Source organism: Saccopteryx leptura, chromosome 2 (genome assembly GCF_036850995.1).
Source record: "Saccopteryx leptura isolate mSacLep1 chromosome 2, mSacLep1_pri_phased_curated, whole genome shotgun sequence".
NCBI lineage: Eukaryota > Metazoa > Chordata > Mammalia > Chiroptera > Emballonuridae > Saccopteryx > Saccopteryx leptura.
In genome coordinates, this window is record NC_089504.1 from 235,948,558 (window position 1) to 236,091,383 (window position 142,826).

The 142,826-nt window shown below is 49.6% G+C and overlaps 2 protein-coding genes across 11 annotated transcripts in view; one reads left to right on the plus strand and one right to left on the minus strand.

Moving 5' to 3' along the window:
- The first annotated feature begins 1,890 nt into the window (after positions 1-1,890).
- WSCD2 (WSC domain containing 2) lies at positions 1,891-91,748 on the plus strand. Of its 2 annotated transcripts, XM_066370645.1 has the most exons (9): positions 1,894-2,691; positions 53,024-53,965; positions 63,029-63,143; positions 69,351-69,535; positions 76,992-77,113; positions 77,583-77,757; positions 79,051-79,215; positions 82,237-82,437; positions 89,697-91,748. In XM_066370645.1, the coding sequence occupies exons 2-9, from the start codon at positions 53,578-53,580 to the stop codon at positions 90,047-90,049; spliced, it is 1,704 nt and encodes a 567-aa protein (XP_066226742.1). In that variant the 5' UTR covers positions 1,894-2,691; positions 53,024-53,577; the 3' UTR covers positions 90,050-91,748. The 2 variants fall into 2 exon arrangements, with proteins under 2 accessions (XP_066226743.1, XP_066226742.1); XM_066370646.1 differs by lacking the exons at positions 63,029-63,143; positions 69,351-69,535 and having other exon boundaries at positions 1,891-2,691.
- Positions 91,749-106,557: 14,809 nt separating this feature from the next.
- CMKLR1 (chemerin chemokine-like receptor 1) overlaps positions 106,558-142,826 on the minus strand; it is a 47,261-nt gene continuing 10,992 nt past the window's right edge. For 2 of the 9 annotated variants that reach the window (XM_066370647.1, XM_066370653.1), the window contains exons 2-3: positions 113,057-113,132; positions 106,558-112,438 (exon numbers count right to left, since the gene is read on the minus strand). In XM_066370647.1, the coding sequence (XP_066226744.1) occupies positions 111,317-112,435 (1,119 nt within the window). In that variant the 5' untranslated portion in view covers positions 112,436-112,438; positions 113,057-113,132 and the 3' untranslated portion in view covers positions 106,558-111,316. Of the gene's footprint in view, positions 112,439-113,056; positions 113,133-120,902; positions 121,175-121,774; positions 121,845-130,922; positions 131,027-133,318; positions 133,392-136,718; positions 136,834-141,768; positions 141,842-142,826 lie in introns of those variants that run through there. The other 7 variants (XM_066370648.1, XM_066370652.1, XM_066370649.1 and 4 more) reach the window with 7 other exon arrangements.

Below are 142,826 nucleotides of genomic sequence, written 5' to 3' on the forward strand. Positions count from 1 at the left end.
TTAAGAAATCATTCTTTGTTTTACCCCAAGGTTATAAAGATTGTCTCATCTAGAAGCTCTGCTGTTCTGCCTTTTACATTTAGGTTTACAACCCAACCAGGATTGATTTGTGTGCTTGGCATGAGGTAGGGGTTTTGGAAAACTCAATATTAGAGAGATGGCAAATGTCCTCAAACTGACCCTACAGACTCAATGCCATCCCTATTCAAACCCAATAGGTCTTTTGTTGTTTTTGCATGAAGGACTTGATAAACGGATTCTAAAATGTATAGGCAAATGCAAAAGGCCAAGACATAATCTTGCAGGGGAGAAAAGGAAGAACGTGTTTTACTTGATATCAAGACCATTAGAAAACTGTAGTAATTGAGACCACATGATAAAGATTATAAAATATAGCACAAAGATAATCAAATGGACCAATGGAACTAAATGAAGAACCCAATCTGGCTCCTGCAAACACAGGGACATACGCTTTATGACAAAGGTGGCCTCACAGGGCAGTGGGGAGAGACAGTTCTTTCAGTCAATTGTGATGGGTCAATCGGACATCCACATGGGGAAACAAACTTGTCTCCTGAGTTCCCACTTTCAACCAATACAGGATGCCACGATGCTCGGTTCTTTTATGTTTTTATGATGGTGACAGTAACAATGGTAACATCACCATTTTATTTTTACAATTTTTGCCACTCTCGAGGTGTTTCCTAATCTATTATTTTCCCAACAACCTTGTCAAGCGTTCAGGGAAGACACTATTCATCCTTTTGTAGATGACGAAGCCTAGGCTCGAAGGCACAAGTGACCAACCCAAGGACACTTGCCCAGCACAGGAGCCTCACCTGTTTGATCCCAACCCTGGGGCTCTTTTACTTTGTAGGGAGCCTATTCCCATTCCTCGGGGAGATTAGGGAGATTCTCTTTGTGCCAACAGCACTTACATATAGTATAAAAAAAAAAGACTAGAAGGAAATACATTGAGATGTTAGCAACCATTATCTCTGGGTGGTGGAAATAAGCTTGATTAGTTTTTCTCCATACTTTTCAAGCATCTTCTGAATTATCTCCGTTAGAGAAGAATTAGTTGGAAAAGCAATGGGCTTTAATAAAATACATGCAGATACCAATTCTTGTTTGCTAGTCCCAACAAGGACTAGTCTGCTTATGGCCAGTGTAGAGCCAGCCTATCCTTGAGTCCCAACCTTGACAGATACTAGTTTGGAGTCAGGAAGTCCAGGGTTCAAACCCCAGCTCTGTTACTTTCTAGATGTACTTACCTGGTGAACCTCTTAACCTCTCTGGACCTCAGTTCTCCCACCTGAGAAATGGAGATGGAACTAGCCCCTGGGTTGTTTGGGTGATTTAATAAGGTAATGTGTTTAAAACTACATAACTAAATGGCACTCAGGAGGCTCTCAGTCAATGGGGGTGGGGGACTTCTCACATGCCGCTTTAGAAGAAGGGCTCATTTTCCAGAGATTTGCTGCAGATTTTCTGCAGGTGGGCGTATCGATCATTATTTATTGTTCCCACTTTACAGATAAAGATGCAGAGGTTGAGAGGGGTGCTGAGACATTCCCATGGTCACAGAAGGAATCTTCTGAAACCCACTCAGAGAGAGTAAGTGATCAGCCAGATACCACACCGCTTAAACCTACCGCTTGTTAAAGCAACAAAGTAAATACCAAAACCCACACTGCTCTTTATTGGGTGTTTACTGTTTGTGAGCTACCCTGTCAAGCCTCTTGAACAACAACAGCAACAGCAGCAGCAGTAAGGAATCCTCTGCCATTTATTGAGTGCTTCCGCAATGCCAGGCAGCTTGGCACTTGACAAAATCGTCTCAGTTAATTCTCCAAACAACCGTAGGACTTGGGTCTCTCCAGCCCATTTTCTAGAGATGTAAACTGAGGCTCGGAGGCAAAGGCCCTGCCGAGCTCCGCAGCAGGCCTGCTACCGGGTCTGCCTAGTTATCCGGGAGACTGCGGGAGGGCCAGGTGGCACGCAAGGAGTTAAGCGGTAGGCAGTGCTGTGGCTCCGTGTGAGGAGCGCGCCCGGCTGAGGCGCTGCTGGCGGCAGCGGCGGCGGCGGCAGCGGCTCGGGAGCTGGGGCTGGAGACGTGAAGTCCGAGCGAGCGAGGGACGAGGCAGGGACGAGGCAGCGAGCGGGAGGCGAGGCGGCAGGCGCTCGCGTCCAGCCGTAGCCTGTGCCCCGCGCGCAGCGGGCCCGGGCATCCCCGGGACGGGTGGGCGCGCGGGGCCTCGCGGTGGCGCGGGGTCCCCGCAGTGCCGCCTGCCCGAGCCCCAGGCTCGCAGGAGCCCAGCTTTCACTTCCTCTAGTCTCCGCCCGCCTCCCCAGCTCGCCGGCTGGCGTCGCCACCGCCTCCTCGTCCCCGGCCACCGCTGTCGCCGCTGCTGCAATCCAGGACGCACACTTCCACTTTCCCGCTGGAGGCGCGGAGGATGCCCCTTGCACCAGACCCGGAGGAATAGCCCCCAGGCCCGACTGGAGGAGCCTTGACAGCGAGAAAGGAAATCCAGACTCCGTTTCTCTTGGTGCCACTGCAGCAGCTGGCGGCGGGGAAGGCGCCCACAGAGCGGGCACGCCAGGCGGGACGCGGGAGTGTCAGAGAGAGACCCCGGGCGCCTGCCCGGCTCCGCTGGCAGAGTTTGAAAGTGGCTGAGACCCCCCCAGGTAAGGGCTGAGGGGGCTGAACGGGGTAAGAGGGTTCCATAGAGAGCGGGGCGCCGAGCTGCTGCGAAACGATTCCTGCTCCCCCCCCCCCCAATCTGGGCTTCCAGTTCCAACCGTTTCTCCGCAGGCTGGGGGTTCAGCGCCCAGAGCCAGGTGCGTAAGGAACCCAGAGTGGTGACAGCCCAGCTCAGGGTAAATGACAAACTTTCCTCTGGCAGAAGGTGGGACATTCTGGCGCATCCAGGCTTTCTTTCCTCTGGACATCCCGTTGGGTCCCCATGGGCAGGTACTCAAGGGCTTCTCGGGCTGAGCTGGGGTGGGGGTAGGCAGTAGGCCCTTTTAATTTGATTCATGAATCACCACCGGTTCAGAGTTCTGGGGGAGAAGGAAGGAGCTGGTCATATTTTCAAGTTGGCTTTGCAAGGTGTCTGTCGGGGATGCTACTCTGGTGGATGAGGCTCCCTGTCATCTGGAGCCAGCATCCAGGGCTGGCCAGGGGATAGGCTTTGTGTCCAGCGCTTTGTAGGCTTGCTTATGTTCATTCTGGTGTGTGTGCATCTGTGTAAGGAGAGGGAGAAAGAACCCCGGGGTGGGGGGGAGACAGGGGAACCCATTCAGCCAGATCACCTCCATCCAAGCCCTTCTAGCAGCCCCAGTGTCATCGCAGGAGAGGACTCACCTCCTTGGCAGAGATGACTCCAGGAGAGGCAGGGATAACCTTTCACATCTTTCCACTCCTTAGATGAGCAAAAAGATTTGGAGGAAGTTTTTTGGGCCGCTCAATGAGACCATTCAGATTGGAGCTTGGGGAGGTGCAAACTTTTTGCAAAAAAAGGAGGCTGGAGTGGACAGTTAATTGGACAGGGACTCCTGGCATTCTCATCCTCAGCTCGGAGGATGTGGGTGGTCCCCCCACACTCCAGGCCCCTAGAGGCTCTGCTGAGGCTAGCACATAGCTCATGAGTTTGGCCAGATTATTTTTCCTCCTAATGAAAAGCATGATTCAGAGAGGCCACCTAGTCTCCAAGGACCATTTTGAAGCTACCCCTGTGGTCGCAGCCATCTAGAAGGCATTGTGCTTCCTCACTGAGCTTCCGGCCCAGGGCTGGGGTCATCCTGATGGACTGTTGGTCAGTGAGGCAGGCAGTGGAGGTACTTCTGGCCATGACCCAAAGCTGGGATATAGTCCCCTGGCCCTGTAATCACCTGCTTGGGCTGGGCGACTGCCTCTGAGGGATAGCATTGCTGTGTGGTTCTTAAACAGAATTTGAGGCATGAGGTGGGAGTCTGAGGACCCCTTGCCCTTGCTTGGGTTTCTGACCTAGGGCCAGGCTAAGAGTTGCTTCCCTAGCTGCTGAGAACGAGGTGTTTTTCCATGGTGTCAGAGACCAGTTCTTGATATCGTGGGGGAACCCCATCTCTGGGTCAGGAGGTTCACTTTCAAGTCTGTCCTCGATTGGCTTTGTGACTTTGGGAAAATCACTAGACCTCTCTGGGCCACAGTTGCTGCTTCTGTAAAAGGAAGAGTTTTCACATATCCTCCAACATCCCAGTTCAGTACTCTAACCCTGAGCAGTTATCACAGATGAGATTTTTAAAACCCTAGGAGTTGATGTACTTTAATGTTTAAGAGGCCTGGGACTCAAGACAGTTCTGAATTTGATCAGTCACTTCACCCTCCAAACCTTGCTTCTTCCACTGTAAAATGGGGAGTTCCTGGTTCTGACTTCAGAAGGCTGTTGGGAGGACTAACGGTGATGTGCACGAAAGCACTCAGTGTATCTAGTGGAGACTGGAGTGGAGCCCGCAGACACAGAAGCAGAGCTGTCTGTTTCCAGGTCTTGTGCGTGGGCAGCTGTGCTGTCTTCCCCCGGGAGGCCGGTCCTATCCCTCGTGAGCTGGGGGCAGGGCCCTCTTTCTCTGCAATCACCTGGCACCTGCTATCCCCACCCCTTCTTTGCTGCCTCATAAAAGCACGGCTGGGCCAGCAGCTCCTAGTGGGGAGCCCAGGACCACCTGGGGAGGAATTGAGGCATCCAGCTGCTATGTCACCATGACAACAGGAGGTGGAGGTAAACTGTCTCCATGACTTCAACTTTGCAGCTGTGTAGGAACCCAAGGTAGAGTTCAGTGTGTCTGAGTGTCAGGCACTCAGTCTGCTGAGGCGGTCTGAGCCAGCGAAGCTGCTGTTCCCGGCAGGAACAGCCACGCTGGGGAAAATGCCTTCCGTGTATGGGTGTGTGTGTGTGTGTGTGTGTGTGTGTGTGTGTGTGTGTGTGTTGGGGGAGCAGGGGATGCTGAGATTGTAGGGGAAGGCAGTAGATTGATCAGTCTTATTTTTTTCTGAGTGGTTCTGAGGCTTGGGCCATCTATGTCCCTCCCCAAACTGGGGTTCCCCAGAGTCCATGCAGAGGCCATGGGGAAGGCAGGCTTTATCTCTGCCGACAGGGAGTGAGTTAACGAGCATGCAGCAGGGACTGGGGCAGGAGCAGTCCCGCCGTGTGCTAGCTCAGTTTGTGGGCTTGACTGAGAAAATGAACGATTTGCTTCCTTCATGGAGTAGGTTGTGGGTGTGGGTGTGGACACATGTGTGTATTCTCATGCAGGTTTAGGCACATGTGCTTATATGAGTATGACTGACATAAAAACCTCAAGTGTGTGTGCACACATGTGAGAACAGTGTCACTATGAGTGTGTGCTTATGAGATCACATAAACATGGATTTATGAGTATGTGTGTGTGCACATGTCCATAAGTGAATGCATGCCTGTGTGAGTCAGCGTGAATGTGGGGATGCGTATGCATTTATGAGTGTTAAACAGTTGTTTGTGAGTTGAGTGTATCTCTGAGCAGGCAGGTGCATGGCTACATAGATGCACATGTGTGCTGTGTGGGTCTGTGCACATCTGCATGGTGCCTGCTTTGCTAGCTGTCCGTGCTGTCTCACATGTCTGTGTGGGCATTTGTGAGTGCACATGTGTGTGCAGTGATGTGAGCGTGAACTTGTGCACACTTATGGGCATATCTACCCACCTGGCTTTCAGCGTACACTTTGTACGTGCCTTCATGTGCATATGTGTGTATAGCGCTGCACATTTTATTGTCTCTGTGTCTGTGTGTGTGCATATATTGGTCGTGGTGTGATCTCTCTGAGTGTCTCTGTGAATATGTGTGACTTTCTGGGTGCGTGTATCTGGGAGTGTTAGAAGGTGCATTTGCTTGTGCTTCTGTGTATACGTGTGCTTCTGTGGGTGTGCATGTATGTGTATTCAGTATAAACTAAACTTTTTGTACATCTCTGTACACGTGTGTTGCTGAGTGTGTGTGCCTGTGTGTAGCATCGCATGCTTGATTGTATCTCTGTGTGTATGTTTGTGTTTCTTAGTGCTGGTATCTGGGTGTGTTGGTTACAGTGTACATTTGCATGTGTCTCCATGTGTACGTGAGTGTCTCTAACTGTGTGTTTTGGGATGTTGCAGTGTAACTTGGGTGCACATTACCTGTCTATGAGTGACTTTCTGAGTGTGGGTGCCTGGGGTATCACACTGCACTTGCTTGTGTCTCTGGGTGTGCATTGTGTGTTTTGGAGTGTGTGTGCCTGTCTGTTGAGCCCTGTCACTTTTGTGTGTCTTATGTGCATGTATGTGTTTCCAAGAGTCACATCTCTGCAGGTCTGTCTGAGTGTCACCTGAGGTGTAAAGGTGTGTGTACGTGCACCCACTTGTGGTGTAAACACAACTGAGAGGTTCAAAACAGAAAGCATTTCTGAACCTTTGAAACTACACTGCTGCCTGCTCTTCAGGTTTGAACTGTGCTCGTGCTGTGCACCTTCTGAGTGGCAGTTGGGCGATCTGGGCCGGCTCTGAGCAGCGAGCCGCATGTTGTGTGTTTGTTTTTCTATGTGCCTTAGCGCCAAAGCCCATGTATTCCGCTGCCCCTGGCTCCCTCGACCCCCACAACAGCCCAAGTCTCTGTTGCCAGAAATCTGCGCTTTAGGACTGTTGCTGCACGAATTCACAGATGTTAAGCGCTCAGGTATAATTTTAGGCAGGAGGTCTGCAGATCGGCAGCCTAGGATGCACTGAGCATCTCATCGGCAGTGTTTCTAATTAGGAGCAACTTGTTTTCCTTAAATAAACAAATCAAGTGAGGAAAGAAATTGCCCAAGATTAATGGCTCCCTGGAGCAGGTCCAGATGTTGGGAAGATAGGGATGGGGTCGCCAAGGACTATACATGTTACCGCTAAAGGTCTCTTCCAGATTTTGACCCGGGGCTCGAGAGGAAGCTGGTGAGGCAGGCAGAGCCGGGCAGTGGAGGTTGGTGTTTGGTTATTGGGGTACATGCACCAGTGGCCCCAATTCCTCCTTCCTCCCTGTGTCCATGCCCTCAGCCTTGCAACTTCGCCATTTTTCCCACTCAAGGGACAGGCAGGGTTTATGTTCCTGGTCCTTCATTTTGTGACTAGCGTTGGCCATTAGAGTGAGGTGGAAGTGACAGTGTGTTTGTTCCAAGCCTAGGACTCAGGGAGCCTTGCATGCTTCTGCCATGGCTGGGAGAAAAGCTCCCCTAAGCTAACCACTGTCCCCTCAGCCTGGCCCCAGAGTGAACACATGTCCAGTCACCTTGGGTCCAAACCTCGGCCAAGAGCTTAGCTCAGCCACAGTCAGATTACTAAATAAATGCTCTTACTGCACGTCACTGGGGGTTGTTTGTTACCCAGCATTATTGTGGTTATAGCTAACCAATGCAGTTACAAGTAATCTGTGTTTCCTTGTCTTGTTTGACCCCAGTACTTGCTCAGAACTGCATAATGAACACCTGTACTTCTCATGACGAATACTCCATTTCTACCTAGCTTTGTTCATTCTGACATTAGCAGTAATAATAATAGCAATAATAATGATGATGATGATAGATATTTGTGCAGTGTTTACCAATAACACACTCCTCACCAGAGACTTTATATATCTCTCATTCATTACCCAGGACAACCCTATGAGGTTGTCTTGTTACAGTCTTCTGTTTTAATCTGTGAGGCTTAGAGACATGTGTTGGCTTGCATAGGTCACACAGCCCAGAAGGGTCAAACCTGGGATTTGTACTCCGATCACTTGGAGTCAGAAACCAAGTTTTTTAACCATGATGTCATATTGCTTCCCCAATGCTAGCAGGTATGTTTGACATACTGACATCCTAACATACATTGGACATTTCCCCTTAACTTACCTGGAGGTTAGATAGGCAGGAATGAATCTTTCGTAGAAGTGGGAAGTGTCTATTTTGATGGGGTGTGTTTGGGCGGTGGCATTCTCTCATTCATTCATTCTTTCATTCGTGTATTTATTCACTGAACGTCAACATTTGTTGACACTTGGTATTTGCTCAGAATCTTCTAAGTGTCAGACTCTGGGCTGGGCACTGAAGACACAGAGATGAGAGACCCCAATTCTGTCTTCAAGGAGCTTACAGTCTGGTGAGGAAGCAAAAAAACCTGGGCTCTAAAGGCAGATTAGACTGGGGTCCAGCTCAGCCCTGACACCTCCATGGGAACATCTCGAGCCATCCCTTCCCCCCAACCAGGTTGTTGTGAGGATCAAAGGTGATCATGTTGTCAGGGTTCTTCACACAGTGCCTGGCATGTCGGAAACAGGGGCTTCCTCCGGTTCTTCCTCCTATTCTTCCTCTTCCTTTTCCAAAGGAGACAGTTGAATGTCACAGCCAGAGCGACACTGAGATGGAAGAAACCAGAGGCCATGGGTCCCCGACAGCAATGCCAACCATCCTGCTTTGTCTGAAACAGAGAGGTTTTCCAGAATGCACATTTTAGTGCTAAAACCAGGAGAGCCCTGTGCAATGAAAGTTGGTTGTCCTAGTCCCCGAGGAGGTGTCAGACCCAGCTGGGAATGACTTGGGACAGGGCTTGACAAACTATGTCCCACAGGCCAAATCCGGCCCCCTGTCTATTTTTATAAATAAAGTTTTATTGGGACACAGCTATACCCATTCGTTTACAGATTATCTGCAGCTGTTTTCCAGTTGCAACTGTAGAGTTAAGTAGTTGTTACAGAGTCCATGTGGCCAGCAAAGTCTAAAATATTTGCTATCTGGCCTTTTTCAGGAAAAAAAAATTGCTAAACTCTGAGCTAAAAAGCCCAGCTGGGGTCCTGGGCCTTGATCAAGAGAGATGAGTCCAGAATTCAATGTACTTGGGTTAATCATTGTGGCTCAGGTTCCCATCTATCCACAGGTGGGGCATCCAGAGGGTCTGGAAAGGGGCAGCAACTCCAGAGACTTTGTGAGCTGGGAGAATTGTTAGATGGGGAGGTGGAGACCCAGAAAAGGGAAGAGACATCCCAAAGCCGCCTAGCCAATGGAAAGCAGGTGACTATGGTCTTAATCCCTGAGCATCTGGGAGAATAGCTGTGTGCCCTTCCCAGTCCCACCCCCAACTAATGCATCCTGCCGCAGTACACTTCTCACATCTTGATGTTCACGTTTCTAACTCAGCCTCCATATATTGTATTCACTGTTGCCTTTAAATTCTCTGTGTTGTCCTGTGAATGCAGGTTGAAGAGAAGAACCCCTGGCTGGGTAGTGAAGGGTCCTCATCCTGCTAACTATTGACTGACTTAGTGGTCCTGAGCAAATCTCTCCCCTTTGGGGGTCCTCAGTTTTCCTATCTGTAGAATGGGACAGGAATTATATATAATCACTAAGGACTTTCCCAGTTTGGCCTTGTATGGTCCCATTTCCTTTTCTGATTGAAGTAACCCCAAAGCCCCAATATATGTTGGCCTCTGCAGCAAGGTGGTCCAGCAGGACCCAATCTACTGATCCCCCCGATGACGAAAATCCCTGTCATCCTCACGGCTTCTGTTTGTAGGGTGTTTACAATGCCGGGCATTGTAATCAGAGCTCCACTTGCGTTCTCTCACCGAGTTCTTATGAGTTAAAGGACCTCTGTCTCCACTTTACAGGTCAGGACACCGAGGCTCATACAGGTTCATACACACTGAGTCACGCAGTCCATAAGAGGCCGAGTTAGGGTTTGCGCCCAGGTCTGTCTGACCCCAAAGCCTCTGTGCTCAGCCCTCCTCCCACCCACCTCCCCTCTCTGCTGTGTCACCACTGTCTTTCCCAGGTGGAGGCAATGAGCTATTTTAGGAACCCCTCTGAGGAAGGTTCCCATTCCCCTCCCTCTTCTTTATTAACACGGAAGTCACATGAGCCAAGCCCCGGTCCATCCTCGCAGGTCTGATGGTGGCAAACATGGGTCTGTCGGCGAGGCTGCAGTCTGGGTATGCGTGGGGAACTGCGGATGGCTGAAGGGTTTTCTTTAGGAACAGCAAACAGCAGATGAATCAAGAGGTTCTGGGGCACCAGGGCTGTGGGCACCAGGCTCTGGCTCTGCAGATTCACAGACTATCCCGGAACCCCCGGGAGGCTGGGACCACACGACATTTGCCATGGTGAACAGTGTGGAAGTTTCCAGAGACAGCAGATCACTTATGTTTCTCCCTCTCTTGGGTTGTCCCCAAGGTGAGCCTTGCTTTGCTGAGATGGCCTCGATTTCTCCTCTCCGTTTACAAGTCAGTGGCCTGGGCCCTTTGTGGTTTGAATGCCTACCTTGTGGGACAAGGAGCAAATTTAGAGTCTGAAACAATCAGACCTGCTTTCGTTCTCACACAGCTCTCAGGTGTATCACCCTTCCTGCAGGCTGTTTGTCCTGGAAACTCAGCCACATGCAAAGCAGGGAAAGAAAGGCATCCCACTGAAGTGCCACAGTATCCATATCAGAAACAGAGCCAACATCTCTTCACTCAGAGCCTGTTTACTCTTGCTTTGCACACCATTCTGATAAGCTCCGTGACCTGATTTCCCAGCCTTCTAGCCTGAAGAAGGAGCAAATTAGAAGCGCGTGGAACAGTAGAGAAAGCACAGTGACAGCAGCTGGAAGCAACAGTTGACAGCTTAAGAGCAAGGATACAGGTGAACAGATTATAAAAATAAGAAGTAAGAAAACGAAAGAATCACAGTGGGGAAGGAATTTAATGCAGGGGTCAGTTGACCTCATCATCATCTCAGTAGCTTACACTCAATGTTATAGGACAATGTAACCAATTAGAGAACAATGTACAGTAGTCCCCCCTTCCTTATCTGTAAGGGATGCTTCCCAAGACCCCCAGTGGATGCCTGAAACCACGGATAGTCCCGAACCCTATATATTGGTTTTTTTTTCCCTATGATACATACCTATGATAAAGTTTAACTTATAAATTTGGCAACTTCATGGATAGAAGATTCGTCCTTAACTGTAGATCTTAGCAACCTCAGCATTCGATTTTTTTTCTTACCTTATTAAGTTGAGAACTGTCACTTCTTCAACTTAAAAGAAACATTTTATGACTTCTCTTGGGCATATCTGAATTGCCAGCATCACTACTCTTGTGCTTTGGGTGCATTATTAAGTAAAATAAAAGTGACTTGAACACAATCACTGCGAAACCTCAACAGCCGATCTGACAGCTACTCAGTGACTAACGGGCAGGTAGCACACAGAGCGTGGTGCCTTGGACAAAGGGATGATTCACATCCCTGGCTGCATGGAGCAGTATGGCGCGAGATCTCATCACGCTACTTAGAATGATGTGCAATGAATTGTTTATTTCTGGAGTTTTCCATTGAATATTTTTTGGACCACGGCTGACCGCGGGTAATTGAAATCAAGGAATGTGAAACTGCGGATTAGGCAGGAATACTGTAATACAGTGTGCTGTGTTATGGAGCAGCAAAAATGTTGTAGGCTTCTGTGATAGCCCTGAGAAACAGTTGATCACCTTTCAGGAGGCAGGGGAAAGGGCAGAGAAGAATTCATTGTGTAAAGTATTCTGATCCCATGGTTAACTAAGTGTTTCTGTGCACGATGCCTCGGGTGTCTGGAAAATTCGCTTACATGGAACTCTTCGTTTTTCACAGTGTTGAGTAAGTGATATCTTTCCGCACTTAGAAGAGTATCTGGCACATGGCAGGCACTCAAGAATTAAACATTCTTTGCAATCAGAGAATGGGTTCAGAGGCTAGCCCCTTCTCAACAGCTGATGGCTCAATCTCTAGCCTCAGTGTTCTCATCTGTAAAATGAGGACAGCTGTTAAGTGAGCTAACGCTACTGCTGAAAACCAAACCTGTCTGCTTGGCCTCCAGCTTGTGACATTTGCTTCCATAATTCATGTGGAAGCCAGTCACCTGCAAAAACAAGTCTCAAGAGGACTCTGAGAAGTGTCATATAATTACAACTCGAAGTAAATGCCAGGAAGGAAAGTATCTGACACTGGGGGATGTACAAATTAGGTGATTTAAATGGAAGGCTTCCCTAAGAAAGGAAAAAAATGAGCTGGAATCCGGAGGATGTGCAAATCTGATAGCATGTGCAAAGGTCCTGAGGTGGAAAGGAGAGTGGCATGAACCAAACCAATGGATACTTGAGCTTTGGGGCAGGGGAGGGGCTGGTACACAATGAAAGTGGCCAAATCTCAGGGCCTTGTGGGGCCCTTAAGTGTTTTGCTCCTTATCCTTCCAGCAGTGGGAAGCCTTATAAAGATTTTAAGCACAGGGAGTGAAATGGTTAAACCCTGGCCAGAGCAACAAGACAAAATGTCGCCCCCATATGAGGTGGGAGCCCATTGAAATCCCAACAAAGAGGGAGCTGAGCAGGCATCAGCGATTTCAGGATTTTGGCCTTATTATGCAAAACACACAGGCTTCCAAGGGAGAGGTGAGCTTTGGAAAAAAAAATAGAGTCAACAAATTAGATTTTTTAATCTGCTTTAAGTTGCTGAAATGCCCCTGTCTTCCTTCCATTGTTACCTGATGGCCTGTGGGCTATTTTAACTTATATTAGAGAATTCTATTTTAATTAAAGGAGTTTTTTGAAAAACAAATACCAGCCGTGTTTGATAAGATAGAATTTTTAAAATGGCACTGGGGAAATGCCACAGAAAGCTTTGATTTTTCTCCTTATGGCATCTGAACTGATTTAAATAATAATTGTGTAGTTCATCTCCACACAGCCTCCCCTCCTCCCTTCCTGGCCTCCCCAACACGCCGCACCACAGTCTACCAGCAGCCCTGAAAATATGCTGTTTCTAAAACCCCCCAACTCTCAGCTTGTAGAGAAAGAGGGACAGCCCTGTAAGATACAAGGATTTCTGACCTAACAGCTTTAGGCTTCGGGCAAATCTTGCTGAAATCCAAGTGCTACTAATTCACAGCTGTGTGGCTTTGGTCATTTACTTCACTCTCCTTAACCTCCAGTTACTCATATAAAATGAAATTAATGGTAATATTTATATTCACCAGGGTCCTTTTGGTCATAAGAGACAGAAACTCCAACTTAAATATCAAAACACTCTTATTCTCAGGCATAAACAGGAATATACTGGCTCATGGAACTAGCAACCAGCTTCAGGCTTGGCTGGATCCAGGAGCTTCTCCATGTCACAGCTTTCTCTTTCTGTCTTCCTTCCTCCCTCCCTTCCTTTGCCTTCCCCTTTCCCTCCCTCCTTTTCTCCGTCTGAGTTTTTTGACTCTCCTTTTCTCTGTGGGCTTCCTTCTCACACTGGCTCTGGCTCTCTATTTCTGGGCACAAATGCCCACAGCAGTCAAATGCCTACATTATGCCAGCTGCAACAGTTCCAGCAAGTCCTGGAATTGAGACCCAGGGCCTCCTGGAAGCAATCACCATAGCCAGAAAAATGGGCTATGTTGTTTGGCCAGAGTGAGGTAATGTGATCAACCCTGGGGACTTGTGGGGGGAAGAGTCACCCTTTGCTGCTTCCTGAGTCACAGAGACCAATAGTGGGAGAGAGATGGGCTCCCAAAGGAAAATCAGGACCCAGAGAAACGAAGAAGGGGGAGTCTATGCTGGTCAGACTAAAGTGATGGAGCAGCAAGCTGGCCAGTTCTCGCCACAGAGGGTGGTTATGGGGAGGAAAGGAGCTCAGGCATGCAGGGTCCTTAGCACTGACCCCTGCAGGCACGCTACGCAGGACGTGCTCCCTGCGTTCACCACTACTGGCGATGGTTATTGGCATGCTGATAACAGGCCAGGCAGGGGCCTTGCAAGTGTTCAGGGCAATGGGAGACACTTGCAACCAGAAGACTCAGTCTGGACTTGGCCCTGTTGCCTGGGAGCCTTGGACCTGTCACTTTCTCTCCAGCATTGTTTGCTGAAAGCTACTGTCCCTTAAGAAACCCCCCATCAAGGGTCACTTCACCAGCTAACATTTGTGAGGGCTCAAAGGATGTGAGAGGGGTTGCAGACTCTTTGCTCTTGCAAACGAGTCCCCTAGGAGGGAGACAGAGCAGAAGAATAGTAGTGAACCAGAGAACAAGTGCCTTGTTTGGGGGTAGAGGGAGGCATTCTGCTCCAACCCCTAGCCCACTGTCACTCAATGAAAATGCAAGCCCTTGGCCTGACCTGTGGTGGCGCAGTGGGATAAAGCGTCGACCTGGAACACTGAGGTCGCCGGTTCGAAAACTTGGGCTTGGCTGGTCAAGGCACATATGGGAGTTGATGCTTCCTGCTCCTCCCCCTTCTCTCTCTCTCTCTCTCTCTCTCTCTCTCTTTCCCCTCTCTCTAAAAATCAATAAATAAAATATTAAAAAAAAAGAAAAAAAAAAAAAAAAAGAAAATGCAAGCCCAGGGTGACCCTCTCTCTTGATTGTTTTTTTTGCAGGAGAATTCATTTCAAGGTTTGTTTGTGTGTGTGTGTTTTGCAAAGTCCCCTTGATTGTAAATGTTGACCACCAATTCAGGCCATTGTAAAGCACAATATAGACTAAACAAGTATGTCTGTGGGCTCAGTTGGGCCAGTCTTGTTAGGCCAGGTCTTGCAAGCACGGGGGTGGGGGGTGGAGCGGGGGCACAGAGCTTGTTCTCTCTGAACCAGAGACCTCAGGTTGCTGATGATCTCAGAAGACACACCGGTCCATTGTTCTAGAAACCCATGTCTTGTGCTGTGTGCTTTCAGCATCCCCTTGGATGGCCACGGGCAGACCTTTTAACTCTGAGCTGCACCATTTTTAATAGGCTCCGAGGATGGAATTCTGCGAGAACAGTTGTTTCAAAGCAGTTCATTTTGCTGCCTGAGATTATTAATGTTCACTCTGATTTCCTGCTTCATACTATCGGTTTCCTGGGATAAAACTTCCTCTGCAAAGGCTGAGATGGTAATTCAGCCACCATCCTTCCCAGTGAGGGCGGGTGTGATTCTGGCTTTCCTACTCTCTGTTGTGTGACTGAAGGCAAGTCTCTTTGCCTCTCTGAGCCTCAGTTTTCTCATCTGCAACATGGGGTCCTCACTGCTCCTACCTCCTAAGGAGGTATTGCGCACATAGAAGGCGCTCAACAAAGCTTAGCTCCTCCTATAAAACTGCAGCCCAACAGCCTGGGGAGAGGGAGGTTGATGATCCTGTTCCTTCTCTGTACGGAGCACTCACCTCCTGCCAAAACCTTTCCAGGCACAGCCCCCTTTGCTAGTCAGGTAGGCCCTGAGGGTAGTGGCTTTGCTATCATTGTCTTCTTTTTTACAGATGGGGACACTGAGACTCTGAGCAGTGAAGGGATCTGCTGAGGCCAGACAGCTAGGATGTGACAGAGCTGAGACTGGAACTCTGGCATGCCTGAACCCACAGGTCCTGCCTCTTGTGAAGGACCCTATCTTCTAGGAATTCATTCCATTCACACAAACCAATGAGTGCCAAGGACCCCTTAGGAGCAGAGTCCTAGACCCAGCTCTGCTACTAACTTGCTGTGTCACTTCAGGAGGCTTTCTTGACCTCTCTGGCCCTTTTCTCCCCAGCTCCTTAAACTCACTCTGCTTCCTTTAACCTCAGGGCTTTTACACATGCTGTGCCAGCTTCCCAGAATTCTTTCCTCTCCATCTTCACTTGGTTAATTGTAGCTCCTTCTAGTTTTGGGCGAAGCATTACTTCTGAGAACTCCTCTGGAACTCCCCTGAACCAGGTCAGATCTCCCCTGCCATGACCTCCTCAAGCTCCATATCATTCCTTTAGGATTTGTGATTATAGTGCTGTTTCAATGATTTAACTAACCTATGTCTTTCCTACCAGTCTGTTGCTTGGAGGGTGTCAGGGAACCACTTAACGCCCTTTCTATACTCACACTCTAAGCCTGCCACATGCATGCATCACCAAGATATGGTTATTAACTGAAATTTAAGAGTACTGAGGACCCTCACACACTGCTGGCAGCAGTGTGAATTAGTACAGCTGCTTTGGACAACTACCTGGCAATATTTACTAAAGCAGCACAATATTGTTCCACTTTGCAACACAGACTCAACCTAAAGGATGCCTGAGGTTACCTCACGCCGCAGAATAGTACACAGCAGTGGAAACGAGCAAACTGCAGCTACGTGCTGCAAAAGGAGGAATCGTGCATAAGTCATGCCGAGCAAAAAAAAAAAAAGCCAGATACACCAGAGTATAGGCTATATATAAGGCTCATTACAAAAAGCTCAGAATAGAAGCTAAACTAGAGTGTTTGGGGATGTGTGCATGCTTAAGTGGAAACACTATAAAGAAAAACAAGGAGGAAATGACCGTAATTCTCAGGATGGTAGTTACCTCGAGTAGGGAAGGCGCACAGAGGGAGCTTTGGGAGCTGGCCACGTTCTGTTTCTCGTTCCTGGAAGGCAGCTACATGGGTGTGTGCATTCATTGTGCAGTAAGTCATCAGACTGTCTATTTTGTTTTGTGTTTTCTTTTGTATATGGCTCATGGGTCCCATGAAATGGTTCCCTGTATCCCCCCAGGTACTTACCTCTGGGAGGACCCCACCTGGATCAGATCACACTGAGGACATCCTGTCTTAAGCCTTGCTGTTCTCTCCTTAGAAGAGAGGGGCCATGCCACTGTCTGTTCTGTAAGCCCTCGGGGATCCCAAATCTACAGGTGCCAAAACAGCCCAAGCAGCCTTTTCTGGGCAGTGAGGCCACCTAGCCAGAGGACACAATTAGCTTCTTTTCTTTTTCTTTTTCTTTTTCTTTTTCAGAATGTGATAAAAATGGTGTGTTGATTGCCGCAGAAGAAAATAAGAAAGAAAGAGAAAAATAAAACCTGAGAAACATTTTCAAGTTTCTCATTTTGCTGGCTACCAAAAGCCAGGAGATAAGCTGTTGCGGATAGAGGGTCAGATAACAGGGCTGGGACAGGGATAAGAATGAGGACATGGAGCTCCAAAGGGGGGCCGTGGAGTGCCAGGCCCAGGGTGGGCTGGCCTCGAGGTCCAGGACAATTAGGTCATCAGACTCACTGCCACAATTGTTCTCCTGTGACCCTGTGCAGACATAAGTGTGGGCTAGGACCCTGCTCTTGAAACCAGGCCCTAACTGGAGAGCGAAAACACCGTGATTTTAATAGATCCTTGGAGCATGGGTTAGGATGGGCTGGGGTTGGGGTCTTCTAGGGGCCTCCAGAAGTGTGGTTAATGGTTCTGGATTATGAACTCCTTGATGATGAACTTTATACATCCACCTACTTAAGAACCCTTTGTAAATTTCCTACTCACCTTTTATTCAACAAATACAAGTGGAGCTTACCTTAGATTAGACTCTGCTAAGCATCAGGGATATGGTTCAAGTGACCAATTTGTTTTGGTTTTCCTGGCATTTTCCTAGTTTTAGTGCCAAAAGTCAAAGCATCCTGGGGACCTCTTGGTCCCAGGCAAACCCTAACAGCTGGCCCATGGTAAGACTCTCGTATGCCCACCCTCACAGAACTTCCAGCCCAGCGGAGGAGGTGGAAGGTTACAAACCAGCAGACCAGTGCTTTGATGGAGGAAGGCCAGGGCGCAGTGGATGCCCAGAGGAGGCCCCTCACCCGGAGGCAAGTGTCTAAGAAGGCTTCCTGGAGAAAGTGGCATCTAAAGGCACCAAGCCCTTCTAGAGGCTCAGGGTCGGGGACGAGTGCTGGGGGTGTGAGAGAGGAAGACAGGGCTCCTGACAGACGGAGCAGGGGAAGCCTGGTGTGTTGGAGGAGGTGAACCAGGGGCGCTGTGATTGGGAAGGGGGCAAGGAGACCCGAAGGAGTCTGGTCATGGTAGACCTTTTGGGTCAGGATGGGCACCCACTGGGCATCTGGAAGCCCTGGGGATTCAAGAAGGAAAATGGAAGCACCAAATTTCTATTTCAAGATTGCTCTGGCTGCTGTACAGAGAGTTGAGGGGGGATTGGCAGGGTGGGAGAGTTCAGAGGGGACATGATGGGACCATTGGGTCAGGCTGCTCGTTAATCCTTCCAGACGCTTTGGCTGAAAGCCTCAGTGTCCTCTTTGACTTTCTTCCTCTGCGACCCTGCATAAGATCTTCAGTCAACCCAACCTTTTCTCCCCACCCCCAGCCCCATTCCTGGCATTCCCCCCTACTCCGTCATCTTCTTCTCTGCTTTTGCTCCATGGTTCTCACCACCTTCTAATCTACCATGCAGCTGACCTATTTTGTTTACTTGCCGATTCTTCCTTCTTGGAACAGGGCTTCTCAGCCTTGGTGCTGTTGACGCTTTGGACTAGGCAGTTCTTTGTGGCGGGGGCTGCGCTGGGCATCGTAGCATGTTGAGGCTCATCTGACTCCAGGGACACTCTTCCTCGCAATTGTGACAATCAAAAATGTCTCCAGGCATTGCCACGTGTCTTCTGGGGTTGAGGGGTGCAAAATTGCTACCAGTTGAGGCCACTGGTTTGAACCAGTCATAACACATTCCCTGGGAATTGACAAACTGCTACTCCCTTCCAAAGATACGGGTTCTGCTGGCTAAGAGGAGGGAAAGGGATGCGTAAGGGTAGATACCAAACAATAAATGCCTTTCCTTCTTCCTTCCTTCCTTCCTTCCTTCCTTCCTTCCTTCCTTCCTTCCTTCCTTCCTTCCTTCTTCCCTTCCTCCTTCCCACCCTCCTTTACCTACAAAAAACAAAAACAAACAACTTTATTTATGTGATGTGCAAACACAGGCTGCCTGATCTGGGGTTCGGCCCTCTGGATGTAGTTTTCAGACTCTCGGAATTAAAACAGAAAACACTCTCTTCCCTGAGATGACATGCTTCCTTGAAGGCAGGAACTGGCACATCTGTCTGCTGCCTTCTTTGTATAGTGTTATATATGTAATAGACAATAAATCCATTCCTTTAAACCTTTTTATCTTGGTAAAATACACTTAATCTAACATTTGTTGTCTTAACAGTGTACCATCCAGTGGTATTAAATATACTCATCATTCTGTGGTGTTGTGACCACCAGAACTCTTTCATGAGAGCTTCCTAATCAAAGGTGGGTGAGCTAAGATCATTTGGACCCACTCTCTCGGTTTTGATCTGTGGAAATTGATGCTCAGAGGGAAAGGGCCTTGCCAAGGTACATAGCCAGTTAGAATCAAAGTCAAGATTAGAATCTTGGCCTCACTCTGCCTGGACCCCCCCAGCCAAGTGGCCCTCCCAAGCTTTTCCCAGAATGCCTTGGTACACAGAGGTACCACATAAATATATTGCTCACAAAACTTAGGGGATATTTCAAAATGAATATGAAGCTATATAATACCCCCTAATTTTTGTGAGTGGTGTATTTAGTGACCGCTGGGGACTGGGGACTCCATTGAGGTACTCCCTGAGACTAATCCAGTTCTCTCTCTAATTTCTGGGACTGCTGGAGATGAAATCCTACTCCATAGACTAATGGCTAATTAATTGCTCTCTTTGGCCAGATAACATTTCTCATCATTTTTTAGAAATTACGTTGGCCTCCCCTGAGATCCAACCAGTTCTTTCGAGTAGTCCCTTTCATTCTCTCCTTGCCCCCGCCTCCTCCCCCCGCACCCCCGCACCCCCGCCCCGCCCCCGCCCCGTCCACACTGGGGCCAGACGGGAGAGCTCCTCGGAGATAAGAGGGCCATCGATCCTCTTTCACCGACGTCACTGCCCCTCTGGACCCATCTCAAGGCATCTGAGATGCTTCAGTTACCCTCACAATGAGGGCATTTAGGCGGACTCCCCTCCCCCGGGATGCTCAGAGGCAGAAATCGGAGGAAGAGCAGAGAGGAGAGAGGGCGGAAACAAAACCCAGCAAAGCCACCCATCTCGAGGGCAACGGGCTGGGAGAATAAGGCCCAGCCAGCTCTGATTTCAGAGCTGTTTGAGAAAGTGCCTCTGCGTGGCTTGTTTTCCCCATTGGTGGGCCAAGGGCGGTGCCCAAGGAAGGACAAAGTTAGAGGCCCCGTTCAGGCAAACCAAACCGAGGCAAGGGCCCAACGTGAGCGGGACAGGGTGGGGGCCAGGAGAACAAGGGCTCTGTGTGTTCCCTCCTGACCACGGGGATGTGAGCCACAGGCTCCCACCCGGCCAGGCGTGTGATCAGAAATCCACAACACGGCTGGAGAATATGGATCAGGATGGCACCAGGGTTGTGTAACTGAGCTGCGAGCAGAACGTTTTCAGAGGGAGCCGCGTTGGGGAGGATGACGAATTCCCCTCTTGGTAGGTGAGCCAGCTCTTGGGTCAAGATGGCTCTCAGGAGTGAGCCAGGCCCATCCCAGGAGCCCCAGGGGAGGGCTCAGGGTTTCTTCCTCTGGGGACAGAGCTCAGGGAAGGGGCTGCAGACTCAAATGCCCTCGGAAACCAGGCAGGTGCCCCAAAGCAGGTTTGTCACAGACCGCAGCAAGTGGGGGGCCCGCGCCACATCTTTAGGCACCACCAGTGTCGATCGATGAGCTCGATCAGATTCACCATCAGTGCTGATCAATGAACTCGATCAGATTCCAGCCCCTCCATTTGCTCGCTGAGTAATCTCAGACACACAATTGAATCTCTGTGCCTCAGTTTTTCCATATTGAAAACTGAGTTAGTGCCAGCATTCACCATGTGGGGTTGTCGTGATGATTATGTGAATTAACACACAAAAGCACTCAGAACTGTGCTGTTTCATTTTATCTTTGAAGAGAAACAGGAAGTCTGGGTTTGTATTCAAAAGCTCCAAATCATTAACTGTCTGCAATGAATTCAAATAGAAATATAAGTGAATGCAGGCTTTCCCTTGGCTCGCTGTGGACCACAGCCCATGGGCCACGCTGCCAACCTCTGGCTGCGGGGCTGTGGACAGACACAGGCTGAACAAGTGAGTGCACCTGTCTGTGTCTTGTCTGCCTTGTGCTGCATCAGTTTGGAGCCTGGCAGGAAGCGATGACTCCCTGGAGTTGGGCAGCTGGGCAGCGGGTGAGAGTTTAATAAGAGCAGGGGCGTGATGTGAAGAAATCGCAAGGGACTGTGCAGCATCCAAGGTTAGAGAGGGGAGCTGTGACCACCCCTCATCCTGAAAAGGCAAAGGGCAGGAGCAGTGATGGGACAGGGAGAAAGGAGCTGTGTGGAGAGGGCCACCTGCAGGAGCAGTGGCCTTTAGTAAAGGGACTCTGCCAACCCTGGTGGCCCCACAGAGAGAGAGGTGCTGGGGGAACGAGTGCCCTGACAATTCACAACCCACCTTCCCACCTCCTGCTGGTGCCACCTATTGGCCAAATGCAAATGGAAGCCAGAGAACCAGAGAGCCTGTTGCTGTGGTCCATGCGGACCACCCCCCAACAGAGAGCTCGGTGCAGAAGGGGAGGAGTGGGTGTCGAGGGGCCAGTGGCAAACAGGTGATGATAGCTACCACCTGCCTCGATTCTGGAAGGCTTTCCTTCGTCTAGCAAAAGTGTGATGCTTAGCACAGAACTGTAGCAACAGGCTGAAGGCATTCTCCTTGTTACTGAAGGCCGGAAGGCAGAGGCAGTACAGGCGAGGGCCCCGCCGTGTGTCCTCAGAGCTCCGCAATGGCCCCTCAGAGGTGTTGGAGGGTATATTAGTTTCCCATGGCTGCTGTAACAGATTACCACCGACTTGGTGGCTCACAACAGCACACATTTATTCTCACACAGTCCTGAACGTCGGAAGTGCAAAATGGGTCTCACTTGGCTAAAGACGAGGCGTCTGCCGAGCTGAGTCCCTTCGGGAGGCCCTAGGGCAAAACCACCCCCTTGCCTTCTCCAGTCTCTAGAAGCAGCCCACATTCCTTGGCTCATGACCCCCCGCCCCCTTCAAAGCCAGCAGTTATATCACTCCGGCTTCTGCTTCCATTGTCAAGTCTCTTCCTTTTTGAATCCTGCTTTCTCTTAAGAAAGATGTTTGTGCTGACACTGTGCCCCCTGGATGATCGGGGACAACCTCCCCACCTTAAACCCTAAACTTAATCCATCTTCAAAGTCTCTTCTGTATGGAAGATAACAGATGCTCAGGTGCTAAGGATTTAGGACATGGACATCTTGGGGTGGGTAGGGGGGGACATTATTCTGCTTGACACAAAAGGACTCTCAGTAGGTTCTCCAAGGAAAAATATCCTCCCGTTGCCATGTCCAGGAATCCAAAGTCCCTTCCATAACATCTCTTTGTTTGAATTAACAATGTGCCCAAACTCCTGAACTTCTCCATCTTCCCTTCAAGAATTTCCCCAGAGCTGCGTGTTCATCTTTGAATGGGTCTTATACCAGCTCACAGTTTTACTCTGCTTCATTCTCAGTGATAATACATGTGCAATCAAAGTTTAATGTTCACTTAGAATCTTTCTAACTATTCTCATTCAAATTAATTCTGTAACTATTGACATTTTAAGAAAAGTTGATTACATGAACCACCTAAAAGCGCCTGGTTGGAATACTATGACTGTGTATGTACCACACTGCCGTGAACTCTGGATTGGTATGAAAAGGCAACTATGTTTCCTGGATATCAAGTATACCTTGAATCCCAGCCTGCAAAGTGGTTGCATGGGCGGTTGCTCTGCAGAGAACAGAACCAACAGGACACACACACACACACACACACACACACACACACACACAGAGAAATGGAGGTTTATAATTGGCTCACACAATTATACAGTCAGGAAGCTGGAGACCCAGGAGAGCCCATGATATAAGTCCCAGTTAGAGTTTAAGTTCAAAGGCAGGAGAAGACTGATGTCCCAGCTTGAAGACACAGGCAGAGAGCAAATTCTCCCTCAGCCCACCTTTTTGTTCTATTCAGGCCTCCAAAGGATCAGAGGAGGCCCAGCCACCCACCTCGGGGAGGGCAGTCTGCTCTCCTAGTCCACCGATTGATATGCTCATTTCATCCAGACACACCCTCCTAGAGTGATGTTTGACCAAGTGTCTGGGCACCTGTGGCCCGGTCAGGTGGATACGTAAAATGTGATGTGGAAAGAGCTCTAAGGGAGGAGAGCAGGGTCTGCGCTTGGCTCCTGGATCTGCTCGGTTCCCAGGTTCTCTGTAGTTCAGACATGCTAGGCTTCTGCCCTTAGCTCACTGGTACATCAACAATGAGAGACGAACATGGGCAAGTTTTGACAGGAATGGCTAGAGTATGAGGTGCTGTTAGAGACATCAGAGGGACCCACCCACCCCAGCACCAGGGTTACCTGTTCTTGTTGGGCCTCACTGTGTGCACACATCCATCATGGCTCCTGGTGGGAGACTGAGTTTTACTGAACCTTGTAGTCCTCACACCAGGCCTGGAATAAGGACTCAGTATATTATCAGGTTGTTGAAGGACCGACTGACTGATCAAAGAAAAGGAGGTATGAGGCACCTCAGAGTCCCAAGAGATCTTTGCCGAAAGGCCCCTCAAAAGACTGGATGCCCCAGAAAACTTAGTGGTGAGCATGTGGGACCTGTGAGTCAGACAGATAGGGGTTCAAATCCCAGAGCCATCAGTTAGGACTGACCTTAAGCAAGTTATTTCCCTGTCTGAGCCCCAGTGGTTTCGTCTGTAGAATGAAGATAATAAGAGAACCAAATTCATACGTCTGTGCTGAGATTTAAAATTTTTAAAAAATTGATTGATTTGAGAGAGAGAGAGAGAGAAACATCAATTTGTTGTTTTACATATTTATGCATTCATGGGTTGGTTCTTCTTTTGTGCCTTGAGCGGGGATGGAACTTGCAACCTTGGCATATCAGGACAATGTTCTAACCAACTGAGCTATGTGCTGAGATTTAAATGAGAGATTCTGCCCTGGCCGGTTTGCTCAGTGGTAGAGCATCGGCCTGGCGTGCAGGAGTCCCGGGTTTGATTCCCAGCCAGGGAACACAGGAGAAGTGCCCATCTGCTTCTCCACCCCCCCCCCCTCTCCTTCCTCTCTGTCTCTCTCTTCCCTTCCCACAGCCAAGGCTCCATTGGAGCAAAGTTGGCCTGGGTGCTGAGGATGGCTCTGTGGCCTCTGCCTCAGGCGCTAGAATGGCTCTGGTTGCAACAGAGCGACGCCCCAGATGGGCAGAACATCGCCCCCTGGTGGGCGTGCCAGGTGGATCCCGGTCGGGCACATGCCTCCTTGTTTCCAACTTCAGAAAAATACAAAAAAATAAAAATAAAAATGAGAGATTCTATGCAAAGTGCACAGCTCAGTAGTGCACTTACGTATGGAGTTAATGCTCCATAAATATTAACAGCTACACTGTTACTATTATCATTTTTGCCTCCCATATTGTCTGGAGACCATGGAGATGATCCAATAAGATGCCATGCCTCTCCCCGGCCATACAGAGGAGGTAGGTAACTGTTGGAGACACCCCATATCTGAGGAAGCATGTAGGGTTTTTTTAAATCTACATTGACTCCCCCAGACCAACCCTCCCCCACTGTTCTGCACCAGCAAGCCATCTGGTGCAGTTCAGATATTATTCAGATGTAGTATTTTGAAACTGTTTTTCAGATAGTTTGGAAATGTTGGCCAAAATTCTAAAAATCCCATGTGAACAAAAAAATATAATTGTTCATTGGCTTTGCATTGTGTGAATAGATTGTCAGATGGAGAGAAATGGAGGCATTAAATGAAGAGGAGAAAGAGTGTGCACAGGGAACACCCAGTTCTGCCACTTGTGACCAAGTCACCTCAGAGACAGCCATCCAGTCTCTCAGAGTTGTTTCTTCCTCTGTAAGATGAGTCACCCACAGGCTAACTAATCAGGTTAGCACAGCACCTAGTAAGCTCAACCTATAGTACCTGTTAAAACAGAAACAAAACTTGTGACGTGGCTAGCACGTAGTAGGAGCTTTGCCCAGGTTGGTTTCCCCATAACCTGTAAGCTGGAAGAGGGATCAGTGGGTTAATTTCCAATGGATTTGAGCAAAGCCTTTCTAAGAATGGGTTGAAATTCAGCTCTCTGTGTATTTTAGGCGCCGGCACATTTAAGAATCTGGTCTGACGGATGTCTGAGTTCCGCTGAGGAGGACAGGTGTGGGTGGTGGGTATCAAGGAATCTTATTTTAGCCCATAAATTCAGGTGTACCAAAAAATAGCAACCATATTAAATGTCTCTAAAGGAATTCAAATTAGACTTGGAGTCTCTACTGGGCTGCAAGGAACTTAATGGAGCTTCCTCATGCCAGGACAGATGAATATCCCCAGAAACTTACCCTGTCTACCTGGTCACCATCAAACCCCATTCACATACCCTGCGTGTTTCTTTCAAGTCTGGGAACGCTGCTACTTCTAGGCCAAGCTTGGAGCATGAAAACCTGTGCCCAGGTTGGTATTTCTGGCATCAACAGCCCAACCACATGCTTCTGGCACTGCCAGGACTTGCTTGCAACCTCTGGCCAGTTCACTGTCACAGAGAAATCACTTCCTCGCCTCCCAAGACTACTCCGTAGGCTCATCAATGACTTTTCAACAGAGTTTGTAAATGGACAGTTGTAAGATTGAATGAGGTCCCCAGATGTTTCACTTTTGCTTGCCGGGCTTCTTTATTTGTTTAACACACTTTCTGTGTGGGGGAGGAGGTCATTTTAGGCTTACAGGAAAATTGAGCACCACATACAGAGAATTCACATAAGCCCTTTCAATCTTACCTCTTGTCCCCTCTCTCGGCGTCTTCTATGATTAATGTTTTATATTAGTGTGATTCAGGGGCCGGGAACCTATGGCTCATGAGCCAGATGTGGCTCTTTTGATGGCTGCATCTGGTTCGCAGACAAATCTTTAATAAAAATAATAATAACGTTAAAAATATAAAACATTCTCATGTATTACAATCCATTCATTTCCTACCGCTCATGTTCATGGGTGCGGGTGGCTGGAGCCAATCACAGCTGTCCTCCGGGACAACACCAAATTTTTATTGTATAATGCCTAACGTACACGGGTCGTTGTATGGCTCTCATGGAATGACATTTTAAAATATGTGGCGTTCATGGCTCTCTCAGCCAAAAAGTTTCCCGACCCCTGGATTGTTTGTTACAACTCATGAGCCAGTATTGATCATTATAATTACCTAAAGGCCATAGTTTACATTAGAGTTCACTCTGTGTTGTACATTCTGTGGGTTTTGACAAATGTATAATGGCACAGACCCCCCATTACCATACTCTACAGAAATAGCTGGGTTTCTTTTGGGGGGATATAGTTTTGATGCCTACAAATCCCCTGTGCTCCTCCCTGCCTCCCTTCCAACATCTAGCAACTACTAATCTTTATAGTGACTCTATACTTTTGTCTCTCCCATGTTTTTAAAATCAGTTAATTTATCTGCCCAGCCTCTCTGGAAGAATTAGCATATCCTAGGTAACAGGGGGCTGGAGCCAAAGAGTACCCTTCCAGAGGGGGTGGCCTCTCTAGTCTGTCTTCCAGGTCATATGACCCCCTCTCCCTTCCTTGGCCCCTGTAGGCTCTTGAGTTTTCGACCCACCCAAACACCCAGCTGCAGGCATGTCTGAGGCTAAAACAAGGTCAGCCAACATCCTACGGTCACCAAATTTCTTCTGCATTTTCTGTACAACTTGAACCAAGCAGTTGTCTGAGGGGGGCCGTGGGCCCCTGCAGGGGCTATATGTCAAGTCCCGCCCTGGCTGCCACAGCTCTGGGTCAATAATTGATGTTAATGCTGCAATTCACCCTACTGACCTCCTTCCTGGAATGTGTCAGGAAACGGGACACCCAGAGATTAAATTGCCCCTGGAGTGGCAGGTGCTGGGGTGGGTGGTGGCAGGTGTACAGGGACATTCTGGGAGGTTCAAGGCCAGAGCACTGCCCGTCAAGACACAGCTGGAAATGAAGACAGCACTTATGTGATGCCCTGTTCTTCCTAACAGGTCCCTGGGTGGTCTTTATGCTCTGGGACAGGCTGAGGAGTGGTCAGAAGAGCACCAGGTGTCAGTCTAATATCTTCCCCTTCTGCGCTGTGTGACCTTGGCAAGTTGCTTTGTGGTGTCTCTGAGTCTCCTTTTCTATCTCTGGAATGGAGACTCAGAGAGACAAAGAGAGAGAGAGAGAGAGAGAGAGAGAGAGAGAGAGAGAGAGAAAGAAGGTAACAATCATGTTTTCTTTTTAAAATTTTAACAAATTTTTAAAAGATTTTATTTATATATTTTAGAGATGGGTTGGGGGGAGGAGGAGCAGGAAGCATCAACTCCCATATGTGTTTTGACCAGGCAAGTCCAGGGTTTTGAACTGGCGACCTCAGCATTCCAGGTTAACGCTTTATCCACTGTGCCACCACAGGTAAATAAATGGGGTTGTCATATCCCAGGGCATTCCTCTGTACCTCCTCTCCCAGTCTGGTGTCCCTCCCCACAGTGCCAACATCCTGCCGACTGCCTGTCATCTTACTTACTCAAGTCTCCCCTCTTTCTTGCCATATTTATTCCATCCACAAATATTTACGGAGCACCTGCTATGCTCCAGCCACTGTTCTAGGCACTGAGGACACAGCAGCAAACAAGACAGATCCCATCTCTGCTCTTGTCAAATCTCCATCCCATCCATTACCTTCTTTGTGTCTTTCGTGCCTGCACCCTCATCGCCAGCTGTCCTGAACCAGCCCACCTCTGCCTGTTGCCTAGGTTCCCGGAACACCCTCCACACCGCAGCCAGAGTGCTTCCTGAAACACAAGTCTGATCATTAGAGACCATCTGTGGCTTCCCGTTGGCCCTAGAATAAAATTGAAACTCAGCATGAACCAGCCTCATTTCTGCCCTTCCTGAAACTGATGGAGCCCTTTCCTGTCTCTGAATGTTTCCCCTGACTAGTCCCTCGGTCAGGTTTTCTTTTCTTAATGCAATATCATCTTCTCAGGCATCACTCTTGATACCTCATTCTCCCACCAGCCCTCCTTAGCCTTCTTTGTTTCCCCATGATAATAGCCAACACACCATATGATGCTTTCTGTGTATTTGACTCTGTCCTAAGCTCCTTGCTAGTCCTCACGACAACTCTGTATGGTAGGAACTACTTCTGTACCTATTTTACAGATGAGAGAACCAAGGCACAAAGAAGAAAGTGACTATGCTGGGACTCCTCAATACTACAGTTGCCTCTGGCTATTCCATCTTGAGTCCCATGGGGCAGGAACTCTGTCTTACTTATCTCTGCTTCTGTACCACATAGGCCCTGGCAGGTAGTAGGTGCTCAACAGACTCACTAAGTGATCAATAACTGTCTTGCTGAAAAAGGCTAATGATGGCGAAAGCCTACTTACATTGCCTGGGACCACCTGATTGTAAGGGGTTCTTATTATTCCTCTTGGGCTGTATGTTTGTCCAGCCGAGGGAGGAATCCATCTCCCGGCTCCAGAGAGCCCCTGGCGGCCACTGAAGCATCTCTTGCCAGGGAACGTGGCGTGGGAGGAAGGTCCTTGCCATCATTTGTTTTTCTCAGTGTTGACTTCCTTCCAATACCAACCGCCTGGTAGGCAGTGGAATCCGAGGAGTCAATGTTAGGGGGGGATTTCTGGCTGCAGAGACTCCTGAGGTTTCCCCCCTGCACCGAGACACAGGGAATTTGCTTGGCTGGAGCTCTGCGGGGGGGGGGGGGGGGGGGGGGGGGGGAGACTCAATGGAGACACTAGACAGGGGCATGGCAACGTGAGAGCTAAGGCTTGTTACAGCCTCATAGTTAATTTAGGGGCTTGACTGGACAGGGGGCGGGGTGAGTGGCGCTGGACACTTGGAGGCCGCTGAGTGTTAGCTTCCTTCAAGACTCAGAGCGAAGGTGAATCACTCTGGTTCGGAAGCAGGATTACCAGGGGGTTGGGGGGTGGGGGACTGTTCCAAAGGCTCACTTTAGAGCCTGAGGTCTGGGTGGACAGAGCTTGTTTAAATCCTTCCCTGGTGACTCTGTAGCGAGATAGGATGATATGATATGATATGATATGATATGATATGATATGATATGATATGATATGATATGATATGATATGATATGATGATATGATATGATATGATATGATGATATGATATGATTGATATGATATATGAGATGAGATGATATATAATATCATATATAACAGAGTTTAATCACTCTAAACTATACTAGGCTATGTAATAAACAGAAGCAGAGTGGTGAAATGATCAAGGGCACCCACTTAAGAGGAGGACAGATGCCTAGGTTCCAGTCAGTCCCAGCTCTGCCACTGATGAGCTGTGCAACCCTTGGCTTTGTTGCATTATCCCTGTGAGCCTCAGTTTCCCCGTCTTAAAGTGGTAATAACAACCGAACCCACCTCACGGGGCTGTTGTCAGGGGGCCTGAACGAGGCACAAGGCAGCAGGCAGGTGTGCCATGGAGAGAACAGAGTTTGGAATTGTGCGGTCTGGTCTTCAAATCTCGGCACCCCCTGCACCCACACACACACACATGGGCTGTGTGCAACTTTGGGGGGGGGGTTTCACCTCTGTGACCCTTGGTTTCTTTACCTATAAGTTGAAATATTGATTCTAATCTACCTTGCAGAGTTGTTATAAGGAAATATGCATAATGCACTTAGGAACTGTTATGGGTTGAATTGTGTCCCCCTTGAAATTCATATGTTGGAGTTCTAACCTCCCGGTACCTCAGAATGTGTCTTTATTTGGAAATAGAACAATTGCAGATGGGAGTTCATGAAGTAGGGGTCATGCCAGAGCAGTGTGGGCCTTTCCACCTTCGTCTCCCCTCGCTCTGGGGTTCCTGGACCTGCGGGAGCATCACCCCGATCTCTGCCTTCACCTCCACATGGCATTCTTTCTGTGTCTGTGTTCAAATTTCCCCTTTTTATAAGGACACCAGTTGTAGGCGGTCCCTCACCTTCTGGCCCAGGAGAGCATCATCTGACGTGGTGCCTTGGGGTGTGGGACAAGAGAAAGGATGGAGAGGAAAGGGGGTCCACTCTTCTTTTCACTAGGGCCCCCTTCTTTTATATTGAACTCATCCATTTGCTGAGTTGATGAGACAGAAATTTGGGGTTCAGTCGAGAGCATGGTGGGGACGTCTTCCAAACTTAATTCCTTGGCTCACCACCTGACTGAGTTTTGTCACTTGCTGATTTGTCTCTGAATTGACTTATTTCTTACCGAAAACTGTTTATGGAAGAAGCTAATTTACCTGCAAATATGAAATCAATATGACTTTTCCTAAATAGAGTTTAATCACTCTAAACAGTACAAAAATAGAGCAAGGTTGATCAATGCTAGCCAGTCACTGCTGTGGCCTGGGGCTATGCGCCTGAACCCTCTCCCTGATAGGCAGGTGGATTGGCAAGGAAGTGGTAAAGATCTGTTAGCACCAGAGTGAGACTTTTTTATTGATGTAATCAGAGGATTGAAAGAAAAATTATAAAGAAATAACTTTCTCACTGTGTATTTGAATGTTATTTAATGCTGGAATCCTCCCTCACACCAAGGCTGGTCTTGTACTCTGGGAAATACTGGCGTATTGAAAAGACTTCGGGTCTGGGAGTCAAGTCAAACCTTTGAATCCTGGATTAGCTCAGTAATATTGGGTCAGTGAATTCACCTCTCTGAGCCTCAACTTCCTCGCTTGTACAATGGGATCATCACAGTGCATGCCTTGAAGGCCCATGAGGCACCTGTTACTAGAATCTGGTCTGGGAATTACCACGATGGGAGGGAACACCCAGGACATTTCTGCATTGCAATTCTGCGAGGGCTCCTGCTCCTAAGCACAGTCATCTGTTAGCTTCAGCAAAGTTCTCTGCCATGCTGGGGCGGGAGGGGGGATTTTTACTGCCTTTGGTATCCTGCCAAGGTTAAGTGGAGAAAATAGTCCTTGTGAAACTCACCTACTTTGTCATTTGCTTGAAGGCACAGATGTTAAATCCCAACCACTGGAAGGTGGGTAAAACAGGATCTCCCAATGCACCTGCTATCACAGAAGTGGTGATGTGCTTGGGGTGGGGGTTTACCAGTCAGACACAGACCCACGTGGGTTCCAAGCTCAGTTCCGCTGTATCCCTTCGATATGCCACTCCTCTCTGCATCTGTTCACTCATCTGTAAATGGGATTTATCCTTTCCTCACTGGTTGGTAAGATGGGAAGGATGAGATAAGGCACAAAACACTAGCCAGATGTTTAATAGACAAGAACCATTATTATAGTCATTCCTTCTTGAGGAAGCCACGGGCTGCATTTCAATTCTCTGCAGAGTGTTTCTGCCTCTTGAACCCGTGATCATCCCAGATTTTTGTCTCAGAAAGCCCCTCACACCCAAATTCCGTTCCACTCCAGATCTCTGCTTTCCCATGGCCCCAGACCATGCTGACAAGCCTGCGTGAGAATCCTGCAACAGCTCTGATGCCTGTAAAACTTTTTTTTTTATGTTGAAAGTTGCAAAAATCACAAGTCGAATGGACTTTCTAAAAAAGAGAATAACTTATTTTGGCTCAGAAGCAATCAAAACTCACAAGTCTCTGACTTCAGGTATGGCTTGATCCAGGTTCAGACAAAGACAATCAGACCTTACTTTCTCTGCATCTGTGCCTTTCCCTAGTCTTTGGCTGTCCTGATGGCAGCAGGATGTCCCCAAGAACCCAAGCTCACTTCTCCTTAGATTCCCTAATTTATAGGAAACCAGAACTTGTCACTCTTAGCCAGTCTGTTGGTTCTGGTAAGATTATCAGCCTGTTCCTGGACGAATCACCTGTGGGAGAGGGAGACAGATTGTGTTAATTGGCTTAGGCCAGTCAGGACCCATTTTTGGAGCTCAGTGTGGTGTCCTCCCTACTCAAACACACCGGCTGGAAGGGGAAGAGGCTTCTGCAGGTTTCCGATGCTGAAGACGGGTATGAGGGTCAAAGGGTGCTTCACTGCAATCAACCAGTGTGACAACTTTCTTGAAAAATGATAGATTTTCCATTAGAAACCCAGTGATGCTGCAGGATTGAAGGAGCACCCCTCTCTCTCTCTCTCTCAACTTGTTCTCAGGGTCCTGTTGCCTGAAAATAACAAAGTTGGAGTCACAGTGATGAACGGGGCAAGATGGATGCGGCACTAATTTTGCCTGGAAGCCATAGCTATTCTGGGCCCCTGCTGAGCCCTGGTTTAGCTTAGCTAGTTAGAGAGCGGGACGCATAGGTCAAGGATATTTTTTAAAAAAGGGAGCAGAGACATGGGCTTGGAGGCAGGAGTCCTCGGTCCTGGTCATGCTCTGCCACGTTAGACCTAGGCCCTCAAGTAAGTCACTTACTTCCCCCAAATGTCCTTTCTTTCTGCCTTACCTCCTCCACTGGGCACCCCACCCCTTAAACATCTCTCCGGTCACAGCCTGACTTCTCACCCCAGGACTGGGTTGGATGCCTTTCATGTTCTTCTATAGTTTTAATTTCCCAGCAACCTCACTGTGCCTCAGTTTTCTCATCTGTCAAATGGGGATAATATAAGTAGTACCTGTCTCAAGGAGTAGTTGCATTGGATAATTTATCCAATTACACTGGATAATTTTTAAAGCATTTAACACAGGGCTGGGTTCAGTACACGCTAGCTTAAAAGAATGATGATTTTAAAATCCAGGTGGAATATCAAGCTAGTAAGGTCAGGCTTCTGCTTCATTATTGTGTAAAACACATGGGATTCCCTGTCATTCTCTTTTCCACCTTATTTAGAACTGTGCCTGGCATATAGCAGATGCTCAGTAAAATATGTTGACTAACTGTCTGAGTCCTGCATGTTCTAGGCTAGGGGATTCCTCTAGCTCTGCTGAGAGCCCAGAATTGCCAATTACTTTGTCCACTGGTCTCACCAGAAAAGTCAAGATTGCAAGGCCAATGTGAACTGGACATGGTGCTCAAATTGCTTCCCTTCTTTGAAATTCAACTCTTCACCCTCTCCAATCTCCACTCGCCACCCCACCCAGAGCTTTGAAGTTCAGGATGACTCCGCTAATGTGCAAATATCTGCATCTAAGTCCATTAGCACCATCATGTCACTGGCTTTGAAGAGTTAATTAGAAGGCATGGAGGGGAGCAGGACTGTGGGCTGGTAAGCTGTGCAGGGTCAGGGATGGAGGAATGAAGTCATAGAAAGGGCACCTCCCTGGGTGAGAGGAAAGGTAGCCAGAGCATGTCTTTGGTTCTGCCCAGAGCTTGACCTGCAGTGACTCTGTATAAACTTGGTTGGCAGTAGTGTTAACAATAAACAAATAAAATGCCCCAAACAAGGCCCTCTCTGTTTGAACAGCCCATTAAGATCTGAGGGAGGTTATTTCACTTGGCAGCTTACCCCACGGGTCGCCAAAAGTCAAAGATGGACACAGTGCTCCCTGAGCCTTCTTGAGTTGGGAAGGAGAAAATAAACTTCACAGGACCTGTGGCTGGTGACTTATTTTCCTCTCCCCAAAGGCATTCTCAAAGCTGTGTGCGGGCAGTGTTCTTGGGCCAAAGAAAATGTTCTGGGTGTGTGTGTGTGTGTGTGTGTGTGTGTGTGTTCCAAACAAGAGTCATCTTTCAGCCTTACTTTTATTTTTGCGTGTTATTGGTTGGATTTAACACAATTTATTCATTAGACTGGGTAAGAAACTTGCTCAGGGTGAGCTCGGCAGTTCTGTGCCCAGCACTGTGCTTTGTGTTTGCAAGACACACAGGGAGTCAGAGGAAGATGGCGATGATGATGATAACGATGACGTCAAGGGTGATGATGACCATGAGGATGATGGCGATGAGGACAGGAGCAAAAATCTGCTGAGCACACACTATGCACCCAGCACTAGTTTATCTAATGCTCACAACCACCCCATGTGAAAGGGTCCATCATAGTCGAATCCATCATTTGCTAGTTGTGTGATACTAGGCTAGTTATTTAATCTCTCAGCACCTCAGTTTACCTATCCATAAAATAGGGATAAAAACAGCACTCCTCTGTAACATAGTCAATGGTTGGATATGTGTTGAAGAGATAAAAGTAATTAAAAAAATTTTTTTTCCCATTGATTTGAGAGAGAGAGAGAGAAACAGGGGGAGGGAAAGAAATATCAACTCATTGTTCCACTTAGTTGTTCATTTAGTCGTGCACTCATTGATTGTTTCTCCTATGTGCCTTGACCAGGGCTCAAGCCCGGAATCTTGGTGCACCAGGATGGTGCTTTATCCACTGAGCCACCCAGCCAGGGCTTAAAAGTGATTCTTATAGTTCCTCATTTTATCCTCCAGTCAACCCTGTGAAGAAGGAGGTGTTTATGACAACCCTGACTTTACAGAACAGTGAGCAGGTTCTCTCAACTAGGCTGAACTAGCGTTCAAAGCTGGGCATGGACGTTCAGCTCCATTGACTTGCTGAAGCTGTTTTAGTTATTTCTGCAGGGCTATTTCCAATCCACAGTGTCCCTGGGCTAAGGCAGGGCTCAGAGAAGTCCTGATAGGCTCCAGAGTAGGCTGGGCTCAGTCACCCCCAGCAGGACCCTTGACCTTGTGACCTGGGGCTGCCCACAGAGTTGGGGATGAGCTAAGGCTGGGACAGGCTGGAGTTCTTGGGCACAAGGAATAGACCAGTCTTGATGCCAAAGACATAAGCTGTTCAGTTCCTTCACCTACCACGTAAGGAGGCCATTGAGCAGCAGTAACGACGCTTCTTGATTTAGAGTCAGAAGAATCTGGATATTTTTTCCAGCTCTGCAGATTCACAAACAGCTCTCCAGATCTCCTGAACTTTACCATCCACTCTAGTGGCCACTGGCCACATGTGGCTATTGAGCACCTAAAGTGTAGCTAATCCAAATTGAGGCATACTGTAGGTTTAAAATACATGCCGGATTTAAGTCTTGGTATTAACACAAAATATTTCATTAATAACAATGTTTTATACTCATTTCATGTCAAAACAATATTTTAGGTATATTGGGTCAAATTAGATATATTACTAACACCAATTTCATCCGTTTTTACTTTTTTTAATGTGGCTACTAGTAGGACATTTTAAGTGATGCATATGGCTCACGTTGTATTTCTCTGCTCTAGAACTTACAGTAAACTGAGGCCATTTAACAGGTTGCTTAATATGACTTTCAGCTCTAGATTTAAATAGACTGAATTCCAGTCCCCACTCAGGTGCTACCCAGCTGTGTGACCTTGGGCAAGTCACTTCCCCTCTTTGGGCCTCAGTTTCCTCACCTGTAAAATAAAGGCAGTAAGAGTCTCTGCAGTGTTGTTTTGTGGGTAAATGGAAGATGTGCAGACAGTGGAGGGAACAACGCTGGGCATGAGGCTGGCATTCCGTAACTGTTATTTCTGGTTGGCTGGTATCAGCTCACCTCAGGGCTCCAAGCTGCTCCAGCCCAGGAACTGTTTTATTATTCGTCCCTTTTGTGTTCAGAAAGACTTTGTCTCTCATGCTATCTGCATGAATTTAAATAATAATTCCCCCCCCCCCATTAAATAAAAAAACTATCAGAGACAATGGAAATTATTAATGAGGAATTCAGCTTGTGTTGAGAAAGGATAAGCTCTAGTACTGAGTTAATACAATTCCAACCAAAAAGCACAGACTTGCACTATTGTTAAGAATTTAGTACAATTTCTAGGGTTTTGGAAATCCTAAGAGGTCCCATGGACCCCAATGGTGACTTCAGAGACCTTACAGAACCTAGAACTATGGGAAGGGGAGAAGGATGAACCCTTTCAACCTCCTCATCTTAGGGACGGGGGTACAGACGACCAGAGAAGCGAGGCAATCTGATCGAAGTCACAAAGCAAGGAGTTGGCACGTCATTGCTCTACTGTATTATCACACCAACCATCACAACAGTCCTATAATTACCCTTATTTCAAAGTAAGGCAACAGGGTCAGAATGGCTAAGTCACTTGTACCATCTTCCAGCTGCAAGTAACAGAAGTCGGATTGAATACCAGGTATACTGGACTGAGGAGTGACCCCCCCCAAATTCATGTCCATCTGGAACCTCAGAATTGAATCTTACTTGAAAATAAATGTAATTAGTTAAGATGAGGTCATACTGGAATTAAGTAGGTCCTATAAGAAGAGAAAACGAATTCACAGGGACAAAGAGAGAACACCATGTGAAGACAGAGGCAGAGGTTGGAGAGACGCATTTACAAGCCAATGCATTTGGTACAACCAGTTGCTGCAACCACCAGGAGCTAGGAGTGAGGTGTTGGGCAGGTTGTCCCTCAGATCCTCCAGAAAGAACCAACCCTGCTGACACCTAGAGTTTGGACTGTTGGCCTCTAGAACCGTGAAAGGATACATTTCTGTTGTTTTAAACCGCCCAGTTTTGGCAATTTGGCAGCTCTAGAAAACAAATACACTGGGCATGGCATGCTTGCTGCCCTTGCACTATAAAAGCCCAGCTTGTCTCAGGGAGCTGTGGCGATGTGCCCTCCTCCTGTCCCCACTCCCTCCTAGGAGCCCGTAGCAGCTGCTGAGCCTCAAAATGACCCCAGGGGCTCTGGGCTGTGAGAAAGGCCGGCTGTGGTGTAACTGTGCCATTCTGTCTGTTCCTTGCATTGTGAGTTCTTGCAAATTACTGTTTTCAGTTGAAAAGAGGCTCCAGAGGGCTCTTCAGCTGCTCAGCAGGAGACATGGATGCTCTTGAATTAACACAGAGAAGTGGAACCTTCTATGGCTGATGGCCCGAGGCCCCCTTTGTCCTGTCCCTCAATCAGGCCTGGGAGGGACAGTGATGCCTCTCGGGGGTTCTCCAAAGGCAGTCTCAGCTGAGGCCAGGTCAACAGGAACACGTCGCCTGTGTTCCGCGTGTCTGTTGAGAAGGCGTCCAGGGATGCTCAGTTAGGCTTGGCAGTTTCTAAGGAGACAGCAGCTTTCTGACATCTACAGCAGAGGGGCCTCAGCAGGTCTCTTACCTAACACGATGGCCTGTCATTGGTCAGCGTGAATAGTGGGCCTTTCTTTGGTCTAATCAGAGAGCAGAGGCCACTGAGGAAGAGGCAGCTCCTCAATGTGTGTGTGTGTGTGTGTGTGTGTGTGTGTGTGTGTGTGTGTGTGTGTGTGTGTGTGTGTAGTGAGGACCCTCTGGGATTCCAACACCCTTGCCTTGCCAGGTAATTTCATGTAAACTCACCTCTACCTCTTGTTCCCATCCCTACCATGGGGGTAATCATGGACCTTGATCTGGCCACTGGGTGAGGTGATATGGGAACAGTCCGACATCCCTACAGGGACCATTCTTCCCAGAGCCCGCTGTGTGCATCCATCTAATCAGTGTTTGTTGAGCACGGGCTATTTCCCAGGCTCCAGGAATATCTCATTTAATTTTTACAAAAATCCCATGCTATATTATTGCCTTTGTCCTCACTTTACAGACAACAAAATCAAGGCCAGCACCTGCCCATGTTCACAGAGCTTGTAAATAGCCAAGTGGGATTTAGATGCTGGCCTGACTTGCACCAAAGTCCATACTCCTTGCTGTATTGATCTTGACAGGTTTTCTGGTTTGAGACCTCATTTTACCCACATATGTAAATAAATGTGTCTGGATCTGTTGTTAAAATATTAGAGCTAGACAGTGAAGTGACCAAAACAGATTTTATTCAGGACTGTTGCAATAGGGGAAAAGAGACCTCAGGATAGGACCAGCTCAACTCTGAATCCAGCAGGGGTGTATAGACGTCCACAGCCATGGAGCAGGGTGGGGGCCAGTGATTAGAGAATTACTAAGAGGAAGCATCAAGGATAGAAGAGGATTCTGAAAAAACTGACCTGACAGGGTTCTCACTAAACTCAGGCCGGGTGATCAGACGTCACCTGGAAGATGGTGGAGGAAGAGAAACCCAATTAGATATCAAGAATGATCAGATATGGAGGATGGGGACTCTGGCCAATCCAACTTAGCAGGATTCTTTGTAAAACTGGGCAATGTGGAGACACCTACGTGAAAGAGTTCTGGGGAGCCCGAACAGAGTTCGGTTAGGGAGAGAAACTTTGTGGCTATCCATTCCTCATCTTGTCCTTTAAAAAGGCATCTGTCTTCGGTGGAGTCTGATCATTAAGAAACTGGGCTGTGGTGTCAGACGTGTGGACTCAAAGCTCAGTTCCCCCACCTGTAACGTGGGGGTAATCATGGACCTTGATCTGGCCGCTGGGTGAGGTGATATGGGAACAGTCCGACACCCAATACAAACCCATGCCCAGAGTCCAGTTACTACACAATGTCCCTCAAACCAAGGTACCTATTGGCCATCGGCATCATCCTGCTTCTGCGGTTTGCTCATCACACAAAATGTCTGTGACTTCTACTGTGTGAATGTGCCGGGAATACAGAGGTGACGGAGGTAGAGTCAGCTGTCTCCTTAGGTGGGTGTTGGAAGCAGAGGGGCTCTGAGCTGAGCTCCCATGTATGCATTTCCAAATGTGCACCAATGGTTCTGACCGGTGGCCATCTTGCCCCCGGAGATATTTGGCAATGTCTAGAGACAGGGATGCTTCTAAACAATCTGCAGTGCTCTGGACAGCGCCCCCTCAACAACAAATCATCCAGCCTAAAACATCAGTAGTGCTGAGGTTGAGAAAGGACCAGAGCTCCAAAAAACTGGAGGAGCCATATGCCTGCACCACCCTCCTTAGCTGGCCCTCTCCCATCAGCTGCTTCCAGCCAGATAATCAGACCTCCCAGGTTCAAGAGAATCTGGGCAGCTGAGGCAAATGTAGAAACAAAACCTAGTGCAAATGTGTTTTTATGTAAACACCGCAGGGGGCAGCGGCTGCCTGTGGAGAAAGTACCCCTTGACGGGTACTTCTCAGAGCAAAAATAACCCCAATGTTCCTGCTCCTGGAACAGAGCAGGCAATGAGAGGAGGGTCATGTGGGAACCCAGGTGCTCACATGGGAGCTGTCCCTGCACAGAATGAGCCACCCCTTTCCGCCAGGTGAGCATCCCAGGGGCCCAGGATGAGAAGGAAGCAGGTGTTGATTCTCCTGGAAGCATCCCTTCCTTCAGGGCTCAGCCAGAATAGCAAGAAAAAACACAGGGTTCTTTAAAAAGAGATTTTTTACTGTAATTTATAGTAAAATTCACCCATTGTAGTTTATACTTTTACTGATCTTAATGGATGTATTCAGCCATGTAACCAAAACCAGAATCAAGATATACAGCAGTTCCATCAGCCTCAGAAAACCCTCTCTACCCCTTTGTAGTGAACCACTCCCCCCAACCTAGCCCCTGGCAACCACTAATCTGTTTGCTTTTGATTTGTCTAGAATGTCCTATCAATGGAATGATAGAGCCTTCTGAGTCTGGCTTCTTTTGCTCAGCCTAATGACTTTAAGATTCATCACTGCAGTTTATGTATCAGCAATTTATTCCTTTTTATGGTTGCATAGTACTCCACCGTGTAGATGCAACACAATTGGTCCATTCACCCTTGAAGGATATTTGGGTGATTTCCTTTGGGTCAATTACAAAAAAAAAAAAAAAGGAAAAAGAAAGAAAAAAAAAAGCAGCTGCTATAAATGTGTGTATGAGTATTTGTGGGAGCATGAGTTCTCATTTCTCTTGCTTAAATACCTAGGGGAGGTACTGCTGGGCTATATGGGAAGTAAATGTTTCACCTTATAATGGTCACACAACTTTCCAAAGTGGCTGTATACCCTGTGGCTCAGTGTGATGTCTGAGAGTTGCGGTCTCTGCCTCCTCTGGCAGTTGGTATTACTGAGTTATGTATTTGAGCCATTCTAGCAATGGTATCTCTTTCCATGTCAACTTTTTATGTGCTGTGGTATCTCAGTGTGGTTTTAAAGAAAGTACAGGCTGTTGAGTTCTGCGGTCCTGGGGCTGCTGCTCAGCAGGAGCTGGTGGGAGGCAGGTGAAGTCCACGGCCAAGAGCACGAGCTCTGCAAGCAGCCACAGTTCATCCCAGTCCTGCACTTGCTAGTCTGTGACCTTGGACATGCGTCTTAACTGCTTTGAGCCTCTGTTTTCTTCTCCGTAAAATGGGGATGGTGTTAGTATTTACTGCTGGTAATATGATATAGTGAACAAATAATATAGATTACTCGGTCCCAAGTTTCAGCTTATTTCTTGATAGAAGTCACTGTGATTATATGTAGTGGGCACTACTGTTTCTTATCAAAGCATAAGTACAGTGAGTGGAGTCAGACTACCAGAGTTCATATCCTGGCTCTGCTACCGACGTCCTCACTGTGTGACCTTGAGCAAATTACTGAACCTCTATGTGCCTGACTGTTCATCTGTCCAATGGAGATAATCGTAGTACCTTTTTCAGGTTCTTCATTTTTTCAATGAGAATCAAGTGAGTTTAAATGTAAAAGGCTGGCTTCCCCTGTTCCTTATTGTCAGTCATTTATGAGGCTTAAGAATGTGCGGAACTCATCTACGAAAATAGAAGTTAGATTGTCACTGGAGGGGCAGGATTAGCTGGCATAAGCACAAGGGAGACTCTGTGGGTGAAGGAATGTTCTTTCTTGACCTGGGTGGGGGTCACATGGGTGTGTAGACATGTAAGAGTCTGTTAAGATGTGCACTTAAGATGCATACATGTTAACCAGACCATATGTAAAGTCTTTCATTAAAAAACACATACACACACACAAGAAAAAAAACCCTGAGGTGTGTTCCATAGAGCACCTGTATTAGTGTCCGAAGGCTGCTGTAATAAAGTACCATGGACGGGGTGGCTTAAACAACAGAAAGCTATTGTCTCACAGCTCTGGAAGCTGGCAATCCAAAGTTACGGTGTTGGGAGGGTGGGTTGCTTCTGAGGGCTGGGAGGGAAGGATCTGTTCCTGGCCTCTCTCCTTGGCTTGAGGACGGCCATCTTCTCCTTGTGTCTTTACATCGGCTTCCCTCTGTTCCTATCCGTATACAAATTTCCCCACCCCATAAGGACACCGGTCATATAGAATTAGGGCCTGCCCTCATAACCTCATTTTAACTCGATTACCTTTGTATAAAAATCTCCAAATAAGGATACATTCTGAGGTCTTAGGGACTAGGACTTCAACCTATACATTTTGGGGAAACACAATTCAACTCATAACAGCAGAGAGAAGTACTCTGAGTATGAGTTCACTATTAGTTTTTATAAGTTATCACTCATGTAATCCTTACCACGACCTCTGAGGGAGTTGCTGTCCATTTAACATGTAGAAACTGAGGCTCAGAAAGGCTTCTGGACGCACGCAGTGTCTCAAGGGTTCTGTCGGTGGGGTTGAGATTTATACAAGGGCTGCTGTGCCCCAGGGGCCAAGCTCCTGTCCAGAGGATGCATCCTGATCTCCCCAGCCTCCTGTAGTCATTGCCATGTGGGCTGCTCTGATTACCTCCACACGGAGTTTTGAAAGTCCATGGGGCCAGCAGCAGCAGCTCACCCGGGACCCTATTAGGAATGTGCATTGTCAGGCCCCACCCTAGTCCTGCTGGCTCAGGAACTCTGGGGGCAGGGCCCCGCCACTCCCAGAGGAGCCCACGCAGGCCCCGGTCTGGGAACTCCAGCTGTGCACCCTCCCGAGGATCACAGGGAAGCATTCAGCTGCCTGACTGAATCCAGATCAAAAGGCCGCCTCAGATCCCAGCTGGGACCTGAAGCTTCAATGTCAAGTGGCTCATGGCCAACGGCTTCCTCTGGCCTTGAATGTTTGCCTCTCTCTGAATCTAGAGAGACTTCAGGGCCCATCTTGCTGTACGAGGAGCAGAGGAAGGCCCCTACCTGTGCCTGGGTGGGGATGGGCTGGCATTCGCCCTCAGGACTCCTTCAGGAATGGTGTGCTCCAGACACTGAAACAGGCTTGCTAGAAGATGCTGTGTCCAAGCTTTGAGGGAGCTATGGAGATGAGGCAAAAACTCCAAGTCAAGCCCCAACCGCTAGGAGCACATGTTCCCTTCGGGGAGATAAAGTTTTATACTGAGAGGTAGTGGTGTCTCCAAAAAGCCCGCTGGAGCCACACAGTCCTGGGTTGAAATCTTAGCTCTGCCACTTGTGAGCTGTGTGACCTTGAGTGAGTCATTGACCTATCTGAGTCTCAGTTTCTCATATGTGCAGTAGGTAGAATAGTACCCACCTTATGAAGTCATTGTGAACATGAGAAATTATGCATTTCTAGGTCTGAAAGCTCAACAAGTGAAACTCTCATTGTCAGTGCTGAGAACCAACGCAGACCCCAACCTCTTAAAAGTTACAGAATAAGGTTGTCATTTTCCTGATGCCAGAGGCTACATCTACCTCAGAGGTGTATCCGAAGCACTTAGCATAAAATAGGTACTGAATAAATGTTTGTTGAACGAAGAGATAAAAGCAAACTCTCCCCTAAGACTGGGGTTGAGGGCAGAATATTGGGCTTCTGTGGATGGAGCAGAGGCCTTTTGAGGTGAGGAAAGAGAACTTTTGTCCAGAGGTGATGCATTTGTGAAGTTTGTGCAGGATAAGCTCTCTCCACAAATAGATCCCCTGGTTCAGGCCAGGTTTGGCAGGTGGTTGGTCCTCAACGAATGTTTGTTGAATGAATGAATGAACTGTAGTTTGAATGGGGGTTAAGGGTAAGTAGGAACCAGAAGAAATATTGAAGTAGTTTTTTGTGTTTTATAAAAGAGAAACTAGAGACACAGAGAGGGTAATCCACTTGCCCGGGGCCACACAGCCCTAGAATGAACTTGAAAAGTGGGACAGGACGAGGAAGAGAAGCAAGAGACCAGGCTAGAATCTCCACAGGGGGCTGGGGCTTTTACAGCCAGGAATCCCCTTCAACCCTCAGACCACCCAGGACTCGCTACATCATTTGCAGGGCCCAATGCAAAACAAAAATGCCCCTTGTGTAACAATTATTAAGAATGTCAAGATAGGGTCAGCAGAGCATTAAATCAAATACAGGGCTCTGTGGGGCCATGGAAAGGGTCCTGCAGCCATTTCATCTACAGATAAGGACACCCCAGTTCAGAGAGGCTGCACATTTTACCCAGATTGCACCCGTCCTGTGTTTGGGGGCATCCAGATTCAAACCCATGAACCCTAGAGGTCATTTAGGCCACTCCTTTTTTGTATTCACCTTGCCAGTGAGGCCACTCCCATGTCCACTGAAGTGCTGCACTCCCCATCCAGTGCCCTGGGCGGGGAGGGCCCCTGCAGACAGAGAGGAGCTTTTCTGCCCCCAGGCACCTGACTGCAGCAGCCTCCCCCACAGCCAGCTCCCATCTCCCTCTCCCTCCTGGGATATGGAAGACAGAACTTCCTCCCTCCCACCCTGGGGATTTAATCCTGAGGATGTGTGGGTGGATGTGTGTGTGTGTGTGTGTGTGTGTGTGTGTGTGTGTGTGTGCGCGCGCGCGCGCGCGCGCACGTGTGGAGGGTGTTCATCTGAATTTAAAGACACCATGACAGCAACGACCTATTAATGTTGAGGCTGGTGAGGCCTCCCTTTAGAAGAATCACAAATAAATTGAGAGAGAAGGTGTCGACTCCAGTTCCAACTTCTGCCCAGTTGCCCCTATACCATATCTGGTTCTGTGCCTGCCAGCCCTCCTACTGGTGCCAGATGCGCGTGGGGGACCTTGAGGAAGTGGCAGTTTTGTGCCCATTTTACAGGTCAGGAAAATAGAGGCTCAGAAGGAACGTGCCCTCCCAAGGTCTGAAGTTATGAAGTGACAGAGCTAAACTAGGACTTGGATAATCCCCACACCTTCCAGAACCTGTGTGCCTTTGGCCAGGCCATGGCTGCTTGCGTTGACTCAGACGTGAAGTCAATTTGCAATGTGATTGTGTTGAGGCACGGAAGTGTGCCTCGGCCAGTGCTAAGCATGTTACATACATGACTCGAGCGCATCCCCTCAATGCCCTGTGCAGTGGGTGACGCCATCCTCGTCCCGTCTTCTGAGTGAGAAAGCTGTGGCTTGGAGAGGGTCAGGGGCTTCCTCTCTTCATTAGTAAGTAGAGAAGCCAAGATTCCAACTCAAGTCTCTTTGATATCACAACTCATGCTCTCCACGTCCCTCTTTAAACCACAGAAACTGTGAAAAAAGAAAACACAGATAAGCAAAATGAGGGGGAAAAAAATCACTTCTAAACCTGTCCTGCAAGAGGTAACGTCTAGTGACGTTGGTGTGCTTCTGCCCTGCTGTTTTTCTCTGCTGAAGGGAGGCTCTCACTCCCGGCCACTGATCCTTGGTGTTCTGTAATTGCCGAGCGATTTAGGGATGACTTGAAATATATAATTCATGGGCACATCTTCTAGAAGGCAGCGAGGCATGGCCGTATCCCAGGGAGACTTTCAACCTTGACACACGGGAGGAGATGGCATCTCAGGAGCTTGGAAGAGGATTTCAGAATCAGACAACTTGCCAACAATGAAACTGACCCTGGTGTCCCAGCATAGGAGGCTAGAGGTTGGAGACCCTAGCGTGGGACCTCACAGTAGAATCTTATGATGGAGCACCAGGGTTGGAATTATCCAGTCCTGTAGGCTTTCCAGATGGGCTTCTCTCACTTAGTAATACGCTAAGGTTCTTCTGTGCCTTTCCATAGCTTGATAGCTCATACCTTTTTAATGATGAATAACATTTCATTGTCTGGCCATCCCACAGTTTATTTATCCGCTCACCTACTGAAGGACATCTTGTTGCTTCCGAGTTTTGCCAATTATGAGTAAGGCTACTCTAAACATCCGTGTACAGGTTTTTTGTGTGGACATAAATGTTCAACTGTTTTTGGTAAATAGCAAGGGGAGGGACTGCTGAATCATACAGGAAGACTGTGTTTAGTTTGGTATGGTTGCCCTTTTAAGATTAACCGTAGCTAACTCTTACTGAATCCCTGCTGTATACACCCAGCACCGTGGTAAGAAAAGTACCCACATGTTCTCATTCGATGCTGCTTGGAACCCCGGAAGACTGGTACCCGGCTCTCCCTGGGTCAGGAACCCAGGACTTTCTCAGAGTTTCCGCCTCAGTCTCCCCGCTGCTCATTAGCTTTCTTTTACTTCTCTTTGCAGACTGACTTTTGCTCTTTCTTTGGGCTTGTGATGATAGCTCGTAAGGCTGTGTATGTCCCTAGTCCAAATGACCAGCAGAGACGGGAATATCTCAAATCCCAATCCCATATTCTGGAAGGCAAGAATTCACTGACTGCTTTTATATCGGAGTCCACCTATGGTCCAATAGCATTGCCAATGGGCAGGGTGATGTGGTACAAATATGGCCACTGAGACCTACCCCTGTGTACAGAGGGTAGGGGTCACTCACTACACAGACCCCCCCAATGCCCCAGTGTATCTTCCATACATACCTTGGGTGGTCTCTAATCATCACAACTCATCGAATCTTTATCTTTTTTTGAGATGAAGCCTGGGCAAGTGGTATTGTGCTAAAAGGGAAGGAGATGGTTTGTTTAGTTGGCCACAGTTGGGGCAGAGAATGGCCATCTGTTGAGAAACTGTTATGTCAGGCTTAGCAGAGTGAAGGCTCCGGAGCCAGACTACCTGGGTTCAAACCCTGTTCTGCCACTCCTCACTGTGTGACCTTGCACAGGTGACCTAACCTCTCTGAACCTGTTTTCTCATCTGTAAAGTGGGACTAACAAATGAGACATTTCAACAAATGAGGATTGTTGTAAGGATCAAATAAGTTACTATCTAGAACAGTGCCTGACACATAGAAGGTGCTCAATAAATACTAGCACATAGAGTATTATGGTGTTATGTATTTTGAACACCTTAGCTCATTTAACCTTTATACCTTCTTAATGAGGCAGGTGGATTGGACCCATTTTGCAAGTGAGAAAACTGAGACCTCTTGCTGAAGATCACACAGCCACATGTGGCCACATGAGGCATGTTCGAATCAGGAATGTTTAACACTTAATCTGACCACTTGGCATGTTTCTTTCTGGTGGTCATTTCCACTCACTGTGGCCCAGCCTGACTCCGTGCAATAAGTGACAATGACCATAAAGTTTGAGCAAGAGGCACTGGAGTCATTACCAAGGGAAACAAAATTTTAATATTTATTTATAATGGGCACCATATGTTGCCTCTGATTTTTTTATTTAATTACATCATGGCAGATGGCTGGGTGTTAAAGGCCATTTAGCTAATGGCACTTTGCCTTCTCGTTGATTTTCCTGAGTTCTGGAAGGATGAACAGAAATGCATATGGATGGTGAGCTATGAGTACTGGGTGGTGGTGGGTAAGTCCCCGAATGTCCTAGGGACAGGAGAAGGAAGTGTGGGGGTCCTGCATGAGGGTTCAGCAGGGTGCTTGAGGGTGCATATCCTGTGATTAGGAGCCTGGCACAAGGTTTCCCCTGTGTGCACACACAAATATGCAGAGTCTTGGACACAGTAATCCTGCATTTTTGAGCCAGGATGTAAGTCTGTAAATACAGAAGTGATCATTGCAGCTTTGCAAAGACGGCCAAAAACTGGAAAAAATAGCACCATAGAGAGTTCACACACCATGTAGGGGTGCAGAATTCTTCCCCAAGGTTAGTTGGGTTAATACAATTCTGGATTTCCAAAGACTGTGAATGAAAACTACAAGATAGACATTTACAACGGTATTTCTCAGACTATTTTATCACTTGTTTTACTTGCCAAGTGGCTGGTCTAGGAGAAAGAAAGATGAGAAGGGGTTTTTATTGAAGGACTTGGGGTGTCCATTCACCAGGAGAAGTTTCTGAGGGATGACATTCCATGTCTACAAGCTTAGGAAGGATCCTTCCATTGAGACTGGGATTCAACTGAGCGATGTAGTGGGGAAGAGAGGGGGCTAGTTGTCCTGGTGGTCCATCATGACACTGAGGCTTAGACAGTCCGGCTTGTGAATTCATGCTCCACTTCTTGCTAGCTCTGTGCTTGAGCAAGTTATATAAACTCTATGAGCTTTGGATGTCTCATCTGTAAAATGGGTATAAATGTGCCCACACCTCATCATTGTTGAGAGGTCCTGTGTTGCCTCCCAGGAATCTACATACAGAAGGTTAATCATAGCATTACTTGTTTATAAAGGAGGAAAACTGGAAAATTTTACACATCTAATGATAAGAAAAAGGTTAAACAAATCCTGGTATTTCCAAGTAATCAATATCACTGATAAGTCGTTTATTTAGGAGGCAAAGAGCACACTGGCTCCTCTCCTTCCCTGAGTGGGGAAGGGAGACAAGGAAGGGAAGAAACCAACAATGCATGTGCTGTCAAATCTGCTACCACTGAGAGTGCTTGAGGCTGAATCCCTCTGGGGACGCTCAGGGAGCTTCAGAATATGCATAGCCTCAGAGTAAGCACATTGAGGGGTGGGGTAGGGGGGTGAGAGACTTGGGGAACTTAGACACCAACCTCCATCGGTCATTGATTGAGGCTACCTGCCGTTTGTCATACAGCATTTGGAAGTCAACTCTATGGCTGGAGCACATACAGCATTCCTTAGGGATCTACCGGGCTGGCAAAGGTGAAAACGACCGACAACATTAAATGTTGATGTGGATTTGGAGCAACGGGAATGCTCATAGACTACGAAGGCAGTTGTCACTACAGCCACTTTGGAAGACACCAGTATTTCTTAGGATAGTCACAAGATGCTCACAGAGTAGGACACAGCAATTCTGCTCCTTGGTATATACACGCCCTACATTCATTCTTGTGCACGTGCATCAGGAGACAGGTTTGCAGCCACTCATGAGGGGATTCCATTTTGCTTAAGCCATGTGAGCTGAGAATTGATGACGGAGAACCTTCATGAAGGAAAATGGAGTCTTTATACCAGAGAAAGGTGGTACTGGGCTGGCAAAACCACATATAGTCTTTACAAATTATTATAATAAAAGGTAATGTTTCCGTGACACTTGCATATATTAACTCATTTAGTCCTCACGCCAACCCTATGAGATAAGTACTATGATTTCACTATTCTAAGGGTGGGGAAACTGAGGCACAGAGAGATTCATAGCTACCTCAAAGGGGGTCTAGTGAGGAGTAAATGGCTCACAGAAAGAAAGTACTCAGCACAGTGCCTGGCACATGATGTGATAAATGCTCAACAAACAGCAGTGACTTCTGATATTTTTATCCTTAGACCAAGACTAACATTTCACCTCCGGCCCAGGACCCCAGTGTCTTGGAGGTCCCCAGCTGGCTCTCCTACCTGGAACTGTGAAGTAATTAAACCTTCACAAACCCACTTTCTCAGTAGCTATTTGTTGGCCCGGCTTTGTTGGTCCAGGGGTTGGGGGTCAGCTGGTCCTGGAGCCTGTGCCCTTAAGTAAAGATGGGGGGAGGGGCTGAGGAGGGACAGCTGGACTCCTGCCCGGCTTCATGGGCTGCCAGCCAGATCTGCCTGGCCCGGGAATCTGAAGGAGGAGCACTGTGGCTCCTTTTGGGGGAGGGAGAGCGGGCCGCACCTTCTGCTTTCCCTCCCCGCAGGGCGGCTCTGTCCGCCAGTCATTTTCTTGGCAGCTCAAGCCCAGAGGTTCATTGCCGCGCTAAAAATAGGCTGTGTTTAGACACTCTGAGGCTCCGCCTGGAGACACAGACTGCAGTAATCAAATGCCACCAGCCCTGCAAACGGGGCCCCTGGGCTTCATCCTTGGAGAAACTCCCGCTAGCCCTGGGAGGGAAGGAGGGCGAGGATCACCTGCCACATTCAACAGATGGGAAAACTGAGGCTCAGAGGGGTCCCGTGTAAGATGAATAGAGATGAAGAAGCTTTGAAAGCCAGCTCTCAGCAAGCAGCAGCTCCACCCAGCCTTGCGGATCGTCTCAGTGAATCCGCCCCAAAACCCTAGGAGGGAGATGCTATGGTCAACCCCCGCTTTATGGAGAAAACTCAGCTCATCGAGGTGCTGGCAGCTGTCCAGGCCTCATAGCTGCAAGTGACAAGAGAGGATACTTACGCCATCACGGTTTCCCACGTATAGAGCAAGCGGAGACTGAAAGGCAAAGGGTCCTGCTGAAGACTAACCCGAGGCCCCACCCATGGTTGTGGATCACAACCTAGGGATTGGAGAGAACCCTCACACCTGCCTCACAGCTTGCCAGGAGGGTGGAGTTTGTAAGAATGTGTTTGTAAAACCTTTCAACAGTGTCCGGCATATAATAGGTGTTCAACAAGTGACAGTTTCATTTCCCCATTTTCTTGGGGGTAGAATATCTGTCTGGAGAGAGAGAGATGTGTGAGGAGAGAATAATGGATGGACATGAGAGGCAGAGAAGTCTTTGGGGTTCCCTTGGGGAGGTGAGACTGTGGCTAAACAGGGATCCTGAACCCCTGGACCACCCCGAGCTGAGTAACGCAAGATGTCACCTCTGCAGAGTCCTGAATGTACAGTTCTCCGAGGCTGTCACTGGTGCTCTGGCCCTTGCCATGGAGCCATGGTTATAGGTTCCAGCCCTGGTGGGAAGGCCGGTCCCCTGATTCTTTGTATTTCATCGCCCCCACCGGTGTTTCTTGGGGACCTACAGTACACCGCGTGCTTGGCCTAACACAGTGAGAGGGAAGACACGGTCCCACCCTCGTGGGGCTCAAATTCCAGGATGCTGTCCCTCCAGATGTGCCCTCCACCTCCCAGCACCAGCAGGATGGTGTGGGAGGCTCAGTAAGCACCCCCTTCCCAAGGGGAGTCCCCCCACAGTCCCTTCCTGGGAGGCCCCCTTCACTCCCCATGCCACCAAAGCCTCCGTCTCTTTCCGTTCCCTGCCAGTTCCTAATGAGCTCATTATCCTCTTCAAACCCAGTTGGCACCCACTTAGAGAAAAGATGTGTTGAAATAGAAAAGAATGAAAAGGGAACAACAAAAAAGGACTAGACCCAGAAATACCCTCAGAGAGACAAAAAGCCACGGAGACGAGATCTTTGCTGTCTCCCCCGCAGCAATGTGTTGCTGTGGCAAACGGCTTTAAAGGCTGCTCACTGTGCCCATGAGGGGAGGGCGGGGAGGGGGGACGCTTTTCTTGAGCACCTACTATGTGTCAAACATCCTTCCTGCATTTTTTATTGATTGATTTTAGAGAAAGGAGTGGGGAGAGAAACGTCAATTTGTTGTTCTTATTTACGCACTCACTGGTTGATTCTCGTATGTGCTGTGACTGGGGATCGAACCCACAACCTTGGTGTATCAGGAAGATGCTTCTTCCTGCAATTTTTAATTCAGTCCTCCCAGCAATGTATTTTTGGAGTGTCCAGATTCTTATGTTTACTTTATAGATGAGGCACCTCCATCGGTGAAAAGAGGTATCTTGCCGCAGTCACACGGCTGGGTGGGTGGGAGAGGCAGGATCTGAACCCAGGTTGGCCTGCCTCTGGAGTCCATGCTCTTGCCTGAATGTCTCCGGAGGGTTGGTGACCCCTGCCCATCTCCATGAGGGCTGCTGGGCTTTTCCCATCCTGGCTCAGCTGCAGAAACATCTGGCATGTTTTTGCAAATGGAATATCAAGGAGCACCACCCACTGCCAGGAGGCTTTCAAGCTTAGAGACTGGTGTTTCCAAAATGATGGCATCACCATGCATGCAACTTCCATGGTTCCCCACGCATGTAGTTAGAGCACAGTCCAGACTCCTGAGCTTGGCGTTCAAGGCTCCCCATGGTCTGGCCCCTGCCCATAGCTGAACTGTGTCCCTATCATTCCCTAAGCTCCTGTGTTCCTCCACCCCAATGACCTATCCTCATGTGTGCTGTTCCTCCTCCCTGGGGTATCCTTCTGCTGTTTCTTTACCCAAAAGAACTTTGACTCCTCTTGAGAGACCTGCCAGCTCACAGACCCTTACTTTTCTGGGTTCCCATATTCCAGGACTTCTCACCCCTGGGTCCATAAACCCCCTGACATTGTGATCCCAAATCTGGGAGCTTATGTACAAGGGCTCTTTTCTGTGCATATGTCTACAATTTTCATTAGATTTCCAAAGGGATACAAGACCAGACTAGATGCAAGTTTAGGAATATAATCCATAAAATCCAATGATCCTAGGTTCACACCCTAGCTGCCTGCTACCAGCTGTGTGGCCCTGGACAAGTTACTTAACCCCTCTGAGCTTCATTCCTCTCCTCTGTAAAATCAATACAGATCTCCCTCATAGAATTGTTATGAAGATTAAATCAGAGCATTATGTGTTTAAAGCAATATCTGGCACATAATAAGTGCTCAATAAACATGAGTTATTAATATTAATTGCTCCTCTATATCGTATACATACACCCACTACAGGATTTATCACTGTCTTTCTAATACAGTGATTTAGTATAATACTTGTTTAAATTGCTGTCTCCCAGGGTAGGCTCTGAATTCTCCAAAAGCAGAGACTCTGAAATATTTATTTCTGTATCCCAAGCACACATACAGTAGGTAAGGAACACATGTTTTTAAATGAATGGAAGAATGGGTAGGTGAATAGATAGTGGAGAGTTAGATGAATGGATGGGCTGTTACAGCTCAGATGGATGGATGGATGGCTGGATTAGTGGTGGATGGATGGAGGGAGGAGGAGGTAGATTGATGGATGGATTAAGGAATGGATGATGGATAGGTGGATAGGTTGTGACTTAATAGGTAGATGGGTAGGTGGACTGATGAATGGATTAAAGGATGACGGATAGATGGATGGATCAATGGATGAACAGACTTGACCCTGAAAGAACATGGATTTGGGGATTTATTCACTGGTCTATTCTAAGTGCCTAGAACAATAACTGGTGCATAGTAGGTGTTCAGTACTTAGTTCCTGAATTAATGGAAAGGTATATGAAGGGCTGGCTGACTCTACCTTGAACTATAGTTAAACTCCCATGCAGCTGTCGGGATTAGGAGGGGCTGTTACCATTCAGAACGCTCATCGGCTGACTGTTGAATTCATACATTGACGGAGATTGTTATGAGGCCCCTGCTGGTGGTAATGTGAAACAACATCAGGCAAACAGTTTTCTTCCTATTTTCTAATTTATACCCAATTTTTCTCCTGGTGATGATCGTGAATGTTTACTCTTAAAGCAGTGGTTCTCAAACCCTCGTGTTCTTTACCATCACTTGAGGGCACCTTACGACACCTGTACGTTTTCCCTCAACCAGAGATTCTGGTTGCAGAAGTCAGGAATCTTGAACCAGGCTTCCAGGTGATTCTGAATCTGATGTTTCACAGCTCCACTCTGAGGGACCGTTTCAAAGGGTGAGCTACTGCTGGTCACTGGGAGGCAGTGGAGAGGGGCTGCTGCATCAGGGACCGTCTCTGAATTCCCAAGTGATACCCAGACCATGTGGGGAAAGGACAGAGTTGAAAAGGCATTGGTTAAGAACCAGGGTTTTGCATTTAGACCATCCTGCCTTCAAAGCCCGATGCCACCACTCACCATCTGTGTGACCTAAGTTTCCTCATATGTAAAATGGGGAAATAGTCACCTCCCACAAGAACATGGGGAAGAATAGATGAGAGAGCACACGCAGAGGACTTGGCACAATGCAGGGCACACTGTAGTGAATGATTATGTTGTGCAATAATCCTGGTTTCTTTTCTTCCTCGGGGAAAGGAGAGGGACCGTGGATGTAATCCCTCCTAGCAGCGTGTGAGCCCTGGGAGGGAAGGCACATTGTCACTCTTATTCACAGTTTGACTTCCAGCACCTAGGATAGCGCCTGCTGCATATAGTAGCTGCTCACTAAATTTTTGATTATAAAGAATGAATTTGATCTGGTCCGGTATCAACCAGGTCTAGCAGACAGTTCAGCAAGGACCTAGGAGTGCTTTTGGGACTTCGGGTAACCCACAAACCAGAGGGTAATTGACAAATATGTAGAAAGTATAGGGCCTAGGAATGTGTGGCTGTCCAAGCTAAAGCGTGTCCCTGGACCAGGACTGTGTAGGATTCAAACCCACAAAATCTCCCTGTGGTTTAAAGGAAAAGGCGAGTGTTCTGCAAGGCTCAGGATTGAGCTTCTGTCCAGCACCACTGGGCGCTTCGGGCCATTGGTTTACTCCCTTCTCTGGACTCTGTATCGCCCCTTGAAAATGTTTAAGATCCTTTGAGCCCTGGCCTCTATGAGGGGGTTTCTTATGGCCGTGTCTGTGCTGTTTTGCAGGTGGCTGCCCTGAGCCCTGAGGCTCGGCCTGATGGAAGCCCGCCAGCTTCTGTTTCCCCGAGGTGGATGCGCGGAGCCTGGTCCCCAGCTGGCAGAGAAGCCAGGAATGGCCTCAGTGGAATAATCCGGCCCCGACAGGCCTGAGGAGTCGAGAAGGGCCGAGAAGTGCACAGCAGCTGCTGGTGACCCAAAGCGTCCTCCTCCTGCCGCTACTTCCAAAGTCCTTTGGGAGCTGTCTGAGGCGAAGAACAAGATGTAGGAAAATGGGACCAACTCCTGGGTGTCCCGAGCCTCGAGACTCCCTTTCTGGCCCAAAGAAGCTCACCTTGACCTCAGGAGGGCTGGTGAGCTCTGTCTTCCAATTTGCTTGGCCTCAGCCAAGTGCTAGATTTGCCCTGCAGCTCTGGTCTTGGCAATCAACTGCACAGAGGGAATAAGACTGCAGACCCCAGGACTTCCATCCCTAGGGGAGCTGGGGAAAGGAGGCCTCCTCCACCCCCTCCCTGAGCCCCCTCCAGCCAAGCCCTGGAAAGCCAATCCGGAATGATCCTGCTATGGCCAAGCTCTGGTTCAAGTTCCAGCGGTACTTCCGCAGGAAACCTGTGCGTTTCTTTACCTTCCTGGTGCTCTACCTGACTGCCGGCAGCCTCGTCTTCCTGCACTCTGGCTTCGGGGGCCAGCCCTCTGTCTCCCCAAACCAGGCCAACCTCCCGGCCGCCGCCGGAGCCCCGGCTGAGGGCGCTGAGCTGCCCTTCCTGAGTGACTTGCATCTGGGCAGAGGCTTCCGAGACGCGGGCGAAGCCTCCAGCATCGCCCGCAGGTATGGACCCTGGTTCAAGGGCAAAGATGGGAACGAGAGAGGCAAGCTGGGCGACTACGGAGGAGGAGCCTGGAGCCGAGCCCTCAAGGGGCGGGTCGTCCGGGAGAAGGAGGAGGAGAGAGGTGAGAGGGCGGAGCGTCTGGGCGTGAGGGTGGCTGAGAAGGGGTGGGGAGGATGATGATAATATGATAACAGCCGTTGGTTTTCAGTGCTTAATAGGAACCAGCCGTCAACAGGTTAACAGCTATAGAAACACAGTAGGTTTCATTGTCACCTCTACTTCAGAGGAGAAAACTAGAACTCGGATTTGAGTAGCTTGCCCAAGGTCACACAGCTTGTACACAGGCAAGCGTGGGTTTGAACCTCGCATCTCTGAGTTCAAAGTCTGACCCTCCCCGGCAGCTTTTTCCAACCCTTGTTAAATACACATGAAAATAAAAACAGCTAGCGTCTACTGAGCGCTTACTAGGCACCAGGTGCTGTACCAAGCACTTGGCGTGTTTTGAATTATTACCACAACTCTCTGGAAGGTGCTGTTATTCCCATTTTAAAGACGAGAAACCTGAGGCACCAAGAGCCCAAGGTTACATAGCTGGTGACTTACATAGCTTCTGCTTCACCTCATTGGCTCTGACTCCTCCCTGTTGGGTCCCTTGGTGATGGCACTTGGGGGATAGCATTGCCCTGGATACATTTCCTTGCATTTTCTCAGCCTTTCACAGTAAAAAGGGCTTTCCTTTGTGAGTTACCTTATTTGATTTTCACTACACCTCATGGACTTGAGCAAGGACTGTGATCTGAGGCTCAGTTAACAGATGTGGAAACTGAGGCCTGAGAAAGTGAGGACCCTGCCCGAGGTCACACAGGTGGTAAGTGGCAGTGCCGGAGTTCAGATCAGATCGGTCTGGCCCGAAGGCTTGGCTCTAGAACTGTCTCCCAGTGTCTGTGGACATCAGCCTGTGTAACCAGCCCTCTGGGAGGACCCCACCCAACCCTGCAGTTCATGAGATTAACATGAATGGACATTTCAAGAGTCTGGGCCAGATGGTTTGGGAGGACCCATCGCCAATCTAGCCGGAAGGAGAATCTCCCGAGCCCTGGTGTTCCCTGCCACATGTCACACTTCTGCTGTGATTCAATTTATAGCAAATCCCTTCTCCCTCTGTGGAGAGAAGCAGGATTGATGGAGGGGACTCATCCTGGGGAGCATGTTCACCTGCTTCAGTCCCATCCTGCACCTGGTTCAGGAGCCATGCACAAGCTCCTACTTCCCACCTACAGGAAATTCCTAGAATTCGGCCCCTTCAAGAACCCAGTGTTCATTGGGAGATGGTGGAGAGGTAGGAAGTGGCAGAATGGATTGGGGGACTTAGATTCATATTCCAGCTCCCCTGCAGCCAGCCGTGTGGCCCAGGCAAGTGTTTTACCTCATTGTGCCTCAGTTTTGTCATCTGTAAAATGGAAGTAATGACTCCTCCCTTCCAAGAGTCTCCTAAAAGTTCAATAAGACAATGGTTATGAAAGCACCTAACATGATGCCTGGTACATAGTACGTTCTTAGAGATGATTGGGAAATTCTCATGGGTCCATCCTGGGAAGGGTCCCACCATGCAGACACAGGTGAGGTGTGAGGAGCTACGTTGCTGGCAGAAATGTGATGTGGCTTCTGTCTCTCTCACCGAGCTCCACCACCCCCCGGCCACTCCAAACTTCATTTGATACACTGCAAGCCCCAGAATTTGTCACAAGCCTGCCCCTTAGCATATGCTCTCATCATGCTTAGGCTAAAGTCCAGAGCCCCTATCTTGGCCCATCTCTTTAATCTCATAACACTCCCTACCCCCTCACCACACCCTGCCCCAACTGTTCTTGCCATTCACTGACCACACCAAGCCCGTCTCTACCTCAGGATCTTTCATCTGGGATGCTTTTCCTCTAGGTCTTGGCATGCCTCCCTTCCTCCCTTCCTTCAGGTCCCCAGTCACACCTCGCCTTCCTAGAGGGGTGTCCTGACTAAAGTCTCCCCACCTCAAACCTGGGTCATGAACACATTCCTGTTTTATTTTTGTCACAGCACTTGTCCGCATCTGAAAGCATCCTGTTTATGTGTTTGTTTATAATCTGCCTCCCATGCTAGACTGTCAGCTCCATGGAGGCAGGGATGTTGCCTGTCCTGGCTGCTTCTGCTCAGTCACCTGTCAAGGAAACCTGTCTCAAAGATGGTGCTCAGTACCTACTTGTTGAATGAATGAATGAATGAATGAGTGAGTGAGTGAATGAATGAATGAGTGAATGACAATGCACAAATGAATGGATGACTGACCATTTCTCTGCCTGGAGCACCTCCAAGGCTTAGCTCTACCCTTCCTGCAGGTCTCATTTAGCTCACCTGCAGGAAATTGTCCCCAACCCCCCTCTTCCCCCACAACTTGATGAAATGTCCCTCCTCTGTGCTCCCTGTTATGTCCTTTATACGAATGGTAATTGCCTGTGCTTGTCAAGGTCCCCTGATAGAATACGAATTCCTTCTGGCACATTTGATACATATAACAATAATAACAATCCCCCACTTGTTATGAGAATGAAAAGCCACTGCCACTATAGTCATTGTTACCATTCCTTGAGCCCTTACTTCACGCCAGCCACTGTCCTGTTTGCTTTTCATGTGTTATTTGAGTGTGATGATATATGTATCAAATGCTTATCACATCTTCTGGCTCATAACAGTAGGTCAATTAATAGTTGTAGTAATAATAGCTATGGTCTATTGACTGACTGTATTTCATTGCCTTATTTAATGATCAGAACAACTCAAAAATGAGAGACTTATTGTTATCCTATTTCCCAGGTGAAAAAAGAATTAAAACGCAGAGAGAAGTCATTTACCCCAGGTCTTTGTAACAAGGTTCGTTGAACTCCAGAGCTTGTGAGCTTCTTCTATACGATGCCCAACACCCTGTCCCTGGAACTCTTATATATTTTATAAACTGTAAGGAAAGAGAAGGAAGGGAAAATAAGAAAGAAGCCCAGAGCCCAGAGCTCTCAGCAGGCAGTCTCTGGAATCAGGCGGCGTTACCAGGAGAACACAAATCCTGCCTGTCCTTGATTAACTTATTCAGAGTTCAGCGAGAAAAGACAACATATTAGATTAACGCTAATAGAAACGAGACGCCCCTCCAACCTTCCGCTAAACACATTCGGTTTCCCTCTGAAGCCGGCTGGGGCTCTGCTTGATGCGGTGTGGCTGACACAGGTCTTAAACTGAGAAGGATTCAGAGCCCATCATGGGGCAGGAGAGGGAAGGTGGAGCTGCTCCGAGGCTGGGCTGGGGCTGGGCAGGAAGTCTGACTTGGGGGGGGGTGGCCTTTGGGGGGTGGGAGGGATGGAAGTGGCACCTACAACATGTCAGTCACCTCTGCTAGGTCCTTCACCTTGCCCAACCTTGAAGGAGACCTGTGCTTTGAGCAGTCAAATCAGGATTCAACTCCCAGTTCTGCAACTTGCTGACTGTGCAACCTTGGGCAGGTCACCTCACCTCTCTGAGCCTCAGTTTCATTTTGGGGGGAAAAGTACTTAACATTAGACTCCAGGCTGGGTGCCAGGCTGGGTGCTAAGCTCAATACGTAGATTAATCTTACATAGCATCAGTCTCAGCAATATACCTTGTATTAGTGTCCTTGGGCTGCCATAACAAAACACAATGGACTAGGTGGCTTCAAAGAACAGAAATTTATCATCTCTCAGTTCTGGAGGCCAACAGTCCAAAATCCAGATGTTGGCAGGGAGGTGTACCCTCAACGTCCCCAAGGGAGAGTCTGGTCTGCGCCTTCCCCCAGATCCCGGTGTCACCAGCCACCCTGGACATGCCTTGGCTTGCAGCTCATCACTTCTTCAGTCTCTGCCTCTGTCTTCATGTGGCTTTGTCCTTGTGTCCCTGTGTCTTCAGATACGCACATTCTTACAGGTAGGACACCAGTCCTATTGGATTGGGGCCCATCCTACTCCAGCATGACCTCCTAACTTGACAAATTATATCTGTAACAACCCTGTTTCCAGATATGGTCACATTCTGAGTCCTGGACTTAGGACTTCAACATATCTTTTCTTTTTTGGGGGGAGGGGGCACAATTCAACCCATAACACCTCTATTTTATATTGAGAGTATGTTTATTAAAGCTGGGGACAGTGAAACAAGGAAGGGCTTAGGACAGAAGAAGCAACAAGGGAGATACTAGGTGGGGTTGCTTTGGCTCACTGAGAAATAGGTCACAGTGACAAGATGAGCCAAGATGGGGCTGCTGTCAGCTCACTGGGAAGTGGGAGAAAAGGGGGCCTCGAAGATAGCTTTAAGGGGTTAACCGGCTGCCCACTGCTTCCCTGGTTGCGAGTCTCATGGGGAAGCTTAGCGTTTAGGAGATGCACGCCTGTGGGGAAAGTGGAGGAGAAGAGAAAGGCACAGGTGTGCTCCCGGAAGGGGGAGTGTGCCAGCACCTGTATTTTCAGTCCCACTTTTCAGGCAGGAGAACAGTATCTCACAGAACATGAGTAAATAGCACAAGGCTGCTGCTATGTCAGGATTTGAACCCAGGTCTTATCAACTCCACCATTCTTCAAGAATACTCTACTGCCTCCTGTTTGTGCATCGACTCACAAACAGTAAGTGAGAGGAATACAAATGAGTTGTGTTTAGCTACCCTTTTAACAAATTACCTTTATTGAAGAGAGCAGAAATTCTTGAAAGGGAAGATTAATTGAAGCAAAAGAAACAAGGAAAAGAAAGGAAAGAACGCCGCCAGAAGGGCATTTTCCCAGATGCACATGCTCACCCAAGCTCACCCCTCACCGGTTTCTGTGCCTGAGATAAATGGCCTGGCCTGGCGACTTTGCGGTGTCAGCAGTATTTGGAAAGCTATGGAGATGAGCTGATAGATGGTGTGGACACGGCCATTAATCCACCCTCAAGTGGCCCATGACTCTGTCTGTTTTACATACCTGGACTCCTCCTTTCTTCTCTGAAGGAGTCTGCCACCTGCCACTGTGGCAGGATTTGAAGGTGGGGCTCTGGGAAAATGGCCCAAGGGGGTTGGAGGTAGCCACACTGATGAGCTCAGTGGGAGGTAGAACTCCAGGGACAGGGATGAAGGTTGTGTTGGTCAGAGCCTGCACTGTGGGAAAGGAGTCACCAGCCCTTGCCCAGAACAGGGAGGAAACCGCCTGCAGACTCATACCCTAACCAGGAGAGCTCGGCCCATTCCTCGAGTCATGGTATGTAATAGGCCCACGTTTCTCCAGAACATTAATGAAGGACCAACCATGTATCCTGTTATCCCTCCTGTTGGCAGATGAGGACACAGAGAGTCATCTCTCTGTGCAGCAAGTCTTTGAGCACCTGTTGCGGGGGATAGCTCATCCTGATGCCTGGCCTGGTGGGAGGGTTAGGGAGGGGGTAGAACAGCATTGAAAACCCCAGGCTTTGGGGCACAGGGACCTACAGTTGAATCTCATCCCTTCTCCCAAGGGACTGTCTCTTCCCCTTTCTCCATCCCCTGCTCTTTCTGGTGAGGACGAAGTGCCCTCCCACCAAGCTGGCACTCAGTGTGGTGCATAAAAATGAGGAGTAGACAGGTTGGACATGGGTTTGGTCTAGACCCTCACAGCTGGATAGACCCAAGCAACTTAGCTTGAGAATCAGCATATCAATCAAGGGACAAAAATGCATCTTGAACCAGCCTAAGCTAAAGAAGAAAATATATTGGGACTCGCCATATATGTGGAAGATGCTAGATTTTTGAATGGACAATTTCTAATTCTCTTCTCTGCTTGTGTCTGCCTTCGCTTGGCTCTTCTCCTACACAGAATGGCTTCAGTGCCAGGGCTTGCAGCTGTTTGTAGCTCTGGGCTTACAGAATGCCAGTGCCATATTCCAAGGGAAACATATTCCCCTCCACCCTAGCTTTAATTCATAAGAATCCAAAGAAAGGCCATGTGCCCTTCCCCAGAGCAATCGATCCCTGGCTGGTGGGAAGGACAATGATGACTGGCCCTGCCAAGGTCAGTGTCTTCCCATGGTCAGGTGGGTAAGGTCTGTTAATAGAAAAATAGGAAGAGGGGTGCTTTGAAGGCACAAATGGTACATTACAGTCCACCCCTTCTCCACAGTGAACATGCCTGTGACATACACTCTCACTCCTGTTAATTTGATTATTAAAAAAAAAAACAACTCTCCTAATGCAATCCACTTTCCCACTTAGAGCCAAACACAGCTACCCTCACTGTAAGGCAAGACCACCCCAAATCATAGTACATCCAGCTCCATGCCCAGTGTGTCTGGGGCACAAGCAACCCTCCCTATCAGGCATTAATGCAGCTGTTTAAGGTCCTGAAGCCTGTGGGCCCAAAGGAAGTAAAATCCTGCCCAAATGTAAAATGGTTGGAAGGTAGACCTGAGCTTACCTTTCAAGTAAAACATAGAAGATTACATAGCTTCTAATTCTGCTTGGAAAAGAGTAACACAAAACAACCTAGTGGTTACCCATCAGAACATTATACCATATGCCCAAACTAAGATCACTTAATTTTTTAAAGATTTTATTGGTTTTACAGAAAGGGGGGGGGGGGGAAGCAAGAAGTATCAACTCATAGTTGCTTCACTGTAGTTGTTCATTGCTTGCTTGTTGCTTGTCATATGTGCCTTGACTAGGCAAGTCCAAGGATTTCAAACCAGTGACCTCAACGTTCCAAGTTGACCCTCTCTCCATGGCACCATCACAGGTCAGGCAAGATCAGGTCTCAGGGAGACAGATGTTAATAGTCACTAGGATCAGTTTCCTCATCTGTAAAATGGATTAATGAGGGTTTTGGTATTGAATTTTTTAAAATTAGGCATGGCCTATATAGTTAAGTCGATGTGAGAATTCTCTCTCTCTCTCTCTCTCTCTCTCTCTCTCTCTCTCTCTCTCACACACACACACACACACACACACACACAGACATAACTGTTGGTCTACGACAAAGACTTCATGCTGCCAAAGTAGTCTTTCCCCCTTCCTCGCTCTCTCTCCCCACCTTCTCACTCCTATCCCTTCCTCCCAACCTCCTTCCCATCATTCTCCTTTGTCTCCCTTCCTCCTGCTCTCTCTCTTTTTTCTCCTCCTGCCATCCTACAACACATCCGTGGACACTCTGTCCTCTAGTGCAGAGTTTTTCAACTGCTGGTTTGCAAACCAGTACACCAGAAATTCTGTGCTGGTCCGCAAAAGAGTAACCACCCTGATGTTGTATGAAGATTACAGACCCTGTGACCTTAGTTGAATTCACTTTTGCTCAGAGTGATTTCTGCCTTAGTGGTCCCTGAAATAATTCTCCTATTCTCACCGCTCCCATATGTGAGAAGGTTGAAAACCACTGCCCTAGTGGATTGTTGATCCGAGGTTGTGAGAACTCACCAACACATCCCACAGACATCCTCCCAGGTCAGGTATGAACACTAACCATGCCCCAGGTCACAGGGCAGGATTCCAATCTGTGACAGGAGGGACTTACATTGTTGAACAAGCACAATGACAAGATGTGGGCTTCTCTAGAGCTGTCACTGTCTGAGATGCTCCAGGAAGGACAATGTTTCTTTTTGAAGATGAACTGTTCTTAGTCGACCAGATCACCTCTGTCTTTCACAAGAAATTCAAGTTGATGGAGGTCAAGGTGTGTCTCCAGTGGGGCTGACAAATCCCACACTTAGTAGGGCGGCATCGAGGAGAATGATATCACGAGCCTGCCCCTTCTGCTAGACCCTGCTCTGCACCATGAGTAAAGGGGGACAAGACACCTGCGGTTTAAACAGACAGCAGCCTAGCCAGGAAAAGCAACCACGCTGCACGTGGTATTGGCCTCGATCATTTCCTGCGAGGACCGTGCAATTCCAAGGGCTGACTGGATCCTTGGTCCAACCTCCAGTTACTTCCAAGTGGAAGAGAGGGAAGAGCATGGTTTGGGGTCCCATGGACCTGGATTTAAGCTTTTTTTTCTGCCACCAAATAGCTGCAGGTTTCAGGCAGAGCCTCTGTTCAATTGTTTAAGGGAAGTGTGAGTAAGCCAGCGCTCCCGCCTTCACATGGGTCATTGCAAAGAACTCCAGAGTCAAGAGGAAACAAGCAGTAGTTCAGGACATAGGCCAGGACCCTGGCCAGGTGGCTCAGTTGGTTAGAGCATCATCCCAATATACCAAGGTTGCAGGTTCGGTTCCCAGTCGGGCACATACAAGAATGAACCAATGAATGCATAAACAAGTGGGACAACAAATCCATGTTTCTATTTCTCTTTCTTTCTTTCTCTCTCTAAAGTCAATTTTAAAAAAACAAAAAGAAGAACATAGGCCAGTGTGTGGGCTCAATCCTGACTCCACACGTGCAAGCTGTGTTTCCTTGGGCAACATATAAAATTTAAAATTTTCCTTCGGATGGAAGCATTCACCTTGGCCCACAATCAGGGCAAACAGCAAAGTAGGCATCCAGCATGGTGAATGGCCAGCTCCTCGTTCCGCTCACCTGGCCTCTGTGCCTGTGTTCTGCATGACACTATGGTAGAAACAGTTACACAAGCCATCCCATTCTGACCCCACTGGGTTGGTAGTGGCATCCCCACTGTGAAGAAAATTAGGCCTCGGACAGGTTAACTGTCCTAAACTCCCAGGGCCAGTGCTAGGATGGAACAGAATGCAGAGGAAGGCCCGACCTTGAGCCAGCGCTCCTTCTAAGGACGAATGTCTTAAGGCATCTTGTAGAAATGACAGCATGCTGTCAAAAGTCAGAGTCTTCAGAGCTGTCCTAATGTGGGTCTCATCTGCTCGGGGCTTCCGGAATGACCTTGGCTTGAATTCCTGCGTGCCCACTTGTCACCAGTAGAGCCTATGGGTTTGACCTTAACCCTGGCCATGGAAGGGTCCCCTCCTCTGCTCTGTGGGCCTCCAGGGCCCACAGCCTTATCCACTGGACTCCACAACCCTGCGGGACCAGGTCCTACCAAACAGTGCACATGGCTTTCAGTGTCTCTTGTCTGCTTTTCCTCTCAGAGGAAGGAATTGGTACCCAAGAGGCAACAAGGCCACATGGCCAGAGGCACGCTGGTTACTCCTGTAACCTTTTCGGCTTTGTCCCTAGCCCAATCTGACTTTTCTCCTCTCCCCAAAGCCAAGTACATCGGCTGCTACCTGGATGACACCCAGAGTCGGGCCCTGCGAGGCGTGTCCTTTTTCGACTACAAAAAGATGACTGTCTTCCGTTGCCAGGACAACTGTGCAGAACGGTAGGGCCCCGATGCCCCAGGCTCCATTCGTTTCAGACCCCTTCTTTCTCAGGTTCCTGCCCATGGTGTTCTTTCCTTTTCCATGGGAGGGTGTGATGGAGGAGGGTGAGCACGCGGCCACAAGGAAAGTGTGATGCAAGGGTGTGTATGAATAAGTGTGCGTGCGTGCGTGCGTGCGTGCACGTACACAGGCATGCAAATGAGCAGGATCATTCAGGAGTTGATACGTGAGGGTTCTGATCGTGCAGTTGTGTGAGACTGTGCCTAGGAGTGAATCTGCAGTATGCAGGGTCAGCTGGCTATGCTTGTGAGCTTAATGCCAACACACAGTTCTCTTCAAATCACAGTGGCTGTGTGCGGGAGTCTTTGTGAATATGTGGGCAAGGGTCCAGAATTGTGCTTGTGTGTAGGAAAAGCACGAGTGGGTGTTCCTGTGCACACAGGTGTGAATCTGAGTGGGAAGCTTACGAGACGTCCTGGGAAATGTGAGATGGGCGCCTGGGTATTGGGGAGACTTAACGGCTTCCCAGCAGAGAAGGCCCGTCTCCTCCCGGGGAGAGACACTTGCCTGTCCAGACCGTGTTTTTTAATCCAAGAACAAAATGATGTTTTGGATTAGAACCTATACTGGGGAAGGCAGCTGACTCCCTAGAGAGGATGGGGCCCCAAAGGGCTGGTGAGCAGGGATGGACCCTCGGTCCAGGCCTGGGCACTAGCATTGCTGCCCTAGGGGCACTGTGGGGCTAAGCTGCCCTTCTCCTCCACTTGTGTCCCGGGCCCCCTGGCCCGTGGTGGCTTGTGAAGAGGACTCTAACATGTTCACCTTCAGACGTCATCTGGCTGGCTCTGGGCGTCACAAGCTCTGAAGGACTTCAGCTGCATGCCCGGAGTGGAAATGGGCAAGCAGGTGATCAAGGGACTCCTCCCTCTGTCCCTGATTAGGAAACACTGTCCCTTCTATAATCAGCTTCCCGGTACCACCATTGAAGTCCTGCGCCCAGGACCCCCTCCAGCTCTGGGAAGACTCTGAGCCTTGGCGGTACCAATTCATTCATTTATGTATCGAACTGTGGGGAGACCGAGGTGAATGGCCCCGAGTCCGTGCCCTCGCGGAGCTCACAGCCTAGACCAGTGATCGGCAAACCGTGGCTCGCGAGCCACATTTGGCTCTTTGGCACCTTGAGTGTGGCTCTTCCACAAAATACCATGTGTGGGCACAAAGGCCAGCTTAGGAGTACCCTAATTAAGTTAATAACACTGTACCTACCTATATAGTTTAAGTTTAAAAAATTTGGCTCTCAAAAGAAATTTCAATCGTTGTACTATTGATATTTGGCTCTGTTGACTAATGAGTTTGCCGACCACTGGCCTAGACAAAGGGACAGGCCTGTACGCAGAAGAGGACAGTGTCGTGAGATGAGGGTGGCAGTGGAATAAATCACAGACTGGAACACCGGAGAGACCTCGCAGAGCAGGTGACAGCCAGGGTGAGCTTCAGAAAACAAGTCAGATCAGCTCACGTAATGAGGTTCAGTTCAGCAAATGTCTTCTGGCTGCCCCCCTGTGCGCTCAGGTGCTGGAGACACAGAGATGAGTCTACCCAGCCCTGCCCTCAGGGGCTCCCTGGCTAGTAGGGGAAACGCAGGCGTGAACAGCCTTGGGCTGGGGAATAGCAACAGGTTATACCTAGTGGGTGCCTGCTCTGTGCTAGGCACTGTCCTCAGTCCTTTGAAAACGTTCACTCTTTAACCCCCACAAGACCTTCTATGAGGTAGGAACAATCCGTATTCCACATAAGAGAAGACCGGGGTGTGGAGATAATAAAGAGTGACGGGTGCTGGGCTGGAGGTGCTCTGTGAGGTTCAGGGGATCATAAAGGTCAAAGGAAGGGGGCTCAACTGCTCTGATCCTCATACCCAGCTGCACCTTAGAATCACCTGGGGAACTTTATATTTTTATTATTAGTATTTTTAGATCTTTTTTTATTTTTCAATTACAGTCGACAAAGAATAATTATTATCAGTTTCAGGTGTACACCCCAGTGGTTAGACATTATACAACTTACTAAGTGATCATTCTGATAAATCTTGTACCCATCTGACACCATATGTGGTTATTACAATATTATTGACTATATCCCCCATGCCGTGTTTTACATTCTCATGACTATTCTGTTACTACCCATCTGTACTTCTTAATCCCTTCATCTTTTTCACCCATTCCCCTGAGGCCCCTCCCATCTGGCAGTCATCAAAATGTTCTCTGTATCTATGAGTCTGTTTCTGTTCTGCTTGTTTATTTTTTAGTTTCAATTGTTGACAGATATGTATTTATTGCCATTTTATTATTCATATATTTGATCTTTTTTCTTTCCTACTTCTTCTTCTTAAAGAAGACCCTTTAATATTTCATATAATCGTCCTGGTGTGGTGGTGATGAACTCGTTTAGCTTTTTCTTGTCTGGGAAGCTCTTTTATGTGTCCTTCAATTCCAAATGATAGCTTTGCTGGGTAGAGTAGTCTTGGTGGTAGGTCCTTGCTTTTCATCACTTTGAATATTTTGTGCTAATCCCTTCTGGCCTGCAAAGTTTCTGTTGAGAAATCAGGTGACAGTCTTATGGGAGCTCTCCTGTAGGTAACTAACTGCTTTTCTCTTGCTGCTTTTAAGATTCTCTCTTTGTCTTTAACCTTTTACATTTTGATTATGATGTGTCTTGGTGTCAGACTCTTTGGGTTCATCCTGTTTGGGACTCTCTTTGCTTCCTGGACTATGTCTATTTCCTTTACCAGATTAGGGAAGTTTCCACCATTATTTTTTAAATAGGTTTTCAATTTCTTGCTCTCTCTCTTCTTCTTCTGGCGCCCCCATGATACAAATAAATGTTGGTATGCTTGATTTGTCCCAGAGGCTCCTTACACTGTCTGCATTTTTATTAATTCTTTTTTCTTTTTGCTGTTCTGATTGGGTGTTTTTTGCATCCTCTTATTCCAAATTGCTGTTTTGATTCTCTACTGTTGATTTCTTGTAAATTATTTTTCATTTTAGTTAGTGTATCCTTCGTTTCTGACTATTTTTTTATATAGTTTCTGTGTCTTTTTTATGCTGTTGAAGTCCTAAGTTCATCCACTCTTCCCCTAAGTTCATTGAGCGTCTTTATAAGCAGTGTTTTGACCTCTGCATCTAGTGGATGGCTTCTCTCCTTTTTGCTTAGTCCTTTTCTTGGAGTTTTGTTCTGTTCTTTCATTTGGGATCTGTTTCTTTGTCTCCTCATTTTCGCTGCCTCCCTGTATTTGTTTCTGTGTATTAGATGGAGCTATTATGTCTCCTGGGTTTGGTAGAGTGGCCTAATATAGTTGGTGTCCTGTAAGGTCTAGTGGCACAATGTCCCTATTCACCTAAGCTGTACCCTCTAGGTATACCCCACCCCCAGGCTCACGTGGGCCGTGTGCACATCCTGAATTAGTTGAGCCTTGATTGCTGTTGACAGGGCAATGGGAGGGACTTACCCCCCAGGGCGGTCACCTGCAAGGACTGGCTGTGACCACCATGGAGGATCAGCTGTGCCGAGGCCTATCTCACAGAGCAGGACTTAACCTCAGTGGGGCTCTGGTGCCTCCACAGACCATCCCTTGAGTGTATTGCTTTTAGAGGTTGTGGAGGTGATTGGGTAGTGCTTCAACATGGTCTGAAGCTGTCCACCAGGTACGCCAGCTCTAAGGCCTCCCGGGAGGTGCAGGCCCAGGTCAGTTACCGCCTGTGTTCTACTGGGGCCACCCAGCATGAGCTAAAAAGAGATCTGCAGGTGGCTGCTGCTTGGACTGGGCTTAGAGGTGCTCAAGAAAGGCCAAGTGCCAACCAAGGCCAGTTGCCACTAGTGTCAGGCCTGGAGCCACTTAGCAAGAGGCACAGGGCACGCTGAGGCTAGATGCTGCTTGTTTAAGAGATTTCAGGAAAGTATGAAGTGTGAGCCAAGACAGGCCATTTGTATGGAAAAGATACTGGAAACAGCATGAGTGGGCCCAAAATTGGGTGGGGCTGGGTCTCAGGGAATCACCTGGGTAGGGCAAACAGTGTGAGCCAGGTTGGTGGAGTCTCAGATATGGTGCCCGCCTGCTGGCTCTGTGGGGGAGGGCTCATTTAAGGAACATCGGCCTCTGCCAACACTTCTGTCTGGGAGAAAGTGGTTCCTCCAGCTCTGGCTCTGATGCCAAACACTTCAGTTTCTTTCTGTCTATCCCTAGTGCCTTTTGAGCCGCTGCCCCAGCACTGGAGCTCAGAGCAAATGAGTCCCAGTTAAATCTGTGTGGGCTTGCGACTCCGGCAGCCTTCCTTCTCACTCAGCCGCAATCCACACTGGTTTTTACAGCCAGGAGTTATGGGGACTTCTCTTCCCAGCATGGAATCCTGAGCTGGGGGGCCTGGTATGGGGCCCTCACTCCTCAGTGAGGACCACCAGAGCTGAAATATCCTTCCCGATTTTTATCCACCACATGTGGGTGTGGGGCCAGCCTGTTCTGCATCTCTGCCCCTCCTATCAGTCTCTCTGTGGCTTCTTCTTTATATCCTTAGTTGTAGGACTTCCATTCATTTCAGGTGGTTCTGAATAATGACTGTTCTGTAGTTTAGTTGTATTTTTTTATTTTTTTTGTATTTTTCTGCAGCTAGAAACGGGGAGAGACAGTCAGACAGACTCCCACATGCGCCCGACCGGGATCCACCCGGCACGCCCACCAGGGGCGACGCTCTGCCCACCAGGGGGCGATGCTCTGCCCCTCCGGGGCGTCGCTCCGCCACGACCAGAGCCACCCCAGCGCCTGGGGCAGAGGCCAAGGAGCCATCCCCAGCGCCCGGGCCATCTTTGCTCCAATGGAGCCTTGGCTGCGGGAGGGGAAGAGAGAGACAGAGAGGAAGGGGGGGGGGGGGTGGAGAAGCAAATGGGCGCTTCTCCTATGTGCCCTGGCCGGGAATCGAACCCGGGTCCCCCGCACGCCAGGCCGACGCTCTACCGCTGAGCCAACCGGCCAGGGCTAGTTGTATTTTTGATGTGGTTGTGGGAGGATGTGAGCTACCTCATTTACCTACGCCACCATCTTGACCGGAAGGAAGCCTCACCTGGAGAACTCTTGCTGCCCAGGTCTTACCTGGGCCAATTAAATTAGACCCTCTGGAAATGGGATCCAGGTATGGCATTTAAAAATATGTTCCCCAAGTGATTCTAGCAGGTACCCCGTTTCAAGAGCCACTGAGAGGAGGGTTTCTAGGCCAAGCTACATCATCTAGTTGTTTCTGAGTGCGGGGAAACCACTGGGGGGTTTAGGCAGTGGAAAGGTGTGATCTACTTTAATTTTTGAGAGGACCTTCTGGCAAAGGTGACAGCAGTGAGGCCAGGGTCAACAGACAAGGGGTACATGGAAGTATGAGTCTGGGTGAGCCTGTCTCTCTGGCCAGAACCCTGAAGTTCCAGGTGAAGGCGTGAGCTGGCATTTCCCCGTGGCTCCACATCACGTGACCAGTGTTCTGGAGAAAGCCTCAGAGGCCCCCGGGGGGGTGAGAGGGCTGAGCTGGGCTCCTCCTGCACCCCTCCCTCCACCCGCCCCCTGGAGCCAGAGCCAGCAACCCCCTTTTCATCTGTTTACAGAATGGGTGTCCACTAAGAGTCCTTTTTAGGAAAAGATTCCATGGCTGTGGGGGGAAAAAAAAGTTGAAAACCTTGCGGTGCCTGGAATATTTTTTTGCTTTAGGGGAAGGAATTTTTTACTTGGCTGGATAAGCTACTCTGGGTTTGCCATCTTCCAAAGGGATGCTCGAGTCCCTGCTTCCTCCCCTCCCTCCAGTGCCTCCCCAGGGACATGGGGCATCATTCCTGGGGGTGTTTCCTGGAATAAAGGGGTTGGACTCTGCAGATGTGTTTGGCTCAGAGCTCTAGACAGGAAGTAGCAAGAGAGTGGGATGGGGTGTGGGACCACAGGATGTGAGGGGTGGTTGTGTGTGCATGTCTGTGTGTGTATGAAGCATGCCTTGTGCTGAAGGAGTACACATGTGGGTGTCAAGATGGGCATGGTGTGCCTATGTGGGTAGATGTATATCACAGCAGGTGGGGATGAAGGCAGTGGTCCTGGTGCCCAGAGTTCTCCCATCCCCCAGGCTTCCACGCTGGGTGAGGCTCCCTGTCCCCGGGGTCTCCGTGGTGACGGCAGCCTCCCCCAGGGGTTACCTGTATGCTGGGCTGGAGTTCGGTGCTGAGTGCTACTGCGGCCACAAGATCCAGGCGACAAACGTGAGCGAGGCAGAGTGCGACATGGAGTGCAAGGGCGAGCGGGGCAGCCTGTGCGGCGGCGCCAACCGCCTCTCCGTCTACCGGCTGCAGCTGGCCCAGGAGTCGGCCCGCAGGTGTACGTGAGTTGGCCCCTACCCCTCTCTGTGGCTCCTTCCTTGGTCAGCCGGCCCTGGCCCTCGCCTGCCTACCTGCACACCTGCCCTGCACCTTCCATGGCTCCCCATCTCTCCCAGGCCTTTGGCTGCCCCCTGAGGCTGCCACAGTCCTGCCCCAGCCTCGCCTCGCCTCGCCTCCCACCCCTCGCTGTGCAGAGCCCTTTGCTCCAGCTACTTGAAATGTTTCCACCTGCCCTCTTCTCTCTCATCCTGAGCTGCCTCCTGGACCGCTTGCATCCCTCATTCGCACCCACCTTCCTCTTTAGCAAACCGAGCCTGAGCTCAGCCTGTCTTTTCTGATTCTCTGAAAGCAGTGTCTAACGATGACAATGACGATAACAGTGAAAACAGCAAGAAATGCATCCTTTTCTGAGCACCATATATGGAATAGTACACCTGAATCTCACACTGATGCTTGAAACAGGCACTGTTACTTGCCTACTCCCATTTTACAGATGAGAAAACTGAGGTTTAATGTCACATAAACAGCAGAGAATTTAAACCAGCTCCAGAGCTGAGGTCTTTAATACTCCCTTAGAAAGAATGTATTCCTCGCTGCCTGTGCTTCGGTCTTATAAGAAAAGTCTTCAGTTTCCAACCTGCAGGAAGATGGCGGATAAATAAGAGAGGATAGGAGGCAGCCCTCTTCTGAGGACACTGTCCCACTGTCCCCTCCCTGGATGTTTAATAGCAATTAATAGCCGATTATCAAAATCTGCTGTGTTCCAGGCACCAGGCTAAGCCCTACCTTCCCTAGAACCTTTCCAGGCAGGGTTGTTAACTGTTGTGAATTTGACAGTGAGGATACTGAGGCGTTAATGAGTTTAAGTAAACCTGCCCAAGGCTACACGTCTAAAGAAAGGTGACCTTCAGATACATAAAAAGAGCTAATGGCCTTGACCCACCTGGAGGGCTGAGGATCCACCTGGTTACCCTTAGAATGAGGTTGGGAGGGAGGTGCAGGAATCCACAGCCCCACCCCTCACCCTGGGGCCAGTGCTTCCCAAACTTGAATGTGCCAGTGAACCCTACTGGGATCTTATTAAAATGCAGATTCTGAATCAACAGGCCCAGGCGGGAGTCTGCCTTTTCAAGGTGCTCCCAGGTGATGGTTAGGCTGCTGGAACAGGGACTACACTGTAATAAGTAATAAGGCCTCAGACCCCCATGGAGCTGACAAGGCCCACCTGGAATGTAGGCTGACCAACATGGGTGCCTTTGGCAGAAATTTACGTCTGTCTGCACGCCAAGAGAGGTGGTCTCTTCCACACAAATGCCATTGTTTATAAAAATTCATCCTTGCTTTGCTCAGTAATGTGTTCTGTTTTTCAAATGCTGTATTTCTGATGCCCTGTTCGAGCTTTGCTCTGCAATATGGCTGTGCGTGCTGCCAATTTGCAAAAGGGTGGGTTTCTGCAAATGGATGCCCCATCCACCTCCTCATGGGTCTGAAGGCCCGGCTGGCAGGGGACACAGGTGGCGTTTGAAATCCAAGCTGGAGAATGTTCACACAGTGTGTTCCCAGTTTGGCCGTTCATGTAATAAGGTTTTAATTTATAGCAGATTTATCATCCTCATCACTGAACCCTTTATGCCAATATGTATGTTATTTTGATGGTGACTTTGACCATCAGAAGAGATGGTCTAGTGTCATGGGTATTTCGGGGGAGAGCTGCTGCCACTAAAACATCCTGGTGGATGAGGGTGAGCTGGATAACAGGAACTGGGCTAGAGTGTCACTAGCCAGGTATTATCCAGAATGTCCTTCTGGTTCATGTTCAGATTGGCTGGATAATGTGGAAATTCCCTCCCTCTTTCTGTTTCTCTCTCTCTCTCTCTCTCTCTCTCTCTCTCTCTCTCTCTACTGAGATCACCTGTAATAATAACATGCCCATAGATCATCACATATTTTTTAATCAGCTGAACAATATAAGTCTCAACACACAAAGACCACTAAACAAAGGTGTGTTTTTGCCCTTGTAGCAGTAGGAGGGCTGGGTTGTTGCTGGTGAGTGGCCCCTGAGTTGGCCGGTGAATAGACAAGCCCAAGACTACTAGGCTCTTTTCAAACCGGGGCATATCTACAGGGGATGGTGGGGACTCTCTCTGCAGGAGCCAAAGGAGCAACATTTGAGCTGCATCTCACTCTAAGGAGATTTCTAGGGGAAATGGAGAGAGCCCTGTATTCTAGCCAGGAACAAAAGTCCAGGGTCAGCCAAGGTCAGGTGTTGAATGCCTTGTTGGAAGTACTTTCCTTGCTGATGTCCCGTTTTATGGTTTTGGAAACTGAGGCCCAGAGGGCAGAAGTGGCTACATTGAGCCTCCTTGGAGAAGGCTTACAAAAGGGGGCTGTTTGAAAGCCACATAGGACTTGAAAGCCACATAGGATTTTGCCTGGTGGAGAAGAGGAGGCTATCCAGACTCAAAGTGAGTCACCCGAGAGGTGGGAGAGAAATCTGGGCAAAGGAGATAGACTGCAAAGCCCAGAAGTGAAGGTCAGGCAGGATTTTTCCAAGGTCACTGTGCCTCTTAGAGACTGAGCATGGGCTGGAACCCAGGTCTCTGACTTCCAGTTTGGGAGCTCACTCACAACTGTGCTGTAGCTACCTTGACGTCTTGTATTGGATTCAGGACCCCCATCTCCTCTCTGTGGGTGGAACTCCTTGGCTCCAGCTTAACTCCCTTTTCTCCTGACACCTCATTTCTCCTCTGCCTTGTTTCCTGACTCTGAACAATACGGAATCTCCAGTGTGGCACCCCTGGCTTCCCGTTCCTGCAATCTGATTTATACACAAATAAATGAGAAAGGGAGCCTTCCAAGTCACTGGCGCATGACACTAGCTTGTATTCCATCAGTCAAAGAAATGAGCAAGCCCTCCAGGAAGCAGGTAGGATGGCAATCAGATTCCATTTGTAGAGTCATTAGTTGGTATTAACACTGTGTCATAATTGTGTTTCCCTGAGCAGTGGCACAGAACCCTTAATGACTGTGAGGACTCAAAGGAGGTTTATTACCTTCCAAGCACCACTCGGACGGATGGGGGCTATCCACCTCCCACAGGGAGGTGCTGGAATGCTCCTACACTAACAAGAGAGAAGTGAAAGGTTGGCAGAGCACATGTCTGTGGGCATCCTGCTATGCTGCCTTGACACAGACTCGCAGGCACCTGGACTCTGCCCTGTTACAAGAGGACTGAGAAACGGACTTCCTTCTTGGTTGGATTACATTTTTCACAGCAGTTTGCTAAATGCATCGGCAAGTGTTGCTCTCCTCCCGGGGGCAGAGACCTGTCGGTGGATTTGAGAACATGATGGCTTTACAAGATGTTGCAAGAAATACCGTTTGCCTGAAAGATTCTTGCAAGATTTGCGTTGCGAGGTTCATTAGACCTACGCAGAACAAACATACACGTGTTGGGCCCGTGGGCGGCTGTCCATGGTGCTGACCATCCTTTAGTGCTGCCTGAAGTCCCAGTGACTGCAGACTGGCCTCTTCCAGGGCTGAGCCCTTTCTTTCTCTTATTTTTCTTTTCTCTCATGGCGGAAGTATTATGAAGCTTAAACTATCACTGAGAAAGAAATAGGTCCTTGACTTATGGTTCACAATTCACACAGTGGATTTTGTGTACCTTGTTAGTTCTGACAAATTTTTCTTTTTGTCTTCCAAAGTTAGAAGGGGGGTTTTGTTCATTGCTTGTGATTTATGCTCACTGATACTCCATTCTAACTACTTCTGCTGAGGGGAGCCTCAGATCATCATGGCAAGTCACACTGTGATGGATAGGCCAAGTCTAGCTCCTTCTTTGCCAGGCCTGGAGGCCTCTCCTTGCCCTTGATATATGTCCGGGACTCCTGAATTTTATAATTCGTACAGACCTTCATGAATTATGCTGTGTAGGACCAAGGAGATGATAACTAGGAGCTTTTTCTCCTTCTCCCTCACAATGGTGAATAATTGGTTAGATAGTCTCCCCTAAGCAAAATCCAGGAAGTCTATGGGAGGTCTGAAACCAAGAAGACAGACATTGTTTCTATGCTAGCTCTCCCACTCACTGCTGTGTTGACTTTGACCAAGCCATGTATTCTCTTTAAGCCTCCAATGCTTCATCCATAAAATGAGGACAGTATCAACCTTTAAAGATTGCCGAGACCACCCCGTGAGATAAAACCGAGCACGCATCTAGCATGGTGCCTCTTACGGAGTAGTTGTGAGCTCCCCACCCCCACTTCTTCCTAAAATGAGAACTCCTCAATTCAGTCTGAGCAGCACCCAATCCAAGCTGTCTAAATCCCCACAGACCCACAGGAGCCTTTAGTGGTGCCTAAAAATGGCTGCTTTGAGTTCTCCTCAGACTGTCAGGCCCTTTGTGTAATTCAGTCTCTCTCTGATTATAGGTGACCGGTAACAGCTCCCAGCTTACCACCCTCTTTCTCACCGGCATCTTTAATGCAGTAGAGCTTGGCCTAATCGCTGGGGGTGGGGGACCAGTGGCCTCTTTCAGACCAAGGAGGACTCTTCCACACCTGCCTTTAAGCTGATGCCTGATGACATTTACCTCACTTTCTGTGAAGGCCCCAGAACAAAGAGATGATAGGACTTCAGAGATACTTGCTGCTGGTCCCAGACTCTTCTTCACCCGCCCCCTGCAAAGGGCTGTGGGGAACAGTTGCTCTGCTCACCTCTTGCAAATAAAAAAATAACCCTAGCTGCTGAGTTCATGCCCCATCTCAGCTAGCCTGGCAATGGAGAGCTGACATTGTCAGAATGTGGGGCACTGGCTTTTGTCATCCTTGGACCCCCTACTGTGGGGCCTGAAGGGGTTTCTGGGAAATTCAGACAGCTGGCATGGGGCCTCCGGAGCTCATTCATGTTAGAATGGGGTGGACCGCCTGCAGAACAGCAGAGAGTGGAAAACCAGGGTGTGATGTCAGACAAGATTGGGGTCAAATCCCAGCTCTGTTCCTCATAGCCATGTGATCTGGAAAAGCGGTTGAGTCTTGTTACACCTCGCCGTCTCTGCCTGCAAAATAGGATAATGGTATCACCTACGTCATAGGCTGCAATGAAGATTAACCGAGATACAGTATGTGGAATATACATAGAGCTGATGATGTGCAGGAAACAGTAGTGCTCTCGTGGGTGACTTCCCTCCCTGCCCTCACTTTGTCAGGCGCCTTCTGTGAGCAACATTACGCCTTCCTCAGGGTGACTGATGAACTTGCATGGCCTCCCTCTGAGTACCCCAGGCCACGGGACAGCAGACGGTCCCATGTTCCCCCATGGGACACAAGTGGTATTCGAGTGTGACAATTGCTCATTTGGGGGAGAGTGGAAGCCTGTCCTGTACAAAAGAGAATCACTGCATGGTCTAACTCCCATGCCCTGCCATTTCTATGTGGGGAACTGAGGCCTGGAGGACCACACGGTGAGTCCGCAGCATCCTGACTACTCCAGCCCCCACCCCTGCCGCTGCCGCCTCTCGGCAGCCTGGAGCCGGACAAGGGGGGAGTAGAGGAGAGAGCGCTGCATGTGCACAAGCCCCCGGCATGTTCTGGAAATTAACCGTTTAACCAGATTCCAGATGTCTTTGCTAGACTGGCCTCCACCATGAACAACTTGAGGCTACTGGGTGCCAGGTGGTAGAAGCAATCATTAGGGTGACTTTGACAGCTGTAATATAGAATTATCACTCCTAAACTCCCTCTCCTCTTCCACCGTCTTTCAGCCCAGAAGAGTAATTCCTTATCCTTTACTCTTGTGTGTGCATATACACAAATCTGCACCTGCTAACAAAAGTGTTTTACACCATACATGCACACAGACACAGTTACAGACAGAGGTATAGGGTTTTGCTACTTGCTTCCTCTTCTCCCGGGGATTATATTTTGTTTCTGAGCTAATCCTTAGTGAGTACTGTTGCCAATGGCCGGCGCTCAGGCCTGTCCCATAGCCTCTTCTCCCTAAGCTCTACTTCCCTCGTCGGTAAAACCAGAGTTGACCACAGACCTTGCAGAGTTTTCAAGAAAGTCAAGGAGGTGATGCTTGTAAAGTTCTCAACAGAGCGAACAGTAGGTGATCAATACATACACCTATTTAGTGCTCCTGTTGTACTCACACTGTGCCAACAGCTGTGCTTCTAGAAAGGTATGTACAACTCTGATTTGAGAACAGTCAAACCCAATTTTAAGTGGGCCTCATTCACCTTTAAATAAATTTGACAAGAGCCACTTTTTATTTTTTGGTTTGTCTTTATTACATTTTTTTAAAAGTACATATTCACTGTAGAGAAAACAAACAAACAGAAAAGCTTTATAAAAAGATGGGAATAAACATTGCCTAGAATCCTACTCTGTTCAGTCAAGTGTTCTCCAGAGAAACAAAACCAGGAGATTTAATAGATAGATAGACTGACTGACCGAGGGATAGATGATATATTTATGTGTTTAAAGAATTGGCTCACACAGTGGGTGGAGGCTGGCATGTCCGAAACTGTAGGGTAGGTCATCGGGGGGACCGCAGGCAGGAGTTGATGCTGCAGTCCTGAAGCAGAAACCCTTCTCTGGGCAGCCTGTTTTACTCTCCAGGCCCTCCACTGATTAGGTGAGGCTCACCCACTTCTTTGAAGGAAGTCTTCTTAAAGTCAATTAATTGGGATATTTCCAAGTTGGGTTATTTAATATTTTTGATTGGTTTTTTAGAGGAACAGAGAGAGGAAGGGAGAAAGAGAGAGAGAGAGAGAAGCATTTGTTTGTTGTTTCACTTAGTTGTGGGTTCATTGGTCGCTTCCTATATGAGCCCTGACTGGGGGATTGAACCCAAAACCTTGGTGTTTCAGGATGAAGCTCTAACCAATTGAGCTAACCAGCCAGCACTCCAAACTGGGTTATTTTAAACATATAAGGGACTTATCAGTCCCTTGTAGCCTGCAGGTACTCAGCATTGGGTGGGCAGAGACTCCTGAGGCCCAGAGTTTTCCCCCAGAAGCCCAGGCTGGTGGAAGGAGAGGGCTGCCCTGGTGCTGTGAGGAGGGGCATGACAGGCCTGGGCCCTTTGCTTCCCTCCATCTTCAAATGCTCAGCCCTCTCCCGATGGGATTATGTAAGTCCTCCATGGCGGCGCTCATCTCCCGGAATGTGGGAAGTTACAATCATTGAGAATGAGGAACCAAGACATGGGAATGCCAGCAAAGAAAGGGGGATAATATGGCTCAGCAAGAATGTCTCAATGACCTGGATTGCTGACAGGGAGGCCAAGGTTGAGGAGGACACTGAATTGTCTAGCTCGTTAGTATCCACTTTGGTTCACTGTGTGGTCTTGGGCAAGACTCTTGCCTTTTCTGGGCTTTAAAAGGGGTTTCATCAGAAGGTGGTTCTCCCAGTCTACATCTGACGACCCCTTTCCCTCTGGCTCTCCAGACGGAAGTGCAGTCTTCCGGGGCTGCTTCCGCCGGCCTGACAACCTCTCCCTGGCCTTGCCCGTGACGGCCGCCATGCCAAACATGTCCGTGGACAAGTGCGTGGACCTCTGCACAGAGAAGGTGAGACGGGGAACTCCGGGAGGGGGCCGTGTGGGATGGCTGCAGGGACAGCGTGCTTGGCGGGAGAGAGAGGTTGTCACTCAGACCTGTGACACGGGAGAGGGGTGTGCCCGCTTCACGTAGATGCAAAGGAGAGGAGTGACACAGGGTCCATTTCTATCCCTCTGCGGAAGTGTGTTTGTTCCAATAGTGAGGAATTTTCATCCCCGTTTCACAGATGGCAACACAAATATAAGACATCAAGTTGTACACCTTAAAGAAATACAGTCTTTGTTGGTCGTAGCTCAGTAATGCTGGAGAAATACAAAAGCACTGGAGGCACATAGATGAGACAAAATTGTAAAACTTGGGTTCACTAATGAAGTTTGAGGACCCTCAAGTTGGGGAGAGTGATGAAGAAGGGACTCAGAGTCCGCCAGCCTGAGGATTCAGCGACTTTCTTCTTCTTCCTCTCCCACTCCGTTCCCAGGAGTACCCGCTGGCAGCCCTTGCGGGCACCGCCTGCCACTGTGGGTTCCCTACCACGCGATTCCCCCTCCACGAGAGGGAGGACGAGCAGCTGTGTGCCCAGAAGTGCAGCGCGGAGGAGTTTGAGAGCTGCGGGACTCCCACTTACTTCATCGTGTTCCAGACGCAGGTCCAAGGTGAGCGCAGCCCCCGCAGCAGACCCGCACATTCCCCCATGGCCTCCCTCCCAGAGGGCCTGGCCAGTCCATTCCATACAGCCCATCCCATGCCGGCCAGAGGGCAGGGCTGGTGAACTTGGCCATGGACCACAGAGGGAGAGCCCCAGGCTCAAGGATGGGTCCTAATGACCCTCGACTCTGTCCTTCATACAGAGGACCCCCTTGGTGGCTCTTTTCTTGAAATGGAGGCAGTGACATGGAGTGGGAAGAGATCCGGGCTGGGATGGGGAGACCTGGGTCTCCACTGCATGATCCTGGGCAAGTCACTTCCCTTCTCTGGGCATTAGTTTCTCCCTCTGTAAATAGTTGACCTCCCAGAATCCCATTTCTGGGATTCTGCAAGTTTATCCAGAAATTCTCTCTCTGTCTCAGTCATCCTTTCCAGTATTGGAATTTAAATCTAAGAGTTCAAAGTAGTCTCTCTCTGAAAGACTGTTGTAAGAAATCAGTGTAATCAGAGAAAGATTTCGGGGGTGACAGATAACACAGTACAGGTTACTGGGGTACAGTCTTGGAAGGAACTACAAGAAGGGCAGAGTGATGGCTGGGCAGCGTTTCTGACTAAACAAACAGTGTTTTGAAGCACAGTGGTGACGAGTGAGATGAAGTGAGGGACACAGTGCACTCATGATAGCCCGGGGAGTCGGGGGAGGGAGGAGGCGCCAATCCAGTCCAGGGCGGAAGGATAAGAGGCCCCTGCCGGGCAAAGGCAGGTGGGAGGCCGTGAAGGCCAAGGGAACAGCGTGCCTGCAGGTGCCAAGTCAGGAAGGAGCAGAGCCCAGTGAGGAAGGGACACCAGGTTGCTGGCAGGTGGGGGTGGGGGGAGCAAGTGACAGGGGGGAGCCTGGGAGGATGTAAGGGCCAGGCCACACAGGGCTTGGAGGCCAAGATCGGGACCTTGGACTGGATCTCATGTCAATGGACTCCATTTGAGGGGTTTAATGTGGAGGAGAGCGTGGGGGTGGGAGAAAGCAACTTATGGTGACGGGGAAAGAGTGTAGAGAAGACTCATTCTCCTAGCTGACTTTTATCGAATCCCTACTCTGTACTAATTCCTTTTCATACATAACCTCATTTAACCCTCACATCAACCCTGGGAGGGAGGAACCATTTCTCCCATTTTATAAATAGGGAAACTGAGCTCCAGACTAGAGGTTCCATCACATGCACAAGGTCAATGACTAGGAAGTGTCAGGGGTGGGACTCACACCCAGGTTTCGTCTGCCCCTGCCCGTGTCCTGCCCTTTGCAGATAACCGCTGCATGGACAGAAGGTTCCTCCCAGCCAAGTCCAAACAGCTCATCGCTCTGGCCAGCTTCCCAGGTGCCGGCAACACGTGGGCTCGCCACCTCATTGAGCTGGCCACCGGCTTCTACACAGGCAGCTACTACTTCGATGGCTCTCTCTACAACAAAGGTGAGGGGGCTGCCTGGGCTCGAAAGGACAAACTGGGAGGGCGTGGGAATACCCTTCCTGCACACCTGCTATGTGCTGCTCAGCTTGCCCGAGCATGCTTATTGAGACCTACTATGTGCTTGGTACCTTCCCTTCACTTATATCCCACAAATGTTTCCAGAGCATCATGTCCTGGGTACTGACTGCACCTGCATCTGTGTGCCTGGTACCTTTCCTCCATTTAGATGACTGCAAACATTTCTTGAATACTTGCTGTGTGCAGGCACCTCACCACAGGCATTTATTGATCAGTAATGCTGTGCTATACACAGAGGTCCAAGAATAATACTACTTTGGAGACATTTACTGACTACCTCCTGCTATTTGTCATGAGTTTCATCTACATTGAAGTCACTGACATTTGTTCTGTGGCTGCTGTATTTTCACTGTTCACAGGTGCTTACTGAGCGACATTGTGTTCTAATGCACTTCCTAAGCTGTGCCCCCACAGGCATTTCCGGAGCACCACCTGTGTGCCTGGCACTCTGTGTAGGTTCATGTGGCCACAGACATTCTCTTGGCCACCTACTAGGGCCCTAGAGCCATGCCAGGTGCTCCATTTTTATTTAACCCTACACATAACCCTGGGAGGGAGGATCTTGATACCATTTCCCAGATAGGAAAACTGAGGCTTATAGAGGAGAAGTTACTTGCCCAACATCTGCAGATCTCTTTCAATGGGCTGATAGGGGGTTGCACCGTAGTATTTCCTGGTTTCAAAGCCCACACTCATGACTTTACCACACAGACTAGAAATCTCTGGGGCTTCTCACTGGGGAACTAGAAATCTTGCTCATGGGGCATGAAGCCCTCTCCTAGACATGGTGAGGGATATCAGGGAAGCAGGCACCCTGTCTGGGAGGAGTTCTGAGTCTCCAAGTAGGGCAGCCCTTGGTCATGGGTCTTTGCAAACCAGATGATGACCACTTCTTGGCCTGGAATGCCCTTCTGAGAGCATACAAAGCCTCCAGGGTGTCCATGTCTATAGTCAGAGTGAGCCTTTCCTGCCCCAAGAAACCCCAGGGCATGCAAAGATATGGAGTCTCTGCCACTGCCCTTCTCTGTGCCTCAGTTTCCCTAACTTCAGAAGGCATGGGCAACTATAATATTGGGGATGGGGGAAGAGAAGGAGAAATCTGTCTTGCTCTTTCTGTAGCTTGAACCCACAGATCATTTCTCCAAATCTTAGGACAATTGTCCAGCCCCTAGAGCTTGAGTATCATGTGGGTGCCTGAGATAAACAGCCAACCATTTTTTGTGACTCTTCAAAGTAATGATTTAAATATTCCTCCTTTATGTAAAGAGGGTGCTGGGTCGTATGTCAGAAAAAGGTGGAGAAGGGAGCCCCTGGTGGTGGAGTTCAGCAATTCAGCTCTGGCCCCAAGCTTGCATTCCAGGTTCCCCAGCACTTGCGTAGAGGGGCCTCCTTAGGGGACAGCTGAACAACCATTGGTTGTTCCATAGGCAAGCTCAACCCATGTGGTTTCTCAAAGGCTCCATTCCAGACATAGAACTCTTCCCTCCCTGGGAGACATTCTGCTAAAGGAATTTTCTTTACTTCCCTATGTTTCCACCACTCCCTATGGACTAACTCACCAGATGACCAATATCTGGAATCTGGAGCAGATCTTTCCCAATGCTCATGGTTTCTTCGTTTTTCATCCTGATGAATACTGTGCTAGGTTAGCTCCATTGTGGAACAACGGGAAGTGTGGTTTAGGTCTCATGATGCATGGAGCTGATTGAAACTAATTGATCCATTCTGCCACGCATCTGTGATTTTCTTCTATGAGAGTCTGTGTGGGTACTTGTGTACCCCCTGCCTATGTTTTCCCATTGCTTTGCTCTTGGTGAAATGGACTTTGGTGGAGATAAAATGAAATAATAGAAGTCCTTTGTCCATATCTTGAAGAGCTTTACCAACAGAAGATATGACAGCATGACATGAAATTGTATCCAGTGACACCTGTGGGTAGATGGTTACATCCCAAGCTCTCTCCCAACCTCCCATACCCCATCCCTCAATGCCCTCAGGAAGCAATTTTCCCCATGACACGAGCTTCCCATGGGCCTCAACATGTCCTGCTTACAGTGATATCCTTCTCACAGTGCATGTCCTCCTCACAGTGACGGCAGAAGAACACAAGAGTGAACAGAAACATGTAATGCGCCTTGACACTTTGGCAGAGACCCACTTCTGCCCTCATTCCACTGGCCAAAGCAAGTCATACACCCATGGCCAGCATCAGTGGGGCCGCGATGTAGATTTACCCCAAGAGGGCTCCTCCAACACACCACTGTCACCTCCTTTCCTGGTGCCTAAGCACGAATATTCCTCTCCTGTAGCACTCACCATGGTCGTGACTCGACATTCATTGGTGTCACTACTTGAATAATCTGGCTCTAAAAACAGGGTTCCAAGGTGCTCCTTTATTCCACCCCAACGCCACTATCAGTCAGTTATTGCCATTAGTCAAAAGCTATCTGCTCCCCACCCATTCCTCTCCAAAAAGCTCTGTAGGGTATTCTGGATTGCTAAAGGTTAGGTTCCAAATATTTATATTTCCCTTAGAGCCCTTAAAAATTGTCATTAAATACCATCAAGAAGGGGTACTTATAATAGCTCATTATTAAAGAGTTACTAATTTTATGCCCATCAATCTCTTCACCAACCAACCTTCCTGCTGAAGATCAGGTTTGTGTGGCCCAGCTTAAGAACCAGGCAGATGGTGTGAGGGAAAAAATGCTATCTAAAGGGGGAAAACATTAAACTCATGGATCTTTTTGCACATCATTTTATCCCTCGTTCCAATCACAGCGCCTTGCACATAATAGGTGCTCAATAAATACATGAGTAAATGAAGAAGTGAACAAGTGAATGTATGAGTACTCCTGAAGCGGCCCAGCCGGGACGGGGAGAGCTTCTCACCTCCCCTGCCCCAGCTCACCTGTCCTGTTCCCCGCCCCCTGGCTGTTGCGTAGGGTTTAAAGGTGAGCGGGACCACTGGCGCAGCGGGAGGACCATCTGCATCAAGACGCACGAGAGCGGGCAGAAGGAGATCGAGGCTTTTGATGCCGCCATCCTGCTCATCCGTAACCCCTACAAGGCCCTCATGGCCGAGTTCAACCGCAAGTATGGAGGCCACATCGGTTTTGCTGCGCATGCCCACTGGAAGGGCAAAGGTACCACTGGGGCGGGGAGTGGTGTGGAGGGCTTGGGAAGGGTCAGGAGGGGAGGGGACTAAAGGGGAGGGATCCCGGGGTGCAGGCGCGGTACACTGGACCAGCGCTGTCTCCTGCAAGGTTCCAGAAGCACACCGTTGATGGCAGGTGTGTGAGACTCCAATTTCTGAGCTTAGAGCTGAGGAGGTGCTCCTCCCACATCTTGCCTCATTCACTGGATCACCCTCTGTGAATTAGGCTGATAGGATGGTACAGTGGTTAGTTAGGAAAACAGGTTGTGGAGCAAACCCCACTTAGTTCAGATCCCAGCTCCATCACTGCTGGGATAAAGCTTCCTCACCTCTCTGAACCTAGATCCACCCATCTAGGTGGCTCTAGACATTTAACCCTTTAAGCCACTTAGCCCTTTAAGCCATGGATGTGATCCATGATCCATTATGCAAATGGAGACCCTCAGTTGTTATGAATTGATTGGAGCAGGTTCAAGAGCACTTTCCTGGGGGTCAGGAGATCTGTATACAGACCAAGGTCAGCGGCTGCATGGCCCTGAGGTTACTTGTGAGGTCCTAAGAGATCACTTTAATAAGTAATCCCAACCCAACAATTCTCTGGGTTAGATGGCTCAGAGATGTTAAATGACTTGCCCCTAGGTCACACAGCTGGAAAGGGACAGCGTGGGCCCCTAACCACAGAACTTCATTATGATGATTTGGGATGGAGATCCAACTCTGACACTTATTAGTAGGTGGCCACTGTGAGCATGAATGTGCAGGGTGGGCAGCCCCCCAGGATAATGGTGAGAACTTTGAAGTGTGACCCAACTTCTGTCATCTGGAGTACCTTTAACCTTACAGGTTCTCAAAAGCCCATATCAGTCATCACCTATATCTCCATCACAGTAAAGACAGTCACATCCATGAGTATTTCAACCCTCCACAATGAATCTGTTTTCTAAGTGGGACAAGCTAAGTGGAGGGAGGTGAAAGAGCATTTTCAGGAAGTCGGGGTAGCTGAGGTTTCGATCCAAGGCAGCTCTGGAGCCCAGGCCCTTAGCCGCTGTGCTAAGCCATGGTAATATATGAGATGAAATATCCATGGACAGGAATCACCCAGTTTAGAGCCCCTTGCAAATGTGAGCTACCCCCACTTCACCCAAGAACCAGGCTGCTCCAGACTCAAATCAGGGGGCAAGGGGTGTTGCTTCCTGCTCCTCCCAACCCTCCCCCTGGCTCCCAGCTGCTCTAAAGCTCTGGTCTCTCCCCAGAGAGGACTGGAACATGGCAGGATGGTATAAACTCAGCAATCCACCAATCACACCCTCAATATTGATGTCATTGACTTAAACCCTTGGGCCTGCCTGACCAACTGTGCCTTGGATTCCTGTTTACCATCTGTCCCTCTCTCTGCCTTGCTTCCCCTCTCCATGAGGGGGTGAAAACCTGGACAGGTGGTGACATTTGTTCTCTTGTTTCCATGAGTAAAGAGGCCTTTGAATTATTTATTTGTAGAACAATTGAAAGTGTGCAATGGTGAGGGCCAGGCTGAGACGTCTGCAGATGCCAATGGCAGGAGTCTGAACCAGGACCGACACCCTACCTCTGGGCTGGGAAGGACCTGAGAGATCACTGAACCCAGTGGTCCTCAGCCCACTGCACAACAGAATCCCCAGAGGACTACGGGAAAATCCCGGTGTTCAGGCTGCACCCTGGACCATGACTGAAGTGGAGCCTGGGCATCAGCACTTTGTAAAAAAGCTCCCAGCTGCTTCTAGTGTACAGATGGGACTGAGAACCACTGACTCATCTTCTCTCAATTAATGGGGAAACTGAGGCTCAAAGAGAGGCAGGGACCTGCCAAGGTCATTTAAGCACACAGCGGCTGGACTAGACCCCAGCTCTCCACAGCCCAGGCATCCTGCTGCCCTGCGTGAAAAGGAGGGGGGGGCTTACTTGGCATGCTCATGAGGAAGCAAACATTTCACCTTCATTACCCCATTTAAACCTTCTGATTACTGAGGAGGTAAGAAAGGCGGCCATGATCATTGTAAAATTCTATTTCACAGGTAAGAACACCACCCCAGGGAGGGAGTAGTCACGTGGCCGAGGCCACAGGTATAGACTGAGCTGGGGTTCTAACCCAGGCATTAGCCACCAGGCTCTTTCTTACCTGGGGATGTACCGACCTCCTGGTGCATTCAGAGGTCCCCCTCTCCTGCCGTAGCCCCGTGTCTCGGGTTCAGACCGTTTTCATCCCCGGAGCTGCCTGGCCTCTTTTTCCTTATTCAAGACAGCTGGGGGCTTTAGAAACAGAAGGGATGGTCAGGACCGGTTGAGCCACAGGGCGTCAGGGGATGGGGGAGTGTGGGGTTCAGGCACATACATATCATGTGGGGTCTGGGGTCCCCACATTAGTCTGGAACAGGGTAAGGGGCCTTCTCCCAGTGCCGCCCCACAAGGCTGGCCCAGGTCTTCGAGAGCTCTGGCTGAGAGCCTCGCCCAGAGAGCCCAAGCCCCACAGTGCCCGCCCAGCCCTTTCCTCTGGCCTGCGTTAGCATCTGGCACTTGAGCTTGAGACCCTTACTTTAGGGCCCGGCACTGACAATGTCGTCATCACTGGGGAACTGGTTAGAAACGCCGATTCTCAAGCCCTGCCCCAAACCTGCTGAATCAGAGACTCTAGGAAACGCCTGCAATCATCTGAGGGTCAGCAACCCCTTCGGGTGTTTCTAACACACCCTCCAGTTTCCGAAACAGTGGCATCAACTTCACCTAGGAAATTTTTAGAAAAGCAAATCTCAGTACTAACCCCCCGCCCCAGACTTACTGGATCAGAACCTGCATTTTAACCGGAAGCTTCGTGTGCACTTGAATATTTGAGAATCTCTGCTTTAGGCCCTCAGCCTAGAATGTGAGGGTCACCTCCCTCAGAGCAGAGGTCACCCAGCTGTTGAGCATGTCCACCCCACCTTGCCCATGTCCCCTCCCCGTTTTAGCTGGGTTGAGGCTTCTGTAATGCCCCCTTCCTCCCGCCACCACTGGTTCTGCAACGTTAATTTTACAATGTCCCTGGAGTGGGTCCAAAGCAAAGTTTTATGTGTGATGATTACACAAGGTGAATTGTCCTGGATCTGTTTAATGGAACAGAGACTGTGTTTAATGATTCCGGGGGGAATTAAGTATAGTTAAGCTATTAATCAGGCCCCCGTTCCTCTCATTGACAAGAAGATGGAGTGAAGTGGCCAGCCCGTGCCCTGCCAGGCCCACGTGTGCGACAGTTCTGGCGGAACCGGCCCGGTTACCAGTGATCCGCGGCTCAGCGTGCCTTTAGCACCCACCTTGAAGGCAGCAATCAATTACTGGAAATCCTGAGCTAATCAAGGGCTTTTGTTTTTTAGTTTTTATTCTTCTCCTTTCCAGTGAAGTAACAAAGGATCTTCAAGTGAGGGATCCATGCCACGGGGGTGGGGTGGGGGGACGTCTGCTGCTCAAACAGTCTGGATATCAACAGTGGTGTTGGGGGAAAGCTCTGGCCAAAATGATGGGGCCCAGGAGGCCTCCTCCAGGATACTGGAGGGGGCCAATATAAGAATAATCATGCCCTGGCTGGCTAGCTCAGCCAGCAGGAGCATTGTCCAATATGTCAAGGTTGTGTGTTTGATCCCAGGTCCAGGCTGCAGGGAAATCAGCTGTGGTTAGGCTTACTCACTGGTTTCCGGGCTGCAAGCGCTTTGCACAATTAGTGCATGAGCACATGGCAGAAAGCCATGTGTGTGTCTTGATGAAAAGCTATGGGTGCTTTCCCTCTGTGGTAGTTTTCTCAGATCACTCTTATGCCACCTCAAGGGACAGTTCCCTGATTCCCTCAGCTGCCACCATGAGAGGTGGTGTTCCTTGCCCTCCACTGCAAAAAGCGGTTTTCCTTTGCTTATCCAGTCACCTGTTTCTGCAAGCCTCCAATAAACAGGAATGGCCCGACGCTTTCCAGCTCCACAGTTCCTCTACCGTCTGCCCCAATGCAGTGTGAGCCTGCCTGGCCCAGCCACGAGCATGACAGGGGCACTTACAAGAAGCAGCCAATGAATGCACAAATAAGTGGAACAGCAAGTCGGTGTTTCTCTCTCTCTCTCCCCCTCTTCCTATCACTCTAAACATCAATTAAAAATAATAATAATTGTAACAGGCGCCAGCAGCTCCTGCACCCCAGGCCTGTGCCAGGGTCTTGGCAAACCTCACTCCATTTCATCAGCACAGCATCCACAGTCACCATTTTGCAGATGGCAAAACTGGGACTTGAGGAGAAAGACTAATGCCCCCAAGGTCACACAGCTAAGGTGGAGAGGAGCTGGATTTTGAACGCAGGTGGTCTGACTCCAAAGCCGTCTGTGAACAGACCACGTGTCTTATAACATCTGGAGAGAAGAGTGCCTAAGCCAAGCAAATCAGGAGCTCTCAAAGGGTTTGCAAGGAGGGCAGGAGCCAGGCTCAGCCCACGGTAGATGTGGGTTTGAATCCTGCCTTGGATACACACGGTGTGGCCTCGGGCAATTGGCTTCATTCCTCTGAGCCTCCTTTCCCCTGGGAGTAAAACAGGGCTAATAATTGCTCTTCTTCAGGCTTCTTGCAGACACTACATTAAATATTGCATGCAAATCGCCCAGCACAGCCCTAACGCACAGCAGGTGCCTCGGCAACGTACATTCCCATCCCAGGGAGGTTGACAATCAACAGGACGCCCTGTCATCTCCATTTCGCCTGCATCCAAGGCTAGGGCTACCAACTGGGGGACCCCGACCACCATGCAGAAAGGCCCTTTCCTTTTTGTTGAGGACCACCCTGCAGCCCTCTGCCAGCAACCACTTGAGGTGGTCAGAAGTGGCCAAGCCTAGAAGTCTGGATCTTTGTGTCACTGGGTGACCGAGCACCATCTGCATTCACCGGGGCTTCTGCCATGGGAGCAGCAGTTGTCCTGAATCACCAGGGAAGCAGGGAGGTGACTCAGGAGTGAAGAAATCCTAAAAAACAAACAAACAAAAAAGTGGAACAAACTATATGCATGCTGAATTATTTCTAATCACCCGATACATCTGGTCTTACTCCATTATGACCGTATAGTCCCAATTAGCCAGATACCTTGTAAATAATCTATTTTAAGGAGAAAATAAATCCTCATCACCAGCATACATATTTCCCAAGCAGTCATGGTGTTCCACTGGGGGGCCATGAGGCAGCCGGAGCCCCACCACAGCCTCTGATGTCTTCCGAGAAGAAAAAGGACTCCTTTATCATGTTGCTACTTAGCGTTGGGAATTTCAATTTTGTTCAGCAGCCATTTATTGAGTTCCTGCTGGGTGTGAGGCAGCGGGAGGAGGTGGGGGCGAGGCTGCCAGTGCCTGGGCAAGATGGGAACCTGGAACCAGGTAGGCCTGGTCTGGATGGTGCGTCCTGGCTCTGCGGCCTCGGGCAGCTCAGTTCGGCTCACTGGGCCTCAGTTTCCTCAATAGTGATAAGTGACCAGTCGTCCTTCTCAAGGTAGCCGCTAGGATTAAATGAGATCATGGGTATCCATCACCCAGCAAGGGACGAGAATTTAGTTTTTAGGAACAGCTGGGCTCCCCAGCCTGTCTTGGGAGATGCACTTGCCACTCGTTCAATAAACATATCCTTCTGGGCAGTAGAGTGTCAGTCCAGAGTGTGAAAGTCCCGGGTTCGATTCCCGGCCAGGGCACACAGGAGAAGCGCCCATCTGCTTCTCCACCCCTCCCCCTCTCCTTCCTCTCTGTCTCTCTCTTCCCCTCCCGCAGCCAAGGCTCCATTGGAGCAAACTTGGCCCAGGCACTGAGGATGGCTCCATGGCCTCTGCCTCAGGTGCTAGAATAGCTCTGGTTGCAGCGAAGCAAGGGCCCAGATGGGCCGAGCATCACCCTCTGGTGGGCGTGGCGGGTGGATCCCAGTCGGGCGCATGTGGGAGTCTGTCTGTCTGCTTTCCCCCACTTCTCACTTCGGAAAAATACAAAAACAAACAAATAGAAAAACATATCCTTCTGGAAGGTGCTGGTGGTATCGCCCTGGTCTGGCACCAGGGCTTCGGGGAGCCGGCCCTGCAATGCTCCAGCCGGGGCTCAGAACTGAGGCTGGAATCCCTTCCTCTGTCCCCAATATCCCCCCTGGCTCCCCATGGTAGGCACCCACCTTCTGTCCAGTTTCAGCAGCCCCAGGGGCTCGCTGGCTGTCTCCCTAAGGTCCTTACCAGGGCTTCCATTTCCCGCATTCTGCTGGAGCCTGACTTTCAAATCAGATGATCCCAAATATACCCTCCCAAATTTCGGTGACAATCCATCCTGTCATCTTACTGTAGCAAGATAACAGGCAAATAGCCAAAAAGAAACAGCACGTGATTCTTTAATAAAAAAGAAAGAAGGAAAGGTAGAACAGAAATGTGTAAAGATAATACAATAATCTGACCTAACTTGGCCCAGCCCACAGTGTATTGAGGAGACAGATAATATATGTGGAGAGTATAGAGGGGCCATGAGGCCCAGAGGAAGCACCTGCTTGAGCCCAGGGAGTCGGCAGTGACAACCTCGGACCTGAGACCAGAACAATCACAGTAACAGTCATAGCCCACCGTGACTGGGCACAGGGCGCCATACTAAGAACTTTGCTTTTTCCCCATACTGTGTACAACAACCCTGTTGTTATCCTGTGATACTCTTTTATTACTACACAGAACAACTGTTGCTACACAGGGTAATTTGGTAGGGAAAAAGCCCAAACTTTGAAGCCAGAATATTTGGGTTCAAATCCTGGCTCTGTCATTTATTAGCTGTGTGACCTTGAGCAAGTTACTTAACCTCTCTGTGCTGTGGTTTCTCTTCTGTTAAATGAAAAAGGGGAAAAAATGATAATACCTGCCTCATAGAGTTGTGGGGAATAAGTGAATGATTAGCTTTAGCTTTAATAATATATTAACATAAATATATTAAAGTATAAAAGTATAGTGATGTACATTTATATATGAGTCTGTGACTGGCATGTAGTAAGCACCAAACTAATGTCATCCCCAAAGAGAAGGAAGGGCTGAGAATGTGCCCGGCAGTAGCGGCAGCACAGAGGCGGGAGGACTCCGGGGAGTGTGGAGATCTAGAGGAGCTAATGATGTTCCTCTTGCTGTGAACGATGGCTGCCACGGCCCAGGCCATCTGACCTGCATCCTGGGAGCCCCTCCTCCCTCTGACTCAGCGCCCCCTCCTCTCTCCACAGAGTGGCCGGAGTTTGTGAGGAACTACGCCCCGTGGTGGGCCACACACACGCTGGACTGGCTCAAGTTTGGCAAGAAGGTGCTGGTGGTGCACTTCGAGGACCTGAAGCAGGACCTCTTTGTCCAGCTGGGCCGGATGGTCAGCCTGCTGGGCGTGGCCGTCCGGGAGGACCGGCTGCTCTGCGTGGAGAGCCAGAAGGACGGCAACTTCAAGCGCTCGGGGCTCCGCAAGCTGGAGTACGACCCCTACACGGTGGACATGCAGAAGACCATCTCTGCCTACATCAAGATGGTGGACGCGGCCCTGAGAGGGAGGAACCTCACGGGTGTCCCCGATGACTACTACCCCAGATGATGTGTCGGCAGGGGAGGGAGTCCTGCTCAAGCTGGGGACTGGGGACCCCTGCCCTTCTGTCCTCTCTTTGGTACGGGGAAATCCCCTTGGCTGCTGTTGGCCTTCAGTGAGTTTCCTGCATGACAAAGGAGCCTCAGGGGAAGAGAGTGTCTGGGCACAAGCCACCTGCTCCCAGTCCCCTTTATAGACAGAGGAGGCCACCGATTGGGGGAGTTCCAGCACATGGACCCTCTTCGACCTCCCACGTCCCTGCCCCCCACCACTTCGGGTTTGCCTGGTGGGCAGGAGGGCTCATGGGTGTCCTGGAGACGTGGGCACTTCACATAAGTGTTGAGGACCCTGGTGCAAGAGCTGACAGGACTGTTGTAGAAAAGCAGCCCAGCTGCTCCGCCCTCCTGGGCTAAGCTTCCGGCCTCCCCTTCTCTCCACCCTAGAAGCAACGGCACCCAGGGTCATCAGGCCACTTACGTCTGAAGGACGATTATTGGGAAGTTTCTCTGTAGCATGAGGTGGGGTGGGGAAGCACTGGTGCTCACAGGAGGTTAACTGGCACCACCACACGGGGTCACTGGCATCGTGAGCCCAGGCCCAGGTCACACGGCTCACCTCTAAGGTCAGAATCCTGCCCCTTTCCTCCCCCACTGGATCCAGGAGGTGACCTTGGGATCCTCGATCCCACTTCCATGGTTCTTCAAGCTCCAACCATTTTCCCACCAGGATGGCCACATGCCACGGGCAGAGCCTGAGTAAGCATGAGAGCCCAGGTAACACATCGCTCCATTGTGGGGTCTGACATATTGATCTTACACTGCCTTCTGGCCCCTACCAGTGGGTCCTTCGCCATCCAGGTGAGAGAGAAGAGCCAGGGTGCTCCAAATCAGGTGGAACCAAACCCAAGAGAGACTCCCACTACCTTCTCAGACCATCGACCTCCCCGCAATCACAGCCCAAAGGTGGCAGCTTCTCTTGAGAGTCCTTCAAGGAATAAAACAAATGGGGTGGCTCTTCATTTGCACACAAGTGCTGCTCCCCTGAAGCTGAGACATCAAACCCAAGGGTTCCTGAGGGCCTGAGTCCCTGATCCTCGATCCTAGGAGGCAATGGTCCAGGATCCCTTCGCTTCCCCCACTTTGGAGACCAGTGGCTTCACACCCAGCCCACACCTGAGCTCCTGTACCACCCCCACCATGTAGATGCAAAAGCCATAGGTCACAGCTCTTTACTATTCTGTCTGGGGCAACCCCCCCCCAGAAGCCCCTCTGAAGCCTTGGGGTACAAGTAAATGCTCATTCCCAAATAGCCAAGAGACTATGGAGAAGGCAAGTGTAAAGAGATCTATTTTTTTAAGAGGACTGTGACTGATACATTCCGCCCTTTGGAACCTGGTCATGGAAAGAGAAGGGGCCAGGGAATCGGACTTGCGGTTCTATCCCGGATCCCGTCATCTGTAGGACTCGTGCTATCCCAGGGCCCAGCCAGGGGGCTCTGAATGTATTTTATATTGTATTTCTTTCCCCCAGGCTAATTTCTAGTCTTCTTTCACAAAGCAGTGGAGAGCTTGGCCTCCCCCCCACCCCCACTCAGAGGCCAGCTCTCTCTGGGAGCCTCTTGGTCCAAGACCTGGGCCAGTTCTTTGCCAGTGGTCACCTCAGGCCACAAAACCTCTGTCTGAAGATTCCTCAGGTCAACCCCATCATTAAAACTGAGTTTTGTTGATAATTCTATCCCACAGTGGAGTGTTGTGTAAGGCGCGTTCACAGCGGGATGTTCCTTGGGTGTGGCTGTGTGTGTAAGACACAGAATGTTCAGGGTGGGGGCATAACTGCTTTTGGGTCCATGTGACTCTGTAACTGTCTGTGGAGAACTCTGTGCCTCTGTGTGTAAAACTGCCTGGGCTCAACTACCCTTCTGTGCCGTGAGACTGTCCCCCACGCTGCTGTGACACTGTCCCATTTCTGACTTGTCTGTGTGGGTTCCTGCGTGTGGAATCATGCTTGTGTGGAGGAAGAAATGGCTATTGTGAATGAACCCCATGCATGAGAAGGTGCCTGTGTACTGTGGAGGGAAGTTTTCTGCATACGCCTTTTGTCTTTGGTGTGTGTGTGCGAGTGCGTGTGGAGGGGGTACGGGTAGGGAAGGACTGCTAGAGTGAGGTGTAAGTGTCCTTGCTTGGAAGCCACTGAGAGAGGAATGGAAGGGCTTCTCCTTACCCAGAGGGAGAGCGCAGGAGGCCTGGGAGGCCGGGGAGATCTTTCCCCCCAGTGCTGGGTAGAGAAGAAAAAAGGGGAGATCTCAGAAAGGGGAGACTGTGAGGTTGCTCCAGGATCAAGTGCAGGATCTTTCTCTTCGGGGGCTTGTGTTGGCTCCAGAAATCTTTCTGTGATGATTCCCTGGGCCCGCTAAACTCTGACCCCAATTGCAAGCCCTGAACCAACATGCCAAGTCTAACCTGGTCGCAGACTGAGCCCCAGTCCTAGAGTCTTGATCCTAAGTCACAACTAAGCTCTAATCCTGATCACAGACTACTCCCTGACCCTGGACATATATGGATCCACAATCCTGGTTTCACACTGATCCCTGACCCCAACCCCACGCTGAACCTGGACCCTGGGCAGAGTTCCCAATCTGGTGCTCTCCATTCTAAGTCTTGACAAGATCATTGATGGCACTCCAGCCTGGGTCACCGGCGAAGCCCTGACCTTCCCCCAGAACAAATGCTGATAGTGTCCCCCAACTGAGCCCAAATGACTGAGCTCTGTTTCTGATTACAGACTGAGCCCAAGTCCTGACCCTGGATGAGCCCTGACCTTGGTCACTCTGAGCCCTGAACTTAGCCTCAGTTAGAGCCCTTGCCTAACCTTAGATCAAATCTTGACTCTGGTCTCAGGCTGAGCCCTGTACCTAATATGCCAATTTTCGTTTGCTTCTCAAAATAGTATCTCTCTAACCAAATCCTCCCTGACGAAATGCGAGGGAAGCCATTCTAAGCCCAAGCTGTGCTGGACTTCCCACCTTGGATCTCACAGGTTCTGAGCCATATCCTCCTCCCCATGGCCGATCTCACAGCCCTCGAGACCGGAAGTAGGACTCAAGTGGACAGTTTAGCAGCCTCTCCTTTGGCCAAGCTCTCCTCTTTTTATCACACTCTGGCAGTCCTCCTGAATCAAATCTTTATAGATATTTCAGACCCAGAAGAAACCTTGATAGCATTCCTTCATTCATTCAGGGTAGCATTCATTCATTTGTTTCTTCATTTCCTCCACAATCTTTACTGTGTGCCAGGAACTGCTCTAGGTCCTAAAGACTTAAAAAAGAACAAAACAGACAAAACTCCCTGTCCCTGCACAGTTTACATTTTACCAAGAACTGAGCAGACACTTAATATTAACCAGAATGCATTTGGGGAGATGATGATGGAGCAAAGAAAGAGAAGGACTTCGTGGGATCCTGACCAACCCCAGGAGGTTATTAACCCCAACATTCAGCGGAGACACTGATTGGCGGAGATGGGCGCTAACTGGCCCAAGTCACACAGGTTAATCGCAGAACTGGGGCCGCCCAGCTGGTGCCATCTCCAAAACTCCCAGTCCACATGCACAGAGGGACGGCGCCCTTGCACCTGATGAGGAAGGAAGGCTTTGTGTCCCAGTGCCCAGGACATGCCGTGTATGGAAGCTGAGACACTGGGGCTGTCACCCCACATCCTGCAGAGGCTCCGGGGTACAAGGAGAACAGCCAGGCCCAGCATGTACTGACGGCTCGATTTCCTCCTGATTTCCCCAGTAAGCCCGGAGGCTGCTGTCCACTTATTCCCAGTGGACCAAGTGGGAGGGCGAGAAAGTGAGGACGCTGGGGGCAGGTCCTTCCAGGTCCATGTCCTCCCAGAGGCCCAGCTCTCTCTTCTTCCCCCTTTTTTCTTTCTTTGGTTTGCTCCCTGCCCCTCCCTCCCCCTTTCTCACTGTGTTTCCTTACATGGCCTCTGTCTCTCCATTTCCCTTTCGATGGCCTCCTTTATTCCCTCCAGCTGCTCATAACCCTCTCTTCTTTCTTGACCTCTCTCTATCTCTCGCCCTCCCTCACTTTGTCTTTATCTCTTCCTTGATTTCTGCTTCTGTTTGTGCAAGCACCTCTCTATCTCTTGATCTCTGAGCTCTCTGTCTCTCTGCCTGTCTCTTGCTCCCTGCCGCCCTCCCTTCCTTGCCACCCCTATTGTCCTCTCCCCAACCCTCCTCCTCCTCCTCTTCCTGGAGAGTGGGAGCGACTCAGCGGGATCCAGACACAGTGAGATAAATGCTACCCAGGCCAGTAACCAAGGAAGTGGTTTCCTTAGCAACAGAATCTGCAGGCACGCTCCACTGCCCTATCCCTTAGCTATTACAGTAAGTACTGAGAGGGGGTAGGGGACGGCAGGCCTGGAAATAGGGAAGCCAGGAATGACACCGTTCCAGTGATCCTCTTGAGAGGGGACAGTGGTCAGAGACCAGCTCCGTACCTGGCACTGTGAACTTGGGGGAGGAGGGGAGATTGTGCGGTCCAAGAGAGGCATGCAGCATGAAGAGGGCTGAGGGAGGAGTTCGCAGGATGGGGTGACAGACTGGATGTGGGCAGGGGGAGGTGACAGGGCAAAGAGGCCACCAAGATTCTGCCTGTGCAGGTCCTGGGAGGAGGTTCTTTGACAGGTGGAGAAACTGGGGCAGAGGGGCAGGGAGGGAGGAAGAAAAAATGGTGAGCCCACATAGCTCCCTGTCCCCAAGAGGTCATCATCTAGCTGGGACAGCACTGGAGGAGGAAAGGTGGAGACAGACACAGAAAGACCTCATTCAGTTCTCCCTGGAAATTGGTAAGGAGGAGCATGGGAGGGGAAGCACATCCCTAAGGGGGCGGGGTAAGAGGCACAGAGAAGACAATAAATTTGCTCAGATGACACAAAAGTTGGTGACAAACCATTGGATTGAAACATGGTCACAATCCAAAGCCCATCCTAACGATGGAAGCCAGAAGAGGGTAGAGAATTTAGAGAGACAGAGAGGCAGAGAGAGATAAACAGAGGAAGGAAAGGAGAGGTTGAAATTATTGCTTTGGTATTTATTCCCACTGGGAAAACAAAAATATGTTCAATTTTAGAGAAATGCGAGAGGGGCAGGGAGGAGGAGACAAAAGCGCCCCATGGTAGGATGGCTTTTCCGTTATAAATAACTGTCCCCGAGGAAAACATCTGTCAAGATGCATTCACTTCCAGGGAGGAGAATGGTGTCCCATTTCAGGTTGGCACTTAAACAACTCAGAGAGGGCGAGGGGGTGAGAGGGAGCGAAGGGCAGAAAGATGGTCAGTAGCACACCCGAAAACCTCTCTTGACTTTCCCCAAAATGCAATAAAACGTGTGGGCGAGGAGAGCTGTAAGTCTGGGTGATGGTAATACCCGTCCTCGCAAGAGCAACATGTTTATTTATCACGTTTGCACGTTTACAATTTCCCCTCAAACTTACAGTCTGCAATCTGCCAGTGTGCAGGGGGGAGAAACGTGGAAATGAGAACAAACAGGCAGAACACGGAGGAGGAAGAAATGATAAAATATTTATTCCCTTCCATCTACCCCCAATAGCCCAGCTGCCCTGAATCCAATTTCAAACAAAGGTGGCGATTTATCCGAGTGGGGCCCTGTGTCTCTATTGCAGGCCACTGAGAGCTAATTGAAACGAACAGTCATTATGGAATAGGATGTGTTACAACAAAATGATTTTCGTGTATTCTGAATCATTAACCAAACAATTATGGGGAATGAACAGTCAGCCAGAAGTGAGAGAGACAGTCAATCTTGGTGGGGATGAGGCTTGTGTTGTGTCTTAAAGGAAGGGACCAGAGGGAAGGAGGGCCACTCAGGGGCCAAAATCTCTTCTGAGAGCTGAGTTAGGCACCTAATTTGTCATCAGTTACCTAGGTTTCCAAAACAGAGAAAGCCCAACCCTTATTCCAGATCTTTGGAAGCAGGTATAAAAAAAAAAAAATGAAGCCCAGGAGTTGGTGGGAGGGATCATGTGAGTCTGCTGGGAGCCGAAGTTGTGTTTCCAATTGCCTTGTTGAAAAGTACCGGTCCCCGTCTAGGCACCACGACAGCAGAAGTCTAGGAAGGATTTATCAGTATTCTCCGTGTTCCACGCTATGATCAGTGCATCCTTAGCACTAGCACAGTGCCTGGCACATAGCAGGTGCTAGGGAAATGCTTGTTGATTTCCTGGATAAGTGACTCAGGAATATTAAAGAGGCACAAAGAAGACAATGAATTTGCTCAGATGACACAAAAGTTGGTGACAAGCCATTGGATTCAAACGTGGTAACAATCCAAAGCCCATCCCAATGATGGAAGCCAGAAGAGGGTAGAGAATTTGGAGAGACAGAGAGGCAGAGGTGTTCAGAGACAGAGAGGTGTTCAGAGACAAGCGACAACTCATCAGCCGAAGCAGGCGTGAGTTACGCCCTTCGCTGCCCTGAATTTTTTCCTCAGTAGCACTGAATCAATTTTTATCTTCCCGCCCCATGCTTGAATTCCCAAAGCCAATGAAGAGTGTGGTGCAGCCCATTCATACAGCACATAACTCTCTCAAACGCACATTTAGCTCTATCACGTTGGTAGCTTGACATCGGCCATGGTAGGAATATTTACACCATAGATATTGGCCAATGCTACAAATCAGGCAGGATTTTTTGTTTGGGCTTGTTTTTGTTTATTTGGTTTTTGAAAGCCAGTTGTCAAGTATAGCAGCCTCCCCTGACCACAAGAACCAAATGCAGTGACTTCTCTAACCTCCTGCATTAGAGCTCTGGACATGGCCATTGTTACGATCACTTCGGTAATCTGGGGTGTGTGTGTGTGTGTTTGTGTGTGCGTGTGTGTGTGTTAGGGTAGAGACCATGTCTTTACCTTTGGATTTCCATGTGCCTCCTAGCACAGTCTTAGAGGATGAGCAAATGTTTAGCCAATCAATTACATTTAACACCATCCACCAACCTCTCAGCTCTCACAAACTTTGGCGTGGATGGATAGAAGGATCCCCCTGCCCAGACAATAGCTAAGAAGAAAAGGGAACATGAAACTACTCACAGTGATGATACCAGTTAATATTTATTGAGTAGTAATTATATGCTGGGCACTCTGTGAAGAGCTTCCTCTGTATAGCATCACTGAATCATCACCAGAATGCTGGGAGACAGGGACCCTTGGTCTCCCCATTTTACAGTCAGGGAAATCTGGCTCAGAGAGGTTAAGTAACTCACCCAATTGTCACACAGCTGGAAAAGGATAAAACTGGGCTTTGAACTCAGGCAGTCTAGCTTCAGAGTATATATGTCTAACCACCACACTGTAGCACAGGAGGAGAAATAAACCCACAGCCACAAAGGAAGGGATGGGTCTGGCAAGACAACATGGAGAAGATGCTACAGCAGAGATAGGGAAGAAAACCAATTATGCAGCATGACTGATGGTAGTGAAGTGGATAGAGGGTTGACCTGGGATGCTGAGGACCCAGGATCAAAACCCCGAGGTCACCAGCTTGAACATGGTCCTTACCAGCTTGAGCATGGGATCACTGGCTTGAGTGTGGGATCATAGACATGGTCCCATGTCATTGGCTTGAGCCCAAAGGTCACTGGCTAAAGCAAGGGGTCACTGGCTCAGCTGGAGCCCCCCCCCCCCCGGTCTAGGCACATATGAGAAGTAATCAATGAACAATTAAAGTGTCACAACTATGAGTTGATGCTTCTCAACTCTCTTCCTTCTGGTCTATCTGTCTCTGTCTCTCTTAAAACAACAACAACAAAACAAGACAAAACCAATCATGCACACAGTCAGGCTTTCTATGGCTGAGGACCCATGGCGGGGACCATGGGTCCTCAGACATAGAAAGTGGAGAGAGACAAGGCCATCTCTCGTGAGCAGGCTGGGTGCTGGTGCTCCCGATGACTTTGGGTTCTAAGCAGCAAGGTTGGTTTATAGGTTCCCATGGCAACGGCCAAGCAATAATCTCATACTCCACACAGCTCAGTGATTCTCTGGAAATTCTTTTTGCTTCTACCGCCACTCCTCCCAGCTGATGGAGGCAAGGTGACAGCTTCCTCCCTAGAGAAACTGTGCTGGAGAAGAAAAGGTGACCTGACACTCTTTTTCTGAGAACAATGTTAGAGGGAAGTTTGAGGTGGGGGTCAGGAAAAAGAAGAGAAAGAGGGGCTTAAAATCTCAAAGCTGCAATCATCAGACTGGGAAGGGACTGCAGAAGGGAGTTCTCAGATCAGCTCACAAATCTCACAAAAACCACAAATTGTCTCCTCAGGAAAATGGGAGCACACACGTATGCCTGCACACGCAGTTTTGCATATAGTTACGAGCAGCATTTACATCCCTCGGGACCAAACGTAGAAAATTAAAAACCATCTGATCTAGTGGTTTCCAAATCAGGGCAGCGGAACCCTATCTTCAATCAAGACCGCAAGTGAAGCCCCAATCTCTAACAGAGGTTCTCAGTCAAGGGAGGGATGATGCCCCAGGGACATTAACAATGTCTGGAGATATTTTTGGTTTTCACACCTGGGGAAGGGACGGTGCTAGTGCATTTAGTGGGGAGAGACCAAGGATGCTGCCCAATGTCCTACCAAGCACATATCAACCTGCCACACCGAAGAATGATCTGTCCCGGCCGAAGCAAGGCTCCTAGGCTCACCCTTAGCTTGTCTTCCAGTTTGTTTCTAGGAGCCTCAAAGAGGTCGATGTGGAAATCAGAGGTGAAGGGGACTTGGAAGGGGTGGAGGTGCCAGGTGACATCCGTGTCTCCTGCACACTCATTCCCCTGCCTCTCTTCCCTGTTCTCAACCCAGGAGGCTGACCTGTGCGGGCTGCACCAGAGGCTCCCCTACCTGGGCTTATCCAAAGCAGAGAGCCAGCAGGAGATGGGAGAGGAGGAGGGGATTTGTTCTCCTGGGCTGCCCCTGGGGTGGGACCACAGGCTAGCTAATCTCTGGGTCACAGCACTGCTTCTGCTTCCGCTTCTCTGTGACCCTCCTGCCAGATTCCAGGACCTGCCTCTTTCCTCCTTTCCTTTCTTTTTTCCTTCCTTCCTTCCTTCCTTCCTTCCTTCCTTCCTTCCTTCCTTCCTTCCTTCCTTCCTTCCTTCCTTCCTCCTTACCTTCCTTCCCTCCCTCCCTCCCTCCTCCTTCCTTCCTCCTTTTGGGCCTGGAGGTGACAACAGCTTCTTAGGTACCTAAGCCCCAGGTTACCCTACTACCCTGTAGTGTCCCCACATCCCAGCAACACTTGTGTAAATATCTCTTTGCATAATGAGGCGTTCCTCCCCATATCCTAACTTCCTGCTGAGGTGCTGACTAATACTCACTGAGCCTGAGACAGCCAGCTGCCTCTCCAATATTACTCATTCATCAATTCATTCGCTCATCCAGGCATTCATGCATTCCTGGGCTATTCAATGGCTTACACGCTTCCTCATCGCCACACCCTCACTCACTCACTGGTGGATTCCAGCTACTGTGGAAAATAGTATGGAGCTTCCCTCAAAAAATTAAATGTGGAAATGCCTTATGACCCAGCAATTTCACTTCTGCATGTATATATATTATATATATATAAATGAAGAAACCCGAAACATTTTATTTGAAAGCATATAGGCACTCCTATGTTCATTGCAGTGTTATTTACACTAGCCAAGATATGGAAGCAGCGCACGTGCCCATCAATAAGAACACAGAGGGAATGTAGTTAATAATATTGGAACCAGTATATATGGTGCCAGTATGGAAGGATCCGGGGACCACTTTGTAAAGCATGCAGTTGTCTAACCACTACGCCGTATGCCTGAAACCAATATAGAATACTATTAAACGTAAACCATAATTGAAAAATAAAATTAACAAAATAAAGTAGACATGCCTTTGCCACTGTTAAACTAATGGTAGAGAGCAGTGTTTCAGTGCTAATTATTGTTATCACAGGCCGCTTTCCACCTCATTAAGTGCATGGATTCAATAATTGTTGCCTAATTCTCAAGGAGAAACGGGGGCTCCCGGGACGGGCGAGGATTGCAGCCTTCCCCAGCAACTGACCCAGTTCCCAGCCACAGGACGCCAGGCTGGCTGGTCCTGAAGCCTGGACGAGGTGTCCTGTGGAAAATGTAAAGGCTACACCGTGACCTTCCCAGGTTCGAGCCTGGGTTTGCGTCCCAGAGGTGTGGCCTGCGAAGTGCTGCTCTGTCTCTGGGCGTCAGTTCCCCCGTCCAGAAAAGGAGACAAAGGGGTTACGGAGGGCATGACCCTTTGAAGGGATCCCGTTGTTATTGTTGTCAGTGTTAGTATTTCCTCCACCATGAGCTATGTGGTTTCCTTTCAGTCAGCTTTGTTAAAGTATATTCTACATGCAACAAGATTTGCCAACTTCAGGTGCACAATTTGATGGATTTTAACAGTCATGATGGAACCACGTGACCACCTTCATTGCCATGCTATAGAACAGGGATCCCCAAACTTTTTACACAGGGGACCAGTTCACTGTCCCTCAGACCGTTGGAGGGCTGGACTATAAAAAAAAGTATGAACAAATCCCTATGCACACTGCACATATCTTATTTTAAAGTAAAAAAACAAAACGGGAACAAATACAATATTTAAAATAAAGAACAAGTAAATTTAAATCAACAAACTGACCAGTATTTCAATGGGAACTATGGGCCTGCTTTTGGCTAATGAGGTGGTCAATGTGCTCCTCTCACTAACCACCAATGAAAGAGGTGCCCCTTCCGGAAGTGCGGCAGGGGCCGGATAAATAGCCTCAGGGGTCCGCATGTGACCCACGGGCTGTAGGTTGGGGACCCCTGCTATAGAACATCACCATAGAGAGCACTGCAGTCAGTCTCCTCCCTCCACTCCTCATGGGCCCCGGGAGGCTAGACACTCAGGGTCTCGGGCTCCACGTCACTCCCAGGGAATCAGGATCAACATTCTAACAAGATCCCGAGGATTTTCAAGCGCAGTAAAGTTTGGGAAGTACAGCCCTGGCAACTCCTATTCACTCTTTAAGCCCCTCCTTTCCTGGGAAGCTGTCCCTGGGAAGCTGTCCTTGGGCCCCTAGGCTGGGCTCGGTGACCCTCAGTTTAGCAACATCACACCCTCTGGCAGCTGCCTCTTAACTTGGCTGGAAGCCCCCAAGAGATGGTGGCCCATGGGAGCAGATATGGTGACTCCTCATCCTGACTCATGTTATTAATGGCCACTGTTTCGGTGACTCTATTAAGCAGCAGGTAACTTTACCAGCATGTTAATTACCACCCTACTCCTACAGGGAGGAAACCACTACAATCTCCTTTCACAGTTCAGGAAACTGAGGCTTAGAGGATTAAATAGATTGCTCAAGACCAGCATGGAAGAGGCAGGGCCAGGACTTGAACTTCGGTGGGTCTGAGACCAAAGCGGGAGAATGGAACCACTTGTCATACGGCACATAGCAAGTGGGGCATGGGGCTGGGGGTGGCATGCTGCCATCTCATGTACCAAAATAAAATGTGGACAAAATCCACCAGTGCACAATTCATTAGAAGGAAGCCAGCGCCTCGTGTCAAGGGCTCTGGGGGGTCCAAGGAAGCAGAAAATCTGAACTCTCTCTGAGTCCTTTTTCCTCCAGCTCCTTTGGGGTTTGCAGTCCCCACGTCAAGCCTCCCCTTAATCCAATTAAAACAGACTTGTTTATGCTTAGCAGCTCTTTATTTGGTTTGTTAAAAACTTGCAAATTACCCAGAGGGCTCTTTGTCCCCTGAACCAGAGGCATCGATAAAACTATTAAGTTAAATCCAATTAAACGCAGCGGCTGGAACTTGAGTGTGGCGGAGCAGAACAGCGGTGAGGTAGGGAGGGCAGGATTTTACTGGGGAGAGGAAAGACCTGGTCTCCTCCCTTAGGCAGCTCCTCTAGAAGCATCCAGGGTGTGGGTCAGAAAAGGGCAAAAAGAGGAGACGCTTACCCTGTGCCGGACCTGTAGTCTATCATGAATTACCTGATTATTCCATAAGGTGGGCATGATTGGATCCATTTTGCAGATGAAGGAACTGAGGTGAGACTCGTTTGCTAGGGTTGCTAAGACAAAGTACCACAGACTGGGTGGCTTAAACAACAGAAATGTATTGTCTCGGCTCTGGAGGCTGGAAGTCCAAGATCAAGGTGTCAGCAGGGTCTGGTCCTTCCGAGGGGAGGGTCCGCTCCAGGCTGCTCTTTGTGGCGTGTAAGACGGCCGTCTTCTCCTTGTGTCTCTTCATGTCATCTTTTCTCTGTCCGTGTCTGTATTCAAATTCTCCCTTTCTGTAAGGACACCAGTCATATTGGATTAGGACACAAGCTAATGACCTCATTTTGATTTGATTACCTCTGGAAAGCAGGTCACAACTTGAAATACTGAGTTAGGACATCAAAATATTAAATTTGGGGAGACACCATTCAACCCATAGCATGGATAAGGCTTAATTTTTGTTTTGTTTTGTTTTTTGCCAACACAGGGTGGGGGTTAGCAGGGTTTGAGAGGGATGTCACAAGGAAGACCAGCTACAGACAGATCAGCTACCGACAAAGAAATTACATTTTCTTCACACATCCGAATTGTAGCAAGCATTCATTGTGCAACCTCGATACATAATTTAGGCAGATTTGTGCAGCCTCCTAAATCAGTGGCGTGGATTAGGCACGGCCCCAGAGGTAACAGAGCAAATGCAGCTCTTGTTGCTCCAGTAAGAGAAAAAAAAAATGCAATAAAACATTACAACTGTGAGAGCTAGCAACCTTGTAAGCACATAATATTTTCCAGCTGCTGTGGGAAGCTCTGTGCATGGATTATTTTCTTGAATCCTCATGCAATCCCAGAAAGCGTTTCTCTGATACTCCCAGTTTTACGGATGGGGAAACTAAGGCTCAGCAAGGAAAGATAATTTGCTCAGATCTTGTGTGTGTGATCCCTGCCCACTGCCCCAAGCCCCTTTCCTGAGCTGGTTGACCTCTTCTGAAGAACTCCAAAGAGCTCGTGCCTCTGCTCCAAGGGCACAGTGGGGTGCAGGGACCTAGACACTGGGCTGGTGGGCAGGCTGGTCAGATCTACCGGCTTCTCGGGGCTGGAGTGTCAGACTTCAGAAGCTTGGCTCTAGTGTGGCTTCTCCAGGGAGAATGCACTGGGGAATTATAGCAACAACAACAACAATAATACTTCTGAAAAGAAAACTACCTAGCTATCCATCAACAGGGCATGACTAAATAAACGAGTACTTCCGCTAGGTCTCTGAGGCCATCACTTGAATAATCAGCACTATATAGGGGAACATTTGGTGACCTGATTAGAAAGTGGATAAAAATGTCGTAGGACAGAATATACATAAAATCGCCTCCGGCCGCCTGAAATCCTTGCACCAGTGACCTTCCCTGGAAGAAGAAAGCACTGGAGACTGGCTGGTGGCCTGGAACATTGTAACCTGCCTGCCATCAACCAAGGGCTCATAGGCTATTCACAGCCACCAGCCAAGGCTGAGAGCCCCCTTCCTATCCATGTCCCCAGCTCCTTGACACCAGCATCTGAGAGACACCACTGGATGCCAGAAACTTATTCAGCCATCCAGATGTTTGCTCTATGGGCGCCAAACATCTGCATGATGGAAACCAGGGAAAATTTAATCCTGGGTTTTGCCTCTCCCAGAACTAGGCATCTGGGCCCAGGGGATACCTGGGTGTCAGGTGTCTGGCTGTGCTTTCTGCCATGGCATCACCCAGTGCCCAGAGACCTGGCTGGCACCCAGTGGATTGCTCCATCCATGATTTCAAAGTGGAAGGATAAACACAGGAAGTTTGTGGTCGTCACAGTTGTACCAGCCAAATCCTTAATAGAGTCCTGGGCCGGAAAAGAACTACAAAACAATAGGAGGGGAGGGAGGAGGGGGAAGGAGGCATCTGGTTTCTTGATTCTTCAGGCTGCAGTTAATCAGATGAAGGGAAAATAAAAGGCCGAGGGAGGAGAAACCTCCTTGGTGTGTGATTAATGGAAATCTCCTTCGGGTGTGACTGTTCCTGATGGTCCAGCGGAAAGAACTGTGGCTTCTCCACTTCCAACTAAGTGACCTGGGGCCTCAGTGTCCATGTCTGTAAAATGGGGATAATCCTACCCTTCCCAAATTCCACCAATATGGAAAAAATATATGAAAATATTTTACAAATGGTGTAGCATAATAGTGCTTGTCATGAAACTCGAGGGCGATGATAAATCAGCCTATGGTTATTTTTTCATTCATTCATCAGAAAAATGTATGAGCACTTTTTCTGCGCTAAGCAGTGCTCTGGGTGCAGGGGCTACAGAGGTGAGTAAGGCAGAGATGGTTCCTGTCCTTGGTAGAGCTCACCAATGAGTCGGGGGGACAAGCTTAAGGAACCTAAACACATAGATAAACAAAATTCTTTCCAGACAGCACAAAGTACTGTAATGGAAACAAAAAAGGAACCTTAATAGGCAGTGAGTGAATGGGGTGAGGGCTACTTAAAGTGGGGGGACAGGTCAAAAAGGACCTCTCTGAGGAGGTGACACTTGAGCTGAGACCTGGAGGAGAAGGAGTCATGCAAACAGTGGTCCGGGAACAAAAGGAACAGCACCTGCACACTGCTGAGGCGGGGCAGCCTTGGGTGTGTCAGTGCTGCTGCCGTGGTTGTCGACCTGTCTGTTTCTGAGGAGCCGGCAGGCTCATCTGGCTGGGGACCAGCATGTGGTGAGGATGTTCGAAGCCGTCCTGATCCTCTTGGGGCTGTCAGTCACAGTGTGGAGTTTGGGTGCTCATGCTTTGTGACGGAAGCTCACTTGGGCTGCTTCATGTAGAGCGGGTTGCAGGGGCAAGCCTGGAAGTGGGGACACCAGTGAGAGGCTGATCCCCATCTAAGTGAAAGGAAGCGGTGCATGTGAGCCCAGCATCTGCTAAATGCTTGCACGTGGCATCTCGTTTTACCCTCATAGCAACCCTGTGAGTGGGAAATTCTTTTCGTATGTGTTTGTTTGTTTTTTATTTTATTTTATTTTATTTTTTAATAATTTTATTTTTTTAATGGGGCGACATCAATAAATCAGGATACATATATTCAAAGATAACATGTCCAGATTATCTTGTCATTCAATTATGTTGCATACCCATCACCCAAAGTCAGATTGTCCTCTGTCACCTTCTATCTAGTTTTCTTTGTGCCCCTCCCCCTCCCCCTTTCCCTCTCTCTTTCCCCCCTCCCCCCGTAACCACCACACTCTTATCAATGTCTCTTAGTTTCACTTTTATGTCCCACTTACGTATGGAATAATGCAGTTCCCGGTTTTTTCTGATTTAATTATTTCACTTCGTATAATGTTATCAAGATCCCACCATTTTGCTGTAAATGATGCGATGTCATCATTTCTTATGGCTGAGTAGTATTCCATAGTGTATATGTGCCACATCTTCTTTATCCAGTCATCTATTGATGGGCTTTTTGGTTGTTTCCATGTCCTGGCCACTGTGAACAATGCTGCAATGAACATGGGGCTGCATGTGTCTTTACGTATCAATGTTTCTGAGTTTTGGGGGTATATACCCAGTAGAGGGATTGCTGGGTCATAAGGTAGTTCTATTTTCAATTTTTTGAGGAACCACCATACTTTCTTCCATAATGGTTGTACTACTTTACATTCCCACCAACGTATGTGTTTGTTTTAAAGATTTTATTTATTAATTTTACAGAGTGGGGGATAACAAGAAGTAGGTGCTTTACTCTAGCTGTTCATTGATTGCTTGTTGTATGCACCTTGACCAGGCAAGCCCAGGATTTCGAACCGGCCACCTCAACGCTCCAGGTCAACCTTCCATCCAATGTGCCACCAAAAGGCCAGGCTAGCCAATTCTTATCGTATCCATTTTACAGATGATAAAACTGAGGCTTTGGAGAGGTTGAGTAGCTTACCAAGGTCATAGAGCCTAATTCTAGCCCTAACCTTAGTTGATGTAAATGATGGAGCTGGGATTCCAGCCCAGGTGGTCTGATCCTGAGCCCATATGATCTTGTGTCATAACCATTAAAGGACTTTTGAGTCAGTGGACAGGGCTGGGGTGACCCCTGGTAGGGCTCAGTTCTTCTTGACACTCTTTGGATAGACCATGCAAGGACCCTGTCTCTCTATGATATTTTTTTCCCATTGATTTGAGAGTGAGGAAGGGGAGAAAGACAGACAGAGAGAGAAGCATCAACTCATTGTTGCTCTTAGTTTTTCCATTTAGTTGTGTACTCTTTGGTTGCTTCTCGCCCATGCCATAACTGAGAATCGAACCCACAACCTTGGTATGCTGGGATAATGCTACATCCATTGATGCAGCCAGCCAGGGCTCTGTTATTCTTTTGAATGAGAGAGAAGCCCCCAGACCTGATTCTGTCCAGAGCCCCAAAGGAAGTAAGCAGTCATTCCTGCAGGCATCATGAATTATTTTACTCTTAAAAATCCATTTATTGAGGCATAACTGGTTATAGCAAGTGCATTCATCATATACATACAGACAAATGGTTTTTTACATATAAAGAAAGTGACAGATCCACCTAGATCAAAATATAAAGTAACTGTCACCTATATCCAGGACCATTTTAAAGGGTCAAGTTTGTGACACCCCCCCCCCCAAACAGTGTGTTTATGCCCTGTACCAGGTTTTCCCAAGATCTCCTGCCTCCTTTTCAGCCAGGTTTCTGCTAGAAACTCCCCAGTTACTCTCAGATCTTGGGCTGGGTCCTTCAGGGCCAATCCTCACCAAAGCCCTTGTCAACAAACTAAGAAGTGAAGAAGGTGGCTTGGTGAATGCCCAGGTCTCTAGAGTGATGGTGCTTTAAAAGCATCTCCCATGAGCATGTTCATAAATATCTCTTCCCACAGCCATCAGTGAGGTAGGAGGTCCCAATCTTATTTCCAAAGAAAAAAGGGGGGGAAGCCTCAGTTTCACCATCTGTAAAATGGGGGAATGGAAAGATATGGATTTGATGAAGTAGAGTATCTTCTAAACTCAAAAATCCTAAGATTCCCCGGGCTGTGGGGAAGTGACAAACACACCCAGACACCACTTCCTCCTGTCCACCTCTCAAAGTCTGACCCTGGAGATTCTGATGCGTGCCTCCCTTGTTCCATGGAGCAGTCTCCTCAGAGGACAGCTTTAAAGTCAAACATACTGGGGGTGGAATCCCAGCTCTGTCACTTATTAGCTGTGTGATGTTGGGCAAGTTACTTCACCTTTCTGAACCCCCACTCCCTCATCTGTCTGTGGAGATGGTGATGGTCCCTGCTACAAAGGCTGTGGTAGGATTCAGTGACATAATGAAAGTAAAGTGCTCGGAGGGTGCCCCAACCTTGGACTTGCTCAATTAAGAGTACCTTGGTCTTGCTATTGTTGAAGCTTTGAGTCTTATAGACTGGTGCTTCCTCCTCTCTTCACCCATGCTCTCCTCACACCCGCGGCCCATTGCCCGGGTCTCTAGGGCAGTGGCTGGCTGACGTGCCTAGGGTATCCCCAGCTCCTAGGGGCAGAGACTTCTGGAAGATTCCCCAGGACAGGACTTGTAACCTCAAAGGTTAAACCAATGTCCAAGCACTGGGCGTCTTGTCTGCATAAACTCCCCACCGCCACGATGCGAGGTTGCAGCATTAATATGCCTCTGTTCTTTGTAGGTTAATATATGTATTATTTATAGGGCTTTATTATGTGCTCAGAGGGCTCCCCTGAGAAATATAATTGTGCACTGGGAGGTAAATTTGAATAATATTTACAATTAATTTCCGTCAATAAAGCAACACACCGAGGCCTCTGTACAGCTGAATCATCCCTGGGTTGGTTTCCCACTAACCACTCCCCTGAGAAAGCTCGGGGAGCTTTTAACTCTCTCTCCAGTAGTCCACTTCTCTCAAGGTTAGGCAAGTTCGGGAGAGGTGCCAGTGGCAGGAGTCGGGAATCACTGATGACTTCCATCCAAGCCAAGTAGGTACCTCATCCCTTTGCAGATTTCTCAGAGGGCAGCTCTCAAAACCTCTGCTCCCTCATCTGTGAAATGGAAAAGGCCTGAGCGAGATGAGTTAGAAGAGCCCCGGGACTCTCGCTCTTGGATTCTATCTTCTCCCACCCATCCCGGCCCCTGAGTCCCCAGAGCGGACTCTGGGCTCAGGATTAAGCAAAACTCCTTCCTTGTCCATCTCCCCTTCTTAGCCCCTCCCTCTTGTCTCCTCTCAGTCCCACCCCCCTCCCCAGCTGAAGTAGCCGGGAGCCCAGGCAGCAGACCTGCTGCAAAGCCTAGCTCCATCATTTATTAGCTGTGTGACCCTGAACGAGTGAGGTCCGCAATCCGAACCTCGCCTGCTGCCTCCCCCACATGGGTCTGATGGTCATCTCCTCACAGGACCATTTTGAGGGTGTGATGAGATTTTAAGACTGCACAGAGTAGATGCTCAATAAATGCCAGATTTCTTTTCTTCATCATATTCTCCATTTCCTCTGTGCTCCCTTCTCCCTCCTGTCCCTCAACCCCCACCCCATCCTCAAACACCATCTTTTCTGGAGTTCTCTCTGCCTTCTGCCCAACCCCCTCTCACCCTCCCCACCCAGGAGATAGCACTGAGACCCCATCAGCCGGATTCTGGCCCCTGAGCAAGGGCTCCAGGGCACAAGGTGAGCTTGCTGCCTGTGGAGTAATGCAAGTGAACACAGCGTGCACAGTGTGGACCCTGTGTGACCGGTGGCGGTCCTCAGAAGAAGCTGGAGGGACAAGACCGAAAGGGGCAGTCATGGTGGCCTTTGAGCATCTGCTGGGACACGACAGTCAGAACAGGAAGGCTGGCGGGGCAGCCAGAAACAAAGGAGGCCTGACCCGAAGGAGGAGAACAGCTGGTTTGGATTCTGCTCCTGTTCATCAGCTTTCTCAATGACAAAACAATTTCCTGGCTCCCCTGGCCCAGCCTGGCGAGGAGCCGAGCGGAGGAAGCGGCCCCGTCCCAGAGGCCCAACTGAGGCCCAACGAGCTGATGACCGTCTCTGGGACCTGGAACACGTCCCACGCCATCTTGTGCCTCAGTTGCTTCACCTGTGAAGTTGGGGAGGGGGTGACAGGGGTACTGGGCAATATTAAAAGACCCCCCCCCTTTTGCTCTGAAACTGAGTGCAGACTGCTTACAGCCGTCAGGTGCTGCGGCTTGGGATCAATTCAGAGCTGGCTCGTCATAAACGCAACCACCCGACAAGTGACGGAACTGTTTGTCTCTCAATGAAGTGTGATTCCAAACAGCCCTGGCTTCAGGAGCTGGCCCTGTGCTGTGTAGACATTACATCTGTTCTTGTTGGAGAACTGGCTTCAAGCTGAAGGGACTTGAAGGAGAACAGAATGCAGACCCTTGGAGACCAAACGGCCTCGGGTCCACGAGGGGCTGCCTCCAGCCAGGCCTCTGTCCCCACTGCCTTCCCTGAGGTCTCAGAGGTGCAGGAGGGGGAGCCATGTGGGCACTGTGTAGATGGGTGTCAAAAAAGCCGAGGCCAACAGCATTTTCTTTGCCATGTTGGGTCATTTGTGAAAACTGTTTGCAAAGCTGACTTAAAGGCCATTAAGATGTTTATATTAACCTGCAGAGGAATATATATGTAGGGTCCAAACCCCTAGCCCCTCTCAAAACCTTAAGACTCTGCCACCTTATTTGAGCCAGAGAGGGACCGAGGTTCAAATCCAGACTCCGACACAAACCAGCTGGCGAGTTACTGAACCTCCCTGAGCCTCAGATGCTTCCTATGTAAAAGGAAGTCATATGTAATTGCTCCTAACTCAGGGAAGTCGTGAGGAATACATAACATAACACATGGAAAGTGCTTATCATAGGAAGTGCTAAATACATGTAGGCTGCCAGGATCATCTAGAATAGTCTCAGTAGATATGTTCTCTCTATAGGACCAGGCAGAGCCTCTGACTAGCTGCGTGCTGTTGGGCGAGTTGCTTTGTCATTTGTCAGTGGGATAATGACCCTGTAGCACAGGAAGGTGTTGTACTAGATGAGAAAGGGCAACGTGGCTGCTCACAGGAGCCCTGTGCCCTCGGCCACTCCATGACCTGCACCCAGAAGCAGAGTTCAAGGAGACAGGCTCCAGACTCAGCTTTCGAGTTCAGTGACCGAGCCCTTAGACCCACTCACCAGCCCATGAGGCACTCCCTGGTCACTTCCTGAAGCTGACTTTGGACTAGTCTCTAGCAAGGCTTTGGGTTAGTCGAGGAGGAAGAGGAAAAGTCCTCCTTACTCATCTCTTGCCCTGTAGTGTTCTATTCTGAGCGGCTCCAGCCAGAGCCAAACAACAGGGAAGGAGCAAGGAACCACTGAGATGGGGTGAGCGCTGCTGGTGAAGCTGCCCCCACCCCAGGAACAAGTGCACAGTGAGAACAGGGATTGGGGTAAAGGCTAGCACCACCCCTACCCTCAAAATAACTACAGCACCATCACCCTGGGGAGTTCCAGGGTGAGCTGCCTCGTGCAGTGCCCATTGAAGTTTCTTTCCTCTTATTTCTCCGTTCCTTCCCAAGTCCTCATTGTGCCCTGCCTGTCTTGCCCTCACAAAGAGCCCACATGGCCCCCAGAACCTGTTCTGTCTTCCCAGGTGATCTGAAAGCCAAATGCATGGTCCTGGGAGTTCATGGGTTCCCATGTCACCTTCCTTTCCCAGGTAACCTGTGCGTTTCCACACGTAACCCAGAGAAATGGCTTGTGTAGTGGGATTTCTGACTGGCTATTGAATGGGTAGGAATGTAGGGAGAGGCGTGATCTGTATTACACTGGTTTGTTCTGACCGTCTCTGCTCACACCAGGAATGAACCCTGTAAAGTGTGTCATTACTGGGGAGCGCACAGTAGGTGGCATAATCTCTGTCTTGTACTGATCACAGTTCATGGCAGTGCCTTTGAGAATTTTCCCTTTTTGGCTTTGCATCAGTCAAGGCTGGTCTCCCAAGAGGCACAGGATGCTGGCGCAAGGCTGTGAGCCACACAGCATGGCATGTCCTTCATGTCCCTGGGAGAAAGAGACTCCTGGCTCTGGATCCCCGGCTCAAACACGGTTTAGCCCCGTGCAAAATATAGTAGGTATTGATGGGTACTGACAAGGTTCCTACCACGGTCTTGAGAAAGCATAGCTTTGGACGCCAAAGTTGGGCATGTCCATTGGGGTCTTCAGGAAAGGCTCAGAGCATGCCAGTCTCCTTCTCGTTCATCAAAGACCTCTCGTTTATCGATGACATCTTGGTAAAGCTCCTGTGGCTGGGGTAAGAGGAGTGGCCGGTGTCTTCACTCAGAGCATTGACCAGGCGGGAGAAGAGGGCTACCTTGAACTTCTTGAAGTCCTGACCCATGAAGACATACAGAATGGGGTTCATGCAGCTGTTGGCGATGGCGATGGCAGTGGCCAGGGGCAAACCCAAGCTGAAGACGGACTGAGGCACAGAGGTGTGATAGAGTTCCAGGAGGAAGAGGGTGTGGAAGGGGCACCAGCAAAGGAAGAAGGTGATGATGATGGTCACGATGATTTTGAAGGGCTTCTTGCTCTTGGCCAGGCGGTTGCGCCGGAGCTTGCAGACGATGGTGAAGTAGCAGGCTGTGATGATGAGGACCGGGATCAGAAAGCCGCAGAGGAAGCGCGTGACATTCACGGCCACGTGCCGGCTGAACACTACACGGTCCATTTCGGGGTGAGCGAGCGACGGGGAAGAGCTATCCGCTGATAGGCTGAAGTTGTTGAAGCAGTATATCCTCCCATGCTTAAAGGCTGTGTCCCGGAACACAAGGGACGGGGAACTCAAGAAAAAGGCCAGGAGCCAGATAACCACGCAGGCCACGTAGGCCAGCCGGATGCTGCGATGGTTCTGGGACCAGACAGGGAAGAGCACAGAGACGCAGCGGTCAAAGCTGATGACAGTCAACAGGAAGACGCTGGTGAACATGTTGTGAATGAGCAGGAAGTTGCTGATCTTGCACATGGCCGTCCCAAAAACCCAGTGGTAGTCCATGGCGGCATAGGTGATGTGGATCGGAAGGAAGACGTTGAACAGGAAATCTGCGATGGCTAAGTTGAGAAACCAGACGGTGTTCACCGTCTTCTTCATCTTGCAGGTGGTGATGAAGATCACCAAGCCGTTGCCCAGGATGCCGAGGAAACAGATGACGCTGTAGACCACCACTAGTAAGATCGTGAACACACTGCTTTTTGAGGGATGAAACTCCTCCACGACCATGATGGGGTCAAAATCGTCAGAATAGTCATCATCATAGGAGTAGGAGGTGTTGTAATAATCCTTGTACTCCATTCTCTGCAAGGGGACACAGGGGTCGTTAGAGGTACCTTGACTGGAACTGGCTTTAAGAGGTTAATCAATACCAGCAAGACCGACATTGATCTCCTTGGCAACGACAAAGAACACTTCCGCAGTTTACTTCCCGCTTTGCTGTTTTATTTCTTAAACAAATAGCTGTCCAGCGCCTCTTACATACCACAGGTACTATTCTGAAGGCTTGACATGAACTCTCTCCATCCTCACAAAAGCTCAGCGAGGTAGGAAAGTTATGAACCCTGTTTCACAGATGAGGAAACAGGCACAGAGAGCTTAAGTCACTCGCCCAAGGTCATACAGCTGAGAGTCAACCCAACTTCAGAATCTATCCTCTAGACAACCGTGTTTTGCTGCCTCTCTGGGGCCCTCCCCTCCCCCTTACAGTCTAATGAGGGGAGACATTCATCAAAAAGTTCCTTAATCGTGGAAAAACCTCAACAATGCCAAGTGCAATGAAGAGGAGGTGAATAGAGCCATGAACTTGGTTCCAACCATGTTTCCAAGACCCAGGGGACAGCCATGCAGTGCTCCCACATTGTCAGTGACCCGCACTGGTGCCCTTTGGAGATATGAGTTCAAGCCCCGAGAGTCCCTCACCGTTCACTGTTACAGTGTCCAAAGCTCTCCAGTGTGGGTCCTCGACCAATCAGCTTCTGTGAGCAGCTGGAAACTCCTGCAGGGAAGAACAAGGAGATAGCAGGTGGATCCTGGTCTGAGAGCCACAATGGTAGGTGGACTCAGAGCCAGAGAAAGAATTTATTGTCGTTACTCCCAGTTTACAGAAAAGGAAGCCGAGGCTTGCAGAGGTGAAGTGACGTGCCCGAGGTTACTCAGCTGGGAAGGAGTGGAGCCCCCTGAACCTGGATCAACCGCTGGACCCTTCATCCCGAACCCCATTTCCCCACCATAGCTTCTCCATAAATAAGAAGCTGAGTCAGGGATGGGCGCAGGGGAGCGTGCAGATGACTCGAGGCAAACACTTCCAGGGCAGGACTAGAAAGCACCATTCCAGCCACAATGGGTACTCAGAAGACAGAAGAGGACCTGCCCAGAGCAGTCTCAGCCTGGCGAGACTGCCAAGCGATGCTTCATTATCAATAACTCCACTTTACTCCATCTTAATTTATTGCTGATCCATCACAGATTAGAGGTTCTGTCTTATTGCATAAAAGTCATCTTTTGCTGGGTTTTTGTTGTTGTTGTTGTTTTACATAGACAGAGAGTCAGAGAGAGGGATAGATAGGGACAGACAGACAGGAACAGAGAGAGATGAGAAGCATCAATCATCAGTTTTTTGTTGCGACATCTTAGTCTTAGTTGATCATTGATTGCTTCTCATATGTGCCTTGACTGTGGGCCTTCAGCAGACCGAGTAACCCCTTGCTTGAGCCAGCGACCTTGGGTCCAAGCCTGGTGAGCTTTGCCAAACCAGTTGAGCCCACGCTCAAGCTGGCGACCTCGGGGTCTCGAACCTGGGGCCTTCTGCATCCCAGTCCAACGTTCTATCCACTGCGCCACCACTGGGCTATCCACTGGGCTCTTTTGCTGTTATTAAATAGGAACTACTTGTAAAATTCCATTTAGGACTCTGGGCTCCAGGGATTCAGAGTTTAAACTTGGGTGTCATCCTGTGCTGCAGGCTGGGAGCAAATTCCAAAGGTGCCCAGTAAGGGGTCCCCAGGGCTTCCTGGGGCACTGGAATGGGGAGAGAAGGAGACATTGCAGCTGCCCCTCCTTAACTAGGGGAAATGTGACTAGTGTTCATAATAATAATAAATGCCAGGACTGTGCTGATGAGCATGTAACACAAGTGGGCTTGCTTTAGCCTATGAGGGCCACCAGCGAGGCTGAGGGCGACAGAGACCCTCACCCAGGGCATCCAGGCGGGAGCTGGCAGAGCCGGGATTTGAACCCGATCTGCAGAACCTGGGCTCTTACCATCACTCCATGCTGCCCCCATATCATGATCTGATGACAGACACTGAGTGCCTCCTTGAGGAATACATGACCGTGTCCACATCGCCGGTGCCAGGCCGTGCAGGCCCCAGGGACGAGGAAATGGCTTGTCTAGCAGGAAAAGCTGCCCGGGCTCCAGTCCTCGCCTCAGTTCCCAGCAGGAAGAGGGAAATGATGAAGGAACGGTACTCCCAGGAGCTCACAGCCAGTTGCATGGCACCAGGCAGAGGGAGTGCTCAGAGAGCCCCGAGGACGGGTGTTCCCCAGCCTGGGAGTCTGAGGCTTCCCGGGGTAGGCTTCCCTAGAGCCCCATGAGGCTGCTTTTATCCCATCAGCTGAGCTTTAAAGGACGGCCACCAGTTAAGATGAGGGAAGGAGGGAGGTGGGAGAGCTCCCGCTCCCAGCATGCCCCCTTCTTGGCAGTGCTGCTGGGGGTGTCTGAGCCGCAGAGGAGGGTGAAAAGGAAGGGGCACTCAGGACCGAGCACTTGGCACTGCAGCGTCTGCGGAGATGCTCTGGGGACACAGATAACGTCATGTCTGGCTCTCCCGCTGGGCTGGGAGCAGCTCAGGGTCAGAGGCCACGTCTTTTCATCTCTGAATGGGGGCCAGGCTGGGCCAGCACAGGGTGGCGCTGACATCTTCTGGGCATGTCTACAGTTCACCCCTCACCCCTCATCCTGAGAACTGAGTGTCTCCATTTGGTATGTGTCCTTCCCCCACCCCAGTCCCTAGGCTCTCCCTGGAGGGGGGGGGGCAGTCACAGGTTTGCATTTGGCCTCCATTCTGTCCCCACATATGTCCCCCTCCTATCCTGAGTTTGTGTCTGCCCCAGGCCGAGTAGTACTGGGCTGAATGGCCAAGGACACAGATCCCGAGGCCCAGCCAATCTGCCAGCATTCAAATCCTTGGTCTGTATTAACTTCCTATGACCTTGAGCAAGTCAGTCACCTTCCGCGCATCTCAGTTGTCTTACCTATAAAATGGGCATGATCTGAATACTATAGTTTGGAATGGTTAAGAGGATTACAGGTCACATGCAAAGTACTTAGAACAGCACTATAACTGAGTGAGCACTATGTTGCTATTGTTATCATTACTGTTCTTGTTATTTTTATATCATTATTATTATTTCTCAGGCTTCCACTCTTATCTCCCTCCTAAAATGTCCTTAGCCTGGGAAGGTGGGAGGGGCCAGGAAGGCCAGAAGACCAGTGACCAGTGCATGCTGCCCACTTATCTCCCAGCTCTGGGTTCAAGGGCAGGTCAAGGGCAATAAGGGCAAGGATTTTGCTTCTCTAAGCTCCAGTCACCTCATCCCTCCAACAGGGGGTAAGAACCCCTCCCTCATGTTGTGGGGAGGGTCATGTGAAATGAGAATGAATTCTTTGCCAATTGTAAATTGTAAAGAGCTATAAAATTCTAGCTATGTATTTCTTAAACCCTCCACAACCAGGAAGCTTATGAAAAAAAAGTATCTATAACTATACATGTGTAATATATGTATACACCTAGGTAACATTTCTTTGAGCACTCAACACTGGCATGCAAGCTCCATGCAATGCTCCCAACAGCCCTGCAAGGATTAGTTTGCAGATAAGAAAACTGAGGTCCAGAGAGGTGAAGCATCTTGGCTGAGACCATACAGCTGGGAAGTCTGATTCCAGGGCCTGACTTTCAAGGATCCCAAGTGAAAAGTCTTGTGCTCCCTCTGCTTTCCTGATGGACCAGCAGCCCCCAGTTCCACCCCTCTAAGTCCCCTACAGCTCAGCCTTGAACCCTGAGAGCCCAGACCTTCATCATGTTCTTAATCCTCCATGGACATGCCTTCTCCGAGCCACTTCCCAGGATTCCCTCCACCTTTCCTTAGAGGTTACATGCATGTCACACCTGCAATGCTGTGTAAGTCCTGGTCAATGCCGCTGACCCCTGCCTCTCTTCGGGTGCCCTTGTGAAACCCCTATTTGAGAAAAGTGCCCTGTCTTAAGAAACAACACTGCTTCCCCTGAGAAACTGAGCTGCTTCCTCATTTTTGATCCTTTAAGTTCTACAACTGGTCACATTTCCCTTTTTGATGTGGCCACAAGGAAGCTCTGAATGACATTTGCAGGTCAAAGGCAGCAAGTTTATTAACCTTGCTGGTCTGCAGGTTTTTGCATTGCTTTTGGTTGTTTTTTTTTTTTACTTTAAAATAAGATATGTGCAGTGTGCATAGGAATTTGTTCGTAGTTTTTTTTTATAGTCCGGCCCTCCAACGGTCTGAGGGACAGTGAACTGGCCCCCTGTGTAAAAAGTTTGGGGACCCCTGCCCTAGTGCAATGGTGTTGGGAAGTGGTATCTCTGGGAGGTGATTGGGACATGAAGGTGGAGCCCTCAGGAATGGCATTAGTGCCAGAAAGCTCGCTTGCCTATTCACCATGTGAGGACACAGCGCATGAACCAGGAAGCAGGTTCCCAGCCACCCAATCCACCAGCACCTTGACCTTGCTCTTCCCAGCCTCCAGAATTAGGAGAAATAAGTACTTGCTGTCTAAGCCACCCAGTCCTTTGTATTCCGTTATAGCAGCCGAACAGACGAAGGCCCTTTGCTTAGCCCTCTCTGAAGCTCAATTTCAACACAGGGGCTAATGCCATTGGGCTCACCCAAGGATCAAGCTCCTAGGACTGTTGTGATGATTGAATAAAGGGTGTTTGTTAAGCGCTTGGGCACTGCCTGGCACATGGAAAAGTTCTCCACTGATAATTAATTAAGCGCATCCTGTGTGTTGGACAATGGGCCACATACTTTGCATATGTCTTACCCAGTCCTCGTGACAATCTTCTGGGGCTGGGACATGACTATACCCATTTTCAGATGGGAACACCAAGGCACAGGAGGTAAAGTGAAGCGCTTTGCACTGCTGCAGAGTATAAGGCCACTATTACTGTTTCGTCATCCATGTTGTCAGTGGTGGCTCTATCTCTGTAAGGAGTGTCCATCAGAGTTTTCTATTAGCACCGGGTGCTGACCCCTCCTGCCTCCTTCACACCACTCTGTCCAGCTCCCCAAGCCTCTCCTCTGAGGCTGACCATCTCCTACCCACTCCCGCAGGCCACGTCCCATAAAAGGCCTGCTAGATAATAGATGTTCACTCTTCCCCGGCCCCCAGCTCAGGGCCTGGCACACTGTAAGCAGTCAACCAGAAAGTGTCTTACTATACTGGCATCATAATTTATTGGGCACTTACTACGTGGCAGGTGCCCAGCCCACTAAAAATGTTGCTACAGACTGTCCCCAAACAAGCCCTGCAAGGGGGGTGGCATCCTTCTCTCCAAGGCTTCAGAAACAGAGCTTGATGGATGCCTGCTGTGTCAGTGAGTTTGGACTGCTATACAATCAAGCACCGCAGACCGGGAGACGAGAATAGACTTCATTTTTCACAGTGCTGGAGACGGAAAGTCCAAGATCAAGGTGTTGGCAGGACGGATTTCTCCTAGGGCCTCTCTCCTTGGCCTGTCAATGGCTGTCTTCTCCCTGTGTCCTCATATGGTCATCCCTCTGTGTGTGTGTCCTAATCTCCTCTTCTTATAAGGATATCAGTCAGATTAGATTAGGGCCCATCCTAGTGACCTCATTTTACCCTAATCACCGCTTTGAAGGCCCTATCTCCAAATACAGTCACATTCTGAAGCACTGGAGGTTAGGATGTCAACATATAAATGTGGGGGGTGGGGTGGGGAGAAGACACAATTTAACCTGTAACACCTATGTCCTTGTCATTATCACGATAACTTAGCATTGCTACCTGTGGTTCCTCCAGATCACTCACTCTGGGTTTGGGTGTCATTCTCCAGCTCTCTGCCCAAGGCCTGGCCCATGCTGGGGCCTATACCCTGTCCTTATAATGAGCCACACACACACACACACACACACACATGCACGTACGCACACACATGAGATTAACGATTTCTAAACCTCAACAAGGAATGGCCATCTAGAAAGTACAAGGAACTCCTTCTCACCGATCCAAACAGAAAACCCCAACAGAAAAATGGGTAAATGATATAAACAGTTAATTTACAGAGGGAAACCCCCAAACCCAGGCATGTGACAGATTGATGCTCAAAGACATGCAAGTGAGAATCACAACCAGATGACACTCTGTGCCCACCAGACTGTGGCCAGGACTAGAAAGCAGGCATAGATACCCCTCGGCTTGGCGGGCTTGGGCACAGGCTCTCGTGCCGCACTGTGTGGGCCCGAGCACCCCTGTGCCCCTCGCAGCCCCCCAGAGGACTGGGTACCGGGGTGCTCCTGGGTAGTGTTTTCAGGGGCACCCCTTGGCTCCGGACCTCCAGAAGCAAGCCTCACATAAGGATTCCTGCAAAAGTGATTTATTAAGAAAATGTTCCAGGAAAAATGGGGAAGGGAGTGGAAAAAGTAGAATTAAGAAGAGGAGGAGGCTGGGCAAGGGTACAGAGGTGGCCTTGTCTCATGCTGGGGGCTTAGGGAACAGTGGAGGTCACATTCAAGGAGGCTGAGTATTTCTACCCCTCCCCCCTATCCTGGGGGGGTGTGGGTTCCTCCCACAGAGTCGCAGGTTCAGGTTACCAGGGAGATCGTGTACAAGAAATGGTCAAGGATCCAGGAAACTCAGGCAACTCCTGCCAACGCTGCGAGAGAGGACGGGCGAACGCTATGCAGCTGTTAGAAGCAACAGATTATCTAGCACACAGACGCACAGACGGCAACGATCGGGAGCATCTTGAAACCACCTCCCCTAACAGCACTTCAGTCCCTCGGAAACACACGTGCAAAAGCAGCAGCACGCACGAATTAGAATGGTTCCGTGGGAGCGGAAATGGGAGGGGGGTGGAGTAGACAAGGGGGCTGAGAGGAAATGAACGCAGTGAAGAAAGAAAATAAGACAAGTGCGGGGGCTTCCAGAGGCGAGGGATAGTGCAGACGGAGGAGTGTTATTATGTCAGCCCCCCTCCCCTCCCGATGTCCAGAAAAACCCAAAGCAAACAAACAGACACCCCCATCCGCTGCCTGGGGTTTATGTGTGGGCAGTGTCTGGCCCAGTGAATCCCCGATGAAGCCACACTGGGCAGGCCAAGGGCCAAACAAGCAGCCTTGACCTTGTCCCAGGGGCCTTCAGAGCCCCAGCCCCACAGGCCAGGAGTGGACCTGAGGAGCCGAGGACGTCACAGCATCAGCCCAGTGAGAGGTGGCGAGGCGGTGGCCAAGGCCCTGACACCTCTTTGGCGAGCCCAGCCCCTGCCAGGGACCAGATGGTCACCAGGCAGAAGACCCTGCCACTGATGATGGTGCCCTGCCCGCACCACCACAGACCCTTGCCGGGGAAGGGATGGACCAGGGCTCAAGGTCACATCTGGTTCCTCCCGCTGCAGAGAGCAAAAACCTCAGGCAGACATTCTTTGCTTAATTTTGTTAAACAACCATGTCTATAGCCCCAACTGCATTGCAGGCGCAGTTCTAAGCACTGTTACAGATGGGGAAACTGAGGCCCAGGGAGGGTAAGGTGCCCAAGGTCACACAGGTAACTCAGGTGAGCAAGGCAGATCAAATTAGTCATTCTGAACTGAGGAGAAAGCTCAGAACCTGCCGAACTGCCAAACCCACTCTCTCTCCTTGTTCACTGCTTCGCCTCCTTGGAATGTTCCAGAATCCTCTGGTCTTTGTCCCAGTGGAACCTCCCCAGAGCCTCCAAAAGATCATTCTGGTAGGATTCTGGATGTGCATTTTACAGATGGGGCAAGACGAGACTCCCAGTTCCCTGGGATTTTCCCCCAAGCCCCTCTGCCTCTAGTTAGCGGCCTGAATAGGAATGTGTCATGATTCCAGAAGCTCTGGGAAAAGTCCTTAGGAAGCAGGATTCATTCGTTCAGCTACCCTTCAAGGGTGTATGGAGCCCACTGCTGCTGGGCCCTAGCGAGGAGGCTGAGGTGCAGCAGACACGCCTCTTCTCACCTGGACCTTCCACTGGCCCTGCAAGGCCCTGTCATCAGTACTAACTGATTTACCAAGGGCAAGGAGGGTCACTTGCCTGAGGTCACATGCCTAGTTAGTGGCAGTGCAGGGATTTGAACCCAGGTCCTATGAATCCAGGACTCCACCTCCTGTAACTGCCTGCAGGCCTGCCTGCCTGTGTCCCCACAGGCTCTGGAAATGGCAGGGCTGAGAGGCATCTGGGCAGCAGAGGTGTGCCTTCTGCTTCTCTGTGTCACTGGCCAGGTCCCGTGGGCAAATGGGCACCTTGAGTCTGCAAAGGACTTGCTCCCTTTCTGTCCCTGTCTGTCTGTCTGTGTGTCTATTCATGTCTCTCCTCTGTCTCTTGTCTCATGCTCTCTGCCTATCTCTCCCTGTCTCTGTCCATGCTGTTCCATGTCTCACTCTCTCTTCCATGGAGTCCCCCTGTCCCTCCTTCTCTCGCCACCCCACTCTGAGTCGCTGAGCAGCCCCTCCCTTTGCCCACATCACTCACCTGGGAACCAGGACGGCCTACCACCAGCAACCTCACTGCCCTCTCCAGCCGCTGCTCTCTGGGCACAGATTGCCGCTAACCTTGTCCTGGTCCCAGCCCCAGACCCAGTGCAGGCGCCTTATCAGGGCCGCCGTGGGCGTGGGAGCCTATCAGGGAAACTGGAGGCTCTTCCCCAGTGTCCGGCCTGGCTCCTGTCCCCATCTGCCACCGCCCCCATCTGCCACCGCCCCCACAGCCCACCCTGACAGCCCGGCTGGGCGGCCGGGCCCTGATGCCTCTCCTCCATCTCTCTTGGCCTCAGAAAGGCTCTTAGGGGCTGGGAGGCCCCTGGAAGAGCATCCCATTTTGTAGCTGGGGAAACTGAGAAGAGAGGGCAAGTGAACCTCCCTACGCCACACAGAAGAGGACCCTGGGCCGTCTGGTGTGTGGCAGGTGTATCTCCAGAGCCTGGAACTCCAGAGCCTGGAACTCTCCCACACCTTATGCCTGGCCACGCAGTCTTCTCACTGTAAACGGGAGCTCACTCGGCGAGGCGCAGTGACCGGCCCAGGCTCACACAGCCTTCAAATGTCAGCTCGGGATGTGAACCCAGGACTCTCTGACCTCCAAACCTTCGCTGCCTCTCCTCGTCCACAATCACAGCCTTGGCCAGCAGCTGAGACCTACGGGGGCCTTCTAGACACCACACTCTCGGTCACAGATGTCCTTCCCTCTTCAGCTATGTCCCCAGTTCCCCCAGACCCAGCCACCAACTGTCCGTCCAGAGGTCTGCCTGCTGCCAGAGTCCCCCAGCTGGCCCCATCCCCCAGTTTCTCACTTCGGGACAGAGCCTGGGGGGCCTCCCAGCCCCCACAGTCGGCCCCAGGAGATACCTCAGAGGTTCCAGTCCCTGGGTCCCAGCTCCAAGAGACTCAGGAACCTCAAAACCGCACAGCGCCAGCTGACGGTCCAGCGGCGGGCCTGGCCGCCAGCCCTGGGACGGAATTAGCTCTGTGTTGGGAGAGAATTTCCTCCCTGGTCTCACGCCCACACTCGGGAGTGCACACTGAGTCACTGCAGCGGGACGAGAAGGCGCTGGCGGCCTGACGACTGTCCCACTTTCTGTCGGTGGAGATGGGGCGTGTGAGAGCGTAGGGCTCTGCAGGGGTTGGCAATGCCGGGAGCTTATGCTCCCGGACCTGGACAGCCCATCTGCTCAGAGGCAGACACCCCAGCAACCTCCGGTCACCAGTGAGAGCACAGAAGCAGGAGACCCCAAATATCTATGCCAATGCCTGGCATCCCCCTGCCCCAGAGAATGCCACTTTTTCCTCCCCTGTGTTCTGTTCCCAAATCCACTACCTGCTGTTCTATGCTCTACAGGCTGACTTCTAGGAGTGACATCACAGACTCCTCGCCCTCTGACCCCTAGCAGGGCAGCAGGAGAGCGGGGTCAGGTGTTTGTTCTCCTTCCTTCCTTCCTCTCTGCGGGGTCTCCATCAGTTGGCCACAGCTATGCTCGCTGGGTGGCGGGAACCACTGTCCTCCAACCCTCAGCCTTGGGCAGGAAAGTCTCCTAGTGTCTTAGACCTTTCTGCGTTATCCCCTATACTGCCCAGCCCTTTCTAAGCCCTGCCTTGCCTAAGCTCTTATCAGTCACCCCATCTGAGTGGGCAGTTTGTTTCCTGCTGAGATCCGGAGGGAGGGCCCAGACTGTCCTCACTTCCTCCTCCCTCACCCCATGTCTGTGAAACCCTACCCACAGTCCCCTGCACAGCTCCCTGGATGACCACCATAGGCCCCTAACCAGTCAGTCTCTTGCCTCCGCTATGATCTGATTTTCCACCTAGTAGCTGAAGAGATCTTCTTAAAATGCAGAGCACATTGCGTTACTTCCTGCTTCAAAGTTCTCAGCTGCTCCTCTTATCCTCAGAATAATACCAAATCCTTCCCAAAGTCTCTAAGGCCCAAGCTGTCTGGCCCCTGCCCACCCTAGGACAAAGCCAAGGCTTGACCCTGGCCCCAGCCCCCACCAGGGCACAGGTAGCATACGAACAGCAATTTGCAATCCCAACCCCGCTATTTTATTACAGACCCAGCAACCATTCCCAGCTACAGAAGGCATCCAGCAGGAGGAATGTTCGGAGAGACATCTCTTCTTCCAGGACAGAAAGCCATTTGGGCCCCAACAATGGATCCAACATACAAACACTACATGTCCTCTCAGCTGCTCAGCTTGTGTCCAAAGCCATCAGGCAGACAGCCTGTCCCTCTCCCCATAAACACTGCCCCAGCCCCGGGAAGGAGCCTGTAAACAAATATTCCCCCTCTCTTATATCTCACAGGCCTGGGAGGCCTAGTACCCTGTTCACTTAATCCCCTAGAGGCAGCTTTGTGTCCACTCACGCAAGTTATCCTCAGCTACGCGTACGACAAGTCTGGCAGGCGGCAGGCACTGGGGGCGTTCACGTGAGCCACCCAGGACGTGGTCTGTGATAGCTGCCTGTGGTGGTCACTGTCACCCCAAGCTGGGAGCCAGTCCATGGCATGTGCTAGGTGTCCTGCTCAGTGTGGACTTGGAGCCTAGATTCTGAGGGGCTTCTGGGTGCACCCTGAGAAGTCATTGTCTGGGACCCTGCCCCCTACATCCAGGCCTGCACAGCTCACCATCTGCCCTGAGGGCCAGGCTGCTTTGGATATGCCCCAGAGCATGTCTTCTCCTCCTGGCACCGTGAGACACCTGGGAGGTGGCACCCAAAGCAGCTGTCCCCATCAATGGGGCTGCCATGTCCTGTGGGAGAGAATATCAAGGAAGCTGAGATCCAGGCATTGCTCCCTCCCTCCTTCCGTCCCTATTGCTCTGTCAGATGAATGAGAACCTCACCAGGGCCCTGAACTCACACAGAACCCTAGGTCGGTACATGAGACCCAGTCAGACATCCTAGTAAGGAGCTTTGAATTTCAGAATGTCAGGGCTAACTAATATTTATAACTACCAAAATAACAATATTTTATTGAGCACCTACTATGTGCGCCAGGGTTCTGGTAAGTACCTTCTGTGTGTCACCTCACACCAACCCTGTGGGATGGAGGTTATTATTATGCCCATTTTAGAGCCAAGGAACCTGAGGCCCAGCAAAGTTAAGAGTCTTACCCAGGGTTGTGCAGCCACTGAGAGGCAAAGGTGGGATTTGAATCCATATTGGGAATTGAGTGCTCTTTCTTTGATAGCCTGCAGGCTGTATTTGGCAAATGTTCTTAGATAAATTCCTGACCCTCTGGGGCCTCAGTAAAACAAGTAAGGCGGGGGAGGAAGAAGCTAGGAAAACTTCTCAGCAAGTGGAATGATGCAACTGAGACAGATAGCAGAACAAACTGGCCGAGACATTTACAGCCTGATACAGAAGGTCACCACCTTAGAGACAGCACGTAGGTCTCAGTTGTATTTCAGCTCCAGGCTCAGAAAGCAGCCAAACCAGGTGGGTGACACCAGGACCAGCTGCAGTGACAAATGACCCCTACCCTGGGGCTGACCAATCAGTAGAGACCACAGTCCTGAAAGGGCACATCTGGAGGCGCTGGTGAATATTCTATTGGGATCTCCCTTAAGACCTTCTTTAGACTCCCAGTCTTTAAAAACCCTCAAGAAAAAGGACCTCGTGAGTTTTCCCTCCCAGGAACATGCTTCCCCTTCCCCTTCTCTTCTCCTTCCCCGACAGGCATGCATCTCCTAAACCTGAAGGGTCCCCACCAGACATGCAACCAGGGGAGCGGTGGGCGGCGGCAGCTGGTTCTGGGCTGACCCCCTGAACCTGTCTCCAAGGCCTCTTTTCTCAACTTCCCAGCGTAGGCTCTCCTGTTACTGCTTCTATTCTAGGCCCCTCCTTGTTTCACTGTCCCCAGCTTTAAAACTTGCACTCTCAAAATCCCCTGGGCTGAAATTTGTGAATTTTTCCTTCAAGAAGTCAAGAACCCTCACCCTACCTGCTGACCCTACATAGACCTGAAAAGCCAGGTCCCCTGTTCAGTGACAAGGAGATTGGAGTTGATGGCATCAAAGGCCTCCTTCCAGCTTTAAAAAATGCCATAGTTGAAAGGGGCAAGTGTCTATTTCCAACACTGAGCCTATAAAAAGACAGTGTGGCTCACTGCCATGCTGTGTGACCATGAGCAAGTTGCTTGACCTCTCTGAGTCGTAGTTAAGTCACCTATACAATGGCAGTAATAAAACCCTCCTTTCACTAAATCAAGGAGTCTGGATGAAATGATCTCTTGGTACTCCTTACAGGCTTAAGGTCTCTGGAGGTTCAAAGTTTACTTATAAGTCTCCCCACCACCATGCCATGAGCAAGTCTGGGGTCCTTGTGACAAGGTTGTTTCAGACTTGTCCCCCCTCCATGCTACCTAGTGGCCAAAGGAGCTCACATTTGGAAGTCCAGGTTCAAGGGCCCTTCTTAGTTCAATGGATGTGGACAAATTACCTCAGTGTGCTCATCTGTAAAATAGGGCTGATATTACTTCTTTCTCCTAGAGTTATTGTGAGCACATCATAATTTGATAGGGACACAGGGCCCGGGGCACAGTAGGTACCCTACAAATGTTTGTACAGAAAAATCAGACAGTGTTGTATCTGTGAGAACCAGTAACAATCTGTCCCACAGTGGAAGAGAGCCAGGTTGAATCCAGTTTGCAGATTCTGAACCAAAGCAACGGGCTGTGTTTCAGGAAGCCAATGGAGCTCAGAGATGAACGTAGGGGTGTCTGGAAGCCGAGGAGGCATGGGAGCCAGGCCATAGTCAGCGGTCCCTCCCAGCCGCCTCCTCCCAGACCAGACGCTGCCCTGGCCGGATGAGGAAGCCGTGGCTACAGCTCCTCCACCTCAGTTTGGCCCCATCTCCCTGCCTGGCATCCCCACATCCTCTCCCTGCCTGGCATCCCCACATCCTCTGCAAGAGCCTCTGCAAAGCATTTTTCAACTTGTAACTCCTCACTTGAAATCAAGCTATTGACTCACCTCTGTCAGCCCAGGGCATTAAAGTGTCACAAGGAGATAGGCTTTCTGGACCATAGAGATGACTCTACATCCCATGAAGATAAAGGGAAGTGACTGATGGGATGCACTTAGCAAAAGAGCCAGCCTCTTGTTGGGTCTCAAATGATGACACTTCCCCCTTGTTCCCATTTCACAGATGAGCAAACTGATTCAAATAAGTTTTGTGATCGTTCCAGAAATTACCCAGCAAGTAAGCAAGGAGTAGAGTCAGGAGCTACAGGCTGGGCTCCTGGCTCCTCCTCTCCTGGTTTTTGCCTGGAATCATGATACGTATGACTCAGAGTGAGGCTTCCATCCCGACTCCAGCCCGTGCAGGCTGTGTGACCTTGCACAGGTTACTTCACCTCTCTGAACCTCAGACTCCTCATCTGTAGCAGCTGGCTCTGAGAATCACGAGGATTCGAGAAAACAAGGCTGGTGAATTGTTTGATACAGTGCCTGTCACAATCACAATTACTTATTAATATTCAGAAAGGAGAAAGGGAGATCTGTGTCCCTGCTGCTCCCTCAGAGCAGTCCGCTATTTTAGGGTCCGAGGAGGACTGGGCAGGGCACTAGCCTTCTCCGGAACTGCTCAGGACAGGATCTAATGCTAAGGAATGTTGGATAAGCTGGAGACACCAGGAGGCTGTAGCTCCAGGTCACCTTCCCAGACTTTTCCTGTCCCATCTGTTCAAGCCCTGAGCAGCGCTGAGGCCCTGAGCACATCTGGCCAGGGGCAGCCCCGCCCAGGTCCCTCGCTGGCTGCCCAACAGCCCCATTCACTCCAGGCCATCTTGTTCTGAAGACTTCCTGCCTCCAGCCTGGAACATTCTCCTCCATGGCCCTGTCATGGGAGGAAGTGTGCTCAGCATGGGCCTAGGGGTCCAGGAGTGTGGTCTGGCACCTTTGCCTGGGAGAGGTCAGCAAACGGAGGCCCTATTGGTGGGTGAGGAAGGGTGAGGGAGAGTGGGACGGGGAAGGGGGAGGCCCTCTTTGACAGGCTGACTCAAACCCTCGGGAAAGGCTGAGAAACTTCTGAGAAGATGGCCTTGACATTCAGTCCGAAAGCCAAGTAGTCTTCCCTCCAATTCTCTGATCCTCCTGTCTCCCTTCCTCCATCCAACCAAGAAATGTTTATTAAACACCTATTATGCACCAGGGACACAGCTGAGAACAAAAGGACATGTCACTTCCCTGGAGGGGCTGGCATTCTCGAGAGGGAGGTGTGGGTAACAAACATAAAACATAAACCACAGTAAAGGAGGCAAACAGCTCTGGAGCCAGACCATATGGGCTGAATCCCTGCTCTGCCCCCTCACCAGCTGTGCAGCCTTAGGCAAGTCACCATGCCTCTCTGTGCTTCAGTTTCCTCATCTGAAAAATAGGAGTGATAGTACCTCTTCCCTTACAGGATTGTTATGAAGATTAAATGAGGTTTTATTAGTAAAATTTTGACTCATCCCTAGTTCATTAATGCACGGTAATGGGGAATAAATATACTATATTATTGGTGTTAGTCTGATTACAGTAAGAATATACTAATAAAGTTTATGGAAAAAATTTCTGTAAAGCTACCCATGCTGGTCTTAGTAAATGTTACTCTAACTGCAACTATGCTTCAATATTACCAAAATTAACTACTATGTATTTTTTTAAAGACTTAAAAAAATAAAAAGCAGCTAGTGGGTACCTTCGAAGTGTCACCCTTCTCTGCTAGATGCTGCCGGGATGAGATGTTCCAGTCTCCACTCTCACCACTAGTCTCACTCTCAGCTTTAATAGGAGAACATGTATTTCTTCGTGCAAGTGAATACTGTCCCTACATTAGGGACAGTCACCACACTCCAGGCTCTGGGGTAAGAAATGAGGCAGTATAGGAAGAAGCTAGGAAAATTCCTTGGCAAGTAGAATGAGGAAACAGAGACAGAGAGTTGAGCAAACTATCTGTCATTTAGAGCTAGATCCAGAAGGTCATCTCCATAGAGATAGCATCTGGATCTCAGCTGCATTTCAGCTCTAGGCCGAGAAAGCAGCAAAACCAGGTGGGCAACACCAGGACTGGCTGCAATGACTAATGACCCCCGGCCCTGGTGCTGATCAGTTAGTAGAGACCATGATCCTGAAAGAGCACACCTGGAAAAGCTGACAAATATCTTATTGAGATCTCCCCTAAACTTCCAGCCTTGAAAAACCTTCAAAACAAAGGACCCAGTGAGCCCTCCCTCCCAGAATATTACCAATCTCATAATCAAAGTGATATATTCTGTAACAAATCAAAAGTATACAATCAGTCCTGTGCTTTCAGCTCTAGCCAAGTTCTCATTACAATTAAACAGCCTGTTTCCCTTCAGCTGACACACATCGAGAGATGACATCAGAGTGAGAAAAATGGACATACAAGGACACAATGTGACTCCATCTGAGCCCCTTCCCCTAACCCCGCCCCGACCCCACTGCTGAGGCTTGCAGTTTCAATTCTCGGACAAGGTCAAGAAGACAACCTGACTGCAGGAGTGTGGAGACTCCAGTTTCAGAAGAGCAATGACTCTAGTTGATGAGTTACTTGCTAGCTTCAGTTCCAGTTACAAGGCCAAGAGACCACAGAAGCCCAGCCAGCCATCAGAATAACAAAGTCCCTTTCTTGAGGGAAACTGCATGTGTGCCTTCCCCCTAGGAGTCCTCCCCTCCCCCAGTTCCCCTGAACCCCTCTGTAATCTGGCCGAGGCATCTGAGCTGTTAAAATGGGTTTTGAGCCCTGGCCGGTTGGCTCAGCGGTAGAGCGTCGGCCTGGCATGCGGGGGACCCGGGTTCGATTCCCGGTCAGGGCACATAGGAGAAGCGGCCATTTGCTTCTCCACCCCCCCCTCCTTCCTCTCTGTCTCTCTCTTCCCCTCCCGCAGCCAAGGCTCCATTGGAGCAAAGATGGCCCGGGCGCTGGGGATGGCTCCTTGGCCTCTGCCCCAGGTGCTAGAGTGGCTCTGGTCCTGGCAAAGCGACACCCGGGAGGGGCAGAGCATCGCCGCTGGTAGGCGTGCCGGGTGGATCCCAGTCGGGCGCATGCGGGAGTCTGTCTGACTGTCTCTCCCTGTTTCCAGCTTCAGAAAAATACAAAAAAAAAAAAAAAAAGATGGGTTTTGAGATTAATGAATGGGACTACATCAGACTAAGAAGTTTTTGCTCAGCAAGAGAAACTGATAACAAAATAAACAGACCGCCAACTAAATGGGAAATGATATTTTCAAACAACAGCTCAGATAAGGGCCTAATATCCAAAATATACAAAGAACTCATAAAACTCAACAACAAACAAACAATACAATAAAAAAATGGGAAGAGGACATGAACAGACACTTCTCCCAGGAAGAAATATGAATGGCCAACAGATATATGAAAAGATGCTCATCTTCTTTAGCTATTAGAGAAATGCAAATCAAAACTGCAATGAGATACCACCTCACACCTGTTAGATTAGCTATTATTTACAAGACAGGTAATAGCAAATGTTGGAGAGGCTGTGGAGAAAAAGGAACCCTCATACGCTGTTGGTGGGAATGTAAAGTAGTACAACCGTTATGGAAGAAAGTATGGTGGTTCCTCAAAAAACTGAAAATAGAACTACCTTATGACCCAGCAATCCCTCTACTGGGTATATACCCCCAAAACTCAGAAACATTGATACGTAAAGACACATGCAGCCCCATGTTCATTGCAGCATTGTTCACAGTGGCCAGGACATGGAAACAACCAAAAAGCCCGTCAATAGATGACTGGATAAAGAAGATGTGGCACATATACACTATGGAATACTACTCAGCCATAAGAAATAATGACATCGAATTATTTACAGCAAAATGGTGGGATCTTGATAACATGATACGAAGTGAAATAAGTAAATCAGAAAAAACCAGAAACTGCATTATTCCATACGTTGATGGATCATAAAAGTGAGACTAAGAGACATTGATAAGAGTGTGGTGGTTACGAGGGGAGGGGGGAGAGGGAGAGGGAAAGGGGGAGGGGGAGGGGCACAAAGAAAACTAGATAGAAGGTGACAGAGGACAATCTGACTTTGGGTGATGGGTATGCAACATAATTGAACGACAAGATAACCTGGACATGTTATCTTTGAATATATGTATCCTGATTTATTGATGTCGCCCCATTAAAAAAATAAAATTATTAAAAAAAAAAAAAAAGATGGGTTTTGAGGACAGGAGTGTGTCCTCCCCCCCGCCCCCCCCCCCACCATCTTCTCAGACTCCTGAATAAACCTCTTTCCTTTTCACCAGCACCTGTGCTGCCAATAATATTGGCCTGCGTATTGCAGCAGGCAGCTGAACCTGGGTTTGGTAACAATACTATGTAAATGCTGAAAAAGAAAATGAATATAATGACAGGTGATGACGAGTGCTACAAATTACATATAAAGAGAAATAGGGCATAGAGCTGTGAGAGGGGATACTATTTTAGGTAGAGTGTTCAGAAAAGGCCTCTTTGAGCTGGTGATCTTTGAGCAGAGACCTAAGCACTCCAGGTGGTGGGAACTGCAAGTGCAAAGGCCCTGAGGCAGGTGCAGGTTTGGTGGGTTCAGGAAACAGCATGGGTCTGTGCATTCAAACATCCATTTAAGAAGCATTGTCCTGCCTCACCAAGTGGCTCAGATGGTTAGAGCATCATTCAGGTACACAGAGACCGTGGGTTTAATCCGCGGTCAGGGCACATACAGGAACATATTGATGTTCCTCTCTCTCTCTCTTCCAAATCAATCAATAAAAATAATTTTTAAAAAAAAGCATTGTCCCAATTCACCACGATTGAAGGTTCAATCCCCGGTCAGGGCACATATAAAAATCAGCCGATGACAGCATAAATAAGTGGAACAACAAATCAATATTTCTTTCTTTCCCTCTCTCTCTCTAAAATCAGTAACTAAAAAAAAAATTTTTAAATTAACTACTATATATTTTTTAAAAGACTTAAAAAAATAAAAAGCAGCTAGTGGGTACCTTCTAAGTGTCACCCTTCTCTGCTAGATGCTGCCGGGATGAGATGTTCCAGTCTCCACTCTCACCAGCTAGTCTCACTCTCAGCTTTAACAGGAGAACATGTATTTCTTCGTGCAAGTGAATACTGTCCCTACACTAGTCATTGGTGGCTCCTGCCTGGCCCTGTAAGTTGCTGGGTTTGCGGCCCTGGCTCTGTACAAAGCAAAGAGCCGGTGGCTAGGGAAATCAAGGAAGCTTCTTGGAGGAGGGGACATTTGAGCTGAGCCTCAGTGGGTGCAAAGCCTTTACTAAAGGGAGCTGAGCATCCAGCTTGGGAGTCAGGCTGCCTGGGTTTAATTCCAACTAGCTGTGGGACCTGGGGAGAATCATTTAGCTACCTTGAGCCTCAGTTTCCCCATATAAAAAGTGGGGGAAATAAAAATACCTCTTACATAGAACCTTTCTGGGATTAAATAACTTGACATACATAAAGTGCTTAGACCAGATGCTGGCTCTTATCCTTAAGTCTAACAGTGCGTCTGTGGGCTGTGGGTTGATACTGAGGCTATGGAGCTCCAGGGAGGGGAAAGGCAGCACAGGACCGGAGACCGGCTGGAGATAAGTAGCAGGGAGAGGAAGGGAGGGCCCCTGGGTGTGAACACTGGTCTCCTTTCCCTTTGGCCAGCTCGAGTGAGGTCACTGACCTGGGACAGGGCTGCAGGATTCACAGGAAGCCTCCAACTGGGGTCAGGGAGGGGTCCCTGTGCGGACCTCAGGGCTCCAGTCCTTCCAAACCCACCCACCCCCTGGTGTTTCAGGAGCCCAATGGTTCAAGGTCTCTGAGCCTTTGTTCTTGCAGGTCCCTCCCCTGGGGTGTCTTTTTGTCTCCTCTGTCCCCCAGCCTCACAAATACAGGCAGAGCAGGCAGCCAAGTGGTCACCACAAGAAGAAAGAAAAACGATCATGCTGACACATGCCAGGCAGCCGGCTGGGTGCTTGGCCTGCCTTCTGTCCCCGTATCCTGACAAGCCCCCCACTCCAGGAGGACATGGCCGTTATCTCCACTTCACAGGGGCTAAACTCAGGTGTTGAAAGGAACCTGATCGAGATCATTAGCCAGCACCAGGCAGAAGCAGGACTCCAGTGCGCATCTGCAGCTGTCCAGAGCCCATGTTCTAATGAACCCCAGCTGCTCCCATGGGCTGATGGCCCCTCTCACTACAAAGCTGTGACAAGCATTCAAGCAGCACCCCTCCCTCTCCCCCAGACTTCCCTAGTCTCACCAGCAAGGCTGCTATGTGGGGATTCAGAAGTCCTCAGCCACCACAGGGTGAGAGGAACAGAAACCGAGGGGCTGGGGGCGATGACACGGACCCCCTCTCATGAGGCGCTACAGGCTACCAAGTGTCTCTACTCAGAACAGACCTTCAAGGTGGGTATTTTTATTCCCATTTGCAGATGTGAAAACTGAGTCACAAAGAAGCAAAGCTATTAGCCCAAGATCCCACAACTAGGAAGGGGCAGAAGTGGCATTTGAACCTGGGCTGTTCCGACACCAGGGCCCACGTCTTCAATCACCATGACTGCCCTTGACATTCTGTGACTTCCCCACAAGGGACCCCTCTAGGAGCAGAATCCTGCATTCTTATAAGACAGGATAATAAGAGGCTGAGCAGACGGCTGGCCTGACTGGCCTGAGATTTGCGGCCAGAAGCAGAGGGTCCCCTCCTAGAGATAACATCTAGGCCTCAATTGTGTTTTGGCCCAGCCTGCCCTGGCAACCAATGAATGCATAAATGGGTGGTACAACAAATTGGTGTTTCTCTCTCACTCTTCTCTCTCTCTTATCCTCTCTCTAAAATCAATCAATAAATTTAAAAAGTTAAAAAAAAGAAGGGTAAATTCTCTGGTCAGGGCACATATAGGAGCAGCTTGAGGTTCCTGTCTTTCTCCCTGCCTCTTTCAAAAACAGGGGGAACCCAACAAGTTCTCCCTGGGGAGCATACCTGAACCTTCCCCTTCTACCTTCTTCTCTTCCCCCACAGACATGCCTCTCCTAAATTTTAAGGGTCCCCACGAGGCTTGCAACCAGGGGAGCAGTGGGCAGCGGCAACTCGTCCCGGACTAACCCCTGAACCTGTCTCCAAGGCCCCCTTTTCTCCCACTTCCCAGTGTAGTCTTATTTTTTCCCCATAAGGTTTCTAGAGAGCCAACCCTGCCTAGTCCCTTCCCTGTTGCTCCTTCTATCCTAGGCCTGTCCTTGTTTCAGTGTCCCCAGCTGTAATAAACATATACTCGAAATCCCCTGGACTCCTGTTCCTGCACAAAGTCAAGAACCCATACACTACGGGCTGGCACCAGGCACACCCGAAGGGCCAGCTCCCCTGTCTGGTAACACTCACACCCACTGAGCCCACCTGTGCACAGAGCTGGCGGGGTCGCAGGGTCACACACACCCGCAATCCCACCTCAAAGAGCCCTCAGCGACCCAACTCACCCACCTCTGGACAGTGCAGTCACCGCACTCCAGGCTCTGGGGTAAGAAATGAGGCAGTATAGGAAGAAGCTAGGAAAATTCCTTGGCAAGTAGAATGAGGAAACAGAGACAGAGAGTTGAGCAAACTGTCATTTAGAGCCGGATCCAGAAGGTCATCTCCGTAGAGATAGCATCTGGATCTCAGCTGCATTTCAGCTCTAGGCCGAGAAAGCAGCAAAACCAGGTGGGCAACACCAGGACTGGCTGCAATGACTAATGCCCCCCGGCCCTGGTGCTGACCAGTTAATAGTAGAGACCATGATCCTGAAAGAGCACACCTGGAAAAGCTGACAAATATCTTATTGAGATCTCCCCTAAACTTCCAGCCTCGAAAAACCTTCAAAACAAAGGACCCAGTGAGCCCTCCCTCCCAGAAGTACGCGCGAGCCTTTTCCTTCCCCTCTCTCCCCCCCACCCCAGGTGTGCATCTCCCAAACTCTAAGGGTCCCCGTGAGACCTGCAAGCAGGGGAGCAGCGGGCAGTGGCATCTCATCCTGGGCTAACCCCTGAACCTGTCTCCAAGGCCCCATTTTCGCTGCCTTCCCACTGTAGGCTCATTTCTTTCCCATAAGGTTTCTAGAGAGCCCTGCCTCGGCTCTCTCCTGTCGCTTCTTCTATCCTAAACCCTTCCTTCTTTCATTGTTCCAGCTGTAAAAAATGTGCTCTCAAAAGCACCAGGACTCGTGCTGCGAAATTATTTCTGTACGAAGTCAAAAACCCTCATGCTACCAGCTGGCCCCCTGCAGACTCGAAGGTCCTGGTCCCCTGTCCAGTAACAGGAAGGGGCTGGGGGTCCTGTCCAGCTAGGTGGACCCCTGAGCGATCCGGGAACCCTGGGCTGCCCCAGCTGCACCCTGTGCAGGAGGCAGCCCAGTGCACAGGCGCCCTGGGGTGTTCATGCAGGTTCTGGCCCTTGGAATGCCCTGGCTCCAGCCCAGGCAGCTGACACTGCTGCCAGCAGCCAGGTCGGTGGGAATGTGAGATCCCACCCAGTTCCCAGGCGCTGGGGGAAGAGAAACAGGCTGCCCTCCCCCTCAGCCCCATCACTGCACTGTCACTGTTCCCAACGCAGAGCTCAAGCCTTGACCCGGGAAAGATTTGCTGAAAAATTGCCCCCCACCCTCAAGAGAAAAAAAAATAAACAGCTGGTTCAAGTCTAGGGCAAAATCCAGAATCCTAAAGGCTGTTGCTGGAAAGGCTGTAGGATCAAAGGTTCTGCCACCCGCCCTCACGTCACAGATAAAAGGAGGGTAGCTCAGGGCAGCCCAGAGCCGAAGCGCCCACGCAGCTGCAGCAAAGCCGGGCACCAGCGCCAGCCTGTGCTCGCTGTGCAGTCCCGGGACAGGAACCAGTGCCCCCACCTGCAAAGTGGGTCGATGGAAAGATGACATGAGCTCACGTCTGCAAGGTGTATGGGATGGCCAGTCATCCGGGTTGGGGTGTCCTGAGATGCGGGACCTTCAATGTGCAATCCAGAACCTTCCAGGCAAATGAGGGCGGGCTGGTCGCCCTACCTGTACAAGGAGCCAGGCTCCAGCAGAAGCAGCGACCCTTGACTGTTCTGTTTAAAGAGAGTGCTGCTTGAGTCAGCTTACATTGGGTTTGCATTCTAGCTCGGCCGCCACAAACTTGGGTGTTGTTTTTCACATTCAATCAGGCAAATCTCTGTGGAGTGACAGGCACTGTGCCAGGCGCAGGAATGCCACAGCGAGCAAAGTGGGCAAAACCCCGCACCTGAAGGGGCTGAACTTTGTGGTGGGAAGACACAAGCATAAGATGTCATCACTCAGGCACCAGGAAGGGCTGACCTTTGCCAAGTCACTTTGCCTTTCTGAGCCCTAGTTTCACCTTGACATGGGGGGTGGGGGAGGAGGGAGGGCAGAGGAACACCTCTATCTGGGGCCTCCCCTCAGGTGTCCCCTGAGCCCTTGATCATCACTCAGAAATAAAATAATCAGAAAGAAACTCGGCCTGGGTTTGGCCATTTTCTAGAACAGGTCACCTCCTCTTTCTCTTCCCCTACCCCCTTCTAGAAAAACAGAACTTCTAGAAAAACCCACCAAGTCATTAGAAAGCTCTTCCTTTTTTTTTTTTTTTTTTTTTACTATACTGAACTCAGCAACCTGTCTACATTCACGGCGAGCCTGGTTCAGCTGGCTGGAGTCACACAGGGTAAGCGGTCACCTCCTTCCCCAGGCAGCGGTGGTCACTCCCTCACTTGAACCTCAGCCAGCACTTCCTCTGCATCCCCCCTTGCCTTCCAGCCCCTCTCCAGGTGGGACCCCTTTTTTTTGGAGGGGGGGGCGCTTCAGAAAGCTTTCGCTTGCAGGTTTGTCTACATAATGTCTTGGTCCAGAAGGGAGGAAAAGTAAGTCTCGATAGAGGCTCGTGTATCCAGGAGAACATAAATTAGAAGAGAGAAAGGAGGAAGGGAAACGCGGGTGGGAACAGGAAACGGAGTCAAGGCGGGGCGGGGGGCAGATGATAAGTAACGTCCTGAATATTTAGCATGGGTGGGTCACACTGTAAACTCCCAGGCTCCTTGTCTGGAAAAGGGAAGTCATTAATTCTGACTAAATTGGAGAATGACGACCCGTCCTGAAGCCAAGGGTGAGGACGCTCTTCAGAGGTTTATGGAGGAAGGATACGGCGTGATGCGGTCCCGGCCGTCCCCAGTGACATCGTGACGGTGGACGCAGCCTCGAGGTTCCGGATGTTTCGAGAGGCATCCAAACACTGGCTGCCTGAACAACACCCCTCCCCGTGAGCTGATGGCGCTGCCCCAAGTGGCAGTTGAGTAAAAGTCACTGTCCCTCAATGTGCCAGGGAAGGAGTGCCTATAGTCAAGGACTTGCCTGGTCAAAGCAGCTACAAGAAGCAATCAATGAACAATAAAAGTGAAGCAACTATGATCTTGCTCTCCCTCTCTCTCCCTCTCTCTCTCCCTCTCTCTAAAATCAATAAATAAAACCTTTAAAACCAAATAAAAGTGCCCCTTCTACTCTCAAAGTGACCTGTTTGGACAATAAACCTAATGGTTACACTACTCACAGATCACCCCTTCCTCTGTCCCAGAGGGACCTTGCCTGCCCTCCTATACTGAGCTCTGTGCTGAGCACTTGTCTATGTCATTAAATTCCCATGTGGCAGGTGTGGAAACTGAGGCTCACAGAGGCCAGGGCTACTATTTAAGAAGGCAGCCACATGCCAGGCACCTGTGACAGGAACTTTCTAGGACTTAGATATCCTTGGCTATGCACGGGGATGGTGACGCTCGTCACCTCTATTTCACAGATGCAAAGACTGAACCTGGGCTCACAGATGGGGGGCAAGGGTGCTGAGGCCCCTCGGATGTCACAGCAAGCTTCCTTCTGTCCAGGCTCACCAGCTGTGGGCCCAGGGCAAGTGGCTTGATCTCTCTGCACCTTGGTTCCTCCCATCTGTAAAAGGAGAGTGAATCTGGCCACTACCTTCTGTTGTTGAAGGATGACTTACTCAGTGGGAAAGCCTCAAGAGGCTCAAGGCACGTCTGGGTGGCAGTTACCGGCAGGAGGACGAGAAGCAGAAACAGGACTGGAACATGAACCCTGGCTGAGCCCCAGTGTGGTCCCTCCCAGGAAGTCCACAACCCTCAGTGAACCAGCCATGCACTTTATGGGGCCTGGTGCTAAGTGAGCAGGCAGGCTCCTTATTCGGAAACTATTATGAATTTTGGGGTTGTAACTGCAGGGCATTAAGCCCAGGGCAGGTCCTGCTGAGGCCCATGTGGCTTCCCTGGTTACACACCCTGGAAGTTGGCCCTGCTCCTCAGTTCTAGGGAGTTTGGGATAAGAGCCCTCTCTACCTTGAGCCCCAGAGGGCAGGGTGTGGGAGAGGAGGTGCTCTCGGTGGGGAGGAGGGAGTAGGGGAGCAGAGGGAAGTCTGAGAGAAGGTAGAAGGAACTAGAGTATGTCACCACCACAGTGTAGACAGAAAGAGACAGGAGGCCCTGGCTGGTTAGCTCAGTGGTAGAGCATCGGCCCAACATGTGGATGTCCCAGGTTTGATTTCGATCAAGGCACACAAGAGAAGTGCCCATCTACTTCTATACCCTTCCCCCTCTTGCCTCTCTCTCTCTCTCTCTCTCTCTTTCCCTCCTGCAGCCATAGCTTGACTGGAGTGAGTTGGCCCCAGGCACTGAGGATGGCTCCATGGACTCCTCCTCAGGTGCTAAGAAGAGCTCTGTTGCTGAGCAACAGAGCAATGCCTGAGATGGGCAGAGCATTGCTCCCTAGTGGCTTGCTGAGTGGATCCTGGTCAGGGAGTATGCAGGAGTCTGTCTCTCTGCCTCCCCCCCTCTTACTAATTCAAAAAAAGAAAGAAAGACAGGAGGTTGGGAGGGTGGTGGAAAATACAGAGGAAAGAGGAGACAGGGAAAGATGGAGAGAGAGGGACAATGATAGCCATGAATGCAGAAGAGAAAGAATGACCAAGATGACAAAAGTTTGAGAGTGGGGAAGAAAGACAAAAGCAGAGCAAATAAAGACTCAGAGACAGACAGACAGAAGAGGAAGAAGGGAAAGAGACTGAAAGGCACCTTTCTACCTGACTCCCGAGAAAGTTTAGGAAGACCTGATGGACCCAGCCCAGAGTGGGCAGAGAAATGACCTCACAAAGGATCATCCTTCCAGGGAGGCCCAAAGCAGCTTGGAGAATAGAGGGTTTGGGGTGTGTTGCATTTACACACATCTGAGAGCACAGTAAGAGCAGGTTTAGGATGGTTCCAAAATTCCCAAAGAGCAGAGAAGGAGGGACCAGGTAGGACCTCAGTAGAAATGGGAGGAGCCTTCACTTTAAGATGAAAAGCTAGAGCCACATAGCCTGGTGACCACATGCCAACCAGAATACGGTATGTGATTAGAGCTTGTCAGTGACTTTGGTTAATTTTAACAGGAAATGATGTGTTACTTAACACACCACCTGTTTGGAGGCAGAGTGGGGGCAGTGTTTGGGGAGGCCCTAGCAGGGAAAAGAGTGGCTAAAAGTCCGATTAGGTTTCAGTCACTATCTTCTCCATAGGTTCTCTCGGTCCATTGGATGTTGGCCTCAAGGGGAACTCACGAGAACACAGTTTTCCCACAAATGCTTCACCAAGGGTTCTGTGCAAGTATACTGTGAAACAATGACCGAACCACGCCGCAGGGGCCATAGGAGCCCACCCCAGCCACCAGGATGGCATGGACACTGGAGGGGGCCCCACATCAGCTCCAAACAGGACCCTCTCAGGCTGGTTCCAAGTGGATCAGAAGGAACCTCCTCCTTGGGGCACTGAGGACACTGGAGTCAGATGAAACTAGGTTTACAATCCCAGGTGTGCTCACGTGATAATCAAGGGCCCTGGTCGGCAAACCGCGGCTCACGAGCCACATGCGGCTCTTAGGCCCCCTGAGTGTGGCTCTTCCACAAGATACCACGTGCGGGCGCTACCTCGGTAAGGAATGTACCTACTATATAGTTTAAGTTTAAAAAAATTTGGCTCTCAAAAGAAATTTCAATCGTTGTACTGTTGATATTTGGCTCTGTTGACTAATGAGTTTGCCGACCAGTGGGCCAAGGGGATAATGGCTTTGAAAGCCACGGACATTTGAGTTTATAATAATACTTCATAACACCACTTACAAGCATCCATTCACAATTCTAATTTGGCTTCTTGAATTTAAATTTTTGAGTAGGCAACATAACTCCATCTAATTGGTGATATTTGAGACCATCAAAAATTACAAAAAGTTTAGAATGCAAGTCCTTGCTTCGACTCTGCCACCATCCATCCAGTCCCCACTGCACTCACCAACCTTTATTAGTGTCTCATATCCCCCTCCAGGGTCTCTTTGGACAAATACAAATGTATATCCTAATTTCTCTCCTGCTTTGCATAAAAGTCACTAAACTATACAAACTATTTTGCAACTTATCTTTTTTATCTAACAATATATCTTGGAGGTAAAAAAGAAAAAGGAAAAAAAAAAAGAGCATTCACCCTTTTTGATAGCTGTGTAGTATTCCATGTTGGATTTGCCATAATTGATTTATGGGGGTGGGTATTTGGCTTGTTTTTGTTCTCTTACTGTTATAATTCATTATTGTATGTGTTGCAATGTTACAATCAATCATTTTGTGTATCATTTCCCACTTATTAACAGCATTTCCCACTTATTAACAGCTCTCTTGCCTCTGTCTGTTATAATGAGCAAACAAACTTTAGGCTTTCTTCTTGCATTAGCTATGCTGTTCTAATCTACCAGAAAAAAAATGCTTCAGAGCCACTTAGACCATCTGTTCCCACAGAGCCAGGCCCCTCTCTAGAGAACAAAGGTTCATGGGAAGTCAGGGGAACTTGGTTTATATCTCAGCTATCCTAACTGTTTCAACTCCTGGTCCTCAGTTTCCACATTTATCAAAGGGAGCTAACAATCACACATGGGGCCCTCGTGGGGATCAAGGATCAGGAATGGATTCTGTGGCTGTGTGAAACTATTTACAGTGTAAAGGAGGCAGATTTACGCCCAAGGCCCACTTGTCAACTCCAAAGGGTAGATGTGGACCCTGTGGGTTCCCAGAGAAGAAGCCAGTGACAGGCCCGCTGTGGGGTTTCTGGTGCTGGTGCTCGTGTGGTGGCCTTGAGCAGCCCCGACCGGCCATCACTTGAAGCTGTTCTCTGCTCTTATTCTGTTTTAAACTAAAGCAGTGGTTGCATTGCTGCGATGTGGAGAAACCTCCCCCCCTTCATGAACTGGCCCTAGCCTTCCCAGCCCCTCAGGAAAGGATCCAAAGTAATTTTCCACCCTTTGCTCATAAAGAATAAATCCTGGCAGAGACAGGGTGCCCGCCTCTCTGCCAGGCAGGAGTCCTCATCTGCCTCTTCCTAGCGCTCACCGACTCCCACTTGCCTCCCTGAGGGGGGCCCCAGGGCTGACAGAGGAGCCTTTGTCTCCCTCCTCCCTGCTTCTCTGCTGCTGCAGGTTTCCCAGACCCCCCCCCCTCCACCCCTCGCAGGATGTAGCCCGGAGCAGACATCCTGGAAACCACGGAGATGCTGAACCAGGGACCCTGTCGCTGTCAACCCTTAGGGTCCTTCCGGTCCCTCACTGTGCCCTCGCCACGGGACAGCTCTGATTACCATCCCCACCGCCCAGTTGAGGAATCACTTCTAATAAGAGCCAGTGCCCAGAGGGAAGAAGTCACCAAGAACCTGGCTGGCACCTGGGGCCTCGAGGACCCTTGCCCTGGGGAGAAGTAAGTGCCTGGTTTTGCCTAAAGATGCTCCACTCAAGCTCTGGAAGGTGCAGCAGGCTCAGAGCACTGGGTGCAGCAGACAAGAGGGCAGAGGGAAGAGAAAAGGGGGGAGTCGTGGGGTCAGGGGGTACATGGGGAAGACAGGGGTCAGGCAGCCAGCCTTTGACCTGGCTCCCCACAGTGGCCGTGCTCTGCACCCTAGGTCTGGGGCACAACTCAGAACCTCACGAGCTTTGAAACCTCCCCCAAAAAAACCCCTCAAGTATCTGGAGCTGCCCCCAGCACTTCCATATGATACCCCAAGGGGGAAACAAGCCGGCCACCACCAACGCAAGGGGAGCCAGATGACGCCCAGGGAAACCTTTCAGAAGATTCCAGAAACATATCACTGCTCTCAAGCCGGGGCACCTTGGATGTCACCCCTGCATCCTTGCGAACAACCAAGATGGAGCTGACGCAGCCCCAGTTTAAAAGAACACACCTCCCTACGAGGTGAAGCAGTTTTCCCAGAGCCCCACAGCGAAGGCAGAAAGAGGCAGAACTTCTCACTCAACTTACCCCATCCCTAGGGACAGGGACAGCGAGGGACAAAATAGCAAACATCATGTACTTACTGAGTGCTGCGCCCCAGCTAAGCACATTCCCTGTGTGAACTCTCTCTTCCACCTTCCCCAATTCCAGATTCTTTCCTTTAAACAACCATCTGGCAGTGGTGAGTACCAGAAACAGAGAGATAAACATAAAATGTTTTCTCCCCTAGATCCACCTCCCCCATCCCTCCCCCAAAACCCTGTGAGGCAGTGTTACTCTCACGCCCATTTTACAGATGAGAAGACCAAGGCTACCTAGCTAGGAAGTCAAGGAATTTGAAGCCAAGGAGAACCATTCCAGAAGCTCTGAGCCCCACACCATCCTGCCTCCCACCTTGATGAGATGTGCTTCTCTGGACCCAGCTGACACCGCCCCATCCTCTCTCAATGCCCCCTCCAGGCCCCTGGACAAGGAAGGAAGGAAGGGACCCCCCCACACACACACACCAAGTGAAAAGACAGTTTTTACCATTTCAGCAGAAGGGTGACAGGAACCACAAGCTCCTCAACCAGGACACAGCTGGGGTGACCACCTCTGCCCCCACGTTCTGTGAGAAAGTGGCAGGCTTACGGGCAGAAAGTGTGGACATGGGTTGTGCCAAGATTGCGACACTTGCCTCCCCAGCCTGCCCTATTTCTCTGAGCTCTGCTGATATAGCTTTGTCACAAACAGAAAAAAAAAAGAAAAAAGAAGTCCACCCAATTCCGGCCTCTCCATTTACAAGAGAAGAGAGGAAGAGCGAGGCCCTGGTGGAGGTGCGCTCCACACTCCCATGGAATTGACTCAGTAACTTCCTGTCCTCGGGTTCCAGCGCATGGCAGGCTGCTGCTCGCCGGCCTCCAGGTAGACACCCGGCCAAAAGGCATCCCTCACCCGTGTCCGCAGAGCCTGAGCGTGCACCATCGTGGACACTTTAGGGACCGTGCTCACAAACCCCCGCTCCTGTGGGCGGTCACCGGTTGTAAGCACTCGGTGTGAAAGAGTTGATGGCTTTGGTTTCTGCTGGGCATTTGGATGAGAACAAGGTTCTGAGGGAATGAGGCATAAGACAGATACTTTGTATTTTTTGATTAATTTTAGAGAGAGAAACAAAAAAGGAAACAAAAAACATTGATTTGTTGTTCCACTTATTTATGCATTCATTGGTTGATTTTTATATGTGCCCTGATCGTGGATCGAACCCACAACCTTGGCATATTGGGATGACACTCTAACGAACTGAGCTACCCAGCCAGAGCCCAGAGTCACTTACGCAGGGGTCCCCAAACTACGGCCCGCGGGCCACATGAGGCCCCCTGAGGCCATTTATCTGGCCCCCACTACACTTCCAGAAGGGGCACCTCTTTCATTGGTGGTCAGTGAGAGGAGCACATTGACCATCTCATTAGCCAAAAGCAGGCCCATAGTTCCCATTGAAATACTGGGCAGTTTGTTGATTTAAATTCACTTGTTCTTTATTTTAAATATTGTATTTGTTCCCGTTTTGTTTTTTTACTTTAAAATAAGATATGTGCAGTGAGCATAGG

Bases quoted from the DNA above. Each gene is read 5' to 3' on its own strand.
- WSCD2 (XM_066370645.1), top strand. From the start codon at position 53,578: ATGGCCAAGCTCTGGTTCAAGTTCCAGCGGTACTTCCGCAGGAAACCT. The intron at 77,114-77,582 runs GTGAGACGGGGA...CTCCGTTCCCAG, and splicing joins TGGACCTCTGCACAGAGAAG to GAGTACCCGCTGGCAGCCCT. The intron at 77,758-79,050 runs GTGAGCGCAGCC...TGCCCTTTGCAG, and splicing joins GTTCCAGACGCAGGTCCAAG to ATAACCGCTGCATGGACAGA.